Source organism: Oncorhynchus mykiss, chromosome 30 (assembly GCF_013265735.2).
Source record: "Oncorhynchus mykiss isolate Arlee chromosome 30, USDA_OmykA_1.1, whole genome shotgun sequence".
Classification (NCBI taxonomy): Eukaryota; Metazoa; Chordata; class Actinopteri; order Salmoniformes; family Salmonidae; genus Oncorhynchus; species Oncorhynchus mykiss.
In genome coordinates, this window is record NC_050570.1 from 27337215 (window position 1) to 27481393 (window position 144179).

Consider the following 144179-nt stretch of genomic DNA (forward strand, 5'->3'; position numbering starts at 1 on the left):
AGATCACTGTATAGACCGCATGCAGTATATCTGACGTAATGACAAACTGATGACATACACTATGTGATATCTGTATCGAACAAGAAGATTAACCCAAAAATTATATTGTTTTCTCGTTTCGTAATATTGTTATTTTACAATGTACAGGAACTTGTAGCATTACACACTGTAATGCATGCAGTCACATGGACCCAGGCATGCACAAACACAAACACACGCACATACACACACGCACGCACATACTCACATGCACATGCGCGCGCGCACACACACACACACACGCACGCACGCACATGCACACGCGCGCGCGCACACACACACACACGCACGCACACGCGCACACACACACACACACGCACGCACACGCGCGCACACACACACACACACATACACGTACTCTCTCTCTCTCTCTCTCTTTATCTTGCTTCAGGGGTGAAGAGTGCGTAAACACGTGTGATTCCCATCGTCTCTGCTGATAGTTAGCTCTATTTTACAGACCTGCCTTACTCATAAATCTACAGCTGTTTCTTGGGTGTTTTTTTATAAAAGTGAAATCACCCATTTTATATTTATAGATCTCACAAGCTCTTTTCCACACTCCAGCAACACTTGTAAATGCAATCTCTCTGTGGAGGGTTTTATGGAGTAACCCAATGATTTGCAAGAGGAGCCAGAATGGATTTGGGTTATTTTTCAATAGCTGCATGTGTGTGTCAGAGCAGGTCCGGTATTGTACAGTCAGGTCCAAAACTATTGGCACCCTTGATAAAGAAGAGCAAAAAAGATTGTATAAAATATCTAAGGCAAATACTGAGCTACATTGTGTTCTGAAACAATTAGACAATTTGAATATTTAATACTAATACTATTGCTCAGAGGAAAATATTTAGTTTCAAATAAATATATATAAATATCTAAAAGGTAGGTTTAAAAATATTTTGGTAGCCTTGTTTTCAGTAGTTTGAGCAAATCAAATCAAAAGTTATTGTTCGTATACACATATTTAGCAGATGTTATTGTGAGTGTAGCAAAATTATTGTCTTCCTAGCTCCAACAGTGAAGTCATATCTAACAATACACAACAACACACATGAATTAAAAAAATAAAATAATGGAATTAAGAAATATATAAATAAATATTAGGACAAGCAATGTCGAAGTCCGCAGAATATATATATATATATAAATATATAAAGCATATATATATATTAAACTGATATATACAGTACCAGTTAAAAGTTTGGACACACCTACTCATTAAAGGGTTTTTCTTTATTTTTACTCTTTTCTACATTGTAGAATAATCAGTCAATAATCATCAAAACTGAAATAACACATATGGAATCATGTAGTAACCAAACAACTGTTAAACAAATCAAAATATCTTACATTTTAGATTGGTCAAAGTAGCCACCATTTGCCTTGATGACAGCTTTGCACACTCTTGGCATTCTCTCAACCAGCTTCACCTGGAATGCTTTTCCAACAGTCTTCAAAGAGTTCCCACATATGCTGAGCACTTGTTAGCTGCTTTTTCTTCACTCTGTGGTCTAACTCATCCCAAATCATCTCAATTGGGTTGAGATCGGGTGACTGTGGAGGCCAGGTCATCTGATACAGCACTCCATCACTCTCCTTCTTGGTCAAATAGACCTTACACAGCCTGGAGGTGTGAAAAAATATATAGTCCCACTCATCGCAAACTAGAAGGGATGGTGTATCGCTGCAGAATGCTGTGGTAGCCATGCTGGTTAAGTGTGACTTGAATTCTAAATAAACCACAGACAGTGTCACCAGCAAAGCACCCCCACACCATCACACCTCATCCTCCATGCTTCACAGTGGGAACCACACATGCATAGATCAACTGTTTACTACTCTGCGTCTCACAAAGACACAGAGGTTGGAACCAACAGAACAAAGGACAGATTTCCAGCGGTCCAATGTCCATTACTCATGTTTCTTGGCCCAAGCAAGTCTCTTCTTATTATTGGTGTCCTTTAGTAGTGGTTTCTTTTGCAGTAATTCGACCATGAAGGCCAGTTTCACACAGTCTCCTCTGAGTTGATGTTGAGATGTGTCTGTTACTTGAACTCTGTGAAGCACTTATTGGGCTGCAATTTCTGAGGCTGCTAACTCTAATGAATGTATCCTCTGCAGCAGAGGTAACTCTGGGTCTTCCATTCCTGTGGTGGTCCTCATGAGAGCCAGTTTCATCATAGCACTTGATGGGTTTTGCGACTGCACTTGAAGAAACTTTCAAAGTTCTTGACATTTTCCAGATTGATTCATCTTTATGTCTTAAAATAATGATGGGCTGTCGATTCTCTTTGCTTATTTGAGCTGTTCTTGCCATACAGATGCTTTACCAAATAGGGCTATCTTCTGTATACCAACCCTACCTTGTCACAACACAAATGATTGGCGCAAATGCAGTAAGAAGGAAAGAAATTCCACAAATGAACTTTTAACAAGGCACACCTGTTAATTGAAATGCATTCCAGGTGACTACTTCATGAAGCTGGTTGAGAGAATGCCAAGAGTGTGCAAAGTCATGTGCTGTCATTTAAAATTAAAATGGTTTATTTAACCTTTATTTGACTAAGCAAGTCAGTGAAGAACAAATTCTTAAATACAAAGACGGTCTACCCTAGCCAAATCCTCCCCTAACACGGATGGCGCTGGGCCAATTGTGCGCAGCCCTATGGGACTCACGATCACAGTCGTTTGAGATACAGCCCTGGATCAAACCAGGGTCTGTAGTGACGCCTCAAGCACTGCGATGTAGTGCCTTAGACACCTGCGCCACCCGGGAGTCCCATAGGTTATCATCAAGGCAAAGGGTAGCTAGTTTGAAGAATCTCAAATATAAAATATATTTAGATTTGTTGAACACTTTTTTTGGTTACCACATGATTCCATGTGTGTTATTTCATAGTTTTGATGTCTTCACTATTATTCTACAATGTAGGAAATAGTCAAAATAAAGAAAACCCCTGGAATGAGTAGGTGTGTCCAGACTTTGACAGGTACAGTATATACACTATATCTACAGTATACAGTGCGTTCAGAAAGTATTCAGACCTCTTGAACTTTTCCAAAAAATACCTTTTTACCTTAAGTATTCAGACCCTTTTCTATGAGACTCAAAATTGTGTTCAGGTGCATCCTGTTTCCATTGATCATCCTTGAGATGTTTCGACAACTTGATTGGAGTCCACCTGTGGTAAATTCTATTGATTGGACATGATTTGGAAAGGCACACACCAGTCTATATAAGGTCCCACAGTAGACAGTGCTTATCAGAGCAAAAACCAAGCCATGAGGTTGAAGGACTTGTCCATAGAGCTCGAAGACAGGATTGTGTCAAGTGTCAGATCTAGGGAATGGTACTAAAAAATGTCCGCAGCGTTACATTTTTTATTTTATCTTTATTTAACTAGGCAAGTCAGTTAAGAACAAATTCTTATTTTTTTAACTTCTTCATTGTTGCCCTAATAGTGGTTAGTGGGTTTTTGTATCCACTGGCTGATTTATGGTGTCAACAACCATTTGTCTATTTTCATTTGTGAATTCATTGCCTTTCCCCACGGTGATGGGTGACAGAAGGATTTAATGCAGAGTCTTTAGGGGTCTTTCCATTTTTTTACCTGTTGAATAAAATCTCTTTCTCTGAGCAATTGTATTCATATAAAATAATATAATCTTCCACAAAACAAAGTAGCATTTAATAAAGCTCAGTTTTTTCATTTTGTTTGCTAATCTTTATCAATGGTGCCAATCATTTTGGAGGTCACTGTATAAATGACTTGATAACGATTGGGAAGTCAGACCAGAGTTGGAATAATAGACCCAACTGGTGGGAAAAAGCCTATATTTTTAGTTTTCAAAATCAACTTTAACAAAACCACAAAATAACACATTTTCTGTAACAACACATTTCAAAACAAAGTTAACAAGTGAATGCAGTGAATGCTGTTGTCAGTCTGTCTGTTGTTTGATTTAGTGAAAGGGCAAGGTCACTGTGTCTATGACGTTAGTACAGATGTAGGATCTTAATTTGATCATCCTGTTGCGCGAAAACTTTAAAATATGTATTTGAGGTATTAAAAGGTTTCAGATGTTTGTAATTTTCACTTTAAAATATCAGACTTGATTTGATTTGAAATGTATCAAAGCCTACAAAAATATCCATTAATTATAATCCATATAATATTTCCGGTTTCTTGTTGCCGCATGAATGTTTTTCTGCTGTAGCAAACTGGCTCAAATTAAGATCCTACATCTGTATGGACCTTATGGACCTCACTGAAATCCAAACCACAGAAAAAAAAACATTGGAGACATGAAATGTATTTTGGCACCACTGACTCCTCATGGGCCATTTGATATTTAACCCCAACCATGTTCATCAATATTCAATTAGTTCTCTCAGTAATTCAGCTTGATAAAAAATCTCATCATGTTTGTTAGACATCAGCGTCTTTGTCCAATTAGACAGGAGAGAATGTCTTATGTTGTAATTGTATGCATTTTTCTTACATCACTCACAATCATAAAACCTGAAATCATATCATGATTCTTCCCATTCCCATCTGCACCAGACAAATCCAGCATGGCAGCCGAACACAGCCAACACAACCTAAACAGGCGATCTGATCACAGCCAAAGAAAATTGTTACATTGTTACATGGTAAGACAGTAGAGTAAGACAGATAGAGTAAGACAGTTCCTCACTTCAGCATTGGCATACAGCAGTATACATTTATACATAAACATCAGGCATTTCAGGGCTTCTGAAGGTTCCTCTCTCCACTTATAGAGGCTCAACTGAGACACATGATACGTACGCTGCTTATTAAACAGAGCTTACTGTAATTACCCTCACAGACGCTTCAGTTTGAGACGCTTTTTTCCATGTCTTCTCCTCCCAGAGTGATGAGTGAAGAGTAATGGGTTTAATAATGTGTTACAGAGAAATGACAGACTGTTGAAAACCGGGCGACAGCTACGACAAGAACGTGCTCCTTACAAACTCAATTAAGCCAAACACTTTTTGTTTAGCACTTGATGAACATGATAAATTAAACCTAATCTCCAAAGTCATGTTCTTTTAAACTGCCCCAGTATTTATTATGTCTACGAAGTTAATGTAAGTGATATGGCAGTGTAATTATGTCTTCTATGCAGTAATATAGGTGAACAAATGGATACATGATACAGTATACTACACGTGATTAAAGCCGGAGCTGTGCAATATAGGCCTAGCTGAGGACGTGAAAAATCATCTTATCGCTCAACATACAAACCATTCATGATAGGTGAAAACAGAGGAGGCCATTGAGATTAAGACAGGAGAGCCCCAAACCCTCCTGTAGTCAATGACATGACTCTGGATGTCACTGTGCTTCCCCAACTGACGTCATGTGCACAGTTTATGAAAGGAAGTCTTTCTCTCTGTTTACCTGTTTATACCAAGAAGACAGAGCAGATAAGGGCTTTGTGAAGCAGTACAAGTCAACCTGAAGATAATGGCCATGTTGAAAGATTACGATTAAGATTGAGATTGGGATAAATGGCCACGTTTTGAATCCATCAGCATCCTTTGTTTAACCATGCCACTAAAACAAGGAAGCACTGTAATGGAATTAGTATAGCTTCAGTGTACCTTATGGACATCCAGAAGTCAATAACATACAGGTACAGTCTTATAGCTGACCAGTCAGACTAAATGTGATGCAACATGTAACCCAGCCGTGTAGTGAGGCAGGAAGCAAGGTTTGCCCTGTGCCCACAGCAAGCTAAAAATGGCATCAGGAGCTGGTCCTGGACTGCTGCGAGTGTTTCTGGTTCTACATGTGTAGGCCGCCGACACCTCACTCCGGACCTGCAGAACACACAGAACACAGAAATGTGTTTCACCGAAACATCTGGCAGCATGCAGGTCTTTCTCTGCTCCCTTGCCAATTAGTGTTTTTCATCACTTCAAAAACCTCACTCCTACACATTCCCATTCTGGCATACAGAGCACATCACCTTCCTCTCTCTGTTCTGTTCTGAACCTGCTCTCCCTCACCAGGTTGGACACACAGGGACACGAACATGAAAGGAAACCCATAAAAAAGGGCTAATCTCCCCATTTTAAAACATGGAGAGTTTATTTTTACAGTCTCCAGCTGGACTTCCCCTTCAGTGTTTGGAAACAATCAGTAAACAGAGAGAGAGAAAGAGAGAGAAAATAATTGCGTGATCACAGACTTGTGCGTCACCAAGCCCTTAGGATAACTTATGGAACTCATAAAGTGCTTGTTGAAATAAATTCTGGTGTGAGTGCTTGTGCAATTGTCTCAGCAATTGATGCAGCATTGTTGCCTTTTTGTCTGTGGAGGATGAAGGGTTGTTTTGTGAAAATTGAAACATTTGCTTTGTGTGTCTGGGCTACATGCCCATCATCAGCCCTGGAAAGCCACTTCAAAGCCCCTTAGTCACTCAACGGAATGTAAGAGAACACCAAACATTTCCATGTCTTTGTCTCATGTTGTTTCTATCGATGTACCCAGGAAGTCATTGTCAACCATATGACTGATATTATGTGACTGTGATGTGTGTGTGCATTGCATATGAGCGTGCCTCAGCATTTTTAATAATAGACAAACCGCCCATCCAATAATGACTGTGTTCTCTATCATCCAGCATTGTATGAACAGTGTCCCAGTAGAGTACACTAGTAGAGATGTAGAACCATTAGCAGGAAATCCCTCTTTGAACAGCGAAGAATGTCTTCCTCCGTCCACCACATGGGGTGTGAGTGAATGTGCACTTTCAAGTACAAATATATACAGTAGGAAGTGTTTAACATGTGTCACAGGCAGAATTCAAGTGTGAACTTCCCGGTGGGAGCATATGTTGTATATACCTTTTTGCTTACGTGGACTAGTGTATGTGGGCATATGTCTGTGTGTAGCGTCGGTGAGATAAAGCCTCATTGAACCTGGCCAGGAACCTTGGTGCTCCCAGGGGCAGAGAATGACTCTCCTGTGCTCCTGTTGGGCCTGTTGGTCTGACAGGCTGTAGGTCTGATGGATGTGCTCTGTCCATGTGGCCCTGTGCTTTCATCAGGCCCTCTCCGGGCAGACAGGCCAGGAGCGATGGTGGAGCATCACATGCTTCCTGCACAGGAGATAAAACGACCATCCCGTGTCACCACGCGGAAGATAAAGCAATCCTGCTCTTCACAGATCGTGCATCAACGTTATGCAGACTGACGCCAGGAAACGGCAAGGCATGCTGGGTAGGTGACACACCTCAGAGATGGATGTCTTTATCTGAGGCGTAAACACATAAATTATCCTACAGCTCGGGAGACACTTAGCAATGGGAAGATGGTTTCAAGTCCGAAGATTAACAGATGTATTTTGAAGTCGAACAGAGAATGCCATCAAAAATCACTAATAACCATTGAAACTGTTGATAATAGTAATTATTTGATCTTCCCTGATATTATTTCCTCACTTGTGAACCTGGCATGATTTACAATCGAAATCTATCATAATAGGCCTCCTGAGTGGTGCAGGGGTCTACTACGGGTTCGATCCCGGGCTGTAGGACAATCCCGGGCTGTAGGAACCCCGATCCCCGTGATCGGGATTCCCATAGGGCGGCGCACAATTGGCCCAGCGTCGTCCAGGTTAGGGGAGGATTTGGCCGGGGGGGCTCTACTTGGCTTGTGTGTTGCTGGAGATGGATAGAGTTGTGGACGATAATAATGTACTCTGGGTGGAAGGGGGCTGACATCAGACTTTCATTGTATCGTTTGGCGGTTCCTCCTGTGTTCTCCACATTTCAAACACAATTACACTTGATTGTTCTGTTATCCTGAGTGCACTGAGCTCCAGCCACCCCGTCCTCCTCCTCCTTGCCGATTACCAAAATGTGGTTTTCATCTCCCTAACATGGTTTAGATTTCTCTTTCGAGGAGCAGGGCTGAGTTTTCCCCTTTCTGTGACCGTGAACTGGGCAACTGGCTGGATTACGGCGTGGTTGAGACGCCCGCTGCTTGTGGGGGGACTGTTTATTTGGAGAGCTTGCCCTGCCGCAACACTACCACCCAGATGAGAGCACTACATGCCTTAATTATTGGAGTTTGAAATGAGGCACTATTAAAATGAATGACCTCCATTAAAGCAGTATTAGCTAGAGGACAGATGCCTTTGCTGGTGGGGTGAACGTGGAGCACGGGGGGGGGGGGGGGGGGGGGGGTACACTTGACCAGACGCACAAGTGCCTGAATAAACAGCTTGGCAGCTTTTTTCTTTCTCCATAATTTTTTTGAAGCCCCACTACGACTGACTTCAAGATTACAACCACCTGGCAGTACAGTCCAGCTCCCCCCTTCACCAAACATTTTAATCATGGATGAAATTCATTTATATGTTGCGATAATTGTCCCTAATTGTTTCTTTGAAGGAGAGTAAGGCCAGCAGCATCTGGTTGACATATGGCTAGCTGCCTGCCTGCCCCGCCTGGCTGTTGGGAGAGTAACTTTGTGCCCAGCATGAAACTGCGGGTCCTAATCCTTTCCCTAATGCCATTTGAGCCAGAATGGACATGTGCCCTGAATGATACCTTTGAGCCGTAATGGAGGCGTATGTCTTGGTGTTGACCTTCTGGCTGAGGAGGTTATACCCTGGGTAGGTGAAATGTGCTAATCCTCTCCCCGAGTGTGTGAGCCCCAGTGGAACTGTTCCATCACAGGGACTGGCTGTCTGGTCTGGACCTGTTCTCACGCTCAGGAATTCAGCATTCCTACTCTTTAGTCCTCTATCTGGGATTCCCCTGTCTGATTATACATTCCATTTGAGCCGCTTCGAGCAAGACGTGCTACTCACAAACGCATCTACTGTAGTGTATGTACGCAAACTAACAGTATACACATGCGAACAGACACACACTTCCTTAACACGCAAAGACATGCTCATAAGCATACAGAAAAGCACTGCCACTTTCACACGCATAAACTGAAGCATGCCCTTGTGTTGATAGATACACACACGGGTTGGCACTGAAGAGGCGATTCTTTTTCTCTCTCTGCCTGAGTGATGTTTCAATCCCCTTTGAGAGCCTGTCACTCACCCCCCCTTCGGTGGGTGTCGTTGATGCTGACCTGTCACATCTGGAAGCTCTTCTGTGGGTCTGCTACGTCGGCATTCTCATAGACATTTCTCTGCTTTCCTATAGGCTGGGAGTGTGAATCTCCTGCGATTATGTGTAGGGGCCAACCACGACCTCATTGTGTTGAAGTTCAAGTAGTCGGGACACACATAGTACACCAGCTCAAGGATTTGGTTGTCCAATAAGAAAGGATTTAAATCATTCCTACTATGCCATTTGGGCTATATGTCCTTTCCTGTAAGGATGCGTTCACACCTGGTTTATTCTGAAGGGATTTCTCAGGCTGGAATTTAAAAGTACGAAATGTTAAAAAAATTCAAAGGTATGGGCATTTTATGAAATTTGGTCTGCACCCTAAAAAGGCGTCAAAAAACTAAATTGATGGAGAAACAACCCTTTGATGCCATTTGCATTGTACAGGTGCGGCAGCAACCTAAGTAAATGCAAATCTTACCTACATACAGTGAGTCTTGTACACTGTTGTCAGTGTCACCCTGGGCCAGTTAGTTCTGACAGTGACCTGTTTGGGCCCTTGGTTCCTGTGGAAAGTGGATGGTAAGTGTGCTGTACTCTGTCAAGGTGTTTCCTTGGCCAGAGGAGAGGGTGAAATAACCATTAATGTGTCTGAGGGGTGCAATGTACTATGATGATGTCATGCACACTGAATAAATGTGTAGCCGTCAGGCCTTGTAAGACTAGGATAATGTTTCACAGGAGAAAGTGACACTTTGGTCCAGATTGACTCCCAGGTACTGAGACATACTCACACACGCGTGCACACACACGCACATACTCACACACACACACAACACTAATGTAACAATGTCCACACATCCGCCGAGATGAGGCCAGTCTGCTTCCAGTTAGATTGCACACTGTTCCTCTTGGACTAGCTGGTGTACAAAGGGATGGATCCAATTTCAGGACATGCTTTTAATGAAACTCAAACTGGAACACATTTCAGATCACAGAACAAAGAGGGAGAATCAAAAGCGTTAGAGGTGACCTGGGGTAGAGTGTGCTCTCGGTTCTAAACACACGCCTCACCATGATGGTCCAAGTGTAAACAAGACGTCTCTGAAGCAGCCAGGTCCCCATCTCTCTCCCAAACAGGTAGACAAATGAAAGCTGCATGTTTTAATGTTGGTGCCTAGAGTTACGTATTGTTTTTAAAGCTCAATGGCATAATCATAAAGTACAATTAAAGTGGTTTTGACTTCCAGAGCAGTAGAGGCCGAGAGCAGAGGCTACTGAAACTAACTGGCAAAGCTTTGAAGATGAGAAACAATTTCAAAAATCTGTTAAATGAACGGTAATCCTTAACAAATGTGCTCTCAAAGACATTCAGTGTTGAGTTATCTCAGACGCAGCGAGGACACATGAAAAGCATCGAACGCAAATGGAACAACATGTATGTCGGCAGATAAGTTATGACTTTTCACAGCAGCTTTAAAAAGCCTTACAACTCCATCCTACACAAACGCATGTTGCTGTGAAAAAATGACGGAGTGAGAGATTTATTGGAAATGAAAATGACTTACTGAATGTTATAAATCACTAAAGTATCTGTTGTTAAGCAGTGGGGCGTTCCACCCAGAAGAACCTAAGGAAACGCCATGCAGCTTCAAGCCCACCTTGGACTGCCTCCACTCAAGTAAAACATTCATTTAACACCACTCAAGCTATGTACCTTGCCAGTGCATCGTGGAAGGTTTTTGATTCGATGATTGGATTGTTTACCTGAGCAGATTATATTTCATTAGTCTAAAGATTCATAGATCTTCCCTTTAGATTGCCGATGGGTTTAGAGGGATTGCAGGTGGGTTTAGAGTGATTGCAGATGGGTTTAGGTTTAGATTGCAGATGGGTTTAGAGTGATTGCAGATGGGTTTAGAGTGATTGCAGACGGGTTTAGGTTTAGATTGCAGATGGGTTTAGAGTGATTGCAGACGGGTTTAGGTTTAGATTGCAGATGGGTTTAGGTTTAGATTGCAGATGGGTTTAGAGTGATTGCAGATGGGTTTAGGTTTAGATTGCCGATGGGTTTAGAGTGATTGCAGGTGGGTTTAGGTTTAGATTGCAGACGGGTTTAGAGTGATTGCAGATGGGTTTAGGTTTAGATTGCAGATGGGTTTAGAGTGATTGCAGATGGGTTTAGGTTTAGGTTGCAGATGGGTTTAGGTTTAGATTGCAAATGGGTTTAGAGTGATTGCAGATGGGTTTAGGTTTAGATTGCAGATGGGTTTAGAGTGATTGCAGATGGGTTTAGGTTTAGATTGCAGATGGGTTTAGAGTGATTGCAGATGGGTTTAGGTTTAGGTTGCAGATGGGTTTAGGTTTAGATTGCAAATGGGTTTAGAGTGATTGCAGATGGGTTTAGGTTTAGATTGCAGATGGGTTTAGAGTGATTGCAGATGGGTTTAGGTTTAGATTGCAGATGGGTTTAGAGTGATGCGCCTCATGCAAGTTAGATTGCGGGTGCTGATGTGCTTTGATATGCTTTTCTATTGCATCTTGTATCATCCATTTTACAGTAAACATCTTCAGCCCAACTGCTCCACATAGACTATAGGCCTTCAATCCTTGAGCCCTGGGGTCACAGTGAGGTCAGTGACCTGACCATTGGACCCCACAGTGTTGTAGGCCTACTGTACAGCCCTGCCCCTAAAACCTCTCCCCTCTGAGACCCCAGTGCTTGGTGGGCCGCCCGGCCGCCCCTGAAGCCCTGGTCTGTAGGTCAGACTGCACCTGTGGCCAGCAACGTTCAGAACCGATAAATAACTCTGCCTCTGCTTAATGGAGCTTGGGAGGAGACGCTCACTGCTCATTGGCCGTGAAGAACACGCCGTTTGAAATGACTCGGAGCACAATGGTTCTTACAGAGTGGTATAGCGCACTGCAGTGTGAGCGGTCCACAGTTGTGTTGTGCATGAGTAAACTGGTGATGGTATCAGTTTAAACTAACTGGCAGGATAAAGAGATGTGAGATCAGTGATTGTAAAGGTTTGCTGCAGAGGTTAAATATGCGGGTTGCCCACATTCACGGGGAGAAACAAGTGGAAAGTCCTACACACACCATTGTGTGTTATTGAAGCAGATCGAGAGAGGTTTGGAGTTTAGACACAGGGCCCTGGTCTACCCCACACATCAAAGACTATCTCAAGGACATAGAGGTAAACAGTCTCAGTCACACACAATGGAATCTGAGGATAGGATCAGGGTCTTTCATTCGTTTTCAGATTCAATGGTTGTTTAGATTCAATGTCCGGTTGTTGTCTATCTATCCGATGAACACAAACAACAGTAGGGCATGTCATGTTTCTGTGCCTGTTTTTAATCCCATCGTTGTGGTCCGTTGTGTGTGATCACTTTCTTCCTTGCAAAGATGATACACATGATGCTATCAGCTATTGACTGTGACTTACAGTACACAGAAGCCTGGTTCTTCCAGTTGCAGAGTGTGGACAGCCAGGTTTGTATTTATAACAAGGGAATAATGGATGGTTGGGTGAAGGGCCCGGCCACTCTGTCCCCAGGTCAGCCTCTCTCTGTCTGTGTTTCATCCTTCAGGCTGACAGGACTGTCCAGGGCTGGGCTTCTTGAGTTATGGGATCAAGGCTGATGGCTCCCAGACCACCGGGAGCTCCGGGAGCAGGTATCTAATACACTTCCTTATTTTAGCAGCTTACCAACAAGTGAACATGAACGCATGCCTCTGTAAATCACCGGGCAGCACAGAGGCAGTGAGGGAGAGAACTATCTGATCTCATACAGATGCACTATCTTAATTTGATCACTGCTGTCGCAGGTCATTTTCCTGTGCAGCAGGAAATGCAAATTATAGCGTATTCAAGGTTTAAAAAGGCTTCTAAAATTGTACTTATCACTTCCAAATGTCAGACCTGATTTATCGTGAAGAAAAATGCATCAACAAAAATGTGAATGAATTATAATCCACATAATAATTCACATTTTCTGTTGCTGCTGGATTATTTGCCTGCTGTAAGAAACTGGGCAAATGAAGATAGGACATCTGTACTGTACATGTGTGCTGCTTTTTTTTTACCATGGCGACGTACTGTTACAGTGCTGTCTTTTGTAGTACTGTTTTAGTCATCTTTAGTTTGAGTCCCAGGAAGTTGGTAGCACCTTCATTGAGGACAAGGGGATTGTGGTAATGGCTGGAGCGGAATTATGGAATGGTATCAAATACATCAAATTTGAGCTGTCCTCCGCTCAGCAGCCTCCACTGGTTGGAGTGTAATAGACAGGTGCCAGCCATTTACTGTTGAAAGTTTCTCAGTGGCTTTGGCATCTTGAGCTCATATCATTTGAAATATGTCCAGGGGCCACCATGGAGATCACCAAATTCAATATGGTGTCCAAAGTAGAATATTAGGTATGGGCAATTCACATCTAATGTGACAATACTACCAGTATTTTCTGCCATCATAGCGTCATAATGTCCCCCTTGATGTCCCCAGAAGAAACACCACTGAGTAAATACATGTGAGAGTATGTATGTGTTCAGATAAACTGCTCTCAGTGCAACAGAGGCAGTCTGGGTTTGCAAAGCACTGAAACCACAATGCATATGGGAGTGAGCCATTTTTTATGAAGCAGGACCTCCGCCTTGCTCTTCTGTCTCCACTCTACAGTAGCTGGGTGTGTATATAGGGAAAGGGGACACCTAGTCAGTTGCACAACTGAATACATTGAACTGAAATGTGTCTTCCGATTTTCCCATCTTGCCGGCTTGGGCATTCAAACCAGTTACGGTTACTGGCCCAACGCTCTTAACCACTAGGCTACCTGTTTGTGTGTGTGTGTGTGTGTGTGTGTGTGTGTGTGTGTGTGTGTGTGTGTGTGTGTGTGTGTGTGTGTGTGTGTGTGTGTGTGTGTGTGTGTGTGTGTGTGTGTGTGTGTGTGTGTGTGTGTCTGTGTGTGTGTGTGTGTGTTTGAATCATGTGAACTGTGTTTGAGTGTGTGGACAGTGTGTATAGGGGTGTGTTAGAGTGTGGTTGAAAGATGCAGTCACGGTCAAATGGCTCAAACAAAAAAGACAGAAACACTGGATTAATTACATTTGTTTGACCAATAACTTCCTGTGAAAGATAGATGTGTTTTGGCCCAGGCAGCTGTTCATTCTGACAGCAGAGTCACTCCCCTTGCATAATGTCCCTGTATGCTGGGGGAATTACCATTCAGTGCACGTATGTGTGTGTGTCTGCCTGTGTGTGTGGTCTGGGAGTAGCAGGTTCAGCGTGTCTAATATAAAGAGCTCAGACAGAGGCCCTGTCTCACCTCACATAGCTGTGAAAAGGACAGAGACACTGCATGTCATTCTCAGTGTCTAAGTCACAGCTCTGTGTGTGTGTGTGTGTGTGTGTGTGTGTGTGTGTGTGTGTGTGTGTGTGTGTGTGTTTTCAGTGCAGGCTAAGTCAGCACATAAAAGGTGTGTATCCTAGGGTTGCTCTTCTCCCTGCTCTGACGGGAAACAGACCTTCAGTCTGGTGTTTGGTTTCTCCATCTCTCCCACAAGTGGGACTCTGTACAACCAGCTCACTTTCAAACACAAACACAAATCTAAAACAGAGCTTCATCCTACAAAGGGACAACTACAGCCTTATGTCAGTGTTAACATTCAACTCCCTGCTGTTTACTGATATTACATATCATTACATGTATTTACTTGTGGTTCTGCGCGCCTGTGTTGATAATGTATCAAAGCACAAATGGTGTGAGTCAGTCAATGGCTACATTTACCCGTGCTATTGTGCATGTCTGTGTGGGTGAGCCCTTGGGCCTCAGTGTATGTCTCTCTGTGTATTCTGGCGTTGAAACATTTCTTTGCGTGTCATTACCCTTGGCATCTTGTCTTAACTGGTTCATGAGCTCCAGCGTGCTCTTGGGAGATTTGTGCTGGGCGTTTCAATGTAGCCGAACCCTGAAAGACGTGTTTAGGAGGACAGAGAAAAAGAAAGAGAGAGGGAAGACGGAAGGAGAGGGAGGAGGCAGGTAAAGGGATGAGTAGAAAATGCGAAAGAGAAGAAATAGGGTGGAACTCTCATCACATTCGCACAAATGTTTAGACTAGACCAATTAAGACTTCTCTGTCATCGCCAATCACCTAATTCCCAGAACAGCTATCAGTGAACATTGTGGGAAGGAAATGGGATTTTGTAAAGATGGCTCTGGTTTGGGGAGAGGAGAGACAGCCATTACAAGGCAACAGCCTTCCCAAACATTCCCAAACTAATAAGAAATGATGTGTTGAATTAGATTATGTGGTGGCTCTTGACATTTGTTTTTTAGTTTCGTGAGCTACATTGAACCTTGGCAAACGCTCAGAATTTGATAGGGTTTTCTGTTAAAGTGAGTTTTTGTCAAGAACATTTTGGATGGAGAAAAGTTCCATCCTCTTCGGGGCGATTCCACGACAGCGGAAAATGTTTTTTTGGTATTTCAGATTGTTCTGCCAATTCTCACATAGAAACTTCATTGGGAGGAAGAATGTTTGACATGTTTTTAGATTTGCATCACTTACCATTTCTTTGGAAAACCATGATGAGAGTTGCCATTCTAGGCCTTTCTAGACCTACTGGATACATTCCTACTCTGAGACCCTATGATGTGTGAACCGTACATGACACAGACAACAACACAGTGTCAAAGCATTTCAAACACAATTCTTCTCAATGAAGTTTCTATGTGAGAATTGGCAGAACATTCTGAGATACCGCAAATATTTTCTGCTCCTGCTGCCGTGGAATCGCCCTCAGTTGTTATGTGAGGTGTGAAGTTGAACCCTGGTCATTTTATCTGTATACTGTACAAGCTCTCTACACAAGGTCTCATCGTGAAGAGCACACCTGATGTCTGTTTCAGTTTAAAATGAACAGGGCAGAGGAGATTCTCCTTTTCTTTAGGTATGGTAATGTGCTCGACGACATTCCCCAAGTCTCTCCCGGTCGTGGCTTGTAAAGGTGCAGACGGGGCTGTGGTCACGAATGACACTGCAGAGTGAAAGCACACGCAATGCACCCGATGACAGGACTGAAGACCGCTGGGGCTATAGAGGCGGACCTACTGACTGATGCCGTTTACTCTTCAGACATTCATTATCAACATCCATGTTTTCTCTGTGGTATTTTACTTTTCTCTCATCCTGCCTCTAGACCTCTGTCCAATTCTCCTCTTTCATCATCCCCCTCTCTCCGCCGAGAGAAAAAGAGAGGAAGAGTGTTTGTTGGATCAAGAGAAACCTCAACACATTCATCAGATATTGGTTCGAGCCTGTATTTCAGAGGCCAGGCCTGGTTACTGCTCAGAAGGAACAGCGTATTTGACAGAACTGGAAAAACAGTCATATAAAAGAGGCTGACATTCTTGAACTGAACATTGTTTCGGGACAATGCCTGTCCAGCTTTGTTCTCTGTACATTGTTACATTCACAGCGTTTCTCATGAGCTTCAGCCTCAGCCTGGAGTCTGAGGCATCTTGTTCAAATCAAGTCCCACATCCTGACATTTACAGTAAATCAATAAGAACACAATGTCTGAACTCCAAATCTGCATCTTCAAAAAACAATGTGAGAACACCACTGTTCCTTTCTCACTTTTCCCTGACTATGAAAAGCCAACTGAGATTTGAGGTGTTGAACTGTTGCACCCTCTACAGCCACCATGGTTATAATCTGACCCTGCTGGTCATCTATGAATGGATGTAAAAACGGCTTTATAAAATACATTTGATTGATAAATGCATCTTGCTTGTGATACTGGGCTGAATACTGTTAGAGGAGGATACCATTTTCTAAAATGCATTTCTCATGTTTTGAATCTTCAGGAAGCGTTTATGTTGGTGCGTGTGTGAGGTTGGGAATTGGGGGATATGCCTTTCCCAATTTGCTACTAATAATCCCTGTCTACCTGACCTGATAGACCCCTCCTTTTCCATGCAGTCTGGGAGACTGGAGATGAGGTTAGACCGTCTCCTCATTTAAATACGCACACACACACACACACACACACACACACACACACACAGAACAAGGACAGATACAATTATGTTGAGTATTCCACTGCAATGCTTTCTTTGACCAGCAGAGGCTTTGAGGTCAAACTAGAGATATTTCATCTTTCTCCACCTACAACACTCAATTATCTTTACTACACTTTTCTACGACTCTTTTTCCTGCTGGTGTTGTCTTACTGACTGTCAAGTTCTTGACATCTAAGTGGTTTTGGGCATCAGGGTTTTTTGGTACCCAGCTTTAAAGGAATGTCCCGGAATGTTGGTACAGAGGCCCAAAAGAGACCCACACACCCTCCCTACACAAAATGCACATGGATGGCACCCTGCACATGGGCACCCAACAACTCCGCATTCCCCTGGTCACGGAAGTGTTCCGGACTATCCGTTACCACGGCAACGGCGACCAAACAGCGTGGCGAGACAACATTGTCCGTGTGATTCCCGACGTGATGGTGGTTTTGCTGTAAACCCCAGCTGGTGTGGTAATGACACTCCATGGCGGTGGGCGTAGCTGGCGTGGGGAGCTGTGGGTGGACGCTGGTCTGGTCTGGGCCCAGTCTGGTCACACTCACAGATGGGGAGGTAGAGCAGGGAACTGGGGCTTCCAGTAAAAACAAGTAATTAGAAACACATTGACTTGCTGGAAGCCCCGGTGTGCATGATACTACAGCTCTGTATGTGGAGATGGGGGGCTGTCCCATGAAAACACACACTGGTAAGGGAAAAGCCATCAACCGTCTAAGCTATCAAACCTCTAAACTTTGCGTTGAGGTGTGGAAACGGTTATTCCACGGTTGAGAAAAGCCCCCATACTTTGTTTACAATATGAAAAAAAAATGACACTGCTTGAGAGCGTCAGCTCAGCCCTGAGGCCTCTGCCCACTAAGAGCAGACAGTGGGCACAGACAGCGAGCACAGCCGGCCCAGTGGGCAGAGTGTGTGCAGGGTCCTGTGTGCTGGCTGAACCACGCCCGGCCCGGACAGCCATGTGGTGAACCCAGCTTCAGAGGGAGTGGAGGTTAACATGGCCACATCTGATCTGAGAATCCTGCAGAACAGCCAGCCGCCCAGTCCTCAGGAACACTGGGACTTTGAATGGAGAGGCGCATGTACATGTCGCTTCCCATATCCACCATCTCCCATGTGTTTAGCACGCAAGAGTAGCATATGCCTAATCAGTCTCTGGGGGGATAGGTGTTACCAGTTTAATACATCTGATTTATTGATGGATTTTGCACAAAAAGAACAACACAAACAAGCACGCAAACACAGAAAATAAACATGCCGAATGCATTGGTTTTATAAACCAGAGTATGTGTTTGCGGAGACTGACTGTCAAACATGACAGGATTTATACCGACTCTTAACAGACTATTTGATGACAAGCTTAGAGACTCCCAGCTCTGGGAGTCTGATCCAGCATCCATATGGCATTCAGGAAATTCTCACAGACTCAGAAAAACTCTTCAAAACAGACGCCTTTGAGCCTTTCAGGAGCTTCGGCAGTGGGTGAGTGTGAGAAATGAGTCCGAGTGAGTCCCTTTATAGCGAGAGGAGAGAAGAGAGTAGAGCAACCATCAGATAGCCTCTTTAGTGGGTTGCTTTAGATCAGGCAAAGTGGGAACTGTAGAGATCAGGCAGCGGTGATCAGTGGTGACAGTGGCCACTGGGGGAAAAAACACTTCAATTAGGCTCCCAGCAGACTGCCAACCAAACCAAGAATAAGGGTTAAATTAACAACAACAAAGCGAGCAAATTTAATCAATTCAAGTGTTTTCCGAAATACCCAAACGTCAACAGTTAATCGACACATACTTAGAATTAACAGAGTAAATGGCTGTTTGGTAAGTAATGAGGTTTTTATGAAGTACATTTCAAAACAGGAAAGTGTGATGTGAAATATTCACAGTTTGAGATGAATAGTAAAAGATACAAAATGTGTAACAGTCTGTGGAACACAGGAAGGCTATGGTCTGACCATACAAAAAGAACAGATAAACATACATCATTGCACCATCCATTAAATACATTATCCATTTAACATACAGGAGTATAAACAGAAAGAAACTGCTTGGTCCCTCAATATATGAAATAACCATATAAAACAGTCTTAGCAGACATGAAATACAGTATTATGAACAATTTGTTGCTCTTCTTTTGACAAACAGTAACAGTAACTTTGACAACAGTAATAAGGAATTTATTGCATTTCCAGACAATGCGTGGGCTGGAGGAAGGGAGTAGGCTGGCTGTGTTTGGTAAACATCTTTGTCTTTCAAACTCTTTGGAAAGTGTGTTACCTGGTCATATAGCTGTAACAGAGTAAGGCACGGTACAGTTGGCATAAGACGGGAACCTAGAAGCCGATAAGCAGGAAAGAGACTTTCGGAGCGAGGCTAGTTATTGTATCGCGCTGAATTGTCTGGACATGCCACTCCCAAACTTTCCTATTAAAACTCAATTGAATGTAAAGTATAAACAGAAGAGCGGTTTGGAAGCAGATCAGAACAGCGTGGGTCTTGCGCCTCATCCAAACCCCCTGTGAATTGAATATGTACTCCATACTCCATAATTCCTATGTGCAGGATATGTTCCGATATTGAATTCTAATCTTTTCCATATTTTGCATTTGTATATATTTAATCGTAAAAAGAAAAGACTGCTTATTGCTACGTCTGAAATGCATAGCAGGCCATCCTGTACGTTTAACACTGTAAATATACAGTGAACTCCAAAAGTGTTGGGACAGATAAATGTGTTGTCGCTTTGGCTCTGTACTCCAGCACTTTGGATTGAAAATGATATTAATGGGACAAATTCATTAATGGGACAATTAATGGGACAAATTCACTTGCATGTGTTTTAGAGTAGCCACAAGTTAAGTATTTGGTTCCATATTCATAGCACACAACGACTACATCAAGATTGTGAAGCTACAAACCTGTTGGATGCATTTGCTGTTTATTCTGGTTGTGTTTCAGATAATTTTGTGCCAAATAGAAATGAATGGTAAATAGTGTCATTTTGTAGTCACTTTTATTGTAAATAAGAATAGAATATGTTTCTAATGCATTATTTACCATTCATTTCTATAGGGCACAAAATAATCTGAAAGACAACCAAAACAGACAGAAAATGCATCTGACAAATTTGTAGTCACAAACTTCATGTAGTCATTATGCGCTATGAATATGGCACACAATACTTAACTTTTTACTACTTTTATACAGCTGGTGTGGTAATGACACTCCATGGCGGTGGGCGTAGCTGGCGTGGGGAGCTGTGGGTGGACGCTGGTCTGGTCTGGGCCAGCTCAGCCCACATACAGTAAGTGGATTTGTCCCAATACTTTTGGCCCCCTAAAATGGGGGCACTATACAAGAAGTGCTGTAATTTTGATATGGATGAAAATACCTTCAAAGAAAAGGTGATAGTCTGCACTTTAACCTCATGGTCATTGTATCATTTAATATCCAAAGAGCTGGAGTACAGAACCAAAACAACCGCAAAATGTGTCACTGTGCCAATACCTTTGGAGTTCACTGCAGTTTATCTTCAGTAGTATCATATACAGTAGATGGGTCCTAGCCCTCTGTCTCCCCGTGAACATTCTCCATGTGCACTTTGAGGTAGTCGTTCCTGGTGAACTTCTTATGGCACAGCGAGCATTCTGCCATGGGCCTGTTGGGGTTGTGGGTCAGCTTGTGCCTGCTCAGCATCTTCTTCAGACTGAACGACAGATCACACACCTACAGAGAGCAGAGGAGAGAGAAGTGTGTTAGTTAGCTCTGTTAGAGATCAGAACGGATTAGACCTTAACTACAATACATACACATCTCTGTTATAGTAGCTCTCTGATGGATCTTACTGAATTAATTCAGTCCTAAACTAAACAAGTATGCTGCAGAGCAATATTAAGCTTTACAATCCCTATTATGGGTACAGCCAGCTGACTGAACCACATTTAATTGGTACTGGAAATCACACGAGAGAAGGCTTAGATAGAAATCCTATTTTCCCCGACATAAAGAGGGATTAAATTAAACATAACATCCATCACAAATGATCACTTTCACACCCCCAAAAAACGACTCCATTTCACACTACCAGTCATCTTAATCCTGCATTGGCATGGGTGCAGCAGTTCAACACCCGGTCTCAGGCTTCCCAGCATGTCTTCTTCACACTTAAATATCATCCATTCAAAATGCAAACAGTAGAGAAGTCCCCTAAAGTTCCTGTGACAGAGTGTGTGTTTCTGTGATCACATCATCAACCAGGTTTAATCACCATTTAGGATGCACGTCATAACACTAGACGGCTGGAGATACAGAATACCAAAATAATTGCACTCAAAGTCTTTAATAGTGAATCAACAATACATTTCATGAATTGAATTCAAACACATCCTTGAAATGATTAAAAATAAAGAGATGGCCTTAACTGATAACAGTACTCTCCTTCGTTTCCCGAACCCCCTAGTGCTAACCCAGCCAGTCTGGGCTTAAAAGACCCATCATGTCAGAGGGTTCTGAGGGTTAAGGAAACAGCCAATTTGATTGGCTTTCAGATGTAAAACTCTAGTAATTTAAAAAGACACCGTTGTGGGTCTTCCATAAAACAGAATAAAAACAGTGGAAGGAAAGATGTTTTCAATTTCCAGACATGGTAAGAGGAAAGTGAGGGGGATCCAGAGACTTTAACAGGTCTTAAAAGATCCTTCCAGAGCATCAGCAGGACCCGTGGTCGCGTGTTTCTCTCTGAGAATCATTATTACTCCTGCGGTATTATAAACAGAGGGTAATTTCTCCCTCTGATCTTCTCAATGTGTTTACGTGAGATCAGTCGACTAGACCTCTCCAGAGGAGAGAGATCTTTATCTTCCTCATATTGAGTTTTAGCCCACATCTGGCCCCATGCCACAGTCTGGCTGAGCAGAGTACATGCACACACAAGCACACATACATAAGCGTGGATACAAAAGCACGGACACACACATATGTACACATACAATCAGTGCCAGTCAAAAGTTTGGACACACCCACTCATTCCAGGGTTTTTCTTTATTTGTACTATTTTCTACATGGTAGAATAATAGTGAAGACATCAAAACTATGAAATAACACATATAGAATAATGTAGTAACCAAAAAAGTGTTAAACAAATCAAAATATATTTGAGATTTGAGATTGTTAAAAAATGCCACCCTTTGCCTTGACAGCTTTGCACACTCTTGGCATTCTCTCAACCAGCTTCACGAGATAGTCACCTGGAATGCATTTCAATGAACAGGTGTGCCTTGTTAAAAGTTAATTTGTGGAATGTCTTTCCTTCTTAATGCATTTGAGCCAATCAGTTGTGTTGTGACAAGGTAGGGTGGTATACAGAAGATAGCCCTATTTGGTAAAAGACCAAGTCCATATTATGGCAAGAACAGCTGAAATAAGCAAAGAGAAACAACAATCCATCATTACTTGAGTACATGAAAGTCAGTCAATACGGAACATTTCAAGAACTTTGAAAGTTTCTTCAAGTGCATACGATAAGTTCATTAGAGTTAACAGCACCTCAGATTGCAGCCCAAATAAATGCTTCACATAGTTCAAGTAACCGACATCTCAACACCAACTGTACAGAGGAGACAGCGTGAATCAGGCCTTCATGGTCGAATTGCCGCAAAGAAACTACAACTAAAGGACACCAATAAGAATAAGAGACTTGCTTGGGCCAAGAAAAAAAAGCTATGTACTTTAGACCGGTGGAAATCTGTCCTTTGGTCTGATGAGTCTAAATTTGAGATTTTTGGTTGCAACTGCCGTGTCTTTGTGAGACACCGAGTAGGTGAACGGATTTCCGCATGTGTGGTTCCCCCCGTAAAGCATGGAGTATGAGGTGTGATGGTGTGGGGGTGCTTTGCTTGTGACACTGTCTGTGATTTATTTAGAAGGCACACAACCAGCATGGCTAACACAGCATTCTGCAGCGATACACCATCCCATCTGGTTTGCACTTAGTGGGACTATCAATTGTTTTTCAATAGGGTCATTACCCAACACACCTCCAGGCTGTGGAAGGGCTATTTGACCAAGAAGGAGAGTGATGGAGTGCTGCATCAGATGACCTGGTCTCCACAATCACCCGATCTCAACTAAATTGAGGTGGTTTGGGATGAGTTGGACCGCAGAGTGAAGGAAAAGCAGCCAACAAGTGCTCAGCATATGTGGGAACTCCTTCAAGACTGTTGGAAAAGCATTCCAGGTGAAGCTGGTTGAGAGAATGCCAAGAGTGTGCAAAGCTGTCATCAAGGCAAAGAGTGGCTACTTTGAAGAATCTCAAATATATTTTGATTGGTTTAACACTTTTTTGGCTAATACATGATTGCATATGTATTTCACAGTTTTGATATCTCGACTATTATTCTACAATGTAGAAAATAGTAAAAAATAAAAAATCTAATTGACTGGTACTTTATCCCCACACCATTTGGAGTTATGGTTAAAGTGGAAATATGTAACTTTTGGTGCCACCTGAACAAATTCACATTGAAATGTGATTTATAGATCTATAATTCTACTTGAAAGCAAGTCTAAGAAGTGGTAGATCTGTTCTATGTGCGCTATTTCTATGCTTCCCGTTCTTAAGTTTTGGTTATGTGTCTGGCAATCAGGAAACAGCGGAGCAACTTCAAAGGCCCAGAACTTACATCACACTGGAAGGGTTTCTCTCCGGTGTGGGTTCTCATGTGTTCGTCCAGACCTCTCTTCTGACTGAAGGCCTTGTTACATTCACTGCATTTATATGGCTTCTCCTGCAGGGACACACAAACAAATGCACACTTACAGACAGATCACCTCTCAACACACAGCCAACCCGTATACTATACACAAATACTGTACTCAAACAGAGACATGGACTCTCACACAATGGACACCCACAATCACACACACACACACCCTCATATCCTCTCACTTCAAACCCCACCGCCCCCCTAGTGAGTTTATGAAGATATGAAATGAGAGATTGTACAGCCCCTGCAGTAGGGAGGAAATGGCAAGCGTATGGGGCCATAAGGAACACATGGATCCCTCTAAAGCGTAAGAAAACACGGCACAGAAAAGCCCTTTGAACATGTACCAGTGCGCCGGCTCACTGGGGCTGTAGAATATCACCCTCTTCTCCACACCTCATCAGTTTACCAAAGAACATTTCCTCTGTGCCTTTCAGAGGCCTGTCTGGGTGTCACTCAAAAGCTCCTATCGCTCTGTGGGGGTGTGTGTTTTGTGTGTGTGTGCGTGATTTTCTGGGTGGACAGTCACTCTGTGGCTCTTTTTGACAAGACTCACTGATAGCAAAGTCTCTACCCATTTAGTGCGCAGTTGTCATGGGAACCGGGTGAATACAGGAAGTAAGGGTCCTGGGAAAAGAGCTATCATGTGGGCGGGACAAGGAGTGGCCAATGACACAGGATACAACCGGAGGTAAAGATCAGGTTCAATGCATATGTCTGTGAGTGTGTGTATATGAGTGAGTGTGTATGCGTGTGTGTGTGAGTGAGAAAGAAAACGAGAGACGCCTAACAGTGTGTGTGGGTGTGTGAGTTACTTGGGTGTGGAGACCAAACCAGAACATAAGTGACGGTTTGTGTATTGTAAACCGCCAGATAAACCTGCTAGTTTAATTGGTATCACTTTTCTAATAAAGCATCACTTTCACACTCAGGGGAAAACTTCCTCCTGAATGACATACAGAAAACCAAAAAAGGTTCAAGTTCAGAAGAAAACACACAGATGTATAGGGGTGATGTGGAGGACCCAGAATGCATCACTGTGACCCCAGTAACATCTGTATCTGCTCTTCGGCAGATGTTCACCCTTGTGACATTCAACCTGACCCTCTGATTGGCTCATATCTGAATCTGTCCAGTCAGGAGCCAGCGGGGTTATGAATGGAGGGATAAAGCTCTGTTTATGTAACTCTAAGAGATCCAGTAGGATCACATTTCATATCAAACGTGGTCAATGGTCATCTCTAAACCAACATCCTCTGTAATCCAATACAAAATCAAACCCATATACCCCTAGGCACTTCTTATGGCTTTGAAAGAATTGGAGGTAATTAGCAATATGGTGATGCTTCCGCCTAGCCTACTAGAGGGCAAGGTGGAGCAACTGCCGTATTGCTAATACCCATCTAAACTGGTCCGTTCACTTAATGCTGTGATGAACCAATCAGAGACTGCTATATTGCACCAATAGGGACCAGCTATAACTGACCAATGAAAAAGTGTTACAGTAAAACCCGTTCAGAGGTTTCCAAACTGAAAACAGAGGAGCTTGGAAGATTCTGATGGAACTTCAGAACTCTGGGCCAAAGTCAAACAAAATCAAACAGGCACCCCCACAGAGGGAACCAGTGGAATTTTAATCAGTGTGTTTACAGTCAGATCACTCTTGTCACCATCAGAGAAACTTAAAGAGATTAATAAAAAATCTCTGACCAGGCAACATGTCAGACGCTTTATAGGAATCACATGTGTTCTATTGTAGTTGCCGATGGTTTGCTATGTGGGATAAACACACAACTCTAAACAGATCCATCTCTAAACTATACATTAACACTGAGCTGGAGCTCCTTCAGCCAAATGGCATTTGTTCTGCTGAGGGGTGACTTCATCGTCCAGCTCTCTGCTGTGTGTCAGCTCAGCCCATATTTCACTACTGCAGTCACGGTGCTCTGAGCAAAGACAGAGCCGGGGACACACAAAGCCATGTCTCAATTCAAACATGAATGTTTCATCAAGTCCTCGCTAGAGAATAGGAGCTGATAGGAGTGTCCCTGTGCCGCCAGCTGTCTGTTTCCACTGTACTATTTTAGGTCAGAAGCTTTATACTGTACCTGCAGTCCAGGTTCATAGAGTGCAACGTACTGATGTGTGCTTGAGCAAACAGGAAATGTACTTGAAACGTGTCAACAAAACCGACAGGGCATACTCGTATGAATTAACGATCATGTAAAAAGTCATAAATAAATACTTGTACATAAATATACAGTACCATGGCCACACACACACACACACACACACACATCTCATGGAAAGCGGTGATTAGGTGGAGAACTTCAGTGGGTAGAGAAGTAGTGCAGAGGCACGGGCAGGAAATGACCTCATGAGAGAGCAGGGTGACCATGCTCTTCCTCTCCCCACCCTGAGCAGCTTGGTCCAAGCTCTGAGTCAGTGTACATTTACATGCTCATCGTATCAACACTAACGACACCTGTCATGTCCTCACAATGTACAGTCAGGAACCCAATCACAGTCTTTCAAACTTTCAAAACTTCTCAGACTGTGCTCAGTGTCTGCTGTGAGATTGCTATTACATGTGGATGTATTCTAGTCCACCATATACAGCTCTAAGTAGTAATCATTATCCTCCCCAGACTTAAAAAAAAATAACTGTGGGAGAAGCCTACGTGAGTGTCCTGGAATCTCCTCATGGAAAAAAAAGTCCTTCAGCTTTCATGTTTGCAGAGCGAGACACTGACTGGCAAGACAGGACTCCTCTCTATTCCTGGCTGCCTGGCAGAGGTGTGTGAACCTCTATTCCTGGGTGTTAGGTTCTACAGCTTGGCTGAGCATGGAGCAGATCAACTAAAGCGTAGCGCTGGAGATGGGTAGATAAGCATTTATGGACACCTGGGACTGGTACACCATATATACACAAAAGTATGTGGACATCCCTTCAAATGAGTGGAATTGGCTATTTCAGCCACACCCGTTGCTGACAGGTGTATAAAATTGAGCGCACAGCCATGCAATCTCCATAGACAAACATTGCCAGTAGAATGGCCTTACTGAAGAGCTCAGTGACTTTCAACGTGGCAGCGTCATAGGATGCCACCTTTCCAACAAGTCAGTTCGTCAAATGTCAGCCCTGCTAAAGCTGCCCCAGTCAACTGTAAGTTCTGTTATTGTGAAGTGGAACGGTCTAGGAGCAACAACTGCTCAAGGGGTAAAGTGGTAAGCCACACAAACTCACAGAACGGGAACGCCCGAGTGCTGAAGCGCGTAGCACATAAAAATAATCTGTCCTCGGTTACAACACTCACTACCAAGTTTCAAACTACGTCTGGAAGCAATGTGTAGCACAAGGACTGTTCATCGGGAGCTTCATGAAATGGGTTTCCATGGCCGAGCAGCCGCACACAAGCTTAAGATCAACACATCAATGTCCAGCGTCGGCTGGAGTGGTGTAAAGCTTGCCGTCATTGGCTCTGGAGCAGTGAAAATGTGTTCTCTGGAGTGATGAAACACGCTTCACCATCTGGAAGCCTGACGGACTAATCTGTGTTTGGCCAATGCCAGGACAATGCAACCTGCCCGAATGCATAGTGCCAACAGTAAAGTTTGGTGGTGGAGGAATAACGGTCTGGGGCTGTTTTTCATGGTACAGGCTAGGCCTCTTAGTTCCAGTGAAGGGAAATATTAACGCTACAGCATACAGTTGAGAGACAGAAGTTTACATACACCTTAGCCAAATACATTTAAACTCAGTTTTTCACAATTCCTGACATTTAATCCTAGTAAAAGTTCCCGGTCTTAGGTCAGTTAGGATCACCACTTTATTTTAAGAATGTGAAATGTCAGAATAATAGTTGAGAGAATTAATTATTTCAGATTTTATTTCTTTCATCACATTCCAAGTGGGTCCGAAGTTTACATACACTCAATTAGTATTTGGTAACACTGCCTTTACATTGTTTAACTTGGGTCAAACGTTTCGGGTAGCCTTCTACAAGCTTCCCACAATAAGTTGGGTGAATTTTGGCCCATTCCTCCTGACAGAGCTGGTGTGAGTCAGGTTTGTAGGGGGCAGTATTTTCATTTTTGGAAAAATAACGTTCCCGTAGTAAACGGGATATTTTCTCAGGACGAGATGCTAGAATATGCATATAATTGACAGCTTAGGATAGAAAACACTCTAAAGTTTCCAAAACTGTAAAAATATTGTCTGTGAGTATAACAGAACTGAGGTTGCAGGCAAAAGCCTGAGAAAAATCCAAACAGGAAGGGACTCTTATTTAGAAGGCTCTGCGTTCCTATGCGTCCCTATTGAGCAGTGAATGGGCTATCAACCAGATTACTTTTTCTATGGCTTCCCTAATGTGTCTAGTGTCACAATACATAGTTTCAGGCTTTTATTTAGAAAAATGAGCCTTAACGTCAACATTGCGTCAGTGGTCAGCTGAAGTCTCTCATAGTGTTTGGTGCGTAAAGGACAAATGCGGCCATTGTTTCTCTCTCTCCTACTAAGAAGCCACCAGTCCCGGTTGATATATTATCAAATAGATATTTGAAAAACACCTTGAGGATTGACTATAAACTGTTTCTGTCAATATTATGGAGCTAATTTGGAATATTTTTCGGCGTTGTAGTGACCGCAATTTCCGGTCGATTTCTCAGCGAACGTGAAGAACAAACAGAGCTATTTCGCCTACAAAAATAATATTTTTGGAAAAAAGGAACATTTGCTATCTAACTGGGAGTCTCTTGAGTGAAAACATCCGAAGCTCATCAAAAGTAAACGATTTAATTTGATTGCTTTTCTGATTTCCGTGACCAAGTTACCTGCTGCTAGCTGGACAAAATGCTATGCTAGGCTATCGATACATTTACACAAATGCTTGTCTAGCTTTGGCTGTAAAGCATATTTTGAAAATCTGAGATGACAGGGTGATTAACAAAAGCCTAAGCTGTGTCTCAATATATTTCATTTGTGATTTTCATGAATAGGAATATTTTCTAGGAATATTTATGTCCGTTGCGTTATGCTAATTAGTGTCAGATGATGACAACGGTCTCGTTCACGGGATGTCAGAGGTTTTAAGCCATTTTGCCACAACTTTGGAAGTATGCTTGGGGTCATTGACCATTTGGAAAACCCATTTGCAACCAAGCTTTAACTTCCTGACCGGTGTCTTGAGATGTTGCTTCAATATGTCCATATCATTTTCCTACCTCATGATGCCATCTATTTTGTGAAGTGCACCAGTCCCTCCTGCAGCAAAGCACCCCCACAACATGATGCTGCCACCCTCGTGCTTCACAATGGTGTTCTTTGGCTTGCAAGCCTCCCACTTTTCCTCCAAACATAACGATGGTCATTATGGCCAAACAGTTTTATTTTTGTTTCATCAGACCAGAGGAAATTTCTCCAAAAAGTACGATCTTTGTCCCCATGTGCAGTTGCAAACCATAGTCTGGCTTTTTATGGCGGTTTTGGAGCAGTGGCTTCTTCCTTGCTGAGCGGCCTTTCAGGTTATGTCGATATTGGACTCGTTTTACTGTGGATATAGATGTTTTTGTACCGGTTTCCTCCAGCATCTTCACAAGATCCTTTGCTGTTGTTCTGGGATTCATTTGCACTTTTCGCACCAAAGTATGTTAATCTCTAGGAATCTCAGAACGCATCTCCTTCCTGAGCGATATGACGGCTGCGTGGTCCCATGGTGTTTATACTTGCATACTATTGTTTGTACAGATGAGCGTGGTACCTTCAGGCATTTGGAAATTGCTCCCAAGGATGAACCAGACTTGTGGAGGTCTACAATTTGTTTTCTGAGGTCTTGGCTGATTTCTTTTGATTTTCCCATGAAGTCAAGCAAAGAGGCACTGAGTTTGAAGGTAGGTCTTGAAATACAGCCACAGGTACACCTCCAATTGACTCAAATTATGTAAATTAACCTATCAGAAGCTTCTAAAGGCATGACATCATTTTCTTGAATTTTCCACGCTGTTTAAAGGCACAGTCAACTTAGTGTATGTAAACTTCTGACCCAGTGGAATTGTGATACAGTGAATTATAAGTGAAATAATCTGTCTGTAAACAATTGTTGGAAAAATTACTTGTGTCATGTACAAAGTAGAGGTCCTAACCGACTTGCCAAAACTATAGTGTGTTAACAAGAAATCTGTGGAGTGGTTGAAAAACGAGTTTTAATGACTCCAACCAAAGTGTACGTAAACTTCCGACTTCAACTGTACATTCAAGACGATTCTGTGCCTCCAAATCTGTGGTCAATGCCTGACCTCACTAATGCTCGTGGCTGAATGGAAGCAAGTCCTCACAGCAATGTTCCAACATCTCGTGGAAATCCTTTCCAGAAGAGTGGAGGCTGCTATAGCAGCAAATGGTTGACCAACTCCATATTAATGCCCATGATTTTGGAATGAGATGTTTGACAAGCAGGTGTCCGCACACTTTAGGTCATGTAGTGTATCTTAGACACACACAATTGCAAATATAAACACAGTAGCATGTGTAGATGTTCCTACATAAAAACAGGAAAGTATGCTTAAGGATATTTCATGTGACTTTTGGAATACACCATAAGTCATGTCATAGTAAGAAGTTATTTACTAGCTCATTTGGTGGTTAAAAACATCCGGCAGCAAAAACAGCTCTCAACGAAAACAGATCCAGAATGTTACTGTTATTCCTTGGTAGGGTTGGGAATTGCCAGGGACCTCACGATATTATCACGATACGATATGTATTGTGATTCGATTAGGGCTGTCACTTACCCCTCAAAAAAATATTAGTAAATCGAGTCATTTTTTCTTTCAACCAATCAATTGGTCAAAATGTTTAAATATCTATTTTTCAATATATAGACACACCCTATGTGTTTTTATAAAATCAACTATAAATACTAAACTTGTCTGATGTTTTAAGCACGCTGTTTGATTAAATAACTAAGACACACAAATGACTAAAGAGGGAGCCAGAGATCAAGATAGCCTAACCAGAAAAAAATATATATTTCTGACCCCCCTCCTCCCGCTGCTGCTGGCCTTCGCAGATTTTGCCATTACACTCCTGAAGTTGCTGGTAATAGGCTACACCAGCTTTGTAGGTTACACCAATATATCTTACCATTTCTACCGACCAGTCAACTAAATGGGGTCAGCCCTAGATTCTATACTGCGATTTTGTTGCGATTTGATGTTCCAAACATATTGCTCACAATGTCTACTACAGAGAGACAAGAGAGAGCAATGAATAAATGAGTTTTAATCAGTCATTAAATAAAAGCGCTGAAAACATGTTGGCTCACTATTTAAAAAGAAGATGGAGAACAAGCTATAGAATGAAAAATATCAGAGTTTTGGTTCGGGTACAACCGACTAGCGCTAGATAACTAACTACCTACAGTAGCAAAAAAGAAACTGGGGACTTGGGAGTCAAATATTGATATAATATTGTACAAACCTGGTATTGTGATATGTAACTGTATACATTTTCCCCCATCACTATTCCTTGGCTTTCATGACTGGTTTTTACACTCAAATACATACAGAGACATACATGTGTGAATACACACACACGCGTAGGGGTGTGAGGATGGAAAGAGGAGGAGAAGGAGGTAAACGGAAATCTAACCAATTCCATGTGGCAGAGAAACACCAACACCTCAAACTGTTCCTGGAACAAAGAGATGAGAGAGTGTGTGGTAGAAGTGGGTGTGGAAAAGAGACTTACCCGAGTGTGTGTGCGAATGTGCATCTTCAGTCCATCATTCTTGCTGAATGCTTTGTCACAGTAAGGACACTGGTATGGCCGCTCACCTAGAGAGAAGCATCAACAGAAGGATCGACACACATCAGCGAGAAGGAAACATCAAAATCAATACAGAGAGGATTACAAATACAGTGTGCAGATGCTCTTAAGTAGTTTAGATAAGCGCACATTTGTCTACACACTAGGCAGTATGCAAAAAACTCTTTGAAACACAAAATACTACACAATGATCAAACACTAGACATATATACACACACATCCACCCAAAACTACTATGACCATGGTAATCTTCAAACAGAGCAGATCTAAGCTCAGAGGAATTGGAGGCATGAAAAAAATGTAGGGGGAAAATACAAATTTTTGCGCTGCGGCTGGCCACATGCAGACCCTGATCAAAGTTATCTGTTTCCTGCCGGCCGGGCCTCCAGCTCTGATGCAGTGCCGCAGAGAGACGGGAGGGGAGATCTTCATGTTTATGCCACCCCTGCCCCTAAACTAGAGCTGCTGGCGCTGCCATGCACCGATGCACTACACTGCACTCTGACACTGATGGGGGCCACAAAAAATCTGAACTCATCATGAGGGCCGCAGTGGCTCATGGGTCTGCGTACCCACATCCATACCCACATGCAGTCAGAGCCGGTCCTAGCCTTTTGGGGGCCCTTGCGAGCAAAACATTTGAACAGCCCCCTTCTTGATAGCAAAGAAAAACAAGTTTTATACACTTCATTTCCTGCAATTCTACACATTTTGCCATGGGGCGTAGACAGTGCTTAATTTGAGCCGGATCCTGCCGGAACAGGATCTGGCACCTCTCAGTTTTGGACTGTTTCATTCCAGGAACCCATTTGCCAGGATCTGGTACCCCTCATGGCATAATTCTTTTTTTCACTCTTTGCAATGTAAAAAATGTAATAAAAGCAATCAGGGTTAATTCGAGTTGCCTCCTCTGTAATTCCCCTTCCCCCTAAAAAACATTGTGAAAACGTGCCTGATAAGAATTGATTTGAGTTAGTCCGGCCCAGGTTTTTGGATTGCACAACATTGTAGCCTATAGACAAATGCATGTCCATTGCTGTGGGGAGATAGAGAAGCATGCCTGTATCTCTCACAGAACTAGAATGCCATTTACTTTCTATGATCGCTCTCCCTCTCTCTGCTCTGATAGACATTAGCCTGCAACTCATCTCTCCAGCGTTGTACTTATGTACTCATAGCCATGGGAAGGGTTCTGGAGGTTCTGGCAGCAGCCCTGATGAATTGAAATACATTTGCCAAGAAGTTATAGAATTACTGCTGTCTGTTCAGAAAGAAATGCAATAATTCAGAAGACTACACCTGAAGTAGGCCTATAATTTAGTCACAGAAGATCAATAGCTTATTTTTTTATTTTTTTTAAATGTGTCTAGCTGTGGATTGTGTGTAGCCCAATAACAGGCCATGCCTACAGTTGGGAACATGTGGCAAATCTGTCAGTGAATAGCATGCAGCCAAAACAGGGCTTTCGCAATATTGCAAATACAATCGTGGGAAAACACAGATTGGAAAGCAAATGGCTCCTGCTGAAAAGAGAAGACTAATCTGCCTTTAGGCTACCAAATATGTTACCAACTTCCAAATAGGCTTATTGAGCAAACAGCATTGTTTTGCAAAGGAAAACAAGAGAGAGGCTTTTGACACAAGGGCATCAGCCATCGCTGATGAGTGAGCTGCGCATCATTGGATGATTCAGTTAAACTGGAAAGCTTTTTTAGGACTATAATTTCCTCCTCATATTGCACAATATGTGTGTCTCCACACACCTAGGCCTAGGCTATTGATGGATTCAAGACGTTTTTAATGATCTCAGTTTCAGTGTCAAAGTGGCCTGTCATTTCAATACATTTTTCGGCATTGAAAAAGATTCTGCCAAAGTCTGCAGTCATGTAAAATGATGTATAAATACATAAAAAAGGTCTTCCCGGACCCTAGGCTACAAACTTTTTGTTCCGGCACCTGCCAATTTACAAATGAAGCACTGGGCATAGAGAATACGTTGCAGTATTAACTCATTTCATACAATTCTACTCATTTTGCCATGGGGAAGAGAGAAATGTTTTGAGTTTTTAATAGGATATCGGAGTGAGAATGACTAACAAAATCAAAGGGGTCCCGCAGTTGGTCATTTGACCATGATTACAAGTTTAGATAGGTGGCTAGACTAATTTACCAATCTAAACAATGTTAGGTGACATGAGTGAGTGAATGTCAGTAAGTGACATAAGAGAAAAACTGCTGATGCACAGCCACATTTTTTAATTGCAACTTGTGTATTCATTCTACTATTCTAACTCTCAATAGTAAGTTGGTCCGTGGACCTGTGCTGAGCATAAATCTGGTTCTTCTCAAGGCCTTTTTCTCCCTCTAGCCATGCTGCCTCTGGTTGTGCACTGATGCTTTTCTATGCAGGGAAACCCTTCTCCAGGCTTTAGGTCCCCACAGGAACTACAATTATGAAGGGATTCTATGGTTGTTAGGTTCGGGTAGAGGTTATTATAATGTAGATGTGTTCTGAGAAGATCCTCACTGGGCAATGATGAAGAAAAGCAAACAGAACTCCCACAAACCTTCTCAGAATCAGATAAAGTCAAATATCCTTTTATCCAGCGTTTCCCAAACTTGGACCTCGGGACCCCAAAGGGTGCACGGTTGGTTTTTTCCCCAAATAATCAGCGGTGTAGTGCTAGGGCGAAAAACTAAACGTGCACCCCTTGGGGTCTCGAGGACCGAGTTTAGAAAACCTTGCTTTTATCTTATTCGAATCAAATAAAATGGTACACACTCACAAATCTGCCTATAGTTTTATGTGAGGAAATAATGATTGATTATTTATCACACTAATCCATGTGTTCTTTCTAGTGAGAGAAAAGGCCTCACAATCAGTAGTACCGCTTGTCTCATGAAAATACATAGCTCCAAAGTAAGAACACACTACAACCCATAGTCAGGCTGGCCCGGCTGAGCTGAGCCCGGGCCCAGTGGATCAAAGACAGGCCAGCCTAACTCCCAGAGATCCTATCTGAGCACGCTCTGTACGATGGCAAAGAGGATGTGACAGGCTGTCAGTCAAACAGCCAGCAGACACGTGGATCTATTTACCCCAGAGCTGATCCGCAGCCCAGATAGCACAACCAGCACTGATTACCAACCTATATATGGAATATGAGGTAACTCATATAACCGCAGTGAAAATACCCCTTCCAAAGGAAAATACAGTGCAATACTTGTAAGGTAGTATTTTGGGGTTCCACCATGGTTACAGTGCCTTCAGAAAGTATTAAGTAAAGCCTGAATTCAAAATCTACACACAATACATCAGAATGACAAAGTGAAAACATGTTTTAACAAATGTTCAAACATTTACTGAAAATGAAACACAGAAATATTTAATTCACGTAAGTGTTCACAATGCTGAGTCAATACTTTGTTAAAGCACCTTTGGCAGCGATTACAGCTGTGAGTCTTTCTGGGTAAGTCTCTAAGAGTTTTCCACACCTGGATTGAGTAACATTTGCCCATTATTCTTTTCAAAATTCTTGAAGCTCTGTCAAATTGGTTGTTGATCATTGCTAGACAAACACTTTCAGGTCTTGCCATAGATTTTCAAGTAGATTTAAGTCAAAACTGTAACTTGGCTATTCAGGAACATTCACTGTCTTCTTGGTAAGCAACTCCAGCGTAGATTTGGTCTTGTTATTTTCCTGCTGAAATGTGAATTAATCTCCCAGTGTCTGGTGGAAAGCAGACTGAACCAGGTTTTCCTCTAGGATGTTGTCTGTGCTTAGCTCCATTCTGTTTCTTGTTTTATCTTATGAAAAACTCCCCAGTCCTTAATGATTACAAGCATACCCATAACATGATGCAGCCACCACTATGCTTAAAAATACAGAGAGGGTACAACTGTAGTAATGTGTTGTATTTGCCCCAAACCTAACATTTTGCATTCAGGACATTGCTCTGCCACATTTTCTGCAGTGTTCCTTTAGTGGCTCGTTGCAAACAGGATGCACGTTTTAGAATATTTTTTCTATTCTGTACAGGCTTCATCCTTTTCACTCTGTCAATTAGGTTAGTATTGTGGAGTAACCACAATGTTGTTGATCCATCCTCAGTTTTCTCCTATCACAGCCATTAAACTCTGTAACTGATTTAAAGTTACCATTGGCCTCATGGTGAAATCCCTGAGAGGTTTCCTTCCTCTCCGGCAACTGTGTTAGGAAGGACGCCTGTATCTTTGTAGTGGCTGGGTGTATTTGTCATGTTGTCTTGTCTCTGTCCTCTCCCTTCACCCTGTCTCCCTCTGCTGGTCGTGTCAGGTTACCTTTTCTCCCCTTCTTTCCCCCAGCTGTTCCCTGTCTCCTAACTACCCATTCACCCCGTTCCCCACCTGTTCCCTTTTTCCCTCTGATTAGGTCCCTATATCTCCCTCTGTTTCTGCTCCTGTCCTTGTCGGATTCTTGTTTGTTTGTGTTTCATGCCTGAGCCAGACTATCGTCATGTTTGCTGTAACCTTGTCCTGTCCTGTCGGAATCTGCCGGTCTATCTGAGCCTACCTATGTTTTGTTATTAAAGAAGCTCTGTTTAAGTTAGTTCGCTTTTGGGTCCTCATTCACTCACCATAACAGAAGAATCCGACCAAGAATGGACCCAGCGACTTCGGATCCTCTCCACTCAGCCGTCGGGATCCAGGGAGCGATGCTAGGCAGACACGAGCAGGAAGTGTCTGCTGCTCGACATGCCGTTGAGACCCTGGCCACCCAAGTCTCCAACCTCACAGAACAGGTTCACCATCTCCGCCTCGATCCACCGGCCACTTCCAGGGCTTTCGAATCTCCGGAGCCCAGAATCAATAACCCGCCGTGTTACTCTGGGGAGCCCACTGAATGCCGCTCGTTCCTCACCCAGTGTGATATTGTGTTTTCTCTCCAGCCCAACACTTACTCCAGGAGCACTGCTCGTGTCGCCTACGTCATATCTCTCCTTATTGGACGGGCTCGTGAGTGGGGCACGGCAATCTGGGAGGCAAGGGCTGAGTGTACTAACCAGTATCAGGACTTTAAGGAGGAGATGATACGGGTTTTTGATCGATCTGTTTTTGGGGAGGAGGCTTCCAGGGCCCTGTCTTCCCTATGTCAAGGTAATCGATCCATAACAGACTACTCTATTGAGTTTCGCACTCTTGCTGCCTCCAGTGGCTGGAACGAGCCGGCTTTGCTCGCTCGTTTTCTGGAGGGTCTCCGCGCAGAGGTAAAGGATGAGATTCTCTCCCGGGAGGTCCCTTCCAGCGTGGATTCCCTGATTGAACTCGCTATTCGCATTGAGCGACGGGTTGATCTGCGTCACCGAGCTCGTGGAAAGGAGCTCGCGTTCTCCGTTGCCCCCCTCTCCGCATCACTACCATCTTCCTCTGCCGGCTCGGGAGCTGAGCCTATGCAGCTGGGAGGTATCCGCATCTCGACTAAGGAGAGGGAACGGAGAATCACCAACCGCCTCTGTCTCTATTGCGGTTCTGCTGGTCATTTTGTCACTTCATGTCCAGTAAAAGCCAGAGCTCATCAGTAAGCGGAGGGCTACTGGTGAGCGCTACTACTCCTGTCTCTCCTTCAAGATCCTGCACTACCTTGTCGGTCCATCTACGCTGGACCGGTTCGTCAGCTTCCTGCAGTGCCTTAATAGACTCTGGGGCGGAGGGCTGTTTTATGGACGAGACCTGGGCTCGGGAACATGACATTCCTCTCAGACAGTTAAGGGAGTCCACGGCCTTGTTCGCCCTGGATGGTAGTCCTCTCCCCAGGATTCAGCGTGAGACGCTACCTTTAACCCTCACTGTTTCTGGTAATCATAGCGAAACCATTTCTTTTTTGATTTTTCGTTCACCTTTTACACCTGTTGTTTTGGGCCATCCCTGGCTAGTTTGTCATAATCCTTCCATTAATTGGTCTAGTAATTCTATCCTCTCCTGGAACGTCTCTTGTCATGTGAAATGTTTAATGTCTGCTATCCCTCCTGTTTCCTCTGTCTCTTCTTCACAGGAGGAGCCTGGTGATTTGACAGGGGTGCCGGAGGAATATCACGATCTGCGCACGGTGTTCAGTCGGTCCAGGGCCACCTCTCTTCCTCCACACCGGTCGTATGATTGTAGTATTGATCTCCTTCCGGGAACCACTCCCCCCCGGGGTAGACTATACTCTCTGTCGGCTCCCGAACGTAAGGCTCTCGAGGATTATTTGTCTGTAGCTCTTGACGCCGGTACCATAGTCCCCTCCTCCTCTCCCGCCGGAGCGGGGTTTTTTTTTGTCAAGAAGAAGGACGGGTCTCTGCGCCCCTGCATAGATTATCGAGGGCTGAATGACATAACAGTTAAGAATCGTTATCCGCTTCCTCTTATGTCTTCAGCCTTCGAGATCCTGCAGGGAGCCAGGTTTTTCACTAAGTTGGACCTTCGTAACGCTTACCATCTCGTGCGCATCAGGGAGGGGGACGAGTGGAAGACGGCGTTTAACACTCCGTTAGGGCACTTTGAATACCGGGTTCTTCCTTTCGGCCTCGCTAACGCTCCAGCTGTCTTTCAGGCATTAGTCAATGATGTCCTGAGAGACATGCTGAACATCTTTGTTTTCGTTTACCTTGACGATATCCTGATTTTTTCACCGTCACTCCAGATTCATGTTCAGCACGTTCGACGTGTCCTCCAGCGCCTTTTAGAGAATTGTCTTTTTGTGAAGGCTGAGAAGTGCACTTTTCATGCCTCCTCCGTCACATTTCTCGGTTCTGTTATTTCCGCTGAAGGCATTAAGATGGATCCCGCTAAAGTCCAAGCTGTCATTGATTGGCCCGTCCCTAAGTCACGCGTCGAGCTGCAGCGCTTTCTCGGCTTCGCGAACTTCTATCGTCGTTTCATCCGTAATTTCGGTCAGGTGGCCGCTCCTCTCACAGCCCTTACTTCTGTCAAGACGTGCTTTAAGTGGTCCGTTTCCGCCCAGGGAGCTTTTGATCTCCTCAAGAATCGTTTTACATCCGCTCCTATCCTTGTTACACCTGACGTCTCTAGACAGTTCGTTGTCGAGGTTGACGCGTCAGAGGTGGGCGTGGGAGCCATTCTTTCTCAGCGCTCCCTCTCTGACGACAAGGTCCACCCATGCGCGTATTTTTCTCATCGCCTGTCGCCGTCGGAACGTAACTATGATGTGGGTAACCGCGAACTGCTCGCCATCCGGTTAGCCCTAGGCGAATGGCGACAGTGGTTGGAGGGGGCGACCGTTCCTTTTGTCGTTTGGACTGACCATAGGAACCTTGAGTACATCCGTTCTGCCAAACGACTTAATGCGCGTCAGGCGCGTTGGGCGCTGTTTTTCGCTCGTTTCGAGTTCGTGATTTCTTATCGTCCGGGCTCTAAGAACACCAAGCCTGATGCTTTGTCTCGTCTCTTCAGTTCTTCAGTAGCCTCCACTGACCCCGAGGGGATTCTCCCTGAGGGGCGTGTTGTCGGGTTGACTGTCTGGGGAATTGAGAGGCAGGTAAAACAAGCGCTCACTCACACTCCGTCGCCGCGCGCTTGTCCTAGGAACCTTCTTTTCGTTCCCGTTCCTACTCGTCTGGCCGTTCTTCAGTGGGCTCACTCTGCCAAGTTAGCCGGCCACCCTGGCGTTCGGGGTACGCTTGCTTCCATTCGCCAGCGTTTTTGGTGGCCCACCCGGGAGCATGACACGCGTCGTTTCGTGGCTGCTTGTTCGGTCTGCGCGCAGACTAAGTCCGGTAACTCTCCTCCTGCCGGCCGTCTCAGGCCGCTTCCTATTCCCTCTCGACCGTGGTCTCACATCGCCTTAGATTTTGTCACCGGACTGCCTTCGTCAGCGGGGAAGACTGTTATTCTTACGGTTGTCGATAGGTTCTCTAAGGCGGCCCATTTCATTCCCCTTGCTAAGCTTCCTTCTGCTAAAGAGACGGCACAAATCATCATCGAGAATGTTTTCAGAATTCATGGCCTTCCGTCAGACGTCGTTTCGGACAGAGGTCCGCAATTCACGTCTCAATTTTGGAGGGAGTTTTGCCGTTTGATTGGGGCTTCCGTCAGTCTCTCTTCCGGCTTTCACCCCCAGTCTAACGGTCAAGCAGAACGGGCCAATCAGACTATTGGTCGCATCTTACGCAGTCTTTCTTTTCGCAACCCTGCGTCTTGGTCAGAACAGCTCCCCTGGGCAGAATACGCCCACAACTCGCTTCCTTCGTCTGCGACCGGGCTATCTCCTTTTCAGAGTAGCCTCGGGTACCAGCCTCCGCTGTTCTCATCTCAGTTCGCCGAGTCCAGCGTCCCCTCCGCTCAGGCTTTTGTCCAACGTTGCGAGCGCACCTGGAAGAGGGTCAGGTCTGCACTTTGCCGTTATAGGACGCAGACTGTGAGGGCTGCTAATAAGCGTAGAACTAAGAGTCCTAGATATTGTCGCGGTCAGAGAGTTTGGCTCTCCACTCAGAACCTTCCCCTTAAGACGGCTTCTCGCAAGTTGACCCCGCGGTTCATTGGTCCGTTCCGTATTTCTCGGGTCATTAATCCTGTCGCAGTTCGACTTCTTCTTCCGCGATACCTTCGTCGCGTCCACCCGGTCTTCCACGTCTCCTGCATTAAGCCCGTTCTTCGCGCCCCCGCTCGTCTTTCCCCCCCCCCCCCCATCCTTGTCGAGGGCGCACCCATCTACAGGGTCCGCAGGATTTTGGACATGCGTCCTCGGGGCCGTGGTCACCAGTACCTTGTCGATTGGGAGGGGTACGGTCCTGAGGAGAGGAGTTGGGTTCCCTCTCGGGACGTGCTGGACCGTGCGCTGATCGAGGATTTCCTCGGTTGCCGCCAGGTTTCCTCCTCGAGTGCGCCAGGAGGCGCTCGGTGAGTGGGGGGGTACTGTCATGTTGTCTTGTCTCTGTCCTCTCCCTTCACCCTGTCTCCCTCTGCTGGTCGTGTCAGGTTACCTTTTCTCCCCTTCTTTCCCCCAGCTGTTCCCTGTCTCCTAACTACCCATTCACCCCGTTCCCCACCTGTTCCCTTTTTCCCTCTGATTAGGTCCCTATATCTCCCTCTGTTTCTGCTCCTGTCCTTGTCGGATTCTTGTTTGTTTGTGTTTCATGCCTGAGCCAGACTATCGTCATGTTTGCTGTAACCTTGTCCTGTCCTGTCGGAATCTGCCGGTCTATCTGAGCCTACCTATGTTTTGTTATTAAAGAAGCTCTGTTTAAGTTAGTTCGCTTTTGGGTCCTCATTCACTCACCATAACAGTATTGATACACCATCCAAAGTGTAATTCATAACTTCACCATGCTCAAAGGGATATTCAATGTCTGCTTTTTAAAAATCCATTTAACAATAGATGTCCTTCTTTGCGAGGCATTGGAAAACCTTCCTGATCTTTGTGGTTGAATCTGCGTTTGATATGCACTGCTAGACTGAGGGACCTTACAGATAATTGTATGCGTGGGGTACAGAGATGAGGTAGTCATTCAAAAATCATGTTAATCATCATTATTCATACAGAGTAAGTCCATGCACCTTATTATGTGACTTGTTAAGTAAATGTTTACTCCTGAACTTATTTAGGCTTGCCATAACAAAGGGGTTGAAAACGTATTGACATTTCAGCTTTTCCTCTTTAATTAATTTGTAAAAATGTCAAAAAAACATACTTCCACCTTGACATTATGGTGTATTGTGTGTAGGCCAGAGACCAAAAAAAAATCTAAATTCAGGCTGTAACACAACAAAATGAAGAAAAAGTCAAGGGGTGTGAACACTTTCTGAAGGCACTGTATTTTACTGCTTCTGAACAACTGAAGTCAGGAGAATGAAATTCCTTTCACAGAGAATCACAGTAAATTATAGTTAACTAGACCACAACAGTCACGACCAGGTAACACCAATGTATGAAACTAAAGACAAGACTATTTTGGCTCCTTTCTGGGTTAATAGAATCAGGGTATTTTGGACAAAATTAGTCCCCTTAGAATAAGAGCTGTTCCTGCCAGTGTAAATAGAACAGTTCCAGGGGGAGAAGTGAGACAGCAAAATGGTAACTTAATAAAACACCGCCTTAAGAGATACTGATGACTGTGTGTGTGTGTGTGTGTGTGTGTGTGTGTGTGTGTGTGTGTGTGTGTGTGTGTCCTTGTGGGTACCACAATCTAATTCCTCCTACACTTTGTTGTAGTCTAATACCTCTTCACTGACTCAAATTTGAAGAGGAAAAAGCGAGAGTGTTTTAATTAGATAGAGGAGGAATTGATGGAGGAGATGTTTTGCTCCTGTATGTAATAAGGTTAATAAGATGAGTGTCCCGGGGAGACAGGGAGTTAACATGCAGAGATGCCTATTCAATCAGAGGAACCACAACCACCCAGAGAGAGAGAGAGAGAGAGAACATCAGCAGAGAAATAATCACCCATAATAAACATTTAGCTCTGTTTGGGGCTAATTCCCCACTGACACAAACTCAACTCAAATCCATCATGTACTATACGGGATGGTTAGTTTTAGGTTAAACACTACATTATTGTAGGGCATTGTCTATTACCAGACTTTTTTGAGAGTGAATAGTCAGCGAGGGTGCATCCTTTACAGATTCACTCATTTTCAGGGGAGGAAAAACATTTCCAATCTGTTTAAGTCCTCTCTAACTCAAGGATGGGATTCTATTGGTTTGTTTTCAATTGTGTCTGACCATTTCTTCCAACCCAGTACATTTTTGCCAGTCAAAGTTAGGCTAGCCATCACTTTGCTGTCCTCATAAACCAGCAGTGGCCACAAGGGAGCTAACCAGGACCAGGGAGGGACAGAGCAGTACTGTCCTGTTTCATCCATCCAACACATAGCTTGTAAAGGGATAACAACAGGCCTCGTACAGTACAGAATGATCACGCATTCAGAAACGTGCAGAGACGGCAGCTCAAAACCCCAAACCCCAAAAATCCTTCTGCTCAATTTCAGTCTCTAGAAGGCCTTTGTTGACAAACAGGAAAATCTGAATCCCAGATGTGCATAGAGGAAGAGGAGAGAGAATCTGTCTGTTATGTAGCATGCCAGGGTATCAGGTTAAGGCCTGGGAGAAGGCATTAGTGTGTTCTAATATGGTCGGCACAGTGTGCTCTGCTCTGTGGCTTAGAGCGCATCCCTCTGGGTAAGAGCAGAGGACGAGGCTGATATACTGATACACTGTACAGACACCCACACCCTGCAAATAGAGAGCTCGGGCAGTAGTCCTCACTATTGTAGCAGCAATACAATGTGCTCGCTACAATCAAACGTACATGTTCAGTAACATTATGCTTCATCCACAGCTGACTGACACACAACCCCAACTCTTTGGCACCGCTCACATCAAACCAGACCAGCTCTCTCTAACACACGCCTGACATCCAGAATAGTCTGAAAAGGTCAGCTCAATCCTTTACAGGATACAATCATGGACCAGAAATAGCAACCATTTCAGGAATCATTTCCTTGAGCTGGTATGGTTCATATGAGAGGCGCTATGAACTTTCAGTTGAACACTACCGTAATTGGAAACCATCCACTTATTATCTAGATTGAGTGAGATGGTTTGTGGATTGTGTGAGGAGGCTGGGCTTTGTGTGGTGGAGATGGTAACTGATTTAGCATGTGCTGAAATGGGACACCATCTCCCTGTGACCCTGAGTCTTCCTGCCACCCACCCCCCCACTGTGCTCCTCACACCCCTTGTCTGCTAATCGATCCGTTTGGCACCTCTGACAGTGTGCCTGTGTGTGTGCTTGTGTGTGCGTGAGTGTCTGGTAAACAGATGGTCTTGCTCGTCGCATGCCTGCCACACAGCATTCGTGTTACGGAGAACGCTTTGTAGCTCCAGGCCCTGGTCTGAAAGACATTAGCGCTGTCCATCAGAAATTAATTCCTGGCTTCCTCCAGTCCAGCCAGACATTGGCCCTCCTCGGCCCCTCTCGCTCTCTGCATGCCGACAGGGGCCACTGTGGTAATGTGATATCGATCCATTTGAGCCGATAAGCGATTTGACTTTGATCAGCCCCAGAAATGCCCAACAACTTTACACTTGACCTTTCTATTATGACCTGGGCCTCCAAAGATTGATTTACTTCCTCAAACGGTTCTCTTTAAACTGGCCGATGTGAGACAACCTGTATCAGAGAACTTCACACCTGCCCTCTATCTACCACACACCCAATAATGACCCGCACTTTTGAAACAACCCTCACCAGTCACCTTGTTCAGTGGAAACTAAAGTAATAGCGAATTCTCATGGATGCTTTTAGCTAAATGCTAACGAGCGCAAACAAACAAATTGCAAAGACAGGAAAATCCAGCTCCTAACGTTAACTAGTAGCTAGTATAGCTACTAGCTAAGTGGTCCATCAGTGTTCCCAGAGGTCTGCCAGATGTACATTTGGATTGCATCTGAATCCCGTTGTGCCCGGAGAGACTACTGCATACTTAACAACTGTGAAGACACTGGTCTCCAGCAGAGTACATGTCCCTTAGAATTACCGATCGTCTTCAGTCCATTAGACACACCACTACTCAGTCTTTTCTGGCCGTTTTCGAGGGAAACTAAAGACATCTGCTTCACTGTCTTTATAATGACATGCAGTACAATATCTTTACACATATCATGCAGAGTGATGGGTCAAAGGTGGAATGACTCAACCGTTTTACTCAACTCATGTCTTACATGGAGGACACAGGATTTTTAAACCAAACTGCCAATTTATCTCGATTTCAATGACGCCTGTTTGAACAATAACTGCAAAGTTCACTGTTTTACTGTACGTAATATGAGCCAGTCATACATTAGGAACCCTAAATGTTACATTTCCATAAACTGAATCAAAATATCACACAAAGAACTTCTCTGTTTAGAGACACTAAATAGTTGAACTGGGTGATTCTATAATAGTGACAATTTGTGAGCGACAAACTATGACATGTGCTATGATGTCAGTGACACTCAGTGGGCACTGGGTTCTGTGAACACTTCCTTGGGTGTAAGCACCTTGGTCAACCCCAGGACTCACTGCACACTGTAGAAAACTGTCACACTGACCTATGATCTATTTATGGTCATTTGCATTTACACCAGTCTTATGCCAACATTAATCATCAAATAAGGAACGGACTCTCTGGAAGAGTCATACTCTCTGGAATCACCTGCTAATGAGAATATGAGGGAGTCCCCCTCTTTGCTTTAGTTTAGAATGAAATAAGTTCTAATTGGAGTTCCAGACATGGAGTTTGATTGTGAGTGGCAGGGAAGGTTCCCTCCTCTCTAAAGTGAATGATGTTGCCACTCGCCAGGATGCCTTGACATCGTCGGCAGTACACTCTCTCGGGAGAAGTCCCACCCTGTCCGTCTGGCTGGTAGAAGGTGTGGGAATCAATCAGCTAAATCCCATGAAACCACATGTTAGCCAAACCACATCCCAAATGAATGTGATGCCCAAACACATAGACAATTTCACCATGACCAGTGAAACATTGATGACCAGAGTGTTGAGTGACCGCTCACGGAAAATCGCTGTGAGGAAAAACCTTACAAAGCATCCTGTGTGATTAGTGTTTACCAGGTAAATAAGTGAAGCTGTGCTGTTCCTGTGTGGGGACAATGTAAAAACAAACAATACCATGCGTTTAACTTTGTACCATCCAGAGAGACTGTCGACACACGGGCCTTTAACCTCAGCTGGAGACTTCCTTTTAAAGAGATTATTGACAGGAAGAGGAGCCACGTTAAAGGTTTATTTACAGAACTAGCAGCCACATGGACAAAACCATACCTAGTGGAGTACAGAGACAACACTAGTCTTTCAGCACCTTGCTTTTTAACTGTACTTAACAAAGCCAACCAGACATCTAGCAATTTATTAGTAACTCCTCCATCTTCCTCCCTGCAGGGAAGTCAAACAACTAGAAGAGAGACTCTACCAGTGGAGGCTCCTCATGGGAGGAAGAGGAGGACCATCCTCCTCAGGGAATTTTTATTGACTAAAACACATTGTTTTGCAAAGAAGGTCTACAGTAGCCTCAACAGCACTCTGTAGGGCAGCACCATGGTGTAGCTGGAGGACAGCTAATTTCCGTCCTGCTCAGGTTACATTGACTTCAATACAAAACCTAGGAGGCTTGTGGTTCTCACCTCCTTCCATAGACTTACACAGTAATTATGACAACTTCCGGAGGATGTCCTTCAACATGTCAGAGCTCTTACAGCATGAACTGACATGTTGTCCATCCAATCAAATGATCAGAAAATTAATCTAGTATTGAAAGCATAACCTACAGCTAGGTAGCACTGCAGTGCATAAAATGTGATGAGAAGTTGACTCAAAGAGAGACCATTTTTGAACAGTTTTGAACAAATGAATTTCTTCAAAAATGAAGGAGAAGCGAGAGATGGAGAAAGCTAGCTGTATTTCATAGTTTTTTTTATTTTTTACTTTCACATACTTAGCAAGGGAACGCAGCTAGCTTGTTAAGCCTACTCAAACACTTGGCTCAAACAGAGAGGGATGCTATGTTGGCTAGCTGGCTATCCAACACTGGAACTCTTCCAAGTCAAGGTAAGCGTTTGGTTTTATAGATGTATTGCCAACGGGGCCCGCCGGTGTAACTGCTAAATGCCTTTGTGACTGTACTGCATGATTGTAGCGGGTTTATTAATGCATTAGTTCTAGTAGCTATGTTGGCTATGACATAATATGGTGACAATGATGAAGGCTGTGTGTAGCGGTTAGCGGTTATGATATGAAGGTTTGGCTTGGAAAGGTTTTTTCGCCTGGTCTCAGACAACTGATGTATTGTGCACTGAATTCCACAAGTGAAGGGAAAAGATGAGGAGAGTGCCTAGATGCAAGAAGAAATTCTACAACGATCATTCTGTATTGTATGCATGTGTCTGCTATGAAAGTGAACTGTATTTGCGTGAGATCAGGGGTGTATTCATTCCGACGATTCTGTATATATTATTTTCCTAAACAGAAGCACACGGAACAAAAACGGGGATAAAAATACCTAAATTTGTCCAATAGACACTCTCGTTGTCAACTGTAGTGACTAATAATTACACCCTAGATCAGCTAGATGCAGGCAAGAGTGTGCACGGCGGTATTGAATGTGTCAATGTTTGTCACCTTGATTACTCAAATTTCTCTCGACCTGTGCACCTACGTAGTAAACTTTCATTCATAGGCTAGGTTGTAGCAACCTCGTGATGGGTACAGGGAAAATTTGAGTATCATTTAGTAGCCTAAACCTATCGCTGTTACATTGAACTGGGTGAATGGAATATGAATGACAGTCATCCAATATGTTATAATAGAAATAAGGCCATGCTCATGAAAAAACATTTGCGTCCTCCCTCATCTTAAACGGCACCGACCGCCACTGGACTCTACCCCAATTAAAATACCCCCACCACTGATTCAGTTCATACAGAATCCTTTGTAAGCCCATACTAAGCATCCTATGTATATTCAATGTATTATGCTACACTAACTAACACTTCAAATTACTCTGGAAAGAACTGTATGCCCAACCAATTACTCATCAATGTGAGAGAACAAAATGAGCATTGTCAAGGTTTTTTATGGGAACTACTCACACTTTTCCTCAATCTTATTTTTCTTTACTCAAGAAACAACAAAAGCTTGGGCGAGTGAGTTCTGGGCTATAGAATGAGAGGACAGATTTACAGCCAGTCAGGGTCAAGGGTCATCCTGCTGGATGCTTTCTTTGGAGTGGTCTTTTCTCTCCTTCCTCCTTTCTTTCTTTGAGGTGTCCTCTCCGCTCCCACCCTTCCCCCTGCATTCCCCCATGGCCCGCTCTTTTGTTTAGATATAAATACAAACCAGACTCAGCCATGTCCCACACTGCCACACACACAAGCACATACAGTGCACTTGGAAAGTATTAATTTCCACATTTTGTTACGTTATAGCCGTATTCTAAAATGTATTCATTTGTTTTATAACCCTCATCAATCTACACACAATATCCCATAATGACAAAGCCAAAACTGTTTTTTAGATTTTTTGCTAATCAAAAAAAACTAACTGAAATACCTTATTTACGTAAGTATTCAGACCTTTTGCTATGAGACTCGAAATTGACCTCAGGTGCATCCTGTTTCAATTGATCATCCCTGAGATGTTTCCACAACTTGACTGGTGTTCACCTGTGGTAAATTCAATTGATTTGACATGATTTGGAAAGGCACACACCTGTCTATATAAAAACTAAACTGGCCGCTCAGCCAAACTGAGCAATCAGGGGAAAGGACCTTGGCCAGGGAGTTGACCAAGAACCCGATGATCACTGACAAAGTGCTAGAGTTCCTCTGTGGAGATGGGAGAACCTTCCAGAAGGACAACCACCTCTGCAGCACTCCACCAATCAGGCCTTTATGGTACAGTGGCCAGACGGAAGCCACTCCTCAATAAAAGGCACATGAAAGGCACCTAAAGTCTCTCAGAACATGAGAAACAAGATTCTCTGGTCTGATGAAACCAAGATTTAACTCTTTGGCCTAAATGCCAAGCGTCACGTCTGTAGAAAACCTGGCACCATCCCTATGGTGAAGCATGGTGGTGGCAGCATCATGCTGTGGGGATTTATTTCAGCAGCAGCGACTGGGAGACTAGTCAGGATCGAGAGAAAGATGAATAGAGCAAAGTACAGAGAGGTCCTTGATGAAAACCTGCTCCAGAGCGCTCAGGACCTCAGACTGGGGTGAAGGTTCACCTTCTATCAGGACAATGACCTTAAGCACACAACCAAGACAATGCAGGAGTGGCTTCGGGACAAGTCTCTGAATGTCCTTGAGTGGCCCAGCCAGAACCCGGACTTGAACCCGATCGAACATTTCTGGAGAGACCTGAAAATAGAGGATGGGAAGAATGGGAGACACTCCCCTAATACAGGTGTGTCAAGCTTGTAGCATCATGCCCATGAAGACTCGAGGCTGTAATCGCTGCCAAAGGTGCTTCAACAAAGTACTGAGTCTGAATACTTATGTAAATGTGACATTTCTGTTTTTTATTTCTAAAAAACTGTTTTACTTTGTCATTATGAGGTATTGTGTGTAGATTGATGAGGAAAAGGTCAAGGAGTCTGAATACTTTCTCGAAGGCACTGTACATATGTATGCACGTATGCAGACACTCCCCCCCACACTCTTTATTTTATGCTTTTGGAAACTAGAGGTTGAGTTGATCTGAGCTGGCAATAAAATGGTGTTAGACTAAGTCCTTAACAAAATAGGTAGGAATAGGTATTAGAAATCTGCTCCTTTTATTCTTTGTCCCCAAAGCTCTAGGCGACCAATTTTGATAGCCTTTAGCCGTACCCTCATCCTACTCCTCCTCTGTTCCTCGGGTGATGTGGAGGTAAACCCAGGACCTGTGTGTCCCCAGACACCCTCATTTGTTGACTTCTGTGATCGAAAAAGCCTTGGTTTCATGCATGTCAACATCAGAAGCCTCCTCCCTAAGTTTGTTTTACTCACTGCTTAAGCACACTCCGCCAACCCTGATGTCCTTGCTGTGTCTGAATCGTGGCTTAGGAAGGCCACCAACAATTCTGAGATTTCCATCCCCAACTACAACATTTTGCGTCAAGATAGAACTGCCAAAGGGGGAGGAGTTGAAATCTACTGCAGAGATAGCCTGCAAAGTTCTGTCATACTTTCCAGGTCTATACCCAAACAGTTTGAACTTATAATTTAAAAAATTAACCTCTCCAGAAATAAGTCTCTCACTGTTGCCGCCTGCTATCTACCCCCCTCCGTTCCCAGCTGTGCCCTGGGCACCATTTGTGAATTGATCGCCCCCCATCTAGCTTCAGAGTTCGTTCTGTTAGGTGACCTAAACTGGGATACGCTTAACACCCCGGCAGTGCTACAATCTAAGCTAGATGCCCTCAATCTCACACAAATCATTAAGCAACCCACCAGGTACAACCCTAAATCCGTAAACATGGGCACCCTCATAGACATTATCCTGACCAACTTGCCCTCCAAATACACCTCCACTGTTTTCAATCAGGATCTCAGCGATCACTGCCTCATTGCCTGTATCCGCTATCGGTCCACGGTCAAACGACCAACCCTCATCACTGTCAAACGCTCCCTAAAACACTTCTGCGAGTAGGCCTTTCTAATCGACCTGGCCCGGGTATCGTGGAAGGAGATTTACCTCATCCCGTCAGTCGAGGATTCCTGGTTATTCTTTAAAAGTAATTTCCTCACCATCTTAGATAAGCATGCCCCTTTCAAAAAATGCAGAACTAAGAACAGATATAGCCCTTGGTTCACTCCAGACCTGACTGCCCTTGACCAGCACAAAAACATCCTGTGGCAGACTGCAAAAGCATCGAATAGTCCCCACGATATGCAACTGTTCTGGCAAGTCAGGAACCAATACACGCAGTCAGTCAGGAAAGCAAAGGCTAGCTTTTTCAAGCAGAAACTTGCATCCTGTAGTTCTATGTCCAAAACGTTTTGGGACACAGTAAAGTCCATGGAAAACAAGAGCACTCCTCCCAGCTGTCCACTGCACTGAGGCTAGGTAACACGGTCACCACTGATAAATCCATGATAATCAAACATTTCAATAAGCATTTCTCAACGGCTGGCCATGCCTTCCTCCTGGCTACTCCACCCCCACCCCCCGCAGCTACTCAACCAAGCCTCCCCAGCTTCTCCTTCACCCAAATCCAGACAGCAGATGTCCCGAAAAAGCTGCAAAACCTGGACCCGTATAAATCAGCTGGGCTTGACAATCTGGACCCTCTCTTTCTAAAACTATCCTCTGTCATTGTTGAAACCCCTATTACCAGCCTGTTCAACCTCTCTTTCGTCTCGTCCGAGATCCCTAAAGTTTGGAAAGCTGCCGCGGTCATCCCCCTCTTCAAAGGGGGTGACACCCTAGACCCAAACTGTTACAGACCTATATACATCCTGCCCTGCATATCTAAAGTCTTTGAAAGGCAAGTTAATAAACAGATCACTGACCATTTCGAATCCCACCGTACCTTCTCCTCTGTGAAATCTGGTTTCCGAGCCGGTCACGGGTGCACCTCAGCCACGCTCAAGATACTAAACGGTATCATAACCGCCATCGATAAAAGACAGTACTGTGCAGCCGTCTTCATCAACCTGGCCAAGGCTGTCAATCACCGTATTCTTATCGGCAGAATCAAAAGCCTTGGTTTTTCTAATGACTGCCGCGCCTGGTTCACCAACTACTTTGCAGACAGAGTTCAGTGTGTTTAATCGGAGGGCATGATTTTCCGGACCTCTGGCAGTCTCTATGGGGCAACCACAGGGTTCAATTCTAAGGCAGACTCTTTTCTCTGTATATATCAATGATGTTGCTGCGGGCAATTCCCTGATCCACCTCTACGCATGCGACACCATTCTGTATACTTCTGGCCCTTCCTTGGACACTGTGCTAACTAACCTCCAAACGAGCTTCAATGCCATACAACACTCCTTCCGTGGCCTCCAACTGCTCTTAAACACTAGTAAAACTAAATGCATGCTTTTCAACCGTTCGCTGCCCGCACCATCACCACCCTGGACGGTTCCGACCTAGAATATGTGGACAACTATAAATTCCTAGGTGTCTGGTTAGACTGTAAACTCTCCTTCCAGACTCATATTAAACATCTCCAATCCAAAATCAAATCTAGAAATCGGCTTTCTATTTCGCAAAACAAAGCCTCCTTCACTCACGCCACTAAACTTACCCTAGTTAAACTGACTATCCTACCGATCCTCGACTTCGGCGATGTCATCTACAAAATAGCTTCCAATACTCTACTCAGCAAACTGGATGCAGTCTATCACAGTGCCATCCATTTTGTTACCAAATCACCTTATACCACTCACCACTGCGACCTGTATGCTCTAGTTGGCTGGCCCTCACTACATATTCGTCGCCAGACCCACCTGCCCCAGGTCATCTATAATTCTATGCTAGGTAAAGCTCCACCTTATCTCAGTTCACTGGTCACGATAACAACACCCACCCGTAGCACACAGGTATATAGCAGGTATATCTCACTGATCATCCCCAAAGCCAACACCTCATTTGGCTGCCTTTCCTTCCAGTTCTCTGCTGCCAGTGACTAGAATGAATTGCAAAAATCGCTGAAGTTGGAGACTTATTTCCCTCACCAACTTTAAACATCAACTATCTGAGCAGCTAACCAATCGCTGCAGCTGTACATAGTCCATCTGTAAATAGCCCACCCAATCTACCTACCTCATCCCCATACTGTTTTTATTTGATTTACTTTTCTGCTCTTTTGCACACCAGTATCTCTACTTGCACATCATCAACTGCTCATTTATCACTCCAGGTTAATCTGCTAAATTGCAATTATTCGCTCCTATGGCCTATTTATTGCCTACCTCCTCATGCCTTTTGCACACACTGTATATAGACTTTCTATTTTCTACTGTGTCATTGACTTATTTATTGTGTTATTGGCTTGTTTATTGTTTACTCCATGTGTAACTCCGTATTGTTGTCTGTGTCACACTGCTTTGCTTTATCTTGGCCAGGTCGCAGTTGCAAATGAGAACCTGTTCTCAACTAGCCTACCTGGTTAAATAAAGGTGAAATAAAAAATTAAAAGATTAGGCTAATAAATATATGAGCATGCTCATTAAAACTGTCAAAAGGCATTTTGATTGCTTAATCATAGTCTAGAGCCCTGATTAGGTAGCTATGATTGGAAGATGAGACATAGTTAATTAAATGGGATGGTGGTCAGTGATAGCAGTGATGGTTGTGATAGTGATAGATGCCCTAGTGAGGATGTGATAGCACTGATTGTGTGCTTTGGATCTCAATGGCAGAAAAGCCTGGGGAAAATCGTTAGTACTAAAGCTGCAAACACATTCCCAAGATGAAGGGAATTGGGAAAGAAAACAACCATTGTTTGTTGGGAGCTACTTAGTTTGAGATGATTTCAGCTGATGTATCTGTGACATGAAAACAAGATGAGTGGACTGGAGTGAGGATTCAATCTCAAATACAGGGAGGGCAAGAGGAGGATAGGGAGAGAGCAGGAAAGATAGGTAGGGGAGAGTCTCTAAGTGGGAGAAAGACAAGAGCCAAACAGACAAGTAGATGTAGAGAAACAGAAAGAAAAGGAGGGAGTGAGAAGGGGGTAGATGGAGTGTGTGTAACTGTGCCAGGTCTCTGCGCTAGTCTGTTGGTAAGGAAACAGACTGGAATGTGTGGCTCTCCAGTTAAAGGCAATTTAATGAACATCCACTTTGGGATACTGTTACCACTGGGATCTGGGGGAGCAGACTGTGTGGATCTGGTAGACTGGATTGGTGTTTATCTTACACCGTTTTATGTGACGTTCAATGACAGTTGATGAATTTAACTAAACAATGATGATAAAATATTGTCTTATTATGGCAGGGCCACTGACCTGTATGGCTGCGGATGTGGACCCTCAAAGTGCCGTTGCTGGCGAACTTCTGTCCGCAGTATGGGCAGATCTTCTCCTTTTCCCCTGTGTGCGTCTGGTACGGCAAAGATCAGAAAACATATTGTCGGTATTTAGGAAAGACAATTGTAACATTCAGTGGTACATCTTTCCCTCGTTACAAAGCACATGATGATCACTGCTAGAGCAGACCAACCACTTGGATACTATTAGCTCTGCTAAAACTCTTGGATACTAAACAGAGAAACTTTGAAAGGTTCCATTCCAGTTAAATGCCCTATGTCTTTTTAAATAAAGAGTTGGATAAGCTGTCAAAGTTGTTTAATATATATTGTCACTCAAAAGCTACAAAGCCTCAAAGCCGACCCCCTTTCAGGGTGTATTCAAGGGTGGTCTTCTGACAAATATTTGATGTCAGTCATTTAACCAGAGATCTGTTCAGCACTGGGAGTGCCCACTGAGAGACCAGACCTCCCTGGTGCTAGACAGGAATCTGCATGGCGCAGATAGAGCTAGACACTGTTACTAACACTTGTGTTCATATGAACTGTACAGCTCTCCAATTGGAACTCTACAGGCTCTGAATGCTACAGCTCGCCAATGGAAACTCTACAGGCTCTGAACTCCACAGCTCTCTAGTGAGAACTCTGTGAGCTCTGAACTCTACAGCTCTCCAGCGGGAACTCTCCAGCTCTCCAATTGGAACTCTACAGGCTGACATTAGGGTGGTTTCAGTCTCTCTGCGGAAAGCTGGATTAAAGAATCCAAACGATTCAGCAGGCCTATCATTAGAGTCAAAGAGCCAGGAGGTTGAGGGTGAGGAGCAGGGTGGAGACCAGAGGGATCTGCTCTGCCTGCATTCCTCTTCCCCTCCTCGACCTGCCCTCTCCCTCCTCCTGTCCTCGCTTCGAAAAACACACTCAGGTCAGTCTTTTCTCTGAGGTCCAGATTGACGGGCACTGTATGTATACACAGCAGAAAATGTGTGCAAAAAGTGGAGCGTGCTGCACCCCTCAGCAAGGCTAAATGTCTCTCACCCTCCCTCTCTCTCTTCCTTCATTCTCCTTGACTTCCTCTCTCTCATTATTTCTTTCTTTCTCTTTCTTCCTGCTGAAAGGTAAGTATGATGTGAATTCTGCTGCTGGCCTGATGTAAATTCCCCAGAATAAACACAACTATTAGAAGCTCAAATTCTGTGTGACAGTTTAAACAGCAGTACAACAATACAGACAGGAATACCACTTTTCCTTTCCACCATCCTCTTCTCTCCATCCCCCCCCCCATCACCCCCACGCTACCGGCATTAGGTTACATAAACCCTTTCCTTCACTCTCCCTCTCTGAGACACACAAACACGGACAGATGTCTCCCAGATGCCTCAATGTACAGTTGTTTGGTTTGTTGTTTGCATTCTTACTTCATATAAGGCTTCATATTTTTCACTGGGGAACATTATGTTCCAAAACAGACCTTGGGAAAGTATTGGGGTTATACATAAACATTACACCATCCTTTTAATATGAATAGTACGGATGTGACATTAATAACTTGGCTAACACCTCCATCATTTTTTCACACACAAAACATAAACACAAACAAATGCAGTGCAGAATAAACAATGTACAGGTACTGTACAGGTAGTGCACACACACCGCACAAATGCTCCATGTACACACATCTCTGCCTTTAAGAATGATTATGGCAATTTAAGGGTGTTCTGAGAGGAAGACTAAACTAGGGCTGCCAGAGAAACACATCATTACTGTTCATTTTCAGATCAACCTGGCAGCTGAGAGGACACCCAGACAGCACACTGACAAAAGCACCTGGAGGAAAACAAACACAGATGACAGGAACAAGACGATCCATAGTCTCTTGCCATGGAATAGGTGGAGTGGAATAGGAAATGGAGGATAAAGACTGTCCTCTGTATAGTATACTACAGCACACAGAGCACTATGTACTCCATGTTTTCCCCAGATCCCCAGTCAGAGTTCTGGGTTGTGTCCCAGATGGCACCATTTTCCATATTTAGTGCACTACTTTTAACCAGAGGTTTAGGCTCTTTTGACCAGGGCCCTGGGTTAAAAGTAGTGCACTACAAAGGAAATAGGGTGCCACAGTCCCAGCCAGGTTTCTAAGGTCAGCTACCTGTCTTTAATCACTGCCAGAACCGAGCACTCTCTCAGCAGTCTCCAGTCTCTGAACACCGACCGACCGAGAGACAACTCATGTGCCTTGTGCCTGTCTGTTTTCAGTCCTACTGTGCTAAGGCCATGTTATGTTTGATTTGTTTATTTTGCCATGTGCCAAGAAACTGTTTGGTCTCAATCTGATCCATAAACCAAGCGGGCAATGTCAGATTGAGGCTGGTAATCTGCTCTGGGATCTGTCCTATGCTTTGAAACCCTGTGGAGCTAATGTACTAAATGCCATGTGTAATTTACAAACAGAGACCGGATGATTCCTGGGCTGCATTGGGAACAATGGTGGAGGATGACTATACACTGTAGCCTAGTTCCGGTCCAGCATACAAGAGAGATCACAAGAAAACATCAAATGTAAATTTTCTCTACTTCTCTTTAAAGGAAAAATCCACCCAAAACCACTAATTCCTTTAATTTACTGTGTTAACACTAATATGTGAGAACAACATTTGTTGTGAAAAAATGTTTCCTTTTGGCGTTATAAATAAGGTTGGTAGCAACATGGAAATTCATCGTGGAAATCTGTTGCAGCTCAAGTCGACTACAAAATCCACAATGCAATGCTCTCTCTATGAGCTGGCTTGCTAGTAAGTTAGCAAACGTAGCTACACACAATAAAACCAAAGACAATATCAGCATGTGACATAGTTAGCTGTACAATCGCCTAAACAAACTGCACTATCAGTTTAGGAGTCTACAACCTCACCATGTTCAACCTGCAGATCGATGTGTCTCAGAGTGGAGTCTAACATTTGCAACGGCAGATAGAATTTTGAGGAGATGGGAATGTTGCCCGTGCTAAGCCATTGGGGGCACCGGTGTATTCTGGACAATTCTGGGACAAGGAGTGCTCTCCTTCAAAGAGTGAATGAGAGTCTATTGGGCGCTAGCTCAAAAACTCAACATTAGCATGAATTTCATCAACAAGAAGTATAACATGACAAATCTTTTCAGAGATTGGAGATAATTAACTCGCCATTTTTAGTATCGTATAGCTTTGGAATCGTGACAACAGGCACCTTCCTCAACATATACACTAACTTTGAGAATGCATTGTGTGACGGTAAGCTTAGCAACCACGTCACGCAGCATGACAACGTGAACGCGATTGGCCGACAGTCTGCTGGTTTGGGAGTTATACGTTCCTTGATTTATGGAATTCTTCAATTAAATTTAAGGTGCTTCATTGGCATGGGAAACATATGTTTACAATGCCAAACCAAGTAAAATAGATAATAAACTAAAGTGAAATAAACCATTAAAAAATGTACAGTAAACACAAATGTTCCAAAAGAATAAAGACATTTCAAATGTCATATGTCTATATACAGTTCTGTATATAATATTTAGAATGGTGTTTGTTCTTCACTGGTTGCCCATTTCTTGTGGTAACAGCTCATAAATCTTGTTGTGATTGCACACTGGTATTTCACCCAATAGATATGGGAGTTTATCAACATTGGATTTGTTTTCTAATTCTATCTCCTTTCTATCTCCAGGGCGGCAGGTAGCCGAGTGGTTAGAGCGTTGGACTTGTTACCGAGCTGACAAGGTAAAAATCTGTCTTTCTGCCCCTGAACAAGCCGTTAACCCACTGTTTCTTGGGCATCATTGAAAATAAGAATTTGTTCTTAACTGACTTGCCTAGTTAAATAAAGGTACAAATATAATATCTAAAAAGTATGTTCAATGGCTCATTTGAGAGAAGACATCGGCCAGAATTGAAATCTGACATGTATGATAGATGTTTTTCGCTATCTAAAAGGTGTATTCTTATTAACTTCCAGTGTAGTGATAAGAGACTTTACCATGGTGGTATGTAATACTGGCCATATTTCTACCTGCTTGAACCCCTTAACTCAGATACACATGAAAACATTAAATGACCCAGGGAATCGATAGAACATCACTCAGAGATACACAAAAACAATATAACATTCAAAATGGGTGAACCTATCCTTTAACATTTGAAGGACATTCTTACATAGGAAATGTAGGAAAAAACACAAACATACAGGATCATTATTTTGAAAGAGGATTTGCTCTAGGAGAGACTGACAATGTCTGGACTGGGCTCTACAGTACGTCAGACTGGCTGAACTCACCTTTTTGTGGCTCTTGAGAACAGAGGGGGTGACGAAAGCCTTCTCACACAGGTCACATTTGTACTTCTTGTGTCCGTCGTGCACCACCTGGATGTGCACGTTGAGCGTGTCTTTCCTCTTGAAGGTGGCGTCACACTGGTCACACTTGAATGTCCTCTCACCTTCAGAAATGACAAAAGACCAACCCAACACAGTAAAGAGCAACGTTCTGTCACTCATTTCTGCACCATCTTATTTTCTGGGGAGAATGACAAGAAAGAGAGGGATCCATTGTTGTATCTGTGAAAGCATAACCATCACTCACAGTAGGCCTGAAAACAATTTCTCCAGGCCAATTGTATGGGCTAAAGAACATTGTGTGTTACATTACTGCTCCCTGCAATTTTCTTTACAAATGATCTGGACTGTACTTATTTTTATACCTTTACCTTGTACCCTTTTTCAAAAATGATGCTCATCTTGCATCCATAGCAACCCAGACTGAAGGAGAGGACAGAAACAGACAGACGCTGATCATACAGAGCTGCTTGCTCTTCGAATGCGTCTCTTATTTCACAGCAATAAAAAACACCAACCAACACTTACATCTTTCATTCACTTAAAAACATTAAAAACACCAGACATCACTCTGACATTAAACAAAAGCACATCTGTCAGCTGTTCCCAAACCAGAGCCATATAGACTACAGCATGGTGTTATTCTTTACGCCTTAACTCAGTGACTCCATACAACAGAGGCTTTTGTTGAAAAGTGCCTTTTCCATTATAGAGGGATCAGTGGCTTGGTTTCCATCAAGTGGTTTGGAGAGCGTGTATGCTTGGCAGAGTGAGCCTTGGCCCCAAACGTGTGTTCATTCTCCCATTACGAAGAATGAACATGATGGTCAGCACAATAAAGTAGGACACAAGTAGAGGCCTGTGTCCTTTAATGCTCTAGTAGTCAAATAAAACCATTCCCTCCATTAATATTAAAGTCAGGTACTCAACCAGACACAGACTTCATTAATGCTGAGGTTTTAAGTCATTCACAAACATGACTGATTATGAGATGAAGGGGTATTCTGTGGAGGGCTTAACACAGAGAGTGACATTTGACCCTACTTTAAAGGTCAAATCAAATCAAAGCGTATTGGTCATATGCACACGGTCAGTGGCGTGTATTCATGGATGCCAAGGGAAGCCAGGTTTCCCAAAATAATAATTACCAAGAAAGGTTGTCTCTGTGTTGTCATAATTGTCCTTCAATTCGCAAGAGGCTGAATGTATCTCACTGGAGAAAGCATCGAAGCGAGCGAAACAGAGCCCCTCTGTCTCTGTATGTGTAGGCCATCTATCTGATGCAGTCTGGTCATAAAGAGTATGACATTGTTGCCGTCCGCAGCATTGAATGCAAGGGAAGCCCGTGAGTATTTGGCCTCCCATGATAAAAAACGTATTAAATAATAGCCAATTACTGTTGAGCTAAACTGAGTGAGTTCAACTGTTAATGGTCCTGCCGCACCAACAAAAAGTGTCAAGACATGCCAGCTTGGATTTGGCTTCACTCCTATCACAGAGAAATATTTAATCGACAGAAACAACTTGAATTGTTGCGTCTCGTTGTGTTGTCCTCCGGTGGCTGGCCCAGCTAGCTAAAATTGGCCCTTTCCTAAATTTGCCATGGATGGGGATCGGGATTTGAACTTGTGTTTTTACTTTATTCTCCATACTAGCCAATGATTATAACAGCAATTCTGATCCTACCATAAAATACATTGTGCCCCTGGACTGAGAGGATGAAAGCTAGATGTAGAAGGCTAATGTTAACTAGCTAACGTTGCTCATGAAAGGAAGTTAGGCTAGCGAGCAAGCATTTTAGCAAGGTAGGCTAGAACAACAACAAAAATAAAAGACTGTACTGTAATAACAGTCATAGACTGTTTCGTCAACATGAAAGAGAGGAGGATGGCATTGGCGTTTCTCTACAAGTAGGGTGAGTCAACATGTTTTGTACAAACGCGCACACAAACACACACACACACACACACACACACACACACACACGCACACAAACACACACACACACAGACAAATCAGAACCATGGACAGCCACATCATATTTAGCTTACATTGATTGGACTAAATTGTTTTTGGTATGTTTTAGTTGTCACTATTTTAAACAAAGCAGAGGTGTTTTGATGATGTTGAAATGGTGCTGAAATAGTGGAGGCAGCTCCTGTTTCCTTTTCTATGGTGTTGAGATCTGGAGACTGGCTAGGCCACTCCAGGACCTTCTTACGAAGCCACTCCTTCGTTGCCCGGGCGGTGTGTTTGGGATCATTGTCATGCTGAAAGACCCAGGCACGTTTCATCTTCAATGCCCTTGCTGATGGAAGGAGGTTTTCACTCAAAATCTCACGATACATGGCCCCATTCATTCTTTCCTTTACACAGATAAGTCGTCCTGGTCCCTTTGCAGGAAACAGCCCCAAAGCATGATGTTTCCACCCCCATGCTTCACAGAAGATATGGTGTTCTTTGGATGCAACTCAGCATTCTTTGTCCTCCAAACACGACGAGTTGAGTTTTTACCAAAAAGTTATATTTTGGTTTAATCTGACCATATGACATTCTCCCAATCTTCTTCTGGATCATCCAAATGCTCTCTAGCAAACTTCAGACGGGCCTGGACATGTACTGGCTTAAGCAGGGGGACACGTCTGGCACTGCAGGATTTGAGTCCCTGGCGGCGTAGTGTGTTAATGATGGTAGGCTTTGTTACTTTGGTCCCAGCTCTCTGCAGGTCATTCACTAGGTCCCCCCGTGTGGTTCTGGGATTTTTGCTCACTGTTCTTGTGATCATTTTGACCCCACGGGGTGAGATCTTGCATGGAGCCCCAGATCGAGGGAGAATATCAGTGGTCTTGTATGTCTTCCATTTCCTAATAATTGCTCCCACAGTTGATTTATTCAAACCAAGCTGCTGACCTATTGCAGATTCAGTCATCCCAGCCTGGTGCAGGTCTACGATTTTGTTTCTGGTGTCCTTTGACAGCTCTTTGGTCTTGGCCATAGTGGAGTTTGGAGTGTGACTGTTTGAGGTTGTAGACAGGTGTCTTTTATACAGATAACAAGTTCAAACAGGTGCCATTAATACAGGTAACGAGTGGAGGACAGAGGAGCCTCTTAAAGAAGAAGTTACAGGTCTGTGAGAGCCAGAAATCTTGCTTGTTTGTAGGTGACCAAATACTTATTTTCCACCATAATTTGCTAATAAATTCATAAAAAATCCTACAATGTGATTTTCTGGATTTTTTTTCTCATTTTGTCTGTCATAGTTGAAGTGTACCTATGATGAAAATTACAGGCCTCTCTCATCTCTTTAAGTGGGAGAACTTGCACAATTGGTGGCTGGCTAAATACTTTTTTGCCCCACTGTATATTATTGTCTCTGCCTTTAGGCCTATTTACAGTATCACGGTCGCAAGGCATATGAAATAACAGGTTATAAGAGAAAAAAACACAATTATCACAACACATAGGTTGTAATATCACTTTTTTCTGTCTTGGCTTCACCAGTGATTTTACCCACGCACCGCTACTGCACACACGCGTTGCAAAAATAACGATTTCCCTAATAATGCTGTTTATTTACATGGACACATATGAAAATCAGGCTACCTGATGGGACTTTGATAAATGCAGAAAATCACCAATCAAAATAAAAGTTCCACCACCGTGACCATGTTATGTTTGGGAAGCCTATTTGATTATTTTGAGTTCGAAACTATACAATTTGTTCAGTTCTTCCCAAATTCACTTCACTCATGGGAGGGAAGCTAGCGCTGCTGGTGCTAGCACATGTGCAGATCAAATACACCTCTGCAACTCTGATTAAGGTGTCTACATGCCCTAACAACTCAAAAGAATGTTTAGAAACCCAGGTGTTTTAATCAGCACATGCTTACTTCGATTATGACCTTACGGCGTTTAAGATAAGCAGAGTAAGGTGTTTAAGTGAGTAATGCCATACTCGGCCTACTGCCATAATCAGTTTACTATCAAATTATTAGTGTGCATGTAAATGTACTCCATGTCTGTGTCATTTAATCTCAGTATCCACTTATTTCAGCAATTTTGCGGGTTTATTTTTGTGAAGAATGATTTATTTGTTTTTCTTGCATGCCCTAGATAATTACAGTATCAAGATACAGTACAAATGTAGAGTTCAATAGGAATAAAACAAACTGTAAATGTAAAAACACAAAAAAAACATACAAATAAAAACAATTCTAAACAGATTAAAAGACAAATATGTTTCAGTATTTCCAAATACAAATCGATCTATTCAAATGTAATTCTCAAAGGCTCCCAACCCAGAGCCACATAGGAAAATAGATTAAAGACTGAGCATGGCAATGCTATCTCCCATCCGCACGACCAAACATTGTTGTTAAATTAGCTCTTGCAAGTGGGAGATACCATGTGACCAATTGACCAGAGTTTCGGGCTTGGCCCCACACAGTCTGGCAGTGAATCTTTCCAGCTGTGCAATGTCCAAGTTCATAAGCAACCAACATCTGCAAAGGGCAATACCCGGTTCAAACCTACTCCTTAGAATCGTTTTTCTTCCTGCTGTTATTGCAGCCATAACAATCCGCCTCTCTTCATAAGATGCTAAATGAACTAAATGCTAGGGCTGCAACCCAGCAGGAGCAGGGATGGGCAAACAGGTAGGCTCCTGCCAAGAATAACAATTCAAATATTAACTAAATGAACCCAAAGAGACTTCACTGGTACACAGCTCCAAAACATGAACAAATTATTGCCCAGCTCAGATTGGGTACATGTATTACATAAATCACTATCTATAGGCTTCATCTTGAACTTTTGCTCTGGGGTAAAATAAAACCTGTTAGTAAATTGAAAATGAATACATTTATGGGCATTTATATGCTTGAACCCAGAACAAGGAAGGTGCTGAATTCTAATTACATGAGACTTGGACTCCTCTATTTTCCACCAAGGCACATCAGATGGAGAGTCAAGCCAAATACTCAGTGACCTCAGCTGAAATGCCCCATAGTAGAGATTAAAAGGTAGAGAGAACCCTCCAAACTTTTGGGGGCATTGTAAGGTGGAGAGACTAATTCTCTGACGTTTCCCATTATCCTCAAGATATCCATGTCCTTAAAGAGCATCTAATAGACTGATTTGATTAACAGAAAGGGAAGGAAGATCCAAGGAACTTAAAAGAGATAACATCTTCCTAGAGTCTTCAGGAAACTCCAAGGTATTCAGATTGGAATACAAAGTAGTTAAAGTATGATTAATATGGGAGGGAAGGTACAAAGTTCACCGTTATTGTTCCTAATCACATCAATACATTAAAAAATGTTCAGTTTGCTTCAGTTTCACTGTGCCTACTCAGTCTATCCACATTCTCATAGTCACATTATCACGTTCTCATAGACTTGTTTTAAAATGAATACATTCAGCCCTAGAACTAGTCACCATCTTCGGCTCAATTTTAAATGTGGTGAGTTCTATCTTCACATTTTTTTTACCTTTTATTTAATTAGGCAAGTCAGTTAGGAACAAATTCTTATTTTCAATGACGGTCTAGGAACAGTGGGTTAACTGCCTTGTTCAGGTACAGAATGTCAGAATTTTACCTTGTCAGCGCAGGGATTTGATCTTGGAACCTCTCGGTTACTAGTCCAATGCTCTAATCACTAGGCTACCTGCCTTCCCATCTTCAGTATAGTTAGACTTTTGCATCAACTCTAGACGGGCTATTTCACTCTAATGAAGAAATCTGAAGGTTGTGTGTTTTAATCTGATGTGATGAGAAGGAATTACAAATATTTCTCTAATGCAACACTTACAGTGCCTTGCGAAAGTATTCGGCCCCCTTGAACTTTGCGACCTTTTGCCACATTTCAGGCTTCAAACATAAAGATATAAAACTATTTTTTTGTGAAGAATCAACAACAAGTGTTACACAATCATGAAGTGGAACGACATTTATTGGATATTTCAAACTTTTTTAACAAATCAAAAACTGAAAAATTGGGCGTGCAAAATTATTCAGCCCCTTTACTTTCAGTGCAGCAAACTCTCTCCAGAAATTCAGTGAGGATCTCTGAATGATCCAATGTTGACCTAAATGACTAATGATGATAAATACAATCCACCTGTGTGTAATCAAGTCTCTGTATAAATGCACCTGCACTGTGATAGTCTCAGAGGTCCGTTAAAAGCGCAGAGAGCATCATGAAGAACAAGGAACACACCAGGCAGGTCCGAGATACGGTTGTGAAGAAGTTTAAAGCCGGATTTGGATACAAAAAGATTTCCCAAGCTTTAACCTGTTAGATCTCTAGGGGCGCTATTTCATTTTTGGATAAAAAACGTTCCCGTTTTAAGCGCGATATTTTGTCACGAAAAGATTTGGAAAGTTTTGGAAAGAAAACACTCTGAAGTTTCAGAATCTGCAAAGATTTTGTCTGTAAGTGCCCCAGAACTCATTCTACAGGCGAAACCAAGATGATGCATCAACCAGGAATTAGCTGAATTTCTGAAGCTCTGTTTTCCATTGTCTCCTTATATGGCTGTGATTGCGCAAGGAATGAGCCTACACTTTCTGTCGTTCGCCCAAGGTCTTAGCAGCATTGTGACGTATTTGTAGGCATATCATTGGAAGATTGACCATAAGAGACTACATTTTCCAAGTGTCCGCCTGGTGTCCTGCGTGGAATTCGGTGCGCAATTGCCAGCTGCTAGTACTTTTCCATTTGATATAGGGGAGAAACCATGTGTCCAAGAACGATGTATCAATGAAGAGATATGTGAAAAACACCTTGATGATTGATTCTAAACAACGTTTGCCGTGTTTTCAGTCGATATTATGGAGTTAATTTGGAAAAAAGTTCGTGTTTTGAGGACTGAATTTTCTGATTTTTTTTGGTAGCCAAATGTGATGTATAAAACGGAGCTATTTCTAATACACAAAGAATCTTTTTGGAAAAACTGAGCATCTGCTATCTAACTGAGAGTATCCTCATTGAAAACATCAGAAGTTCTTCAAAGGTAAATGATTTTATTTGAAGGCTTTTATGTTTTTGTTAATGTTGCGTGCTGGATGCTAACGCTAATGCTAACGCTAAATGCTAACGCTAAATGCTAACGCTAGCTAGCTACTTTTACACAAATTATTGTTTTCCTATGGTTGAGAAGCATATTTTGAAAATCTGAGATGACAGTGTTGTTTACAAAAGGCTAAGCTTGAGAGATGGCATATTTATTTCATTTCATTTGCGATTTTCATGAATAGTTAACGTTGTGTTATGCTAATGAGCTTGCTGATAGATTTACACAATCCTGGATACAGGGGTTTTTTCATAGCTAAACGTGACGCAGAAAACGGAGCGATTTGTCCTAAACAAATAATCTTTCAGGGAAAACTGAACGTTTGCTATCTGAGAGTCTCCTCATTGAAAACATCTGAAGTTCTTCAAAGGTAAATTATTTTATTTGAATGCTTTTCTGTTTTTTTGTGTAAATGTTGCCAGCTGAATGCTAATGCTAAATGCTACGTTAGCCATCAATACTGTTACACAAATGCTTGTTTTGCAATGGTTGAGAAGCATATTTTGAAAATCTGAGATGACAGTGTTGTTAACAAAAGGCTAAGCTTGAGAGCTAGCATATTTATTTCATTTCATTTGCGATTTTCATGAATAGTTAACGTTGCGTTATGGTAATGAGCTTGAGTCTGTATTCACGATCCCGGATCTGGGATGGGGAGATCAGAAAGGTTAAACATCCCAAGGAGCACTGTGCAAGCGATAATATTGAAATGGAAGGAGTATCAGACCACTGCAAATCTACCAAGACCTGGCCGTCCCTCTAAACTTTCAGCTCATACAAGGAGAAGACTGATCAGAGATGCAGCCAAGAGGCCCATGATCACTCTGGATGAACTGCAGAGATCTACAGCTGAGGTGGGAGACTCTGTCCATAGGACAACAAAGTATATTGCACAAATCTGGCCTTTATGGAAGAGTGGCAAGAAGAAAGCCATTTCTTAAAGATATCCATAAAAAGTGTTATTTAAAGTTTGCCACAAGCCACCTGGGAGACACACCAAACATGTGGAAGAAGGTGCTCTGGTCAGATGAAACCAAAATTGAACTTTTTGGCAACAATGCAAAACGTTATGTTTGGCATAAAAGCAACACAGCTGAACACACCATCCCCACTGTCAAACATGGTGGTGGCAGCATCATGGTTTGGGCCTGCTTTTCTTCAGCAGGGACAGGGAAGATGGTTAAAATTGATGGGAAGATGGATGGGGCCAAATACAGGACCATTCTGGAAGAAAACCTGATGGAATCTGCAAAGACGTGAGACTGGGACAGAGATTTGTCTTCCAACAAGACAATGATCCAAAACATAAAGCAAAATCTACAATGGAATGGTTAAAAAATAAACATATCCAGGTGTTAGAATGGCCAAGTCAAAGTCCAGACCTAAATCCAATCGAGAATCTGTGGAAAGAACTGAAAACTGCTGTTCACAAATGCTCTCCATCCAACCTCACTGAGCTCGAGCTGTTTTGCAAGGAGGAATGGGAAAAATTTCAGTCTCTCGATGTGCAAAACTGATAGAGACATACCCCAAGCGACTTGCAGCTGTAATCGCAGCAAAAGGTGGCGCTACAAAGTATTAACTTAAGGGGGCTGAATAATTTTGCACGCCCAATTTTTCAGTTTTTGATTTGTTAAAAAAGTTTGAAATATCCAATAAATGTCGTTCCACTTCATGATTGTGTCCCACTTGTTGTTGATTCTTCACAAAAAAATACAGTTTTATATCTTTATGTTTGAAGCCTGAAATGTGGCAAAAGGTCGCAAAGTTCAAGGGGGCCGAATACTTTCGCAAGGCACTGTAGCTACTTCCCATAATATATGTGGGTCTACCCCTGGTTGTGCATTAACCTGTAAGAAATCCTTATTGCCAGTCAAAATTTGGGAAGTCTAAAAAGCTTCACGTCTTAAAGGATTCATCAAAAGAATATGGTGCATAAATGGAGGACAAAAAACATGATTTAGTGCCATTAATAGCAACAGAGGCATTATAATACCATTTTTCAGTGTATCCCCCAGAGACCCCCACCTTCATAGGAAGTTTCCTGTTAATTACAATCATAACACCCTTTGTCTTTTGGGGGGGGGGCACAAGAGTACGCTATTATCTTATTTTTTTATCTGAAATCTATTGATATCATTGGCTGTCAAATGGGTCTCTTGTAGGAAGGCGAAATCAATATTCTACATCGTAACTACTCTAAACACCAAATTATCTTGACAGGGCTGTTCAAGTTTCAAACACTTAAAGTTAAAAGGTTAAACAAACATCTGTCTCTGAATGGGTCCAATAATAGCTTATGCAGTCGAAGTGTGGAGACAGGCCAATAGACATCTCATGATGTCATGATCTCATTCCCTTTTCACAGCCATTCTCCATGATGGAACAATAACCTAATCTTATCAGGCTCAAACCCTCAAACCCGTTTTTCCTCAATGGTCTAATAGAAATATTTTCACCCTCAGTGACATCTTTGATCATTTCGGTATTGGAACTTTTCAAGAATCATATAATCTCCCAGTGACTTCCTTTTTTGTTGTTGCTTAGTCTCCGCTCGGATCTAAAAGCATACGCAGTACCCTGGGATTCCCTTGATGCCACCCATCTCATGGTTGAATACTCCCAAATCTGTTGGACTGGTCTCCACTCTCTACTCCAAACTTAACTCGTCCGAAACCTGCGGTCACTTCCATCTATAACAGAACTCCTAGGTTTTGGAGAACAGTTGAACTGGAAGGTGACATAGAACAATGTTTTCTCATCATAAAAAAAAATTCTCACCAGTTAACTTATTAATTAATTCCAAAATTGTATTATACACCATAACGCCGCTTCCATTATCTCGATAATCAGTTCAGTCTTGGTTCAGTTGGGACCATTAGCCAGTTTATTAGGTACACCACCCCATTCATTAAAATGGTTCGCTGCTATGGCCGGTTTCCTGAGCTTTTCACCCACTACAGTGTCCAGGGTTTACAGAGGATGGTGCGACAAACAAAAACCATCCAGACAGCAGCAGTGCTGTTGGCGAAAACAGCTCGTTGATGAGAAGTTGAAGGAGAATGGCAACAATTGTGCAAGCTAACAGGTGGGCAACAAGCAGGCAAAAAAAACATAGCAAAACAACCGACATGCAGAACGGCATCTCGGAACGCACGACTCGTTGGTCCTTGTCACGGTTGAGTTATTGTAGCAGACGCCAACAGCAGGTTCCACTCCTATCAGTTAAAAACAAGAAGAAGTGGCTCCAGTGGGAACTCGATCACCAACACTGGCCAAATGAGGAGAGGAAAAACATTGCCTGATCTGACAAATCCCTGTTTCTGTTGTCTCATGTTGATGGCAGCGTCAGGATTTGGCATAAGCAGCATGAGTCCATGGTCCCGTACTGCCTGGAGAAACTGGGGAATTTAGGAGGAACCAGGTTGGACAAGCCCCCACCCTCATCAACGGGCCCACTGTGGAAACAGTCAATAACTTCAAATTCCTCTGCACACACACATCTCAGAGAAGCTGAAATAGTCCAACCATATCAACACCGCGGTGAAGAAAGCACGACAGCAACTCTTCAACCTCAGGATGCTGAAGAAATTTGGCCTGTGTCAGAGGACCCTCACAGTGTTCTACAGGAGCACCATCGAGAGCATACTGTCGGGCTGCATCACAGCCTGGTAAGGAAACCAAACGCACTGTTGGGTGTACACTACCTCCCCTACAGGACACCTAAAACACCAGGTGTTGCAGGAGGGCCAAGAAGATCATCAGGGACCCCAGCCACCCAATCCATGCCCTGTTCTCCCTGCTTTAATCACTCAGACACATCATGCCAAAAACTGAATGACTGGCCAATATTTTCTACCCTCAGACCATCAGGCTGCTGAATAGCCACCACCAGTCATCTACCTGCTCCCTTCAGAAGGACAACCACTCTGCAACACTCCACCAATCGGGCCTTTATGGTAGAATGGCCAGACGGAAACCACTCTTCAGTAAAAGGCACATGACATCCCGCTTGGAGTTTGACTAAAAGGCACCCGAAGGACTCTCAGACCATGAGAAACAAGATTCTCTGTATTTCCCTAGAACTGTTAGCAGGGTAGCGGCACCGGGGTTCGCCATGCAGCTGGTTTTCCCTTTATAAACCATAATCGTTAGTAGTCCTTGCCACATGCGTCTGGCGTCAGTCATTGAATTGCGATTCGACTTTGTCCCTGTACTGCCTTTTCTGTTTGGGATTTGTACCATTGTCACTATTGGGCCAACGTCTTCTATGAATTTCCTAATGAACCACGTGACTGAGTCTGTGTACTTGTTGAAGTTATTGTCAGAGGCGACCCTGAACATTTCCCATTTTTCTAAACAGTTCTGTAGCATAGATTCTGATTGGCCAGAACAGCTTTGTACAGTCATTACCACGGATGTTTCCTGCTTTAATTTCTGCCTATAGGCGGAGAAGTAGAATGACAGCATGATCTGATTTGCTGAAGGGGTGGGGAGGGAGGGCCTTATAACCGCCCCAGCTAGGCAAATAACATCAGGTCTCTTTTCTACCATCGGGCCATCGGACTGTTGAACAGCTAGAACCTAGCTGTCTACTCGCCTGCACCTTAGAACCGCCTGCATTGACTCTCCAAACACGCACATTCACCACTGCTGTTACTATCTATTATTATTATGTGAGCCACTGATTTTAAATCAACAACTTTATTTCATGTCAAAATGCTATGACAGCTGTGGTTCATTTTCTCACTGTGAGGGGCACACACACATCTCATAAACACACAGAACACATACACTGATATTTACTCTCTCTCTGTATACAGTATCAGTCAAAAGTTTGGACACACCTACTCGTTCAAGGGTTTTTCTTTCTTTTTACTATTTTCTACATTGTAGAATAATTGTGAAGACATAAACTATGAAATAACACATATGGAATCATGTAGTAACCAAAAAAGTGTTAAACCAATCAAAATATAATTTATTTGAGATTCTTCAAAGCAGCCACCCTTTGCCATGATGACAGCTTTGCACACTCTTGGCATTCTCTCAACCAGCTTCATGAGGTAGTCACCTGGAATGCATTTCAATTAACAGGTGTGCCTTGTTACAAGTTAATTTGTAGAATTTCTTTCCTTCTTAATGCATTTGAGCCGATCAGTTGTGTTGTGACAAGGTAGGGGTGGTATAAAAAAGATAGCCCTATTTGGTAAAAGACCAAGTCCATATTATGGCAAGAACAGCTGAAATAAGCAAAGAGAAACGACAGTCTATCATTACGTTAAGACCTGAAGGTCAGTCAATTTTCAAGAACTTTGAACTTTGAAACTGGCTCTCATGAGGACCGCCACAGGAAAGGAAGAGCCAGAGTGTAACGCTCGTCGGTGGAAGAAGGTGAGGACCAATGCGCAGCGTGGTAATTTTTAATAACGTAATAGAACACTGAACAAAAACAACAAAGTGAACGAACAAAACCGAAACAGTTCTGTCTGGTGCAGATACAAACACTCACTCACACAGAAAATAATCACCCACGAAACACAGGAGGGAAAAGGCTACCTAAGTATGATTCTCAATCAGAGACAAAAAAGAACTAAGGTCAGAACGTGACACACACCTCTGCTGCAGAGGATACATTCATTAGAGTTACCAGCCTCAGAAATTGCATCCCAAATAAATGCTAACAGACACATCAATATCAACTATTCAGAGGAGACTGCGTGAATCAGGCCTTCATGGTCGAATTGCTGCAAAGAAACCACCACTAAAGGATACCAAATATAGGAAGAGACTTGCTTTGGCCAAGAAACACGAGCAACGGACATTAAACCGTTGGAAATCGAGAGTGATGGAGTGCTGTATCAGATGACCTAGCCTCCACAATCACCCAACCTCAACCCAATTGAGATGGTTTGGGATGAGTTGGACCGCAGAGTGTGGGAAAATCAGCCAACAAGTGCTCAGAATATGTAGGAACTCCTTCAAACTGTTGGAAAAGCATTCCAGGTGAAGCTGGTTGAGAGAATACCAGGAGTGTGCAAAGCTGTCATCGAGGAAAAGGGATGGCTACTTTGAAGAATATAAAATAAAAAATATATTTAGATTTGTTTAACATTTTTGTTGGTTACTACATGTTTCCATATGTGTTATTTCATAGTTTTGATGTCTTCACTATTATTCTACAGTGTAGAAAATAGTAAAAATAAAGGAAAATCCTTGAATGAGTAGGTGTGTCCAAACTTTTGACTGGTACTGTACAGTATATATACGGACTTTCACGCACTTTCTTCCCACATGCTATTTCTCTCATTCTCTTTTTTCCCCATACACACGTACACACAAACTTAAGCACCTGATTCATAATACCAGCCCCCATGGTCCAGTATCCCACTGTTTTGTGTGAATAGTGATCTGTATCCAGAGACACAGGAAGGAAATGCCTTGAGCTTCACAATCTCTGTGTCATCTGTCTCGACTCGGAGACCATTCAGGACTCCATCATGCTAAGACCAACTGTCTGCAGGGCTCCTCAGTCCTCAAGGACCACTGTCTCTGTCTGCAGAACTATGACACTCAGGGCTAGGAGGACCACAAAAGACCAGAAGGAGGCTGTGGAAGCCCTCAGTATCTGCTGGTAAAGAGAGGTTTGAACTAAGGGCTATAGCATCTATAGGGATTTGGGAACCGTAAGCTTATGTGTTGGTAGGGGCCTTGAATGTAGGTACTAGTGGCTACAGTCAGTTAAGGTAGTATGAACCCACTCTTCCACTCAGAGATACACACACAAACACACTTATACTTACTGTTGTGGATGAGTAGGTGGCGCTGTAAAGAGAAGGGGGTGCGGAACAGGGCTTTGCACTCCTCACACTGGAAGGGCCTTTCCTCTGAGTGAGTCTGGAGAAAGAACAGGAAAGCACTCATGGTTAAAGGGATACTTCAGGATTTTAGCAAATGAGGCCCTTTATCAACTTCCCCAGAGTCAGATGAACTCGTGGACACAATTTTTAGGTTTCTGTGTCTAGTGTATGAAAGAAGTTTGAGGTAGTTTCATGAGCCAATGCTAACTAGTGTTAGCGCAATGACTGCATGCTAGCTAACTCTAGTTAGCATATTGGGCTATGAAGGCTGGTGTGTGTGTACGGGGGGGGGGGGAAATAGTAATTGCTAAAATCCAGAGGTATGCCTTTAAAAACTTCTTACGGCTTAGATCCCACTACCGGTGATCGATGTGACAACAGCCAGTGAAAATGCAGGGTGCCATATTCAAACAACAGAAATCTCAAAATTAAAATTCCTCAAACATACAAGTATTTTACACCATTTTAAAGATAAACTTGTTGTTAATCCCACCACAGTGACCGATTTCAAAAAGGCTTTACGACGAAAGCACACCAAACGATTATGTTAGGTCATTACCTAGTCACAGAAAAACACATTTTTCCAGCCAAAGAGAGGAGTCACAAAAAGCAGAAATAGAGATAAAATGAATCACAAACCTTTGATGATCTTCATCAGATGACACTCATAGGACTTCATGTTACACAATACATGTATGTTTTGTTCAATAAAGTTCATATTTATATCCAAAACTCTCAGTTTACATTGGCACATTACGTTCAGTAATGTTTTGCTTCCAAAACATCCAGGGATTTTGCAGAGAGCCACATCAATTTACAGAAATACTCATCATAAATGTTGATGAAAATACAAGTGTTATGCATGGAACTTTAGATAAACTTCTCCTTAATGCAACCACTGTGTCAGATTTAAAAAAAAGCTTTACCGGAAAAGCACACCATGCAATAATCTGAGTACGGCGCTCAGACACAAAAACAAGCCATCCAGATATCCGCCATGTTGTGGAGTCAGTAAAAGTCAGAAATAGCGTTATAAATATTCACATACCTTTGATGATCTTCATCAGAATGCACTCCCAGGAATCCCAGTTCCACAATAAATGTTTGTTTTGTTCGATAAAGTCCATAATTTATGTTCCAAATACCTCCTTTTTGTTCGCGCCTCGAGTTCACAAATCCAAATTCACGACGCGCAGGTCAGACGAAAAGTCAAAAGATTCCATTACAGTTCGTAGAAACATGTCAAACGATGTATAGAATCAATCTTTAGGATGTTTTTAACATGTTTAAACCGGAGAATTCCTTTGTCTTTAGAAATGCAATGGAACGCATGTCACTCTCACGGGAGCACACATGATAAGCTCATGCCAGACACCTGATTGAAAGAACTCTCATTCCCCCCTCCTTCATAGTAGAAGCCTGAAACAAGGTTCTAAAGACTGTTGGCATCTAGTGGAAGCCTTAGGAAGTGCAATATGACCCCATAGACACTGTATATTCGATAGGCAATGACTTGAAAAACTACAAACCTCAGATTTCCCACTTCCTGGTTGGATTTAGTCCCAGGTTTTTGCGTGCCATATGAGTTGTGCTATACTCACAGACATCATTAAAACAATTTTACTAACTTCAGAGTGTTTTCTATACAAATCTACTAATAATATACATATCTTAGATTCTGGGCCTGAGTATCAGGCAGTTTACTCTGGGCACCTTATTCATCCAAGCTACTCAATACTGCCCCCAATCCATAAGAAGTTTTAAGGTACACGGCATCACTGAACACTACTCCTCTTTACCAGTGGAGGCTGCTGAGAGCTCTTAATAATAGCTGGAACAGAGCTAATGTAATGGCATCAAACCATGTGTTTGATGTATTTGATACCATTTCACATATTCAGCTCAGCCATTACTACGAACCCGTCCTCCCAAATTAAGGTGCCAATTAAGGAGACTGGCTAGGCCACTCCAGGACCTTGAGATGCTTCTTATGGAGCCACTCCTTAGTTGCCCTGGCTGTGTATTTCGGGTCGTTGTCATGCTGGAAGACCCAGCCACGACCCATCTTCAATGCTCTTACTGAGGGAAGGAGGTTGTTGGCCAAGATCTCGCGATACATGGCCCCATCCATCCTCCCCTCAATACGGTATAGTCGTCCTGTCCCCTTTGCAGAAAAGCATCCCCAAAGAATGATGTTTCCACCTCCATGCTTCACAGTTGGGATGGTATTTATGGGGTTGACTCATCCTTTTTCTTCCTCCAAACACGGCGAGTGGAGTTTAGACCAAAAAGCTCTATTTTTGTCAGACCATATGACCTTCTCCCATTCCTCCTCTGGATCATCCAGATGGTCATTGGCAAACTTCAGACTTGGCCTGGACATGCGCTGGCTTGAGCTGGGGGACCTTGCGTGCGCTGCAGGATTTTAATCCATGACGGCGTAGTGTGTTACTAATGGTTTTCTTTGAGACTGTGCTCCCAGCTCTCTTCAGGTCATTGACCAGGTCCTGCCGTGTAGTTCTGGGCTGATCCCTCACCTTCCTCATGATCATTGATGCCCCACGAGGTGAGATCTTGCATGGAGCCCCAGACCGAGGGTGATTGACCGTCATCTTGAACTTCTTCCATTTTCGAATAATTGCGCCAACAGTTGTTGCCTTCTCACCAAGCTGCTTGCCTGTTGTCCTGTAGCCCATCCCAGCCTTGTGCAGGTCTAAAATGTTATCCCTGATGTCCTTACACAGCTCCTTGGTCTTGGCCATTGTGGAGAGGTTGGAGTCTGTTTGATTGAGTGTGTGGACAGGTGTCTTTTATACGGGTAACGAGTTCAAACAGGTGCAGTTAATACAGGTAATGAGTGGAGAACAGGAGGGCTTCTTAAAGAAAAACTAACAGGTCTGTGAGAGCCGGAATTCTTACTGGTTGGTAGGTGATCAAATACTTATGTCATGTAATAAAATTCAAATGAAATTACTTAAAAATCATACAATGTGATTTTCTGGATTTTTGTTTTAGATTCCGTCTCTCACAGTTCAAGTGTACCTATGATAAAAAAATACAGTCTCTACATACTTTGTAAGTAGGAAAACCTGCAAAATCGGCAGTGTATCAAATACTTGTTCTCCCCACTGTACATAATGTACCAGTTTCCTTCTTTTCTATTTAAATGTATTGATATAGAGTGAATAAGTATCTAATGTTTGCGGTCGGTTCATGAGAACAGCTAGCAGAGATAACAGTCCTGACACCCGCTAAATATATCTAAAATATATCTAAACAGTTCTCTAAACTTCTCATCTTAGTTCAATCTGAGCGCTGTCTCCAGTCTGTGTTGATGTGGGATCAGATGTGTGACCATTGGTGTTGTGGATAGAGTTTGGGTTAGGCTCCATGGCTGATTTGGTTTGTTGACTTGATGAAGACAAGTAGCTTGAGGGGCTTAGGTTCAAAGTGCTTGTGTTTATCTGTTCCCCCGCTCTGACCTATGTTTGAGTGACACCCCATTCCCTTAGGTAAACATGGGAGTCTTCAGGGGGGAGACAGGCCACTGACCCTACAGAACCCCAAAGACAACTGAAGAGACCTCTGGTTTTAGGCTACCAATAATAATATTAGCTCTGAACCAATCAGAGTATGCTTGTGTGTTTGCTTATGTGTATGTACAGAGCATTCGGAAAGTATTCAGACCCCATTATGTTTTCCACAGTCTGTTACGTTACAGCCTTATTCTAAAATGTATTAAATTGTGTTTTTCCTCATCAATCTACACACAATATCCCATAATGACAAACCAAAAACAGGTTGTTGCAAATGTATAAACTGAAAAAAACTCAGTACTTTGTTGAAGCACCTTTGGCAATGATTACAGCCTTGAATTTTATTGGGTATGACGCTATAAGCCTGGCAAACCTGTATTTGGGGAGTGTCTCCCATTCTTCTTTGCAGATCCTCTCAAGCTTTCTCAGGTTGGATGGCCATTTAATGGTCTCTTAAGAAATGTTCAATTGGATTCAAGTCCAGGCTCTGGCTGGGCCACTCAAGGACATTGAGAGACTTGTCCTGAAGCCACTCCTGCGTAGTATTGGGCTTGTGCTTAAGATCGTTGTCCTGTTGGAAGGTGAACCTTCACACCAGTCTTTGGTCCTGAGCGTAATGGAGCATAAGGTTTTCATCGAGGATCTCTCTGTACTTTGCTCCGTTCATCTTTCCCTTGATCCTAACGAGTCTCCCAGTCCCTGCCACTGAAAAACATCTCCACAGCATGATGCTGCTACCACCATGCTTCACAGTAGGGATGGTGCCAGGTTTCCTCCAAACGTGACGCTTGGCTTTCATAAGTTCAATGTTGGTTTCTTCAAACCAGAGAATCTTGTTCCTCATGGTCTGAGAGTCTTTAGGTGCCTTTTGGTAAACTCCAAGCAGGCTGTCATGTGCCTTTTACTGTGGTGTGGCTTAAATCTGGGCACTCTACCATAAAGGCCTGATTGCTGGAGTGCTGCATAGATGGTTGTCCTTCTGGAAGGTTCTCCCATCTCCACATAGGAACTCTGGAGCTCTGTCAGAGTGACCATTGGGTTCTTGGTCACCTCCCTGACCAAGGCCCTTCTCCCCTGATTGCACAGTTTGGCCTGGGCGGCAAGCTCTAGGAAAAGTCTTGGTGGTTCCAAACTTCATCCATTTAAGAATGATGGAGACCACTGTGTTCTTGGGGACGCTGCATATATATATTTTTACACTTCCCCAGATCTGTGCCTCGACACAATCCTGTCTCTGAGCTCTAAGGACAATTCCTTCAACCTCCTGACTTGGTTTCTGCTCTGACGTGCACTGTCAACTGTGGGGCCTTATATAGACAGGTGTGTGCCTTTCCAAATCATGTCCAATCAATTGAATTTACCACAGGTGGCCTCCAATCAAGTTGTAGAAACATCTCATGGATGATCAATGGAAACAGGATGCACCTGAGCTCAATTTCGAGTCTCACAGCAAAGGGTCTGAATACTTATGTAAACAAGGTATTTCTGCTTTTTATTTGTAATAAATTTGTAAAAAAAATTAAAAACCTGTTTCGCTTTGTCATTATGGGGTAAATGCATGCTCTTCAACCGATCGCTGCCTGCACCTGCCCGCCTGCACCTGCCCGCCTGTCCAACATCACTACTCTGGACGGCTCTGACTTAGAATACGTGGACAACTACAAATACCTAGGTGTCTGTTTAGACTGTAAACTCTCCTTCCAGACCCACATCAAACATCTCCAATCCAAAGTTAAATCTAGAATTGGCTTTCTATTTCGCAACAAAGCATCCTTCACTCATGCTGCCAAACATACCCTTGTAAAACTGACCATCCTACCAATCCTCGACTTCATTTACAAAATAGCCTCCAATACCCTACTCAACAAATTGGATGCAGTCTATCATAGTGCCATCCGTTTTGTCACCAAAGCCCCATATACTACCCACCATTGCGACCTGTACGCTCTCGTTGGCTGGCCCTCGCTTCATACTCGTCACCAAACCCACTGGCTCCATGCCATCTACAAGACCCTGCTAGGTAAAGTCCCCCCTTATCTCAGCTCGCTGGTCACCATAGCATCACCCACCTGTAGCACGCGCTCCTGCAGGTATATCTCTCGTCACCCCCAAAACCAATTCTTTCTTTGGCTGCCTCTCCGTCCAGTTCTCTGCTGCCAATGACTGGAACGAACTACAAAAATCTCTGAAACTGGAAACCCTTACATGTATATCCCTCACTGGCTTTAAGCACCAGCTGTCAGAGCAGCTCACAGATTACTGCACCTGTACATAGCCCACCTATAATTTAGCCCAAACAACTACCTCTTTCCCTACCGAATTTATTTTATTTATTTATTTTGCTCCTTTGCACCCCATTATTTTTATTTCTACTTTGCACATTCTTCCACTGCAAATCTACCATTCCAGGGTTTTACTTGCTATATTGTATTTACTTTGCCACCATGGACTTTTTTTGCCTTTACCTCCCTTATCTCACCTCATTTGCTCACATCGTATATAGACTTGTTTCTACTGTATTATTGACTGTATGTTTGTTTTACTCCATGTGTAACTCTGTGTTGTTGTATGTGTCAAACTGCTTTGCTTTATCTTGGCCAGGTCGCAATTGTAAACTTGCCTACCTGGTTAAATAAAAATAAATAAATAAAAAATTACGCGAAGCAGCCACAACAGTCAGTAAGAGTGTCCATGATTGAGTCTTTGAATGAAGAGATGGAGATAAAACCGTCCAGTTTGAGTGTTTGTTGCAGCTCGTTCCAGTCGCTAGCTGCAGCGAACTGAAAAGACAAATAACCCAGTGTGTGCTTTGGGGACCTTTAACAGAATGTGACTGGCAGAACGGGTGTTTGTGGAGGTTTATGGAGGATGAGGGCTGCAGTTGGTATCTCAGATAGGGGGGGAGTGAGGCCTAAGAGGGTTTTATAAATTAGCATCAACCAGTGGGTCTTGCGACGGGTATACAGATATGACCAGTTTACAGAGGAGTATAGAGTGCAGTGATGTGTCCTATAAGGAGCATTGGTGGGAAATCTGATGGCCAAATGGTAAAGACCATCTAGCCGCTCGAGAGCACCCTTACCTGCCGATCTATAAATGATGTCTCCGTAATCTAGCATGGATAGGATGGTCATCTGAATCAAGGTTACTTTGGCAGCTGGGGTGAACAAGGAGCGATTACGATATAGGAAACCAAGTAAAGGGGTCTGAGTACTTTCCGAATGCACTGTATGTGCTTGTTGATACTAGGCTATACACGTCATCACTTAAAAATCTTGCCTCAGTTTCAGCATTATAGAACTCGCATATTAATAACCACCCATTTAAATCTGGAGCTTTCAGACCCTTCCTGTTCCCTGCTCACCTTCTTGTGGTTCTTGTAGACATTCCGGTGGGCAAACTCCTTCCCACACAGCTTACACTTGTACGGCTTGTCTTCGCTGTGGATGATCTTATGGGCCGTCACCTGGTCCAGACGCTTGAACGAACGACTGCAGATCTCACAGGTGTACGGACGTTTCTCTAACCAGAGACAGACAGACAATCAGAGAGAGCGAGGGAGAGATAGTGAGATAGTATACAATGTCTGAGTGTAGCTCTGAGTGTACATGGGCTCTCTTACCTGAGTGAGTGATCATGTGGCGCTTGAGCTGATTGGTAGAGATGAATTTCTTATCGCAGGCAGTACAGTCAAATATCTCGTGTACCTAGAGATACATACAGTACCCAAAAGACCAGACACACAGGGTGGTTAAGTAAGAGTTAGAGATCGTGGTGTGAAGTGATCAGTGTTGAGGTCAATTCTGAATTGCTCTTTAATTCCAAGGAAGCAGAATTGTAATTCAACTTCAATGAAAGGAGGTAGAATTTAATTCAATGAAATTCAAATGGCTTATTTATTCTACACATCACCATAGACATTTTTATTTTGACATTATGTATGGTTACCAAAACCATGTAGCATAAGGTTGAACTTTTTAAAACTCATTCTTCTAAAAAAATATATATAATAATTACATTGGTAAGGAAATATTCTAAGATCATGTTGTGGGTTGTCTATAATAATAATAATTCCCTTAATGTTTTTAAATATAAAAAAAAAATACTGGGCTCGCTGTGTTCTGTACATGACACTGTGTGACCTTTTCCACACTTGCAGGTAGGAGAGTACATTCAGAGACACACAGTCACACTTTTACTCCTTACACAACTACGTCTGCACACAGAAATATAATTAAACTGCTGAAAAGTTTGAATCCCTCGTCTGCTCTGAGCATGGTTGTAACAATAGCACATTTGATAGCTCTTCTGCCTAATGCTACAAAATGCTAAGACTGAATAGCTCCTCTGCTCAGAGCTTCTATAATAAAACTAAGATTGAGCAGTTCAGGCAAATTATCACAATAGCTGGTTTAAGAAGCTTTTGTGCAAACTTGTCTTCATGGAAAGTTTGATCACTCTTGTGCTACGTTCTAAAGTGTCTTTGTCTGAAGTTCAGCAGTAATATATCTTCTGTTCCATAGAACTTCGGTCCAACAATTCTTTCCTCTTTCTTTGCGTAATGCTTTTTAAACCTCCGAAAATGATTCTTCCAATGACTTTTAAAACCTTTCTGAATAACTTACGTCATACAAGAGAAGAATGAAGCACTCATTGAATTCAAGTTTGTGACTGACCCACATCTCCCTATCAAATCACATTTTTCTTTGACTACTGTCAATGAGGAAAGAGCCTCTCACAAAGACAAAGACATTAACACAGCAAATACCGCTAAAAACTTCTTCACGTTCACATGTACCACATATAGAATTTATAGAACTGACTTTTGACAGCATGAAAAAGGTCAGAATATGGCAACGCACTCAAATACATAAGGTGGAAGTTTAGAAACACAATATGAAAACTGATTGACTGACTGGCAGGTTGATTGGTTGGTTGGTTGATAGTTCTACAACAGATCAATCCACCTATCTAAACATTTCTTAATGATTAACAGCTGCTGATAAAGTGTGTTCGTGATGAATCCCTTCTGACCCTGTTCAGTTCATTAGAGTGGAGTAATAGTAATGTCTTCTGACTAATCTATTGGATGGATGTTGACAGGGGAAATGAAGCTTTCCCCAAACACCAGCTGAGTTCACTGGTCATAAATATCAAACCCTCATTTGGATGGGAAGCCAAACCAATCACAAACCAATCAAATAACTCACTGCAAACATATTTCATTTCATGCAGATGAAAATGCCTCACTGTGAGATAGTTTGTGATGGGAATACCTTACCTCCATTAATCTCTAAAAGTAATGTAATATAATGGTTTTGTGGTCCTGTCATTTTTCCGTTTAATTTTTTTTCCTAAAGAGGTCAATCTCTGAGAGGAAGAATCCTGACGCCAGGGTTAGCCTTGTTGTCTACTCGCCATGCCTCTTAAGTTTCATGAGAGTCTGTGGGGATGAGCTTGTGAAATAAAAACCAACCTTTCTCTACTGTCTCACGGTCAGAAAATGTAACAAATTTAGCATAAAGCCAAACTCCTACTGAGAGAGAAGAAGAGTGAGACAGGAGCAGATGGTGAGCATGGGATTAGGAAAGGGATAGGGACACAAAGGCATTGAACAAAAAAAGATGGATGGATATGAAGGAAATAGACCTTAAAGGAAGAGACATGGCCAGTGTGAAATCAGCACTAGCCCCGGACCCTAATACCAGAGGGATAGGTGGGGCCAATAAAACATACAGCTTACACCTATCCAGTCCTTCCAGATCTCTGAAGGACCAAACTGTGTCTAGGAATACAGGCTAAGGGTTGGCCAGAGACAGTGTAACAGTGAGACAGTTAGGAAGGTGAGACAGTGATGTTGTAGGTAGGAGCCAGACCTTACGATGTTCCTGGAGATTCAGTAAGGAGGAGCATTTCCTGTTGCAGATGGTGCACATAAGCTTCCGCCTGGAACTTCCTGAAACACAATGATTGGACAAGCAGAGTGACCAATCCTGCTCTACATGTCTCAATTTACAGTGTGATAATGTGGTGGCTAGCAATGACAACAATGGTCAGGGCATTCCACATGTTAGTGAACAGCATCATCGCTCACCTGATAGCAAAGCCATTTCCATCTGAAGCACAGCCAGACAAACACACATATTGAATCAGATGATCACTTGAGGTCAAAGTTGAACTACCAGATGTACAGTCAGGTCCAACAGTATTGGCACCCTTGACTGTATGTTAAAAAAAAAATCGGAAAATTATATTATTTTATACTAATACAATCTCTCAGAGAAAGAGATTTTGTTTTGACAACCTTTAAAAAGATAGGGGTCAAAATGATTGGCAAACCCCTGTTTTCAGTACCCCAGCACCCTCTCATTGGGAGGATAACAACACAGCCTTCTCTAAAATGTTTCATGACAAACATTGGGAGGGATCTTAAGACCATTCCTCCATACAGAATCATACAGATCCTTGATATCCTTCCGCCTGCTAATATGGACTGCCCTCTTCAATTCAGACCACAGGTTTTCAATGGGGTTCAAGTCCGGAGACTGAGCTGGCCATTGAAAAATGTTGATAGTGTGATTAATTAACTATTTATATACAGATCCTTGATATCCTTCCGCCTGCTAATATGGACTGCCCTCTTCAATTCAGACCACAGGTTTTCAATGGGGTTCAAGCCCGGAGACTGAGCTGGCCATTGAAAAATGTTGATAGTGTGATTAATTAACTATTTATATACAGATCCTTGATATCCTTCCGCCTGCTAATATGGACTGCCCTCTTCAATTCAGACCACAGGTTTTCAATGGGGTTCAAGTCCGGAGACTGAGCTGGCCATTGAAAAATGTTGATAGTGTGATTAATGAAGTATTTATTTGCGGATATTGATGGGTGCTTAGGGTTATTGTGTAGCTGGAAGGCCAAGTGTCAGCCTCCTGGCAAGGCAACAAGGTTTTTAGCTCAAATGTCCTGGTACATGGTAAAGTTCAAAATGCCATTGACCTTAATAAGGGCCCCAGGATCAGCGGACACAAAATGGCCTGATAACATTGAAGATCCACCACCATATTTGACAGAAGATCCCTCCCAATGTGTTCTCCAATCTCATGAAACATTTTAGAAAAAGGCTCAGTGTCATCCTCACAAGGGGAGGGTGCTGGAGTATTATTGAAATCAGTGGTGCCAATCATTTTGACCCCTATCTGTATTTTATTTGTATTACTTGTTAAACTAAATCAGTTTCTCTGAGCAATTGTATTAGTATAAAATAACATAATTTAGCAATTTTTTTTAGCACACAACGTAGCTCAGTATTTGTATTATTTATTTCATGCAGTCTTTTTTGCTCATCTTTATCAAGGGTGCCATTAATTTTGGACCTGACTATGTTCTCTTCCGACTGTCGTGGCAACCAAGACGTAGCATTAACAAGACACTAATAAAAGCCGTCTGCCACCACTGGGCTCATCGACAAATTTACTGGACAATTAAAGCTCAATTCAGTATAGTGACGAAACCTGAACTCCCCCATTCTCATCATTTATTTATGAGTCACGTGTGCCACATCTGTAGAGTTAAACCACACCCCCCCTCGCCTACACACTCCTGATACTGACCAGACCGGTTAAAAGATCAAGGCAGATACGTATTTCTACTCATCGTCATTGTTGGCTGCGTCTGTATATGTTGACTACCTGCGTATGTGTGAGATGGAGACCGACCTGTGTGGACGTTCCCTTTGTGTTTCTTCAGAGCGTCTTTGCTCTTGAACCTCTTCCCACAGCTCTCAGCCTTACAGATGAACCTGGCGTCTCCTCTACACGCCTCCTTGTGCTGGTCATAACTACACGCACAGGGAATACAGACACAAGTCACTCACACACACACACAGGAACTCATACAACAACTCAGACAGATAGCAGCCCCTGTGTGCATGTTATGCTACTATGTGGGTTTGTGTTCTAGTTATGTAGGCCTACCTGGACTCTGAGCTGAAGGTGATGTGGCAAAGGGAACACTGGTGGTGGCCTCTGGAGGAGTCTCCTGAATGACCCAGGGTCTCAGCACAGTGCAGAACACTGAGGGGAAAATAAAGGAGGTGTAGTCAGACAGGGGTAATAAAGATAATAACAAAAATGCTGTAGAAGAAAATACTATACAAAAAAATATCCAAGTGGCCTACATTCAAAGATTTAATCATGGACACTCTTACTGACAGTTGTGGCTGCTTCGCGTGATGTATTGTTGTCTCTACCTTCTTGCCCATTGTGCTGTTGTCTGTGCCCAATAATGTTTGTACCATGTTTTGTTCTGCTACCATGTTGTGCTGCTGTCATGTTGTGTTGCTACCATGCTGTGTCGTCATGTGTTGCTACCATGCTATGTTGTCATGTGTTGCTACCATGCTATGTTGTTGTCGTCTTAGGTCTCTCTTTATGTAGTGTTCTGGTGTCTCGCTTGTATTTTTTATAACAGGAAACTAATAGAGAGGATGAATCGGGTGGATACATCTTTTACTGGAGTGTGTGCATATCTGTCAGTTCCACTATATGATCCATTTGGTAGCATACTTCTGTGTAACTCAAAGAATGTCAGGTAAGTAGAGTAGAGAGATGATGTAGGCTACACACTGGCGCTGCAAGGCTTGTTTGATGGGGAACTTCTTGCCACAGTTCCTGCACTTGTACTCTTTCTCCTCTGTGATTGGTCTCTGGTGCAGGCTCTGGAGGTGGGCTGCTAGGATCTCCTCGCTAGGGAAGCTGCTCTCACACAGCAGGCACGGGTGGTCCTCCTTCTTGATCACCAGTTCTATACACACAAACACACACACATTACACACACACGGACACGCGCGCACATATTACACACTTCAAGCAAACTGTTGAACCGACAAAACAGGGTTTATAAACATGGTTGGTGTAAAACTTTGATAGGCATGTACCCATTTCAATAAGATGTTTGGCCTCTTTGCTGTCTTCATCTTCCTCTTTGATGATTTCCTCTTCCTCATCCTCTTCCTCTTCCTCCATATCACTGTCCAGGTAGCCTATCAGCATTTCTGTGTCTGTCTCAATGTCGTCCACTGCCAGGTAGAAGATATTCTCTCCATCCTGAGAGATCAGAACACACACACACACACACACACACACACACACACACACAGAGAGAGGAAGAAAGGGGTTAGCTGAAGGTTGAACTCATTGAACCTAGACACTCGTCTGCTAAGGCTTGATTAAGGTCAGAGGTCAAGCACTCAAACTCTTAAACATGTCGTCATTAACTTCCATATACCTAAAGTCATGCTCTAACGAAATCAAAGCGTAATTTTCTTTTGGCTAAGGGATTTATAAATAGACATATATATTAATTTAACAGGGTAAAACACAATAAATGTCACTTTTGATGTAACACAGAGCTCTAACACACATGAATGACCTTTGAATAAGTAATCACTTTTAGCACTCTGGAATTAATGACAGAACCTCAGCCAGACGACCACAGGTCCTGTTCTTCTTCCCTTCCTTCTACAGTTGTTTTCCCTTCTTCCTCTAGTGAACCATTACGTTCTTAGAGAGCTGACATTTCCCAGGCCAAACCGTGTGTGTGTGTGTGTGTGTGTGTGTGTGTGTGTGTGTGTGTGTGTGTGTGTGTGTGTGTGTGTGTGTGTGTGAGAGAGAGTGTGTTCGGTTGAACTATCCTTGAAGTTCTCACAAGGATAGTAAAACAAAGGAAAATTCGACAAGTGTGGACATTTTGATGGTCCCCACAAGGAAAAATTATATTTTAGGCTTAGGGGTTAGGTTTAAGGTTACAATTAGGCTCAGGGTTAGGAGTTAGGGTTTAAATTAGGGGTTAGGGGAAATAGGATTTTGAATGGGAAAATCCTATGTTTGTGGGATTATGGATTATGGATATATGGATATAATGAATCTGATCTTAATCACAGTGATTGACATGGTTTGTTCAATTTAGAAGGGATGTTTGGTCCCCACAAGGACAGTAAAAGAAAGGTGTTTGTGAGTTTAAGCTAAGGCCAGATTTTCTTTTTACCTTAATTAATGATGGCCTAGGAACAGTGGGTTAATTGCCTTGTTCAGGGGCAGAATGACAGATTTTTACCTTGTCAGCTGCTCAGGGATTCGATCTTGCAACCTTTCGGTTACAAGTCCAACGCTCTAACCACTAGGCTACCTGCCTCCCACACACATGATGTGTGTGTTCATGACTTTGGCTAATAGATCTGATTGTGTATGGGTTGTCTATGTTTGTGGGATTATGGATGTAATGAATCTGATCTTAATCACAGTGACGGACATGGTTTGTTCAATTTAGAAGGGATGTCCATCTGTTGGAATGTAAGCGATGCACAAGGTACTAGAGAAGATTTTCATCGTAATTTCAGACACCGAGTGGGAGTTACTTACAGCTACGAAAGACACCTCATGTTATAGTCATCAAGCAAAACCACCTTCATATCTCCTTCTGATATGGCAGGCTTGATCAGCAGCACATGGTGCGACAAAACAAGAAAATCCATATTCTCCATCTTCACTTCACTCCCACTATCTATCTCAACTCACTAACATTCCCTCTTCTCTTCTATCGTTTTCTCTCCGATGTCCATCTTCTCCCCCCCTCTCTCTCTCTGAGATGTGTGCTCACACAGAGCTCTTCCTGTGTCTGTCCCTGCGGAGATAGTAACACCTTCAGACCTATCTTCAGAGTGGGGCTGTACCTGGATGGCTGCCAGGTTCTTCTCTTCTTGCGATGGCGCCTGGTGGACAAACCGCAGCCAATTGGCATGGCGAGGGTTACTGGCATCCAACACATAGAGCACATCGCCTTTACTACCTCGGACCTGCAACAGAGAACAAACATGCCTATCAAGGACATGAAATACTGTTGACATGTCTTATTTCCATACAGGTTTAGCATCTTGATCTAGCTTTCTGTTCATCTGGACATGCAGTTTTAACAAACTAAATCACAGTTGCTATGGGAAAAAAAACCTGGGATATAAAACAATGTGGATCTATCCAATATAACATGACAGTTATAGGCTGCTAGATGATTATACTGTAATTTCAGATGTAACCACACCTGAATTCTTTATGGCTGACAGATATGCAGTTACATATACACATAATCTCACTGATCAGAAATGTTATTAAGCATGTCCCTTATATCATATCAATTCAAAAACTCATGATGGGGATAAAACAGAATTGCACTTTGATTAACAGAGGCACAACATATGGGTGGAGTTTGTCAAGCCAAGACTCTACAGTCAAGAAGAGTATGTGCATCAAACTAGCTGCTCCGATTAGGCATCACCTGTGCTGTATCTGAACTGCCACAGAATTCAAGAGCATTTATTCAACTATTTATCCTTTCATTTTAATGGTAGGCCTACACTGAAAATAAATATAATGCATTGTATTATACACTGAGTGTATAATTGAGTTGCCCTCAGAACAGCCTCAATTTGTCAGGACATGGACTCTACAAGGTGTTGAAAGCCTTCTACAGGGATGCTGGCCCATGTTGACTCCAATGCTTCCCACAGTTGTGTCAAGTTGGCTGGTGGACCATTCTTGATACACATGGAAAACTGTTGTGCTTGAAAAACCCAGCAGCGTTGCAATTCTTGACACACTCAAACCGGTGCGCCTGGCACCTACTACCATACCCCGTTCAAAGGCACTTAAATCTTTTGTCTTGCCCGTTCACCCTCTGAATGGCACACGTACACAATCCATATCTCAATTTTCTCAAGGCTTAAAAATCTTTGAGAAGAGCTTACCAGGAAAAACATCAAAAAGGACTAATTCAAGGCAAAAAGGAGTTGGAGCACCCAACCAAAAAAAGGCAGAGATTGATTTATTTTTGCTCACTTTAAACCATTGTACAGGACGCGAACAGGTGACTGACGTTTGGACATCTTCCTCAGTGACCTGACCACTGCACGTAGCTCCTATTTATATCCCATTAACCCATTGAGACACAACAATGTAAAACAAGTATAATGATAATATGTTTCAAGGTAAATGGCAAATAATAACACAAAATAAAAAGAGAAAGGGTGTGTCTCGTTAATTAAAATGCCATGTCAAAATATACATAGGTGATTCTTGCACTACTCCATAGACACTGTTGATCCTTAAGGTGGTAAACACTGCCTTTTTTTTGGTTGAGTGCTACAACTCCTTTTTACCTCAAATGAGTCCTTTAGGAAGTTGTTCTTGGTAAGCTCTTCTCATGATGGCTGTCATTATTGTTGAACCTCCCTCCTTTCCTTTGTTTGCTGAAGCGTGAAGGCCCATCTGAATGCTTAAAAATCCTTCTTTAACCTGTCTCCTCCCCTTTATCTACACGGATTGACATGGATTTAACAGGTGACATCAATAACTTCTAGGTTAGACTACTGCAATGCTCTACTTTCCGGCTACCTGGATAAAGCACTAAATAAACTTAAGTTAGTGCTAAATACGGCTGCTAGAATCCTGACTAGAACCAAAAAAATGTGAACATATTACTCCAGTGCTAGCCTCCCTACACTGGCTTCCTGTTAAGGCAAGGGCTGATTTCAAGGTTTTACTGCTAACCTACAAAGAATTACATGGGCTTGCTCCTACCTATCTCTCTGATTTGGTCCTGCCGTACATACCTACACGTACGCTACGGTCACAAGACGCAGGCCTCCTAATTGTCCCTAGAATTTCTAAGCAAACAGCTGGAGGCAGGGCTTTCTCCTATAGAGCTCAATTATTATGGAATGGTCTGCCTACCCATGTGAGAGACGCAGATTCGGTCTCAACCTTTAAGTCTTTACTGAAGACTCATCTCTTCAGTGGGTCATATGATTGAGTGTAGTCTGGCCCAGTAGTGTGAAGGTGAACGGAAAGGCTCTGGAGCAACGAACCGCCCTTGCTGTCTCTGCCTGGCCGATTCCCCTCTTTCCACTGGCATTCTCTGCCTCTAACCCTATTACAGGGCTGAGTCACTGGCTTACTGGTGCTCTTTCATGCCATCCCTAGGAGGGGTGCGTCACTTGAGTGGGTTGAGTCACTGATGTGATCTTGCTGTCTGGGTTGGCGCCCCCCCTTGGGTTGTGCCATGGCGGAGATCTTTGTGGGCTATACTCGGCCTTGTCTAAGGATGGTAAGTTGGTGGTTGAAGATATCCCTCTAGTGGTGTGGGGGCTGTGCTTTGGCAAAGTGGGTGGGGTTATATCCTTCCTGTTTGGCTCTGTCCAGGGGTATCATCAGATGGGGCCACAGTGTCTCCGGACCCCTCCTGTCTCAGCCTCCAGTATTTATGCTGCAGTAGTTTAGGTGTCGGGGGGCTAGGGTCAGTTTGTTATATCTGGAGTACTTATCCTGTCTTATCCAGTGTCCTGTGTGAATTTAAGTATGCTTTCTCTAATTCTCTCTTTCTTTCTCTCTCTCGGAGGACCTAAGCCCTAGGACCATGCCTCAGGACTACCTGGCATGATGACTCCTTGCTGTCCCCAGTCCACCTGGCCGTGCTGCTGCTCCAGTTTCAACTGTTCTGCCTGCGGCTATGGAATCCTGACATGTTCAACGGACGTGCTACCTGTCCCAGACCTGCTGTTTTCAACTCTTTAGTGACAGCAGGAGTGGTAGAGATACTCTCAATGATCGGCTATGAAAAGTCAACTGACATTTACTCCTGAGGTGCTGACTTGCTGCACCCTCGACAACTACTATGATTATTATTATTTGACCATGCTGGTCATTTATGAACATTTGAACATCTTGGCCATGTTCTGTTATAATCTCCACCCGGCACAGCCAGAAGAGGACTGGCCACCCCTCATAGCCTGGTTCCCCTCTAGGTTTCTTCCTAGGTTTTGGCCTTTCTAGGGAGTTTTCCTAGCCGCAGTGCTTCTACACCTGCATTGCTTGCTGTTTGGGGTTTTAGGCTGGGTTTCTGTACAGCACTTTGAGATATCAGCTGATGTACGAAGGGCTATATAAAAACATTTGATTTGATTTGAATAAGGGATCATACAGTAGCTTTCACCTAGTCAGTGTTTGTCATGGAAAGAGCAAGAGTTCCTAATGTTTTGTACACTCAGTGTATATAGTATATTTATCATATATCTATTGTGCCTATGAAGAGAAATATGTGCTGTGACTGCAGTGCTATCACCTCCCACATCAGTCTGGTGTCCGTGCTCTCATCCAGCTCACTCTGCAGTTTCTTTTCTCCAGCGAAAGGGCCAAACTTTTCCCCCTTGGAAAAAAACACACATTGTCAGAAATAGGGTACAGGATATTCACTTTCTTTTTTACTAGAGGTCTTGTCCAGAACTGTCAGGGGCTATGTGAAGGTAACCATATATAAATTGTGCGATGTAATAAAGGCCCCCAAAAAATGTGCAGTTGTACAACAGTATAGGACTATATAGTATTATAATAAATAGTATTGTCCTTGAATCCATCCTATGCATTTCACTTTGGACCCACTAGTAGTAGTAGACTAGTTAGAACACGCTACAGAGGGGAGGGGGTGGGGGGGGGGGGGGGGGGGATCAATGTGTTCCAAATGAATGAAGCTTTCACGTTTAAGTTTTGAACAATGTGAGATTACATAATGAAATAACTTCAAGTTAAAAAAATATGGTTTGCACCATTGTCAACTTTGCTACAATATTGTGGAATAGCCTATAAAACCCGATTAATGTTGAGTATGAAAGTTAAATGACAGCAATATGCAATGAAGCAATGTTATAATGTATCAACAAATGTGTTAAAGTGTAACATACGAGAGTCCTGACTGGACATGGTGGAGTGAGCTACAGTAGTGCTGAAATCACAGTTACAGTATCTAGCTACGTGGCACTTTACGTCAGAGCAGCTTTCGTGTAGGCTACGGCTTTAGGTTTTGGAAGCGACTCTCAAAAGAACACAAAATGCGAACAGAAAACTGCCTATTTCTCTATTTCACCGAATTAGTTTTGCACGTTGGTAAATTTATTCATACCCAAAACATACAAAGTTGTCCTGGCCAAAAGAACAAACCTTTTTCACTCGTCTCGCCGTGTAAAGCCCGATTCCATCCTGGACCTTAGATGACTTCAAAGAAAATCTATCTGGCACATACATACCCAACATTGTCATTACTCTAAACGAATCCCTAAAGTGATCATTCGAAACAATGCCGACGGCAAAAGTAATGAATATTGTCTGTTTTCGCACAGAGCAGAGAGTTTTCAGCGGGTTGTTTTTCCGTAATTTGGTCCAGGTTCAACTTCCACTCTTGCTGTAAGACTGTAGCGGAGCGTCCTGATTGGTTGAAAGTTTGTTACCAGGAGCTACATATTTAGTGAAGGATGCTCGTGCACTTGGAAGTCCCTCTGTCCCTTAACTTTAGATGACTAACGGTAACCACAAATACGTGCCAAAACGAACGTTAAGCAGGTCATCACGGTTACCCTGTATATAAAGTTGAAGTCGGAAGTTCACACACACCTTAGCCAAATACTTTTAAAATCAGTTTTTCACAATTCCTGACATTTAATCCTAGTAAGTTAGGATCACCACTTTTTTAAGAATTTGAAATGTCAGAATAATAGTGGAGAGAATGATTTATTTCAGTTTTTATTTCTTTCATCACATTCCCAGTGGGTCAGAAGTTTACATACACTCAATTAGTACTTGATAGTATTGCCTTTAAATTATTTAACTTGGGTCAAACGTTTTGGGTAGCCTTCCACAAGCTTCCCATAAAAAGTTGGGTGAATTTTGGCCCATTCCTCCTGACAAAACTGGTGTAACTGAGTCAGGTTTGTAGGCCTCCTTGCTCGCACACGCTTTTTCAGGTGTGCCCAAAAAATTTATACAGGATTGAGGTCAGGGCTTTGTGATGGCTACTCCAATACCTTGACTTTGTTGTCCTTAAGTCACTTTGCCACAACTCTGGTAGTATTCTTGGGGTGATTGTCCATTTGGAAGACCCATTTGCGACCAAGCTTTAACTTTCTGACTGATGTCTTGAGATGTTGCTTCAATATATCCACATAATTTTCCTACCTCATGATGCCATCTATGTTGTGAAGTGCACCAGTCCCTCCTGCAGCAAAGCACCCCCACAACATGAATCTGCCACCCCCATGCTTCACGGTTGGGATGGTGTTCTTCGGCTTGCAAGCATCCACCTTTTACCTCCAAACATAATGATGGTCATTATGGCCAAAACAGTTATATTTGTGTATCATCAGACCAGAAGACATTTCTCCAAAATGTACGATCTTTGTCCCCATGTGCAGTTGCAAACCATAGTCTGGCTTTTTTGTGGTGGTTTTGAAGCAGTGGCTTCTTCCTCGCTGAGCGGCCATTCGGGTTATTCCGATATAGGACTCGTTTTACTGTGGATATAGATAATTTTGTACATGTTTCCTCCAGCATCTTCACAAGGTCCTTTGCTGTTGTTCTGGGATTGATTTGCACTTTTCACACCAAAGTACGTTCATCTCTAGGAGACAGAACACGTCTCCTTCCTGAGCGTTATGATGGCTGCGTGGTTCCATGGTGATTATATTTGCGTTCTATTGTTTGTACAGATGAACTTGGTACCTTCAGGCATTTGGAAATTGCTCCCAAGGATGAACCAGACTTGTGGAGGTCTACAATTTGGTCTTGGCTGATTTCTTTAGATTTTTCCATGATGTCAAGCAAGGAGGCACTGAGTTTGAAGGTAGGCCTTGACATACAGCCACAGGTACACCTCCAAGTGACTTAAATTATGTAAATTAGCCTATCAGAAGCTTCTAAAGCCATGACTTCATTTTCTGGACTTTTCCAAGCTGTTAAAAGGCACAGTCAACTTAGTGTGTGTAAACTTCTGACCCACTGGAATTGTGATACACTGAATTACAAGTGAAATAATCTGTCTGTAAACAATTGTTGGAAAAATGACTTAACCGAGACCGTCAGTGAGTGGATGGAGATATTGGAGGAGAAAGAATGGAGAGAGTTGTTGAGTTGGTGGAGGATGCACGACATTTGCCCTAAGGAGCGTGTTATCAGTTTAATGCCACCTGAGTCAGCTCTTCGTACTCATCCTGAGGGGCGTGCTATCAGTCTGGTAAAATCTGTGCCGGCTCCACTCACCAGGTCTCCAGTACACCTTCCCAGCCCTGTACGTCCTGTGCCAGCTCTCCAAACTTTCCTTGAGGAGAGTGTCATTTGTCCGGTACCATTTCTGACGGCTTTACGCACCAGGTCTTCAGTGCGCCTCCACAGCCCAGTATGTCCTGTGCCAGCTCCTCGCACTCACCGTGCGAAGTGTGTCATCGTTCCGGTACAATTGATGCCGGCTATACACACCAGGTCTCCAGTGTGCCTTCACAGCCCAGTACGTCCTGTGACAGCTCCTCGCACTCGCCCTGAAGAGCGTTTCACCAGTCAGGTGCTACCTGTGCCAACTCCACGCATCAGGCCTCCAGTGCGCTTCCCCAGTCTGGTACGTCCTGTCCTCCTCGCACTTGCCCTGAAGTGTGTGTTACCAGTCCGGTACCACCTGTGCCGGCTCCACGCACTAGGCCTCCAGTGCGCCTACCCAGTCCGGTACGTCCTGTGTCTCCTCATCGCACTCGCCCTGAAGTGCGTGTCCTCAGTCAGGTACATCCTGTGCCTGCTCCACGCAAACGCCCTGAAGAGCGTGTCACCAGTCCGGTGCAACCTATGCCGGCTCCACACATCAGGCCTCCAGTGTGCCTCCCCAGTCCGGTACGTCCTGTATCAACTCCCCGCACTCTCCCTGAAGTGCGTGTCACCAATCCGGTGCCACCTGTGCCGGCTCCACGCATCAGGCCTCCAGTGCGCCTCCCCAATCCGGTACGTCCTCTGCCAGTTCCACGCACTCGCCCTGAAGTGTGTGTCACCAGTCCGGCTCCACGCACTAGGCCTCCAGTGTGTATTCACAGAGCCGCCAACGAGGGTTCGCAGTCCAGAGCCTCCAGCGACGTTTAACAGTCCAGAGCCGCCAGCGAGGGTTCAAAGTCCATAGCCGCCAGCGAGGGTTCACAGTCCAGAGCCGCCAGCGAGGGTTCACAGTCCAGAGCCGCCAGCGAGGGTTCGCAGTCCAGAGCCTCCAGCGACGTTTAACAGTCCAGAGCTTCCGGCGACGGTTCCCAGTCCAGAGCTTCCGGTGACGGTTCCCAGTCCAGAGTTTCCAGCGACGGTTCCCAGTCCAGAGCTTCCGGCGATGGTCCACAGTCCAGAACTTCCTACAACGGTCCACGGTCCAGAACCTCCTATGACAGTCCACAGTCCGGAACCTCCAGCGACGATCCACGGTCCGGAACCTCCTACGACAGTCCACGGTCCGGAACCTCCTGCGACGGTCCACAGTCAGGAACCTCCAGCTGCGGTCGACGGCCCAGAGCTTCCAGGCAAGGTGTCCAGTCCCACTCCAGGACAGGAGTCTTCCTCTGCGCCGATGTCCAGTCAAGGCACGGTGCTCAGTCCCGCTCCAAGGTCGGAGTCTTCCTCTGCGACGGTGTCCAGTACTGTCACGCCCTGGCCATAGAGAGCCCTTGTTTCTCTATGGTGTAGTAGGTCAGGGCGTGACTGGGGGTATTCCAGTTTATTATTTCTAGGTGGTGTTGTAGTTTATTTTTTGGTGATTTGTATGATTCCCAATTAGAGGCAGCTGGTAATCGTCGTTGTCTCTAATTGGGGATCATATTTAGGTAGCATTTTTCCCACTTGTGTTTGTGGGATATTATTTTGTGTTTTGTGCATGTGCACCACGTAGTCACGTTTCGTTGTTAGTTTATTGATTTATTTGTTTTGTTCTTGCTAAGTTTGACTTTATAATAAATATGTGGAGCTCAACATCCGCTGTGCCTTGGTCCGTCTCTCCTCACGTACGTGACAGCCTACCAGACTAATTGAAAGCTTGATGACAATAATTGCATTTCCACCATGACATTGCTTTTATCTATGATTAATACAGATAAATGTAACATAATGGCATAAACAGTCATGGCAGCTGTTTCATGCTAATTGACTTGGCCTTCCTCTACCAAACTAGCTTACCTGGAGTTTTATGAACCCCTTATGATAGAAGGTAAAAGTGTTGGCATAACAGTAGGAACCCAATCACAGTGGGTGTACAGCATAATATCAGTTACTGCTCTAGGGCCAACACTGAGCCAAAATCAGCATTTTGTTTCCAGTGCTTTAAAATAACCTTTTCAAAGAACTATGGTACTCTGATCCAATTGCTGTCCCAATATTGTCTGTATATTCCCTTTATGGCTTCTGGTGTGTGTGTGTGTGTGTGTGTGTGTGTGTGTGTGTGTGTGTGTGTGTGTGTGTGTGTGTGTGTGTGTGTGTGTGTGTGTGTGTGTGTGTGTGTGTGTGTGTGTGTGTGTGTGTGTGTGTGTGTGTGTGTGTGTGTGTGTGTGTGTGTGTGTGTGTGCGTGCATGTTAATATAGTGGATTTGCTATCCTTAGCTAAACATCTTGCACTTGTTCTACGTTGTAGACCTCATGTACCTCCTAATGACACTACGGCCAATTTACTAGAAAATATACCTTTCTGTATTTAGAAACCATCTGTGCAGGCTGACATCACACTGTCTAAGTGACTTCACATGTGAAAGGTGGATGAGAGACCATACACAAATACATTAGGTCTCAGTTCAAACTCAATCTCAGACCATTAGTGAGGGAGAAATACATCACCCACCTTGATTTGTTGACTTTTACCCCGCAGGACAGAGATTAGTGTCATCAAGTACACATATACTCACTCTGGCTCTGTTGGTGTGTTTGTCTGTCTGAAGAACTGTATATGTTGTTGGATGCACATCTTCAACAAATCTCCTTTCTCTCTAATCAGTGTTGTGTCAGCATTGTGATAGTGTTGTTTACAGTGTTCGTAGCTCTTGTTTATCTTAATGACTTCCTGTGGCATTATGGGTCCGTGTTCCGCACTGCCATGATTGATTCACATGATCAGTGTGAGTTGACTAGGTTACCACAGTGCCTTTGCGTCATGATGTTCTTGTTTACTGGAGAGCCAATGAACTGGCATGCATCTCTGCTCTGTTTCTTTGAAAGGGGATGAGTTTCCATGGGTAGGAACATTTGTTTAAGACTCAGCACTCTGGACTCCGTCGTCCAAATCCTAGTTAAGCTGGTGATTGTTTGTTTCCCTTTCAGTGTTACATTTAAACGGTGTCTATTTTGTGTATATTTCTCCTTTCAAAGACACAAAAACAAAACATTTCTTCACTACCAATTTTTTTTCTCACATAGTATATGGGCAATTCATTGGTAACAGAATGACACTGAAGTGACAATTTCTTTCACTTTAAAAACAAAACCATTGATTGCGAAGCTAAACAAGCCATTCAACTACTGTTACGGGTTCTAGGTGTAGTGGGTGGAGATGTCAGGCGCAGAGAGCAGGTAGTTCAGAACGTGGATCTTTATTCCAAAGACAGTGAAAACGGACATGCCAAACACAAGGGCGCATAAAATACCCAGTCCAAACAAACAGGACTAAACTGTCCAGAAAAATAGAATCCACAAATAATCCAACACCTTGAACAGAAAACAAGCCCGCACAAAATCCGGCGAGCCTAGTGCACTTAAATAGCCCACAAACAAAACTAAACTCAAAACAGGTGTAACCAATCAGACCAAACTAACAGAAACAAAAAAGGGAATCGATGGCAGCTAGTAGGCCTGTGACGACGAGCGCCGAGCGCCGCCCGAACAGGAAGAGGCACCATCTTCGGCGGGATTCGTGACAACTACGCACAAGGACTACTTTTAAAAAATTTAACTGAAAAGTTTACAAAAACACAAATACTTGAACAGTGCAGATGTCAATTTTCTACTCTGAATTAAGATTCCAAGATGTCTTCAGAAAAAATACGGAAGGGAGTTATGATAGGACACCTTGAGATTGAAAAACCTTTTAATTGAACAACAGTAAATTAAGTGGATTTACATCTGATAACATAGTGACAGTAACATAATGACTTCGTGGGTCCCTGATCTGTACTATACTGTACATACAGTGCCTTCAGAATGTATTCAGAACCCTTGACTTTTTCAACATTTTGTTAGGTTACAGCCTTATTCTAAAACGAATTCAATATTTTTTTCCTCATCAATCTACACACATTACCACATAATGACAAAGCAATAACAGGTTTTTAGATATGTTTTGCTCATATATATATATTTTTTAAACGGAAATATTACATTTCTATAAATAAATTCAGACCCTTTACTCAGTACTTTTTTGAAGCACCTTTGGCAGTGATTACAGCCTCAAGTCTTCTTAGGTATAACGCTACAAGTGTAACGGTTTTCCTGTTGTGAAGGAGAAGCGGACCAAAATGCAGCGTGGTGGTTATTCATGTTCTTTAATTTCTAAAGACACTATACATGAAATAACTAAACAAAACAAGAAAAGTGAAAACCTAAACAGTCCTATCTGGTGCAAACACAGAGACAGGAACAATCACCCACAAACACACAGTGAAACCCAGGCTACCTAAGTATGATTCTCAATCAGAGACAACTAATGACACCTGCCTCTGATTGAGAACCATACTAGCCCGAAACATAGAAATGCGCAAATCATAGAAAAACAAACATAGACTGCCCACCCAACTCATGCCCTGACCATACTAAATAAATACAAAACAAAGGAAATAAAGGTCAGAACGTGACAGTACCCCCCCCCCCCCCCCCCCCAAAGGTGCGGACTCCGGCCACAAAACCTTGACCTATAGGGGAGGGTCTGGGTGGGCGTCTGTCCGCGGTGGCGGCTCTGGCGCGGGACGCGGACCCCACTTCAACATTGCCTTAGTCCCCCACCTTGTCCGCTTCCGCGGCCTCCTAGCCACGGCGACCCTACTTAATGACCCCACTGGACAGAGGGGCTGCTCGGGACAGTCACCTCCCTGACCAAGGCCCTTCTCCCCGATTTCTTAGTTCGGCCGGGCGGTCAGCTCTAGGAAGAGTTTTGGTGGTTCCAAACTTCTTCCATTTAAAAACGATGGAGGCCACTGTGTTCTTGGGGACCTCTGCAGATATTTTTTGGTACCCTTCCCCAGATCTTTGCCTCGACACAATCCTGTCTCGGAGCTCTATGTACAATTCCTTCGACCTCATGGCTTGGTTTTTGCACTGACATGCCCTGTCAACTGTGGGACCTTATGGGACAGGTGTGGGACCTTGTGGGACAGGTGTGTGCCTTTCCAAATCATGTCCAATCAATAGAATTTACCACAGGTGGACTCCAATCAAGTTGTCGAAACATCTCAAGGATGATCAATGGAATCAGGACAATTTCGAGTCTCATAGCAAAGGGTCTGAATACTTATGTAAATAAGGTATTTCTTTTTTTTGTATATAAATTTGCAAACATTTCTAAAAACAGCTTTCGCTTTGTCATTATGGGTTATTGTGTGTAGATTGCTGAGGATTTAGTTTTTTAATCCGTTTTAGAATAAGGCTGTAACGTAACAAAATGTGGAGTCAAGGGGTCTGAATACTTTCCGAAGGCACTGTAAATGCGTAATTATAGATATGTGATATGTCATTGTGATGTATCCCGACTAGTCATACAAATGTAGAAAAATGCAATATCCTCCATTGCATTTTGGTGTATTATTCTGTTGTTATTCTTCACTCATGAGGGAGGGAAATTTGAAAATATCTTAACGATTTGCAAGTTTTTTGTAACAAAATGACATGATACAATGAAATATTTCTTAAACTTACAGAAGGCAAATCATTTCTGAAAAATTAAATATAAATGTTGATATTAGTTGTGAGGGGTCTTAACTTCAACATTAATGTGTTGATATTAGTTGTCAGGGGTCTTAACTTCAACATTAATGTGTTGATATTAGTTGTGAGGGGTCTTAACTTCAACATTAATGTGTTGATATTAGTTGTCAGGGGTCTTAACTTCAACATTAATGTGTTGATATTAGTTGTCAGGGGTCTTAACTTCAACATTAATGTGTTGATATTAGTTGTGAGGGGTCTTAACTTCAACATTAATGTGTTTTGATGTATTTCTAATACCTTTTAAGACTTTTCTGGTAGATGTGGTCTAAGACCCTTCTAAGATCTGTTTGACCTGAAATCAAACATTTTGCTTATTCCGAATTTTAGGATGGAAAATGAACTTCACATGTTGGTGCTCATTTGGGTTTAATGCCGCATTCATGTGCTAGTTGGAACTAGGAACCTCTGAAATTTCCAACTTGCTAATTGGTTGTAGATATACACGTGCCACATTCAACCAGTTGGCGAGCTAGAAATTTTAGAGGTTCTTAGTTCCGATTATTACGTGAACGTGGCATGCTGGCGGGAACCGGGTTACCACGATTTACCAAGATTACCTGCCAAAACCCACTCCTCTTTCCAGAAATGAATAATTGTGAGAAACATTCTTTCTATCAACAGTGTGATGTGAAATGGAACTGTTAAATGATATGCAAAGTCTAAATCTGTCTTCATACAGCCTTTTCTGCTCTGCTATCTGCATGATCAATAATCAATGCTCTGCTATCTGCATGATCAATAATCAATGCTCTGCTATCTGCATGATCAATAATCAATGCTCTGCTATCTGCATGATCAATAATCAATGCTCTGCTATCTGCATGATCAATAATCAATGCTCTGCTATCTGCATGATCAATAATCAATGCTCTGCTATCTGCATGATCAATAATCAATGCTCTGCTATCTGCATGATCAAGAATCAATGCTCTGCGTGTGTGTCTGTTTGTGTGCGGTAGCCTACCATATTTACTTACACAAAATCGGCATGAATTCAAAACTAACACATTGTTCATGCTGAAACTGTACATGCCAGCTTGAAATGCAGTTGATACGGTAACAAAATTAGCTCCAACTTGTCCCTTACTTTATATCACACGAGACCTGAAGGAACTAATCTTCGTATTCTTTAAAATTATTGTCTGTTTCTCCTCGTCTGTTTGTGTATTGTCTCAGTTCAATTTTGTATTTGAGGTTGTCTAACCGCTAGCCAGTGTTCCAGGTGTGCTATAAGACCCCACTGACATTATAGAAGAGCAGGGGGAAGTCTACGTGGATCTATTGGATGACAGGAGTGACCAGTGGACTGAGAGGCTCTTTCTGTGCCCCCAACCCCCCATCCCCTCCTGTCCCCTTCTGACATCCCTGTCAGTGCCACGGTCTGGAGGGTCAGGACCAAGACGATTAAAGGCCATGAACCCTTTCTCCTTCTTTAGACCCCTGTAGAACCTCCCTACCCATAAACTTTCACTCAGCTTTCATGACTACCCCTAGGTGATCCAGACCAACCCTGGTCATCTACTGTTGACCAGTAACCATACACACACACACACACACACATTCAGATACACAGTCAGACACACAGTCAGACAGACACACTATCATAACATGGCCACCGGTTTCCCTGGGCTTTTCATCAGGTCTTGTGTTAATGTGCCTTCTTCAGTAGGTCGCAAAAAAGCTGGATGTACCCGGACTGCTAAATTCAGGTTAGATCAGCAACAGGGTCCTATCATATCATCTATCAGACCATTATACTGAATCAAAAAAGGCCAGAAGATCACTAACACAACAGGACCAGGACTTAGAACACAAAGAGCAATGAGCCATGAAACCTAGGATCCAGCCATCCTCTCTCTGTACTGCCAATGACGAGAGGGCCGCAGAGCACAGAAATCACATTTAGGACATGGCAGAAGATTGACCTGAAATAAACACTTTCAGTTTATTTTTTTCTAAATAAATATTTTCACTGCAGGGAAAACTCAGTTTGGCAAACACACAAATGGTTCCATACAGGATTTTCCAAATGTATGAGTGCATTTTTGTTGAAATAGTCAAACCTGATACTGTAGGTTTAGAGGCCAGACCACCTTTTCAGGTTTCACAAACCCCCTCAGTCCCCTACCACCCCAACCCCCTATTTCAAGGCTATTGTAAAACAGCCAGCAAACCATTTCCTGCAGCTCCGAGGTCACTGGATAAATTATGTTTTCGTTTGTCAACCCCTGGTCCCCGGCGGACCCTGTTAGAGAAGGTTCTTCAGAGGGCGTCTACAGAGATTACAGTACTGATGAAGGGTGAGAAATTACAGGCACTTAGGAGAGAGCAGAGAACCGAGGGACCACCCCTACGAGGGTCCTCCTAGGCATTCATACTGTAATAAGTGTACACAAACACATGTTTCCTTTCATGTTCATGTATAACACTCATGAGCACGCACGCACGCGCACACACACACACACACACACACACACACACACACACACACACACACACACACACACACACACACACACACACACTCATACAACTCACACTCCATACATATACATAAAACCTAAATAGACTTAGTACACATTGCACACATGCACACACGGCAGTTTAAACAGGGAATTCAGTGTTAGTGTATTATCACTGCAGCCATACATTGGTTGAGTCCTTCAGCTGGGGTTTGCAGATGGAGGTCGTTTGAAGACAGGGGGTCACAGGTCTCTTTCTCCCTGCCCTGGGACAGGACACTGCGGGCTAGGGATGGCTCTGGGCATCAGCCCCAGACTTCCGCCTGCCTGACCTTATGCTGGTTTGTAGCAGAACCCCAACAATGATCTATACCCTGAGAGGCAAAAGTAGAATCATGTTCATCATAGTCTACCCCTCTGTATTGTCCTGCCAGGGCTCAGTATGCGTGTGTGTTTGTGCGCATGTGCATGTGTATATGATTTGTATAACACTAATTTGGAAAATCGCAATGCCCACGTTATGGTGTTGAGATCCTAGAAAAAGATTAAGTTGGCCCCAGTGTGGAGCTGAAATGTGTGACTAAACCCGTACTCAGTCCACATCTTATTTTCCCATAGTAGCCTAGGTGCCTTGGATAGTAGCTTAGGTGCCTTGGATAGTAGCTTAGGTGCCTTGGATAGTAGCTTAGGTGCCTTGGATAGTAGCCTCGGTGCCTTGGATAGTAGCTTAGGTGCCTTGGATAGTAGCTTAGGTGCCTTGGATAGTAGCTTAGGTGCCTTGGATAGTAGCTTAGGTGCCTTGGATAGTAGCTTAGGTGCCTTGGATAGTAGCTTAGGTGCCTTGGATAGTAGCTTAGGTGCCTTGGATAGTAGCCTCGGTGCCTTGCATAGTAGCCTCGGTGCCTTGGATTGTAGCCTAGGTGCCTTGGATAGTAGCTTAGGTGCCTTGCATAGTAGCCTCGGTGCCTTGGATTGTAGCTTAGGTGCCTTGGATAGTAGCCTAGGTGCCTTGGATAGTAGCCTAGGTGCCTTGCATAGTAGCCTCGGTGCCTTGGATTGTAGCCTAGGTGCCTTGGATAGTAGCTTAGGTGCCTTGGATAGTAGCCTAGGTGCCTTGGATAGTAGCCTAGGTGCCTTGGCCTCATTCTGCTCCAAAGATGCTTATAACAGTCATCAGAGAGTCTTCAGTTTCACTGCTTTCTCTGCCAAAGGGATAATCATCTCTGAGAAGCGTTCCATGTTATTCTTTAGTTTCAAATCACATGAGAGTGTCATGAACAGAGGCTGTGTGTTAGTGTGTGTGTGTGTGTGTGTGTGTGTGTGTGTGTGTGTGTGTGTGTGTGCGTGCATGTGCGCTTGTGTGTGTGTGAGGTGCATGGCTGTCTGTCTCTGTGGGTCTGTATGCATACCTGCCACTCTAGTGGCTATTTCTCCTTCACAAACTCGACAAAATTGTACATTAACGATTACCGGGATCCCTGGAGTGTCAAATCTTTACATTTCCAGAAAAAATAAAATCACAAGACAAAATCTGTCCCCCAATCTCGAATTTATGCAATTCCACAAAATACACAACATGCCTGCCGCAGATTTAAAAAAAAAGAAAAAAGCACATTTTCCAAACAGGTTGTTGTTTCATGGAAGACTTTAGCCTAGCTGATTTACTGGCCCAGGCCTGGTTCTACATCACATCAATTAAATTCTCCCAAACCCGATAAAAATACAGATTTTTAGAAAACACTACAGTAGGCTATATTGATTTAAACTGGGTTTGAGAACAAAGCTCCCGAGGTGGGCTGTAGAGGAGTGAGGAAATGAGAAAACAGCCATTAGGCATAGAAAAAGCGCAGAAAGCAGAAAACTCACCTTGGTGATGATCAACTGAATGGAAATACTGGAATAAAGTAGGCTAATACAATTGAAGGCATTTATCAAATTCGTACTTATGCTGCAACTCCCAAAATCGTATCCAATCGTTATACTAATATAAAGCAATAGTCGTATGTGGTCACCTAGATTATTTCAGCATCGTTTAGACACAAGCATGGGCCGACTAGATACATCAGAAATGATCAGATCAATTAGTGTCAGATTTTTGTTTTCACTGAATCTCCCTTTGGATATTTGGTAACAATTAGCACGGGGAAATGTTAGCTAAATCGAGATGAGTGCTAATGATTTTCTTTATTCTAGTTTGCTCATATATTAGCTGATCAGAATTTTTTTTCTAGCATGTTATACAATTGGATGTTGATCTTCAACTCCCGAACAAAAGCCCGTGACTTGTCTGAAAATCAATCAATGTGATTTTGTTGAACTGAATCTCTGTCTGTATATTTGGAAGATCTCTGGCTGGACAAGTGGAAGTGGTAGCTCATGTATTCGTTTGCTCATCTATCAATGATCAAAATAATTTAGCATGAAATAATGTAGCCTAAATCAAGTGAATTATCAATGTAGTGAGTGACTCATGTAGTAGCCTTATATAGAGCCTAGGCTATTTTCCTATTTTTCCAATCCCATTGAAACCCAAAATCCTGACTCATGTCTCGCATGAAAATTCCTAATTTTATTCTGTAATCCATAGGTTGCATTATCAAAGCACGTCTCGCCTATGCATGTCAAAATACCGCTATAACATTTCCCCTGCTGTCTCGTTTTGCTGCCCTTATGAGAGTTTCCGTAGACAATGTGTGATCAACTAACGATACGAGAGTAGGTAGATATGGGCTTAAAAAAAGAAGAGTTGGTCCCGTTAAAATACCTTGACATTAAACAAGTTCCTCTATTCATCTCCCAGTTATTCATGAGCTGATCTGCTATCCGTATAATCATCAACTCCATTTTGCCAAATAGAAGATATGCTGTAGTTCGTTGGAGGTTATGTAGCAAGTTTAGCAACTTTAGTCAATCGACTTTTGTTTGACTGCAATTAGAAAGTTTGTATGATTCGAAAACGCTATAGCCTACTCGGGGTGCACGCTCCGAGTCCTGAGCACGCTCTGTCTCTAGGGCCTACTGCTGAAATGCGCTGAAATTATTGAGGAACAAGATAACGCTCGGAATTTATGAAAGGCCTGTTTCGCAATTCACAACGATGTCATTAGCGATCAGTTACTCTATGATTACTTAATAGCTGTGAAATCTTTACATAGTGGAGCAGCCGAGCCTGTAATGTTGCGCAGGGACAATCTAATTTTGGGAGAACCCTGGCATAGTGACCATATCTTGATTGTAAACGCTTTAAAATAGGCACTTCCGATTGATGAGGTACATTCCGAGACTCTTGGGAAAAATATAAATACAATTATAAATTATTCCCGGTATTTTTTGGGCAAAAAATGACTGTATATGCTCACACACTGCCATGTATCTTTTGTAATTATACTTCTAACATAATAATATATTGTTTCTCTGACAATATATTAATGTCTATCTGCTGCGTTTGTGCTCAACTAGCAGTCCTGTGATTGTTAAACTGGACCTTACCTCAGAGCGGTCTGCCATGCCTCACACTGGCCTAGGTAACTTCCCGACACCAGCATAGTGAATTTGAGGGGCAGGCAAGTCATGCTAACTCTGGCCAAGGATCAAAGCTGGGTCTCCTCCGCACAAGTCTCGCCAATCTACCATACCTGTAGTGTTATGGATGTCTCCACTCTTCATTCAGCTGCATATACAGTATACATAACTCACAGATCAAAGCATTACCATGTTAAAAAACAAATATACACAGCCCACCAGACTGAATTACACTTTGACTCTGATGTTCTAATAAAATGTGTATGCCAAACAAATAAACACTGTCTATTTAAAAGTTTAACAAACCAAACAACTCTATGCAGAAGGACTACTTTGAACAATTTACACAGAAAATGTCACAAAAACACATTTACTGGAATATCTGTCCAGATGCAAAGTTTGGTGATTTTTTGTTTAACGAGTCAATGACGTCAGACACCAGAAAAACCTTAACCCAGACAACGCTGGGCCAATTGTTCTCCGCCCTATGGGAATCCCAATCACAGCCAGTCGTGATGCAACCTGGAATTGAACCAGGGTCTGTAGTGACACCTCTAGCACTGAGATGTAGTGCCTTAGACTGCTGCACCACTCAGGAGCCCAGAGATAGAGTTAGGGTATAATCTCCATCTGTCTTTTAGGCAACCACGTTTTCCAAAAACTTAGTTAAATATCGGCTCTGAATTGAGATTCAAAGATGTCTGCAGAAAGAATGGTGTGTCAGCTATGACATGGCACCTTGACTTTGAAACATTTATTTTGGTTACTGAACTACAGTATGGTAGGTGAATTGGATTTACATCTGGTAAAGTTATTACGCAACGGAATTACATCGTGGGTCCCTGATCTGAACTATACAAAAGTGCATAATTATGGAAATGAATATCATTCTCTTCCTGGGTATTATTGGGTGTTATTCTACACACTGGCTATAATTGTAATAAGCTCTGCCCCCAAACAAGACCATATTTGTATGGTCCAGACCAAATTTCAACTACTTTTCAACGTCCATGGATGTCCGGTGTTGGTCTGTGCTCAGTGGGAGAGGATGCTCGTTACAGGTAGCAGGTAGCCTTAGCGTGTTGGACTAGTAAGCGAAAGGTTGCAACATCAAGTCCCTGAGCTGACAATGTACAGATCTGTTGTTCTGCCCCTGAACAGGCAGTTAACCCACTGCTCCTAGGCTGTTGATTGAAAATAAGAATTTGTTCTTAAGTGACTTGCCTAGTTAAATAAAGGTATAAAACAGTAAATGGAAGAGGGTAGGTGTCAGTATGATCGGGGAAAGGTGACAATAACTAGAGAGAGAGAAAGCCACATCTCCTGTCTGTGAGCTCCAGAAAATAGTATTTTCTGTGTGGCTTACTCTGTGGTATGTGTGTATATCAAGAAGTGTGAGTTTGTATTTTTTTAAAGTGTATACCTCCTAAGTGACTAGTATAGAGAGAACGAAGGAGGGCCTTGGCTTCATTAAAACTCCATCTACCTCCATTCAGACCTTATTCATGAGTATATTGACCCCCAGAGCATATCACTAGCATTCCCTACTTACTAGCTTTATCAGTCGGAGTTTACAGGCCTGTCCATGACATTCCCTACTTACTGGCTTTATCAGTAGGAGTTTACAGACCTGTCCATGACATTCCCTACTTACTGGCTTTATCAGTAGGAGTTTACAGGCCTGTCCATGACATTCCCTACGTACTGGCTTTATCAGTAGGAGTTTACAGGCCTGTCCATGACATTCCCTACTTACTGGCTTTACCAGTAGGAGTTTACAGGCCTGTCCATGACATTCCCTACTTACTGGCTTTACCAGTAGGAGTTTACAGTCCATGACATTCCCTACTTACTGGCTTTACCAGTAGGAGTTTACAGACATGTCCATGACATTCCCTACTTACTGGCTTTACCAGTAGGAGTTTACAGGCCTGTCCATGACATTCCCTACTTACTGGCTTTATTAGTAGGAGTTTACAGACATGTCCATGACATTCCCTACTTACTGGCTTTACCAGTAGGAGTTTACAGTCCATGACATTCCCTACTTACTGGCTTTATTAGCAGGAGTTTACAGGCCTGTCCATGACATTCCCTACTTACTGGCTTTATTAGCAGGAGTTTACAGGCCTGTCCATGACATTCCCTACTTACTGGCTTTATTAGCAGGAGTTTACAGGCCTGTCCATGACATTCCCTACTTACTGGCTTTACCAGTAGGAGTTTACAGACCTGTCCATGACATTCCCTACTTACTGGCTTTATTAGCAGGAGTTTACAGGCCTGTCCATGACATTCCCTACTTACTGGCTTTATCAGCAGGAGTTTACAGGCCTGTCCATGACATTCCCTACTTACTGGCTTTATCAGTAGGAGTTTACAGGCCTGTCCATGACATTCCCTACTTACTGGCTTTATTAGCAGGAGTTTACAGGCCTGTCCATGACATTCCCACAGCTCTCTGGGAGCTCCACATTATTCCAGGGCAACAGCAGGTTAATGTAAGCCAGATGGAGCCTTCTCTACGCTTCCTCTGAATGGGGTTGTTTGATTGACAGGGAGTTGTGGTGGAGAATAAGAGCGTTACTGCTCAGAATCGAGTTGTGATGGAAACATGGAGAGTCACAAGGAACAGCTGTTTGTCTTAGCCACAACAGTCAGGACTTCTCCACTCAACTGTGACCACTCTTAATTACAACGTGTGGATGTGTGTGTGGTCGTGTCTATGTCGGTGTGTGTCAGTGCATGCTGAACTCCTCTTCTCTTATATGTGGTAAGTGTACTGTATGTGTGGTTAAAACTGTTACCCTACATCCTAAAACACATGTAAACACAAAACGATCGCAGACACTGATGTGACATTAGTTCTACATTGTTCCGGTGTAGAGAGTACTTTTGGCAACTTTTGACACTTGGCATATGACAACATTTACCAACATTCAAATACAGTGCATTGCGAAAGTATTTGGCCCCCTTGAACTTTGCGAACTTTTGCCACATTTCAGGCTTCAAAAATAAAGATATAAAACTGTATTTTTTTGTGAAGAATCAACAACAAGTGGGACACAATCATGAAGTGGAACGACATTTATTGGATATTTCAAACTTTTTTAACATATCAAAACTGGAAAATTGGGCGTGAAAAATTATTCAGCCACCTTAAGTTAATACTTTGTAGCGCCACCTTTTGCTGCGATTACAGCTGTAAGTCGCTTGGGGTATGTCTCTATCAGTTTTGCACATCGAGAGACTGAAATTTTTTACCATTCCTCCTTGCAAAACAGCTCGAGCTCAGTGAGGTTGGATGGAGAGCATTTGTGAACAGCAGTTTTCAGTTCTTTCCACAGATTCTCGATTGGATTCAGGTCTGGACTTTGACTTGGCCATTCTAACACCTGGATATGTTTATTTTTGAACCATTCCATTGTAGATTTTGCTTTATGTTTTGGATCATTGTCTTGTTGGAAGACAAATCTCCGTCCCAGTCTCAGGTCTTTTGCAGACTGCATCAGGTTTTCTTCCAGAATGGTCCTGAATTTGGCTCCATCCATCTTCCCATCAATTTTAACCATCTTCCCTGTCCCTGCTGAAGAAAAGCAGGCCCAAACCATGATGCTGCCACCACCATGTTTGACAGTGGGGATGGTGTGTTCAGGGTGATGAGCTGTGTTGCTTTTACGCCAAACATAACGTCTTGCATTGTTGCCAAAAAGTTCAATTTTGGTTTCATCTGACCAGAGCACCTTCTTCCACATGTTTGGTGTGTCTCCCAGGTGGCTTGTGGCAAACTTTAAACAACACTTTTTATGGATATCTTTAAGAAATGGCTTTCTTCTTGCCACTCTTCCATAAAGGCCAGATTTGTGCAATATACGACTGATTGTTGTCCTATGGACAGAGTCTCCCACCTCAGCTGTAGATCTCTGCAGTTCATCCAGTGTGATCATGGGCCTCTTGGCTGCATCTCTGATCAGTCTTCTCCTTGTATGAGCTGAAAGTTTAGAGGGACGGCCAGGTCTTGGTAGATTTGCAGTGGTCTGATACTCCTTCCGTTTCAATATTATCGCTTGCACAGTGCTCCTTGGGATGTTTAAAGCTTGGGAAATCTTTTTGTATCCAAATCCGGCTTTAAACTTCTTCACAACAGTATCTCGGACCTGCCTGGTGTGTTCCTTGTTCTTCATGATGCTCTCTGCGCTTTTAATGGACCTCTGACACTATCACAGTGCAGGTGCATTTATACGGAGACTTGATTACACACAGGTGGATTGTATTTATCATCATTAGTCATTTAGGTCAACATTGGATCATTCAGAGATCCTCACTGAACTTCTGGAGAGAGTTTGCTGCACTGAAAGTAAAGGGGCTGAATAATTTTGCACGCCCAATTTTTCAGTTTTTGATTTGTTAAAAAAGTTTGAAATATCCAATAAATGTCGTTCCACTTCATGATTGTGTCCCACTTGTTGTTGATTCTTCACAAAAAAATACAGTTTTATATCTTTATGTTTGAAGCCTGAAATGTGGCAAAAGGTCGCAAAGTTCAAGGGGGCCGAATACTTTCGCAATGCACTGTACGTTCATCCAAATAATTCCCTCTGGCAGTCCCATTCACTCTGGTACTGTATGTCCATGGGAAATTGTTCTTATGTCAGTAATCATTTATATCAAGGATCATGTTATGCGTACGTGGACATAATGTAGGCTTAATGTAAAATCTATAAACACTCCTATTCTCCTTTCTGCTGATACACTGGTGCAGTGCTGCCTGACACCCTCCATATATCTACAGTATGTGATGTTAACTAGCCCACAGAAGAACATGACACCCAGGGTGACACAGGGATTACTTGTTCTATATTTAGTGTTTATGTACATGAATATTGGCAGGACAACTCTGTACATGTGACACACACAGCAATACAGTGGTAACACACAGACCTCCAGCACAGAACACATTTACAGACAGGCTCTAGAGCGCACACTGGCTGAGTTACACAACGGAATGTCTCCACAATGACAATTTCCTCATAGAATTTGAATGATTTCTTCATAACAGTAATAGTCATCATGATCAATAAAAACAAACAATCAAATCAAAAGAGGCGAAGTATAAAATAATTTAAATCTCTCCTAAATATAAATGATGCACTGAGAGAACTATACACGGCTGTTATCTATTTTATCTCTGCAGGTCAACTTAAATTCAAACTGAAGTAACAAACCATTTTGACAGAGGAACGCAAGAGTCATGCAGCGACAGAGAGATGCACACGATGAAACAGTCTCTTCTCTGAAGCTGTGAAGTCTCCCTGTTGGCAACGAGATTCTGGGACCCCAAGCACAAGGCGATCCATAGGTGAGCACCTCTCACTTATGGATCGCCCAAAAACATGCCAACAATGAAATGTAAACATAAATATACAGGTTGATATCTCCCTCTGCAAACAGTTAAGTCTCTGCCACAGGCTCATCAGCTGTGTGAGTGGTCAGTCTGTATACACTCCTTAGTAGAATATCACTTAGAGTTAAATAAAACTTTTTTAATATATATATATATATATATAATAGATTTATTCTGTGCAGTCTTTTAGCAGTACTTCCTCGTTTTCACCAGTTTGCTCTGGTATTTGACTGAGTGACCACTGTGGCCCACAGCATAAACGTCCAGCAGATAGGTCTTGCCCGGCTCCAGCCCTGTGATGGTTTCCGTGGTAACGGCCTTCTGCAGGTTTGGGCTGTGGAAGTACTTGCAGAGGACCTTCTCTGACTTCCTGCGCGTCTCGGGCCCGGCACACTGGTTCTGCTCACGGCGCCGCTGCTCCTCGCCGTAGCTCTCGGACACCTCTTTTTTGTAGACGCAGAACTTGTTGCGGTCCTGCGTTCCCAGCCAGGCCACAGTAGCAGAGGAGCAGGTACGCAGCTTGTCGAAGGCCTTGATGCGTGTGTCCTCGGGTAGCGATGGGAAGGGCTGCTTGCTGCTGGGCTTTGTGGTGGCCAGCACCTTCAGGGTGGACGCTCCTTTCCTGCTGCCTCGCAGACGGATCAGGTACTTGGCCTTGGGCTTCCCTCGCAGCTGGAACTGCCGTACACCCTCCACATTCTGGGAGAGCAGCAGCTTGCCATCACGCCTAACCTGCACCTGAACAGTGTCCAGACAGGCATGTACAAACAGAGTGACCCTCTGGTGGGAGGAGACAGGGGCGAAGCGCAGGAACTTACTGCCCTTCCTCTTGATGAAGACGTCGGACACTTTGCCATCCTTCAGTTCCACCGTCTTCTGCCGAGCCTCCTCTTTGGTGCGGGCGAAGGTGCCCACATAGGCGGTGCTGGTGTTGGTGGCAGAGTTCACAGCGAACACGTCAAAGTAATACTGAGTGTCCGGCTTCAGGTCCGACACGGTGAAGATGTTCTTGTTACCAATGCAGACTTTCTGAATGTCAGAGGCCTTGGGTTTGGCTGTGTAGGAGCGGGAGATCTTGTTGCTGGTGAGACCTCGGTTTAAGTTATTGTCTGAGTGGACAAAGCCAAAGTGAGCAAAGTCGAAGGGGCTGAAGTCCCGGCCTGGCTTTGGAGCGGCCATGAAGGCATCGTCAGCGCTGATCTTAGCCTCGGCAGCACACAGGCTCTTGAAATTGTGCTCCTTGTTGATGACCACACAATACTGGACGGGCTGGCCCATCAGAACGCCTGTAGGGGTGGGCTTCCAGGCCAGGGTGACAGTGGTCCGGCCCAGGGCGGTGATGTCCACCCGGGGATCGTAGGGCAGCTCGGGGTAGGGCTGGTCAGACGCTGGGGTGGTGGTAGCGTACACCTTGAAGTTGCTGTCCTTCTCTGTGGAGAGCATCTCCAGCTGATAGAGGCCGGAGGGAGAGCTGGTAGCCACGTAGGACTCCACATCGTTCCCCTTGTAGGAGAAGAGCTCTGTGCCCTCATCCACTGTCACCTGCTGCTGCTTCTGCTGGTCCAGGGGCTCTGGCTCACCTGGAAAACACACAAACTTAACATGAGTTCCTTTCATATCACAGCATCCCCATCACCTCCTGAGATATTTTTTGCTAACCTCCCCTAATGTTTATTTAATTTTTTTTCGGGCTCTGAAGTAAAATAATTTCCACAGGTGGCTAAAAATGACCCGTTTAATGTGTTGATCCTGATGAGGTCATGGTAAAGCTCTCTCCGAGCCGTACGGACGATTAGCCCCTCATGAGCCAGCGACCATGTTTTCACTCTAAACATCCCCAAAAATCCCAGGCTGGTATTCACTTGGCCCTTCCTGGGAACTTGTGAAGCTATGCTACAAAGAGGCACCTTGTAGCCTATCTATGAGAGAGTCAGTCACAGGCCTTATTTCAGCTGAGCAAGGAAACATAATATTATGCTTGTCAACCAGAGAGTGTGCTCAACGGTGTTCTAAATTAATGCTGAAAGATCCGATCCGAGGCCGAGACATTCAGCAAAGAGAGGAGCAAACATGAACAGACAGAGAGGTTGTGCATTTGTGTATTTACACTGGAAACTAATGCAATCCTGACGGCTAGTGCTCCACTCAGCCTATGTGAATGGCTGCTCGGTCTATGTTAAGCTGCCATGTGTAGCACATATTGGAGATGAACTGTGTTGCAGTATTTAGTCTCTATTCTACGGTATAATCTATTAGGACAGTGAGTGAACATCAAAAAAGCAGGTGGTATCAGGCAAGGAGCCCATTTATTCATTGGCACAGACACATGCATACCCATATAGTCCTACACGTGCACACCCATAAAGTCCTACACGTGCATACACATGTACTTTCACACCCTCACATTATGCACACTCTAAAACCACCGCTGCAGTCCATGTCTGTGCTCTAATGGGACTGGGCTTGAGGGAGTTGATTGATTTCTTGTGTTTCTAAGACAATGTCCAGATGGAGAGAGAGTGACTGAGTGTGTGAGAATGAGAGGGTTGAGAAAGAGCGAGCGAGAGAGAGAGAGAGTCTTCCCTTTGGAGGACAAAGGGAGTATACGTTAGGAATGGACAAGGGGGGTTATTGTACCTAGCTATATAAAAATGTTTATGGGGGAGGAACGAGGAAGGCTTAATCACATTCTAAACTCTTTACTCATACACTGTGTTTGTCTGCCAGCCAACCAACCAGCCAGCCAAGGGCAGTCTGTTCTACTCAGAGCTCTGTGCCCTTTTCACAGACTACAGAGGTGTGGTCAATTCAGACTTCAGTGTGGTCAGTTCAGACATTGTGTCACTAGTTAGTTAATAACCATATCACAACCACACCAAAAAAAGCCCACCAGTAACGCGGCCCAACCACAACAAAATGTGCAAAGTCTTTTTCATTTTATTCAAAACTATATCAATCAAATGTTTATGTTGCTGTTAGTTTATGTTCATCCTGATAAATTAGTGAGATGATTGTTTATGTACTTGTTGTACATCAAACATATATTACACAAGTTTTACAATGTAATTAGTGTCATAGCCCAATTTACATTAGCTATCAGTTCTATAAATCATGTTTATGTAAATACCTGATCCCTCTCCACTGGCCTCCTCAGGCAGCTCCTGCAGAGTTAGCTTCCACTCCAGAGGAGCATCACATGGTGTCACCGTCACAGACAGTGGGGTGTTGTCCTCCTCCACCACAAAGTAGTACCTTCAGAAACAAGAAGTATTGCCCAGGTAAATGACAGGGATCAAACAGAATGCAGGGTTAACTGCAGGGTTAACTACTGAAATCACTCTACACACTAAGTCTATGGTCACTCTATGGTATGCTAATGACATGGGCCTCTATCAGCAGACATTACCTATATCACATGAACATCTCTTTCTCATCTATAATGCATTTCCTCATCCTAGTATACATTACAATGCATTCCATATTCCCCATGCATCCATTTGCCATAAGTCATCATACAGAGCCTACAGTGCTATTTAGTGGGGGAAGGCTGCGACGCTGTTTTTTAGCGATACACAACCTGGCCTCATGCATTTGGTAAGATAAGACATACAGTACATGTACATGTTTGGAGCAGTAAACCTACACCTGTTGGTAGTGGTTGTTGATAGTGACGGCTGTCTTTACATTTACCTAAACTCATTACCTTTTGGGCGTGTCCCTGAACAAGTATCCACTGATCTCGGCTCCGTCTGGGATGATGGAGGAATCATGGAACAGGGTCTTGTCTCTGATCTGCATCTGGAACAGGCCCTCGTCTCGCGTGGGCAGCTTCTGGCCCACTACAACCCCCAGCAGTAGAACCAGGGCCAGAGGCCAGCCCTGAGGTCCAAAATCCAGCCTCATCCTCCTGCAACACAAAAATTAGACATGCAGGACCGTCAGAACAAGTAGAATTCACGTTAGAAAAGCAAAAGTAGTGAATATTGGACACCTTTCAATCAATGCTTGGAAGAAGAACTTGAAAATGTACTTCCAGTTGTGCCTGTTAAGTCTATCAGAATGGAAGGGAAACCAGTAACTCGCTGCCAAAGAGAGGAAACTGAGAGACAGAGATGGACAGAGAGAGGCCCCATCTCTTGGAAAAAGAGAGAAAGTGGAAGGCAGACAAAAAGAGAGAAGACACTTTGGACCAGAAAGAGGGAGAAGATCAAGAGGAATACAGTGGCTAGTGTGAGAAAGGTTCCCCAAGGTCAGAGAAACTAGATTGAAGGGGATTGAAGAGGAGAAGAGATTGGCACCAGCCGCTAAACTGTACTGTTCAGTAGATATCCCCATGGCTATGGGACGTGGTTCAGTACACAGGTCTTTGCAACTCACTGAAGATCAGGAACACTCAGATATCCTCTGTCTATTGATTTGGCCACATTGATTGCAGCTGATGGGAAAGGCAAATCCCTGGTGATTTAATCAGGATAATGATAGCAGATTAGCCAGATACTTTACTGCCATTTACAGCAAGTGAGAGTGTGTCCTTTTAATGACCCCTCTCTCTCCCTCCTTGCTCTCCTTTTCTCGCTCCCTCTTTCTTTTCCACCCTAGCTCTCCATCTATTGTTCTGCTGCAAATATAGCTCATCTTTGTCTCTTGTACACACATACAATCTCTATCCCTTCTCTTTCTGTCCTTGTCACACAGACATCCTATCATTCCTCCCTCCCTCTGGAAAGACAGATAAGTCAAACCAGAGAACCCAAAGCTGGACATGCTTCCATGCTACAAACATGGCTTCGTTACTACATTGTCTTCCTTTTAAAACACAAGCCAGAGAAAAGCCCTTGACAGCTGTGTCAATTTGTCCCTTTAGGCCTCTCGTGTCTGAGCTGAGCCTTCCCTCATTCAGCCAGACTTCAGAGAGGTGGAGGAAAGCCTTCTAAGTGGTACTTTGAGATTTGACTCACAGAGAGAAGATGCTTATCTCCGCTTGTCTTATTCCACTTCAGAAGCGTGTCGGTTGGAACAAAGACATGTCTATTAATACTCGAGACAGTCCTGAGGTGGTATGTACAGAGCTCTACAGTGTTGTCTCTCACTCTTCAGCCCCAAAACAAAACACAGAGGCTCCCAGAGGCCCCAGTCTCTGCTGCACCAAGCCCACATAATGACACTACTGGACTGATGTCATCAGATATGGGACATGTGCGCTCTCAATGATTAATTAGTGTGGAATCGTCCAGCAGATTAGCTTGCAAACATTTGTGGCATAATCCAACATGCACTTGATGTTTCCAATGTAAGCAACTTGCCCACCGCGTGTGGTAATACTGATTCAAACTAATGGCTCGGGTTTGAATTGGTCAACGTGCTGCAGTATCCCAAGTCTGAGAAGCGTTACCACTAAATGCTACGTTCCTCTATCCAGGCTCCGATCTCATGTATGAGCCCCTGCTGAAAGATGACACCTGCACATTAAAACAGTTGGATTTGACTGTGCTAATGTCTAGACCTTGAGGTTGTGTGGTGCAGCACAGGCAGTATGTATGGGTCATGCAGGCTGGAATCTGGAATGTTTGTGCATGCATGAGTCTGCAGGCCTGCCTCTACCATTCACAGGCTCCCTTTACCAAAATAAAACTTCAAAAAAGCTGCATCTGGAACAAATAAAGCCTAATGTTTAATTAGAGTGAGGGAGAATGTATGATAGTCATTTGGGGGGAGGATAATTTGAAGGCAGAGCCGGCCACAATCGTGTCAACTTTGTTTTGCTGCTGTTTTTTGTATATTTATATATTCATTTATTTTTCAGTGTCACTCCGACTGGAACTTTGTTCAAAACTTGAAGCTCTTTTGGTTGTTAAAGAAAAAGTTTAATGCTTAATAAATGGTAAGTTGTGACAGCTTGAGGGGGGGGGGGGGGGGGGGGTAAGGATAATACTGAACAGGTTAGGTGCACAAAGCATAATTAAGATAGTAATTGATGGAAATAAAGGTATGTCACAGTTCAACTGTTTAACCCATAGTAATAACTACGTAATAACCATCTAAATTATATGACTTTACAATGACGGTTAGTTCTCCTATGACAACAACAAATGAACCTGTGTTTACCCTGTGCCTAGCTCATGCCTTTACCAGAACTATGTGTATGACAACTTAGCCAGATAACAATGTTAAAGGGAGACCTCTGGATGAACTCGTGGATACTATTTTTATGTCTCAATCAATCCATACATTAAACAAATGACATGTATGACATGATAGAGAAGTCATTGTGTGTGGTCAGTTTGGTTGTAGGACGTAGATGTTTGTTTATGAATGTTTTTATGGGTTTGTTCGTAAATATAATCTGGAGTGCGCTCTGGGCATTCGTAAATTCATAGCATTGTCAGATTGTCCGTTAGTAAAGTCAGAGCGTTTCGCACTACACTGGACACTCTGACCGAGGAGTAGGGTTGATCTGAGCGTTCGGATCTCACAACAGCAGTCAAGCACCCAAGCTGGCTAACGTTGGCTAGCTTGCTAGCTACTTAAAGACACAAATCAGAGAACACCTGACTCTGACCATTTTACTCGCCCTAGCAGAGCTGGTTAGGCTGTTTTCATGTTATCCAGAGTGTTGATGAATGTAACTGGGCTGCTGGCAACAATTTAATTGTACTTTTTTTGCCGAATATTACTGACACCGGCCATATTCAACGGGTGTTGAGCGTTCATAAATTCAGCAGTTATTCTGCGCTCTGGCACACTCAGACGAGAGTGCTCTGAAATCTGAGTAGATAGCCAGTGTGAATTTCCGAACTATATACTATATGTATGTACAGTTTGAGATCAGTTGGTGAGTCCAGGGAGTCAGCTGGTATTCCAGATGTCAGTCAGTCAGTCATTGTGAAGCTAGCCCAGCACAGCCTGATAACTAGCACACCTAATCAGTGTTTCTGAGTGACAGAGAACATGTATGCACAACGGAGCAGCTTACGCCTGTCATTCACATGGCCCTGCAATAGTCCTGCCCTCCAACTGTCCAACATGAAAGACCCATGTGGAGTGTGTGTGTGTGTGTGTGTGTGTGTGTGTGTGTGTGTGTGTGTGTGTGTGTGTGTGTGTGTATGTGTGTGTGTGTGTGTGTGTGTGTGTGTGAGGGCTTCTGCATGCGTGTGTGTGTATGTGTATGTGTATGTGTATGTGTGTGTGTGTGTGTGTGTGTGTGTGTGTGTGTGTGTGTGTGTGTGAGGGCCTCTGTGTGTGTGTGTGTGTGTGTGTGTGTGTGTGTGTGTGTGTGTGTGTGTGTGTGTGTGTGTGTGTGTGTGTGTGTGTGTGTGTGTGTGTGTGTGTGTGTGTAAGCATATGCATGTGTGTGTGTAAGCATCTCTCCATCCCTCCAATGTCTTCTCTGGGTTGCCCTCTCCATCCAGCCGCAGTCCCAACCTCATCCTCCCTCCAGCCTCCCACACCCAGCTCCATGACTCCCTGTCAGGACGGGTAAACCTCATGCCTGCTCCCACATGGAGCTCATTAGCAGGACGGGAAGGAAACAAATACACTTTAATTTCAACACAAATAAAGAGACATTTCAGATTCTCCCCAAGAAGACGCCTGGCAGGGCTCACAGGACCTGGAGCCTTTGTTTGATTTCTTAAAGCTGCTCTGAAGGCAGATTTACGGTCGGTAGTTCTTCAGTAGCAGACTCCATCACTGCTGTGATTGGGGATACAATCATTGGGGATACAGACAGGCAGGCTGGGCTGAGGGCTAAGAGCCTGAGATGGAACCAACCACACATAACCTGGGCCCATTCTGATGGAGAGCCAAACCCAGAGCACGTCTGGTGCTCTTGGAGAGCCAAACAGCTCATTAATGAATTGGTAGAGACTGTGGTTTAGGCTTCTGTCCAGGGGCAGAACTTTTGTCTGTGCACAATGTGAGTTTCTCTGTTTGTGTATGTCTTCTAAACCGTCAAATTCCTCAGAGTGTGTATAAGTCTACATCATCACTCATATTCTGTCTCTAAACCACCCACATCATCATCATCATCAGCCCACAAAGACTCAAAGACTTTGCTGCTGCTGGCACAATAGCGTGTTCAGGAAGGGGAGCCTATTTTCCATCCCTGCCTGCCTCTCTCTTGTTCTGTTTTATGGTCCATCTCTGAGCGAGGCAGCGGTTAGCACGGCATCCTGGAATGTTGCTTGGTGGAGCGGGTCAGGTCATAGGGCACTTTCTATTACTGCACAACAAATGAGCCATTCAAATGAGGGGCGCACCTTTGACTGATGTGCACTTCGTTGCTGTCATTATGACTAAAGGGAAGCGCACACAAGATTAGCCCACAAAAAGCCCCATGGGAAAGAAGTGGTCCACTCTCTGCCCATCAGCATATCAACGATAAGGGCATAGACCAGCATCGTGGGAAATGAGGCAGTCATGTATCCATTATGTTCCACTGGGCAGAGAGCACAGACCCCTTCTTCAGGAGAGAGATCCGTCAGTCTGAGGGCACTGCCTCTGCTTGTGTCCATTTGAAGAGGCATAATGAGGGATTTGCAGAGTGAATGTTTTGGACACTGGGAGAGGGTGTGGGTGGATAAAATGAATAGTTTAATTGAAGGGACTAAAAACCTGTCGCTATGTCCTTAATCTTCCAGCAACGACTCTGGACGTGACATCCCACTCCAGCGGTCCGCACAAAGCAAACGCAACGAGAAGAAGACTGTATATACTGCAGCTCGTCACTTCTCCGGACGCATAAATTGCAGTAGCAACACTGGCGGAATTCTTTCAGCCCAGAGTTTTCATATGCAAATCACGGTTTAGTTACGGTATGCAACACAGACCTTCCCATTTTCAGACTTTTTGTTCATGATTCATTCTCCTGCGAAAGTACGGGAGGCAGTGTGGCTTCTCTCTGCTACTAAATACAGTTATTCAAATTCCCATTCTGAGTCTGTCTCTCATTATACTCCTGAGCCCAATGGGGAATGCAGCTGGGGGAAAAACAAGTCTCACCAAGGGATGGATGAGGTGAATAACAGAAGCACAGAACTTGGAATTCCTTCCCTTCTGATTTCCTTGCGTAAAATTCATAACGTAAAATGCATTCATTTATACAAATTATTTATAAACGAATAACACGTTTAATCAATGAAAAATATCATATTACGACTCAAATAAATGTATTTCTAAAAAAAGGGTTAACAAGAGAGGATTTATATGATCAATGATCAATTGTTTTAAAAAATGCAGTAGTTAGTTTTAAATTTAAGAAGATTTTTAAGGGTCTCCAAATGTTAATATATTTGTGTAAGAGAGTAATCAGATCAGGATAGCGGTTATAGTGCAGGTGCGGGGGCTCGCACAGGGTTGAGTAAAACTATTCCAAAAACTGATGTCCCATTTTTTTTTAAAAACAGATGTCTCAACATGTGTGGCATGTTGCATCGGCAGCACCACTATAAAAAAGGGCAAGTGAAGAGAATGTATGCCACGCACTATAGAATGGGGTGATAACGCATCTTGGTGAATTGCGTCTGGCGGCTTTGGAGGGTGCTCCGTCACCCCTGGGAGCATGGGAACCCAGTTAAGAGCACAAAGCAGCGCGCCTCAGATCCAGAGCCCCGAGCTCGAGGACACTGCCTTCCGCGTGTCCTTTTCAACTCCCTCAAAAGTGTATCCTTTTTGCGCGACATTAACCTTGCCAAGTGAAATAATGGCCACAGCCAAAATAAGGAAACCAAATTAAAAGATCATGCGAGCCCGGGCTTGATTGAAATGTGTTTGAAAACCTTAACTTCCCGGAGTTGTAAACCACAAAACCCTTTCCCCTCTATCTGGCAGTATTTTCAAAGGCAAGCGTTATTTAATCGGAGAGTCCCTCTCTGTTTTTCTTTTTTATGGAACCGTCTCATTATCTTCAAAAAGCGCTCCACAAACCATATAGAGTAGACCAGGCTACTACAAAATGTTGCCCGAAAGCAGCGTTTTCAATCGATGTGATTTGGCATTCGTAAATGTAGGCTATTTCATGGGATATTTATATAAAACAGAGATATAATGAGCCACTGATACATTTAAATTATTTTGTGAATGAGCGTCTTACCTTTCAGTTTTAGGGATGATGAAAATAGTTGGAAAGTTGTATGAATATGTTGCTTTTTCCTAACCAGCGAAACAATTATGAGAACACAATAAAAAAATGTAAAAATTAAGAAAGAAAACAGTTGTCCTTTTCACTGTCCAATAGATTCCTCGAGTCAGTTCTTGTATGGTGGCAATCGGATTACAGGTCTGGTTAGTTGGTGGCAGTTCTGGAGGGTAGAGTCTTGTTTCAGAATCTGAGTGGGTAGGTATCCTGAGTTCTGGCTGCGCGTCCGTCCCCTGTCGCGCGGCTGCTATTAAGATTCCGACTGGCAAACTGGTGCGAACTTCTGTCTCTGCGCTCTCCCTAGGTGCACTCCGATAACCAGCCCACTCCTCCTGGACATCACAACCCCAACAAATAAAAAACCAACCAGAGACCAACCAGAACCAGCAACGGACCTATCACAGACATGAACTCAAACTGACATCACTTTATGAATGAAAAACCTATATTTCTACATTACTTTGGATTTACTTTGAATGGCTATAGCCATACCAAGTAGACATACTTTGTATAAATTGGATGACAATTACACACGTTTTACATACATTGTATTAAACCTTTTTTCTTTGCATTCAAAATAAAACTTTTAAAACATTTTTCCATCGAATAAGGTAATATCCCTCCCTACAAGGCGAACACTAAGGTTGAACTTACCAGAAATACTTGAGAGACGTGTCTGTAAACCTAGAGCAAAGCAAAACAAGGCATAGATCTGGTGTCTTCACCTCTGTTATTTTAAGAGCGGGGATCCCCTGTGAGCTGTTTACGTACGTCGTAATGCGCGCAGAAAACGAGCACATTTGGGTAGGACCCTTTTCAAAGTCACGCAACCCTCGGGTTACATTTTCTGTGTTGTCAGTGAGCAAGTTTTATCATGAGCCTAGATAGATGTGTAAGCACAACCATTTTATTCCTTCATCTGTCGTGTGTAATTTATGTGTAATGTACCCATAAAGAGCGTTTTCTCTGGGTTGCTTTCGTTTGTCCCGAGTGTTTACACCAAAACAATTCGACTGGGCCGAATGTGTTTTTGTTGCTTACAATACGTTATTCCGTGTAGCCTAAAGGTGTGAAAACGCCGGCGGTACAGAGATGCTTTTGTCTGTTCCCGGGCCATAACCCAGGGAAGTAAATATTTATCCAAGATAAGAGCCTTTGACTGAGTTCTGTCGGTGATGTGAATTGTAAATAATTTACGACTTTATGGGGGTTGCCGAGCTCAGAGTAGCCCGAGTAAAATGATGCCTTTATCCCACCCGTCCAGAAAATAGATAGGAGCGTTACCGTTTAAAACTGTTGTTTCATTACCCCGAATCCCTTGACGCATTAGCAGGAACAAGTGTAGCAATAATGCATAGTATATATAAAGGGTTAGCATATTCTACCTCGTTAAGGGGAGAGGGAAAGGAAAGCAACGTTGGATAGGAGAGAACTTGGCAATTATTTAACATTATGTTAGAGAACAGTTGGCCTAAATATGTAGATCATTTTCCATCATACATTTCCAATTTGACCTCTAGCCTAATCATATCACTTAATGCAGACTAATTCAATATGCGTAGCCTATTCTATATATAATATATTTTTCAGCCAAAAACAAATATATATGCGTAATTTCGCACATTATAGTATCAGTATAGACAGTAAGTAGGCCTAACAAACATACCGCAATTAAAGTAAAAACCGTTGAGTGAGACGCCTTGGTGCAACAGCATCATCTAGCGTCAGTGGTCTCTCTGGAGGCGTAATTCCGCGCACACTAGCCTAGACTGGTTAGCGCGCTGGCTAGGGAATTACCGAGTGGACTTTCTATCTCAGGAAATTGGTGGCACCTTAATTGTGGAGGACGCGCGCGTGGTAATGGCTGGAGCGGAATGATATCAAATACATCAAACACACGAAGTTTATGGACATGGCTCTTGTTATGTCCACTGTAAACTAACGGTTCTCCAGGCACATGGCTGCCGCCATGGCGAAGTGGTCTCGTCAGCGCACAGGGTTTTATGCGTTTGAGTCATTCGGACAGACTATGCTGCCACAGTGGTAGGTGGGCAAGTGCTGGCCACTCCTGGCTCCTCGCATGGTCCGGACTGTCTGGATCCTGTAGGGAAGGTTGTGTCAAGTTTGATAAATGATTTGGGAGCAACTTGAAGTAGAGCTCCAGACCCCTGACTTCCTGACCTTGCATCTCACATCCTGCTATCACTCTGCATAATGCAAAGCCATTCTTTCTCTCTCGCTCGCTGCTCTCTCGCTCGCTCTCTTTCTCGCTTGCTCTCTCTTTCAATTCAATTTCAATTTAAGGGGCTTTATTGGCATAGGAAACATATGTTTACATTGCCAAAGCAAGTGAAATAGATCATAAACAAAAGTGAAATAAACAATACAAATTAACAGTAAACATTACACTTCTAAGTTCCAAAAGAATAAAGACATTTCAAATGTCATATTATGACTATATACAGTGTTGTAATGATGTCCAAATACTTAAAGTACAAAAGGGAAAATAAATAAACATAAATATAGGTTGTATTTACAATGGTGTTTGTTCTTCACTGGTTGATCATTTCTATTAGCAAAAGGTCACACATCGTGCTGCTGTGATGGGACACTGTGGTATTTCACCCAATAGATATAGGAGTTCATCAAAATTGGATTTGTTTTCAAATTCTTTGTGGATCTGTAATCTGAGGGAAATATGTGTCTCTAATATGGGCATACATTTGGCAGGAGGTTAGGAAGTGTAGCTCCGTTTTCATCTCATTTTGTGGGCGGTGTGCACATAGCTTATCTTCTCTTGAGAGCCAGGTCTGCCTTCAAAGGCCTTTCTCAATAGCAAGGCTATGCTCACTGAGCCTGTACATAGTCAAAGATTTCATTAATTTTGGGTCAGTCACAGTGGTCAGGTATTCAGGGCCAAATAGATTTCTAGTTTGCTCTGTATTCTTTGTTATTTTTCCAATGTGTCAAGTAATTTTCTTCTTGTTTTCTCATGATTTGGTTGGATCTAATTGTGTTGCTGTCGGCAGCAAACACAAACCGATCCCACAGAGCCCCAGGACCAGCTTCTCTCTATCCTTCTCTCTTTCTCTCTTTCTCTCTTTCTCTCTCCCTCTCCTTCTCTCTCTCTCATACACATACACTCACACAGACCAGATTCAAATTGGTGCCAAATTCAATCTGGTCTGGGCTACACCCCTGAGCTAGGAAAAGGAATCCACTCTGGGGAGGGACAATCTCAAACACACATTATCTCTTTCTCTCACTCTCAGAGAGAGAGAGAAAGAGAGACAGAAAACAGTTTGGCTATTGACATGACAAAGATTTGGAAAAGTATCCACAGTAAGGACATTATACCACAGATGGGAAAAGGACTGAGGGGGATAAAGAGGTGAAAAATGTTCATGGCATAATTCTCTCCACTGTACTTCAGCCCCATTGCAGGGCTGATTAGTATCTCATTTTCACACACATTCACTGACAAAAGCATTCCATGCACATACCGGTAAACTATTAGACACCTTTTAGCATTACACTACCTATAGCCAATTGTGATTAAAAACATTATGTTAAAGTGGTGTACTTTTTCTAGACATACATTCCATTCAAATGCTTACTGTAATGTTGAGTCAGCTTCAGCCCATACATTATTATAGCCCACTCCTAACATTCATCAGCATGCATCTCTATGCACCTAATCCTGGATTGGTCAGCCTGTCACGAGTGGAGATGTGTTCTCTCATTGTTATCACTGACCTGGAGTCTGTTAGCATTGGGGGATGCTGTACGGCAATGACTGATTGTTACCTCTTTTAAATGTTCCCCTTACACACTTCTCAACTACTCCCCTAAGCTATTAATGCAGGGAGGATGGAATGCCATAGCTTATCAGGCTGGAATGTATTTAGTGTGTGTGGAGGTGGTGGCTAGTGGTGTGGGGTGAGGCGGGGGGGGGGGGGGGGTGTATTCACACTAGATACAATAAGATAATTGTTAGGGAGAAACATGGACACCAGACAAAAAACATAAACATACGAAATCAGAAACACACACTCCGAGATACACACACATACACTCTCTAGGTTATCTATGGGTCTCCTCCTCAGAGCTATGGAATGCTAACTAGGAGGCTGTTCCCTGGCCAGTGTCCCCTGCTGGCTAACAGAGCAGTCCACTACACATCACAGCTAATCATTTACTCTGGACAGACATTAGCTTGTGCCATGGCAACAGTTGCTGTGTAAACAGCTTTCACCATTTATGGTTTCCCCTTCCTGTTGTCCTGTTGTGTTTGTGACAGGACCAGAGGGACCAGGGACGGATTAGGCATAAAGGCTGAACTCTGACCTCCAATGGCCACTACTTCTTCTTCTAGTCATTCAAAGACATTTGGCAAAATATATTGTTACAAAGTTTCCAAGGAAGAGAGCAGAGTGGGAGAGAAGCAAAGGGGGCTACAGTTCAAGGTAAGGAAAGAGGCAGGGGAGGATGATAGCAGTAAGTAAACTTTATCTGAACACAACTTGTCTTTCAGTAAATATCGCTCAGATGAAAGACACCTGTAAAAGAACATAAAGTATGTGGAAGAGCCCCTTCTGTTGGACTAACAGTTTTAATATATCTCTGGTTGTGTCAGCAATCCATCATTTTTTTTCTCTAATTGGTCTTTTGAACAATCCAAGCAGCTCTGAAAAAGGTCTGATGTGAAAAGATCTGATGTGAAAAAGACCATTTAGTAGAAAAAAGATCAGAATTGGGCTGCCTGTTTAAACGCAGCTGAAGATGCTCAGAAACAGGACACTCAGATTAACATCACTGGACTTTTTAGTGACATGAATGATTAATTGTTCGGAAAAATGTGTCTATCCTTCCTGCCCTCCTTCTCTCTAAAATTTATATTTCAATCATGGGGAAAGGGGGATACCTAGTCAGTTGTACAACTGAATGCCTTCAACTGAAATGTGTCTTCCGCATTTAACCCAACCCCTCTGAATCAGAGAGGTGCGGGGGACTGAGGTAGAAGACGAAAAGCTACAATTGAAGCCAGACGAAAGAAGACAAGAGTGAAGAGTGAATATCGTGTCAGTGTCTAACTTCCTCTTATCCAATAAGAGCGCGGTGTGTCAGCGGCCGACTTCATCTTATTACCCAATAATGGAGCAGCATGTCAGTGGTGCCCAAAATACCCAGGGGACAGTAGACATAAACATAGCCCAAAGTTTGGATTCACAATTACACACAGACACGCACACACACACAAATATACTGTATACACACAGACGTTTAGTCCAGGCCTTTTTACTGCAACTCTAGAGCAAAGCAGCCAGAGGCATGGTATGTGCTTTGTAAACACAGCCGGGGAGAGTCAGAGTGAGACGAGTGGAGGAGAGCTTGACTTCCTACTCTGCCTCTCGTCCAGGCCACAGGAGGACACACTCAGAGGAAGCATTGCATCACTGGCAGCACAGCAGCATGGTTACACAACTCACCCATTTACAGAATTAAGATGAAGTTCAAATAAACAATGTGTCGTTGAAGAGCTGCTAACAGGAAAACACTGGGGGGCCATACATGCAAACACTAGAAAAAGATCAAGGTTAAGTTTAAGAATCAGCCAATTTAAATCGTCGACGTAGAGGCATTTGATCAAAGGCTACATGTTAGCTGTTCCGATTACATAAACCTGCAGATTTAGCCCTATGCTAACCTCACCAGATGGCCGTGATTATTTCCTGTAACAAATTCCATATCAGCCAACTAAGATCGTAGACGGAGTTGGACGTGTTTCAACACTTGCTCATAGAAGCATCCTTAACATACAGTACCAGTCAAAAGTTTGGACACCTACTTATTCAAGGGCTTTTCTTTATTTTTACTCTTTTCTACATTGTAGAATAATAGTGAAGACATCAAAACTCTGAAATAACACATATGGAATCATGTAGTAACAAAAAAAGTGTTAAACAAATCAAAATACATGTTAGATTTGAGATTCTTCAAAGTAGCCACCCTTTGCTTTGATGACAGCTTTGCACACTCTTGGCATTCTCTCAACCAGCTCCATGAGTAATGCTTTTCCAACAGTTTTGAAGGAGTTCCCACATATGCTGAGCACTTGTTAGCTGCCTTCACCTTCACTCTGCAGTCCAACTCATCCCAAACCACCTCAATTGGGTTGTGGTCGGGTGATTGTGGAGGCCAGGTCACCTGATGCACCACTCCATCACCCTCCTTCTTGGTCATATAGCCCTTACACAGCCTGGAGGTGTGTTGGGTCATTCTCCTGTTGAAAAATAAGTGATAGTCCCACAAAGCGCAAACCGGATGGGATGGGGTATCGCTGCAGAATGCTGTGGTAGCCATGCTGGTTAAATGGGCTCCTGAGTGGTCTAGGGCATTGCATCTCAGTGCAAGAGGCGTCACTACAGCCCCTGGTTTGAATCCAGGCTGAATTACATCCGGCCGTGATTGGGAGTCCCAGAAGGTGGCGCACAATTGGCCCAGTGTCGTCTGGGTTTGGCTGGGGTAGGCCATCATTGTAAATAATAATTTGTTCTTAACTGACTTGCCTAGTTAAATAAAGGTGCAATTTAAAAAATACAAATAAAAAATACAAATATTATGGCAAGAACAGCTCAAATAAACAAAGATAAACAACCATCCATCTTTAAGAATTTACAGTCAATCCGGGAAAATTTCAAGAACTTTGAAAGTTTCTTCAAGTGCAGTTGCAAAAACCATCAAGCGCTATGATGAAACTGGCTCTAATGAGGATCGCCACAGGAAAGGAAGACCCAGAGTTACCTCTGCTGTGGAGGATACGTTCATTTGACTTACCAGCCTCAGAAATTGTAGCCCAAATAAATGCTTCACAGAGTTCAAGTAATAGACACAGATCAACATCAACTGTTCATAGGAGACTGCGTGAATCAGGCCTTCATTGTCAAATTGCTGCAAAGAAACCACTACTAAAGGACACCAATAATAAGAAGAGACATGCTTGGGCCAACAAACACGAGCAATGAACATTAGACTGGTGGAAATCTGTCCTTTGGTCTGATGAGTGGTCTGATGAGTGGAGGGATGATCTCCTCGTATGTGGTTCCCACCGTGAAGCATGGAGGAGGAAGTGTTGGGGTGCTTTGCTGGTGACACTGTCAGTGATTTATGCAGAATTCAAGGCACACTTCTTTTAACCTTTATTTAACCAGGTAGGCCAGTTGAGAACAAGTTCTAATTTACAATTGCGACCTGGCCAAGATAAAGCAAAGCAGTGCGGCAAAAAACAACAACACAGAGTTACACATGGGAGAAACAAAAGTACAGTCAATAACACAATATAAACATCTATATACAGTGTGTGCAAACGGAGTAAGGAGATCAGGCAATAAACAGGCCATAGTAGCAAAGTAATTACAATTTAGCAAATTAACACTGGAGTGATAGATGTGCAGATGATGATGTGCAAGTAGAAATACTGCTGTGCAAAAGAGCAAAAAAGTAAATAAAAACAATATGGGGATGAGGTAGTTAGTTGGATGGGCTATTTACTGATGGGCTATGTACAGGTGCAGCGATCGGTAAGCTGCTCAGATAGCTGATGCTTAAAGTTAGTGAGGGAGGTATAAGTTTCCAACCTTAATGATTTTTGGCAGCAGAGAACTGTCAGGAAAGTCGGCCAAAGGAGGTGTTGGCTTTGGGGATGACCAGTGAGATATACCTGCAGGAGCGCGTGCTACGTGTGGGTGTTGTTATGGTGACCAGTGAGCTGAGACAAGGCAGAGCTTTACCTAGCAAAGACTTATAGATGACCTGGAGCTAGTGGGTTTGGCGACGAATATGTAGCGAGGGCCAGCCGACGAGAGCATACAGGTTGCAGTGGTGGGTAATATATGGGGCTTTGGTGACAAAACAGATGGCACTGTGATAGACAGTTTTCTGAGTAGAGTGTTGGAGGATATTTTGTAAATGACATCGCCGAAGTCGAGGACCGGTAGGATAGTCAGTTTTACGAGGGTATGTTTGGCAGCGTGAGTGAAGGGGGCTTTGATTAGAAAATAGGAAGCTGATTGGAGATTTAATTTTGGATTGGAGAGCTTAATATGAGTCTGGAAAGAGAGTTTACTGACTAGCCAGACACCTAGGTATTTGTAGTTGTCCACATATTCTAAGTCAGAACCATCCAGAGTAGTGATGCTAGTCGGGTGGGCGGGTGTGGGCAGCGATCGGTTGAAGAGCATGCATTTAGTTTTACTAGCGTTTAAGAGCAGTTGGAGGTCACGGAAGGAGAGTTGTATGGCATTGAAGCTCGTTTGGAGGTTAGTTAACACAATGTCCAAAGAAGGGCCAGATGTATACAGAAAGGTGTCGTCTGCGTAGAGGTGGATCAGGGAATTGCCCGCAGCAAGAGCGACATCATTGATATATACAGAGAAAAGAGTCGGCCTGAGAATTTAACCCTGTGGTACCCCCATAGAGACCAGAGGTCTGGACAACATGCCCTCCGATTTGACACACTGAACTCTATCTGAGAAGTAGTTGGTGAACCAGGCGAGGCATTCATTTGAGAAACCAAGGCTGTTGAGTCTGCCGATAAGAATGTGGTGATTGACAGAGTCGAAAGCCTTGGCCAGTTCGATGAAGATTTCTGCACAGTACTGTCTTTTATCAATGACAGTTATGATATTGTTTAGTACCTTGAGCGTGACTGTGGTGCACCCGTGACAAGCTCAGAAACCGGATTGCACAGAGGGGAAGGTACGGTGGGATTCAAAATGGTCAGTGATCTGTTTGTTAACTTGGCTTTCGAAGACTTTGGAAAGGCAGGGCAGGATGGATATAGGTCTGTAACAGTTTAGGTCTAGAGTGTCAACCTTTTTGAAGAGGGGGATGACTCTGGCAGCTTTCCAATCTTTGGGGATCTCAGATGATACGAAAGAGAGGTTGAACAGGCTAGTAATAGGGGTTGCAACAATTTCGGCAGATCATTTTAGAAAGAGAGGGTCCAGATTGTCTAGCCCGGCTGATTTGTAAGGGTCCAGATTTTGCAGCTCTTTCAGAACATCAGCTATCTGGATTTGGGTGAAGGCGAAATGGGGAGGCTTGGGCAAGTTGCTGCAGGGGGTGCAGAGCTGTTTGCCGGGGTTGGGGTAGACAGGAGGAAAGCATGGCCAGCCGTAGAGAATTGCTTGTTGAAATTCTCGATTATCGTGGATTTATCGGTGGTGGCAGTGGGGGCTATACGAGGTTGTATCTGTGTGTGTACACGGGGATTACAGCACATGACAGCATGTGTGAGGGTACGGTCATATTTTCTGTTTGATTATCGTGGATTTATCGGTGGTGACAGCTGCAGTGGGCAGCTGGGAGGAGGTGCTCTTATTCTCAATGGACTTTACAGTGTCCCAGAACATTTTGGAGTTAGAGCTTCAGGATGCAAATTTCTGTTTGAAAAAGCTAGCCTTTGATTTCTTAACTGACTGTGTGTATTGGTTCTTGACTTCCCTGAAAAGTTGCATATCGCAGGAACTATTCGAGGCTAGTGCAGTACGCTACAGGATATATAGGTGCTGGTCGAGGGCAGTCAGGTCTGGAGTGAACCAAGGGCTATATCTGTTCTTCGTTCTACATTTTTTGAAAGGGGAATGCTTATTTAAGATGGTGTGGAAATTACTTTTGAAGAACAACCAGGCAGCTTCTACTGATGGAATGAGGTCAATATCCTTCCAGGATACCCGGGCCAGGTCGTTTAGAAAGGCCTGCTCGCAGAAGTGTTTTAGGGAGCGTTTGACAGTGACCGCGGACCAATAATGGATGCAGGCAATGAGGCAGTAATCGCTGAGATACTGATTGAAAACAGCAGAGGTGCATTTGGAGGGCAAGTTGGTCAGGATAATATATATGAGTGTGCCCATGTTAAAGTATTGAGGGTTATACCTGGTGGGTTCCTTGATAATTTGTGTGATATTGAGGGCATCTAGCTTGAGAGAATGCCAAGAGTGTTCAAAGTATATCAAATATATATGCTGTTTTGGAAAATGCATGATTCCATATGTGTTATTTCATAGTTTTGATGTCTTCACTATTATTCTACAATGTAGTAAATGTTAAAAAATAAAGAAAAACCTTTCAATGAGTAGGTGTGTCCAAACTTTTGACTGGTACTGTAAGTCCAACAGCAATTTCTGATAATCAAAGCAACTTCATCACATGTTTTTGACTGACTGGTCAAATTGCACTCTGTGTAGGGTGCCTAGCTCCTCATAATTGTCACAGATTGTGGCAGGGGTTCAAATCTCTTAAGTTTTTTCCCCATTTTAAATGTATACTTGCATTTATTATTTTAGTGTGTAGAAGGGATGTAGCCTACAGCCAACAGGTTGAAAATGAGGATTAAGAAATAATTTAATAAGGAGCTCTCTCTTTATTCAGCCTTGGAGACAAACACACTGCTATGGCCTCATAATCATGTTGCATAGGCTATATTACATGGAGGTGTACACCTAAATGTAAGCATACAATGTTTCACATGCGTTTTTATGGTCATGTACTATGTCACATATGTGTTATGGTTCATTGATTGGAGAACACGCATTACGAAGACTAATAGAGTAGGATTACAGGTTGCACTCTCGTTATCGTCCTACCGATGGCAGTATTGCAGTTATTGTTAAGAAGTTTATCGCAGTCCAGACTCAAACCTACCCTTAGCCTTCCATAAGTGAAAGGTACAACATCGACTGTCTTAACGCAGGAAGACACTTGGCTGTATCAGTATCAGATGATGAATTACTTATATTTAACAAAGTCATCACCACTAACTCTCCTTCCCTCAGCAGCCTCCACTGATTTCATCACTGACCATGTTCTCTCTCTCTCTCTCTCTCTCTCTCTCTCTCTCTCCCTCTCACTCTCTCTGATCCCATGCAGTGTATGCCTAGGGAACAGTGCCCCCTGGTGGTTGACAGGGCCCTGACCTCCCTCTATCATCCATCAGAACAGCTGCCAGTGACCAGACCAGGTCAGCATCATCTCCAGCTGGACCACTGGACCGGGTCAGGTCAGTCTCTACAGCTGTAACAGCAGGACCAGACCTGGTCAGCACAAACACTCAACACAAATATTAGTCTCTAAGCTTAGAGAGAACAACCCATATACGCTCAAACAGAAACTATGACCGTACCCTCACACATACTGTCATGTGCTGTAATCCCTGTGTACACACACAGATACGACCTTGTATAGCCCCCACGGTCTACACATAAACACAGGCCGACACAAAGCCCCCCAACACAAGCTGTAGAACACGCTCTGCATAGAGACAGGAATGTAACTAGCCCTTAAAGTGAGGTCTGCTGTGGAGAAACAGGAAAAGTACTTGAGAAAAAGGAAACCATTCTTCCAGATCTCAATGTTTTTCTGGCATCATATTTAGTGCCTCCTCGGAGGCTCCTTGCTTATCTGCTGTGCTGTGTTCTTTATAGCACCTCATCTGGGTTTCTCATGAAACCTGTTAAAGAGCACTTACTATACAATCATACACAGCAGCACTAACTAAGCAAACAGAACTTACACTGAGTTTGGATGAAACTCTCCAGATCTATAAAACTAATAGGTATATATGTATTCATTAGCACTGTAATGATGTATCAGATGCACTGACTGTATGTAGTATGTAGAAGTAAAAAGCACAGAGGGTTATACAATACAGTATGTGTGGTGTTTTGGGGCAGAGCATCATGGGGGTTTGTATATGTTGTCGATGATCAGGTTCGAGATAAATGGCTGGACTGAATTCCTATCTCCTGTCTCATCATTATTGAATTGTTATAAAGACGTGGTTATGAAACCCACGAGAAATAACATAAGACTGGCGACGAGTAAGTCTGAACCTTCGGGAACTATTCTGTCTGGAAGAAGTCAGTTTTCAAAGTTTAAAACTGTTATTTTCAATGGTAGCCTACAGTCTGGGACAGTGGTCACCAACCTATTCTGAGTCAAGATCACTTTCTGAGTCCAAAAGCAAACCGAGATCTACCCCCCCCCGCTGCAGGAACGACCCCCCTCGAGCACCCCATTGGTCCCTGCATGAACACCCCCCTCCCCGAGCACAACATTTTCATGCTTGTGTGACACTTTTGAATGTGGGTCAAAATAAATCTTCATGCTTGTGTGACACTTTAGAATATGTGTCAAAAGGAAAATAACAGTATTCTCTGACTATTTCTGCCCCTGCCTACCAGAGTCCTCCTTGCTAGCTAGCGGGAGCAACACAGGTCAAGGCGATCTTGGACATCCCAGCTACTCAGAATGTCAGCCAACTACGTTCTTTCCTGGGGTTACTCAATTACAAGGAAAGCTTCATTCCGAGCTCAGCAACGAAGCTGAAGCAGCTGCATCAGGTGCTTTAACAGGACAAAACATGAAAATGGACATAACAATGCAAAGAAGCATTCATGAAAACCAAGGAAACACTAGTGAAATTGAGGTAGATGCACTTCAATCTGTCATTGCCCATCCAACTAGCTTGTGATGCTAGTCCCTATGGTGTGGGAGGAGTCGTGTCCCATATTATGCCTTCTGATGAAGAGAAGCCGATCGCTTTCGCATCGAGGACATTGAAAAAAGCAGAAAGGAACTACGCACAGAGAACAAGAAGCTCTAGGCACAGTTTTTGGAGTGCATAAGTTTCACCAGTATCTGTACGAGAGGAAGTTCACCCTTCTTACTGATCACCGTCTGCTGACGAGCATCTTTGGACCTCATACTGGAATTCCGTCACTTGCTGCAAGCAGAATGCAAAGGTTGGCTTTGTTGTTGTCAGCACACACCTACGACATGAACTACCGCAAGTCAGAACTGCACTGCAACGCAGATGGACTTTTCAGGTTACCACTACCTGTGGTCAAGCCGGAGTCACCCCAAGCTGACATCTTCTACTTCAGACAAGTGGTAAACGCAACAGGCACTTCATCACAAGTGCGGAGAAACACCAGAAACGACCTGGTGTTATCTGAAGTGATGGAAATTAAAATCAAATCAAAATGAAATCAAAGTTTATTGGTGCTGTCAGATGTTATAGCGGGTACAACGAAATGCTTATGTTACAGTAATCCGAATGCATCTATATCTTTATACATCGGTTGAATTTACACAACATATACTAAGAATGACATGTAGTAAAAGCAGTAGATATATTAGAGTAAGCTATTTCAAGAATCCAATATATAAATAAATATGAGGTGTGTATTAACATTGTAACTAAAATGCAATGTACATTAGTAGAAATATTAGAATGAGCTATGTCGAGAATACAGTATTTAAATACACAATAAAATTCCATGGCAAAATGGATAGAATTACAGGAAATTAGCTTCCGGACCAGAGTCTGGAATATAAATATAAACACTGCTCAAAAAATAAAGGGAACACTAAAATAACACATCCTAGATCTGAATGAATGAAATATTCTTACTAAATACTTTTTTCTTTACATAGTTGAATGTGCTGACAACAAAATCACACAAAGTATCAATGGAAATCACATTTATCAACCCATGGAGGTCTGGATTTGGAGTCACACTCAAAATTAAAGTGGAAAACCACACTACAGGCTGATCCAACTTTGATGTAATGTCCTTAAAACAAGTCAAAATGAGGCTCAGTAGTATGTGTGGCCTCCACGTGCCTGTATGACCTCCCTACAATGCCTGGGCATGCTCCTGATGAGGTGGCGGATGGTCTCCTGAGGGATCTCCTCCCAGACAAATTGCTAAGCCTAGTCTACAAAACCAAAACAATCCATATGTTCAAATCAAAAGGCCTGATTAACATCACATCAATAACACAGCCACATCCAGAGTCTCTGGTGCTGACACGTTCAAATCAAAAGGCCTGATTAACATCACATCAATAACACAGCCACATCCAGAGTCTCTGGTGCTGACACGTTCAAATCAAAAGGCCTGATTAACATCACATCAATAACACAGCCACATCCAGAGTCTCTGGTGCTGACACGTTCAGAAATCAAAAGATGGTTTAGTATTTAGTTTAAAAGCTCTGACAAAGGACAAGAGAATAAGAAACACTTTTCAATGAGAAAACAGAAATTAACTTTGGGTAAAAAAAAAAAGACTGCTGTATTCAAACATGTAGCCTATGATGCAATATCCTACCACCGCAGAAGCTTCGCTATTCAGCATCCTCCCAATTAAGTAGCGTAGTTGTTGTTTGGCTACTTGAAGAGAACAGCCCACCTCTTCCAATGCATTGTGGTAAAGTGTGCATCGAATTCTACTAGATTAAGAGCCAAAATGAGTATGACATTTTGGCATTTAAACCATACTTGATTTTCGATAATTCAAATACTATAAAACTTTGTATTTTTGGATACTTAGATTGCGTCATGGGCGATTTAGTTTTTACTGCTATTCGTTGATTTCGGTAGGCATCCCCATATTTAACTGATCCGCTGTTGTCAAAGGCGAAATGAGTATGACATCCGGGCATTGAAAGTGTCAAGCATTTTCGAAAGGTCTCATACTATTAAACAAAAAAATATTTGCATTATCAAGCGGCCTACTATTTAGGATTCAAGTATGGGTATTCGGACATGGCGAGTGTCTAAGGTTCAGGGCAGGGTACTGGGTGGAGGCCTGCTAGTGGTGACTGTTTAACAGTCTGATGGCCTGGAGATAGAAGCTGTTTATCAGTCTCTCAGTCCCAGCTTTGATGCACCTGTACTCTCTGCCTTCTATATGGTAGCGGGGTGAACAGGTAGTGGCTAGAGTGGTTAAGGTCCTTGATGATCTTCATTGTCATCAAAGGTAAAGCTACTGGAGATGCTCCAGAACTGAATATGTACCTTTTCAGGACAACTAAGCCGTCAGTACAGTCCGGTTCCCTGCTGTGTAGGAGGAGAGTTATCCTTGCGGAAAATTCTGTGTTCCACAGGTCATGTGCAATGGTTCACATGAAGGAAATCACACAAATCTACTTCTGGTGGCCTGGACTGGATGGAAGCATTGAGGAGAAAGCAAAAACATGTTCCTCATGTCAGAAGGTCCGCAATGTACCTCAACTTGCACTTCTTCATCCATGGGATTGGCCGGATGAGGCGTAGCAATGCATACACGTTGACTTAGTAGGTCCATTCAAAGACAGAATGTATCTTGTGGTCGTGGATGCTCATATTAAGTGGCCATAGGTGGCAATCATGAGATCTACAAGTGCTTAGAAAACAGTCAAGAGAAGTGTTTAGTCGGTTCGCATCGCCACTCCAACTCATTAGCGACAACGGACCATAGCTAGTGTCCCAAGAAATGGCCATGTTCATAAAGGTGAATGGTTTACAGCATATCAGGTCTGCACCGTATCTGCCAACGGGCGAGGGGGAGGTTCATACAGACCCTTAAAAGCATCTCAGGGTGAAGGGACACTGCACCAACGCTTGAATAGCTTCCTGTTATCCTACAGGAACATACCTCACGCAACCACCAAGGCTTCACCTGCAACGCTACTCATGACGAGAGAGCTATGCACAAGCTTCGACCAACTCAAACCTCCGATCGCAAAGGAGACAGTGCAACATCAACAGTAGAGTCAAGTCAAACGTTGTGAACTAAGAGCAAAGGACAGAGCTTTCAATCCTGGAGAAACCGTCTTAGCTAGGAACTACTAGTATAGAACAAGAAGGCCCGCACACTGTTAAAGCTCCCAATTCACTGCTTTTTTGACAACGTTTCGATCCAAAACGGATCTTCGTCAGGTCGGATCGAAACGCTGTCAATAAATCTGTGAATTGGGAGCTTTAACAGTTTGCGGGCCTTCTTGTTTTATACTAGTGTTCTTCATTAGCCCAGCACCTATGTTTTTAAGGATGTGCGTTTGACCACAAACTTTAGCTTGGAACTACCTCAACAGACCAAAGTGGGTTGCTGCTACAGTCATTGCTCAAACTGACCCTGTGTCCTACACTGTCCATACTGCAAAGGACTGTTTTTTTTAATGGGGTCAATTTAACTAGTAGGGGAGGAGATGTGGTATATTGGGGGGCCACAGAGTATCATGTGGGTTTGTATGTGTAGTCAATGGGCACGTTCCATATAAATGGTTGGACTGAATTCCTGTCTCCCGTCTCATTATTATTGAATTGTTATAAAGACGTGGTTATGAAACCCACGAGAAATAACACTATGCATCATGAGGAAAAAGCTACACTGTGTACTTATGCAAAGTTCTCTGAGAATCTATGAGAAAAATACTGGACTGTTAATTTGAAGCACCCAGATTCTACTGGCTGTTTGAAGAAAAGTTAGTATCCCAGCTGGCACATTCTTTTTTGGTTCTTTGGAAGTACATTTTTTGGTTTCACATTGGTTGAGGTAACGAAGCCATACGTTTCCTGACAGGTAAAATGTAAAGTTTTTTAAATGATATGAGAACAGAAATGAACATTTTGCCTGTTCTGGGAATGTTTATTTTTAGGTTGCAGGGAGGTTCTGAGAGCAATTTTCTCTGGATGTTTGAACGTTTTCCTGGGAGGATTTATTAATGCTCTGAGAACGGAAATGATAGGTTATTTGGAGGTTTGTGAATAACGTCCTTAACACCTTCACTGAATGTTTCAATAGGACTTTTGACATTGCTTGCTTATGTTGGGTTAACTTTGTTGAACTCCAAGCACATATAGAGCACATGTAAATTCATTTTCTTAGGCTTTCCTTCAGCACCATGGAGTGAATCCTTACCACTGCTACACCTGGCTCTCAGCGGAGCTTCGTCTGGCAGCGAAACAGTTCGTTCAGCCTCATTTACTGACTTTTTAAAACCATAGCTGATATGGCTGACTTGCTTAAACAAATGTGGCTTCCAAATGTGGATTCCTTGTGGATTTGTGTAAGTCGATAAGAACTGCATTGTCCTTCTATAGAACGAACGCCAACATGAGTTTTGACTTCTGAACCATACACAAACATGTTTACATTTATGTTTAGTAAATTCATAATGTTGGTTCTTATATCATTATGTATAAGCAAGTGCAAGCAAATGAGCTGCAACAAGGTATTCCTTCAGCACTTTCAAAATGAACATCAACAGAAATTCAGATAGATGTTAATTCAGATAAATTTAGCAAGATGTTGAGGCCAGGGGAAGAAAGAGTACTGTAAAATCCTACTCAAGTAGAAGTACTGCTACTTTAATGAAATTGTAATCAAGTAGAAGTAAAAGTACTGGTGTAAAAAACTACTAAAGTAAAAAGTAAAAAGTAGCACATTTAAAAAGTACTCAGAGTAAAGGTTACTAAGTTACTTCTAAAATAATTAGCTATTTCAATTTTGATGGTTATTTTTATTCTCCTTTTACAAGAATGGAAGTTCAAGCTTCACAAACAAATGAATATAATTGATCTATATACTACTGTATATGTAATATTGTTTTATGTAATGCTTGACAGGCTAAATGTTCCATAAAACACCAGAAAATAACCAACAAGATAAGATTCAGCATAGCTGTTTTTAATATTATATCTTCAACTTCATATATACAAATGTTCAAAAGGCATAGTTTTTGTGAAACTACCTATCGAACACTTTACTCAGTAGGAGCTGATTTCCTAAGTTAATTGAGTCTATCCTGGCTCGCTTTGCAGTGAAGAGCAGTCCAGCACAGCTAAAAAGAAGCTCACAGGCAGCAGATGCAGGCAGGCCTGTGTTGAGTTTGAGGGACAACTTCTTTATGTACGGAAACAAATTAAGTAAATCCATTTTGTCCGATGGACTAGCAAGGTACCCATCCAGCTACCCTGTACCTTCTGACCGTTTGGTTGTCAGTGATGAGAAGAAATTCTCTTCATCAGATGAATTCTGCCTTAGATGCTCAGTCTCGTCCTGTGTGATTGTGTCAAGATGATTCTTCAGGTAGGCCAAACCTGTACACTGGAAACAACACAACATTCACATATTCGGTGTTTCAGCAAATTCTGTTGTATGTGGCTGGCAACACAATCATATTATTGGCATTGCAATAGCTCTAACACAGACTTTCACACTTGTTATTCTCAGATACTGAGATACATTTGAGTTGTTCAAATACATTCAGATCTAATAAATTCTCTAATGAGGTGAGTCCATGTCTGGCTGTACCCAAACATACTTAAATAATGAAAAAAAATAAAAACATAACAAAAAACAATTAAAGAAAAGACCTACAGACCAAAAGATATCATCATATGGACAATGAGGTTAAAAACTACTGGAGTAAAGAAATCATACCGGCTGCGATGACATCAGCTTTGTCAGTCCAAGACGTCTTGAACTTTGGCAGGATTGCAGCAGCAATAAGCTGTGGCTCCTCCATCATTTCTCCAAAGCGCATTTGGAGACCGTTCTAAACGGCTCTGATAAGTGGTAGGCACATTTATCAGGATGCTTCCAGCCTTTGAAGTTTTGTTTTTAGTAAGAAGATCACTGGCAGCAGCCACCCCATATGTGTGTTGGTCTCAGACTGTAGAATGAACCAAAGGCTTCATCACTTTGCAGTACTCATTCAAGAAGGACATTTCTGCTGGGACAGCCTGAAAGACAAGGTAAGGTAAATGTAATACCTCTTAGAATTCTAACATTTGATGGACAATACATATTACTGTAATAGAAAAGCATTACATTGATTCAAAGAATTGCTACTCACATTTTCACTTCTAATTCTTCTCACACATTTCTTATGGCATCCTCCCCCTTCTCTTGTATGATACGGGTGATCCTCTCCACAGCCAGGTAAGTTGAGTTCCAACGTGTTTGATTTGGATGGCTCAACTGCAGTTTGCACTCAGTCTCTACAACTTCAGCAGCTAAGGTTGACCGCCCCGTTTTATTCCACATGGCATTTGGCAAAAAAACACCTTTTGTAGCTATCACTATTTGTTTCTGCCAACGCAGTATCTGTTGTTGCAATGAGGTTCAGCAGGTGACATGCACACCGTTGATGCTGAGGGAGTTGATATTCTAGGCCACTGTCATTTTCCAGGATAGAATAGGTGTCTTGGTATTCAACCTGCTCTGCTGGCTCTTCAGCATCTGAGTCTCGGTATGCTGACTCGACTGACTGGCTCTGCTCACCAAAAACATTGAATGCTTTGATGAAGTTTGATCCACTGTCTGTTGTGGTTCTTACCACTTTCCCCCTGATCCTGTATGCATAATGGATGTCATCGAGGGCACCTGCAATCACATCAAATGTGTGGGAACCTCTCAATCTCTTGCAAGCAGAACGTCTCACCAGAGTTTCTTCATCTATCCAGTGGCATGTGACACAGATGTTACTGCTTTGATGAGCTGTCCAACAATCAGTGGTGGTGGCAACATAATTTACCCTGCCAAGGTGTGCCATAACTGTCTTCTTCATTTGATTGGCAGCTTCATGTATACTTGAACGAACAGTAGGTCTGGAGATGACTTTGCATTGAGGATGCAGGGTGGTTACCAACTCTTTAAAAGCTGGTTGTTCGACCACAGAGGGCTGTTGGCCCTCCCAGATCAAATGAATGACAAGCTTGTCAACGGTTGCCTGTGAGACGCACCTGGCTCCTCCCACTGCCATCATTTTAGACAAGTTGAAGAGGTGTTTTGATAGTTCCTTGGTTTGTTTGTTTGTGGTTGCAGAGGTGGGCATATTGTAGTTTGTCATCTTTAATGGATGTTTCCTCTGTGGACAAAATTATTGCATCATCTGGGCAAAATGTACATAGCCTGACCAGTTTGGTTTTATAAAAAGTAACTTAAACTAGCACTTTTTAAAAAAATATACCTTTATTTCAACAAGGAACACAGACTGAGACCAAGGTCTCTTTTACAGCTGGGCCCTGCGTATACATCTTTACACATACAGTTTAGGTAAAATTATTAAGAAATTACACAAGACAAACAAAACGATCACAGATAACACAACAAAATACAGCAGCAGATTGTTACATTGGCACATAGGTTTTCCCCTAACAGCACAATAACTTACATTACCCGAAACAGTTACAAGCAATACAAAAATAAAAATCCTCCAATAAATGTTTAAAATGGACGACAAGGGGACAAGAGTCTCAAGTTTAAGTTTAGTCTGCAGGCTATTCCATAATCAAGGAGCGTAACAGGAAAAGGCAGCCATACCCAACTCTGTGGAAATTGCATGGGCCTCAAGTGTAACCCATGTTTGAGACCTGGTTTTAGGAATAATAATTCTAATGTTGATGAGTGATGATAAATAATAAGGAAGTTTATTCAGAAGTGCTTCATAGACAAACACTAGAGCATGTTGTTCTCGTCTCATGGACAGCGAAGTCCTACCCACATATTGATATAAAACACAGTGGTGAGTTCTGTAGCTAGCACCCATAGTAAACCTGTGTGTGCAATGATAAGTAGCATCCAGCGATTTAAGTGTGGATGCCGTAGCATGCATGTAGATAATATCCCCATAATCTATAACAGACATAAAAGTAGCTTGCACAATTTGTCTTCCATTTGTAGAGGACAAACATGTCCTGTTTCTACAGAGGAAGCCAAGCTTGATTTTTTTGCCGTTTACAAAGTTCGTCAACATACATATTTAAAGACAGGGATATGGTTGGATGATAAACTAAGTATTTATATGCAGAGACCTGATTAATTCGAGAGCAATCTAAGCTCGTAAGTGCAAGTGTATTTTCAATCAACTTGTTTAATCTATTAAAAATCATAATGTGCAATCTGTAAGTATTTGAGCAATGACAACATTTTTGTTTTGGCTCTGTAGTCCAGCACATTGGATTTTAAAAGATACAATGACAACGGGGTTAAAGTGCAGACTGTCACCTATAAGAAGGTGTTTTTATTCATAACAAATGAACCATTTAGAAATTACATGTTTTGAATAATGTCACTGTTCAAATACATATGGATGTTGGGGAATATTGTTCTATCTTTTCCCCAGTTATAAGAACTCTAGTTTTACTAAACATAGTTTTTGGTTATTATTCGAAACTCAGTGATCCAACCAGATATAGCCAGGTAATAAGCATGCAAAAAAAAAAAAAGATAATGCACATACCGAAAAATCCCATGTCTCAAAATTATTTATTGATTTTATCTTCACAAGTTCCTTAATTTCACTTTTAGCTATCCCCAACAACTTACATTATGGGGATGGCTAACAATGCGGTAGTAGCCCGCACTACCGCTTATAGTTCCTTCAGCTGTATAAAGACGTTGGTCAGGGTTAGCTTCTAACTGGCTAGCAACAGGATGAGCTAGCTAACGTTGGCATTATGCTACAGATTGAATGCAACTGGCTAGTGGCAACACTTTGTTAGCTACATTACATAGCCTACACAACAAACGCCATTCATGGCAATAAAATATATTTATAACTTTACTTTTCATACCATTACATGTTTCCTCAAGTATGACACAGAGTTTTTGTAGGCAGCCACCTCCACCATCTTTGTTAAGCAGAGCTTACATTCCATAATTACACTGTCACCTCTTCTCTGTTTGAAGCTGAAGTTTTCTTTGAGATGCGGCCAGGGATTTCCTTCCTCATGGTCTTCAGAAGACCTGGCCACTGGCTCTGTCTCTGTGTGTGTCTGTATTGTCTTATTTTTCAAGTTGATTAGGAAACCTTTTTTTCATAGAATTTAGCTGCCTTTTTTTTACTGCTAGAAAATCCTGCTACCAATCATCATTTGGTTTGCATACACAGCTGTGATTGGGCCGTTTTAGCGCGATGAGTGAAATTGAATTGAATTGGTCCATCTGGTCATGTTACTTGTCACTGACAAACAAGTGAACAGTTCTAGCTGCTACAAAAGGCGCAAACTTTATGTGCTTGCCATGGTGATGTGTAACCTTTTTCTAGATTGTACTCTGTCACGGATGGTTTTGAAAATGTACTTAAGTACTTTACTTCATTCAAAATGTACTTAAGTAAAAGTACAGCCTTTGAAAAATACTCAAAAAAGTACAAGTACACAGAAAAGCTACTCAATTACAGGAAAATACAATCACCAGGATCCTCTTTTATAGACAATATAAAGATGCACAGACAACTCATTGCACAAACAAAACAACCCTCACAATATCAATTGGAATTACATGGGTCTATTACTGAACTTTTTGTTGAAAACAAATATTTGAATGGCTGTCACTGGCAAACATGGTTACAGACCCTACAAAATTATATAGTATCCCCTCCTCGTCAATGAGAAGCACATGAGCTAATTTATGCAGTAGCATATATAACGGATGTGAAACGGCTAGCTTAGTTAGCGGTGGTTCGCGCTAAATAGCGTTTCAATCGGTGACGTCACTTGCTCTGAGACCTTGAAGTAGTAGTTCCCCTACTCTGCAAGGGCCGTGGATTTTGTGGAGCGATGGGTAACGATGCTTCGTGGGTGACTGTTGTTGATGTGTGCAGAGGGTCCCTGGTTCGCGCCCGGGTATGGGCGAGGGCACGGTCTAAAGTTGTACTGTTACACATACAAAACATTTTTGGATTCACTGTTGTTGTGCTGTGCTCACTTGAACAGGAAGGTGGCGCAGTTGTCCTTCTTGTCTGCCAATTTTGTCACCAAAGGTGCTTTCAAGACAGCTAAGAAGTCTGAAAAAAAAGGTTGAATCATGACGTCAGTGATCTTCAGGTCGGAGCTCTAGAAAGAGGCCGAAGTTCCTGGCTTGGGAGTCTGAGTTGGATGACTGTTCAAAACCTATTTTCCCAGTTGTCTGAACTCACTGAAGTCTGAGATTTCCCAGTACAAGTTTCCAGTTGTTTTGAACACTGTAGAAGTCATGCTGGATTGGCAGCATGGCCAATCTATTCAACCTTTTCTGGCCCATGATGTTGCAAGTGAATGTTATCCTTTTAAGCTTGGTAAATATACCATTTCAGTCAGATGTTTTAAATCCTTAAACCCAGACTTGGACCACATATCCTCTCCACCGAATAGCAAGCAGGGGAAGCAAAATAGTGATTGCTTTGCAACGCTTGCAGATAGCCATTGATTCCTTCCAAACCACTCATTATTGAATTTGCCATTTCTAACTTTTTGTGTAATGTTTATGTCATATGACAAGGATTGAAAAGGATTTGCCAGTAGATTGTCGACATGATTCATGATGATGGCTGCTTGTCCAGCTTGCTAGCTAAGATTTTGAAAGTAAGATGATCAGTCCAAACACTTCTAATGTACAGTGCCTTGCGAAAGTATTCGGCCCCATTGAACTTTGCGACCTTTTGCCACATTTCAGGCTTCAAACATAAAGATATAAAACTGTATTTTTTTGTGATGAATCAACAACAAGTGGGACACATTCATGAAGTGGAATGACATTTATTGGATATTTCAAACTTTTTTAACAAATCAAAAACTGAAAAATTGGGCGTGCAAAATTATTCAGCCCCTTTACTTTCAGGGCAGCAAACTCTCTCCAGAAGTTCAGTGAGGATCTCTGAATGATCCAATGTTGACCTAAATGACTAATGATGATAAATACAATCCACCTGTGTGTAATCAAGTCTCTGTATAAATGCACCTGCACTGTGATAGTCTCAGAGGTCTGTTAAAAGCGCAGAGAGCATCATGAAGAACAAGGAACACACCAGGCAGGTCCGAGATACTGTTGTGAAGAAGTTTAAAGCCGGATTTGGATACAAAAAGATTTCCCAAGCTTTAAACATCCCAAGGAGCACTGTGCAAGCGATAATATTGAAATGGAAGGAGTATCAGACCACTGCAAATCTACCAAGACCTGGCCGTCCCTCTAAACTTTCAGCTCATACAAGGAGAAGACTGATCAGAGATGCAGCCAAGAGGCCCATGATCACTCTGGATGAACTGCAAAGATCTACAGCTGAGGTGGGAGACTCTGTCCATAGGACAACAATCAGTCGTATATTGCACAAATCTGGCCTTTATGGAAGAGTGGCAAGAAGAAAGTCATTTCTTAAAGATATCCATAAAAAGTGTTGTTTAAAGTTTGCCACAAGCCACCTGGGAGACACACCAAACATGTGGAAGAAGGTGCTCTGGTCAGATGAAACCAAAATTGAACTTTTTGGCAACAATGCAAAACGTTATGTTTGGCGTAAAAGCAACACAGCTGAACACACCATCCCCACTGTCAAACATGGTGGTGGCAGCATCATGGTTTGGGCCTGCTTTTCTTCAGCAGGGACAGGGAAGATGGTTAAAATTGATGGGAAGATGGATGGAGCCAAATACAGGACCATTCTGGAATAAAACCTGATGGAGTCTGCAAAAGACCTGAGACTGGGACGGAGATTTGTCTTCCAACAAGACAATGATCCAAAACATAAAGCAAAATCTACAATGGAATGGTTCAAAAATAAACATATCCAGGTGTTAGAATGGCCAAGTCAAAGTCCAGACCTGAATCCAATCGAGAATCTGTGGAAAGAACTGAAAACTGCTGTTCACAAATGCTCTCCATCCAACATCACTGAGCTCAAGCTGTTTTGCAAGGAGGAATGGGAAAAAATGTCAGTCTCTCGATGTGCAAAACTGATAGAGACATACCCCAAGCGACTTACAGCTGTAATCGCAGCAAAAGGTGGCGCTACAAAGTATTAACTTAAGGGGGCTGAATAATTTTGCACGCC

At 43.1% G+C, this 144179-nt stretch overlaps 2 protein-coding genes across 4 annotated transcripts; both read right to left on the reverse strand.

Annotated features, from left to right (window-relative positions):
• Nucleotides 1–19048: 19048 nt before the first annotated feature.
• Nucleotides 19049–90456, reverse strand: LOC110521644 (PR domain zinc finger protein 5). Of its 2 annotated transcripts, none has more exons than XM_021599332.2 (16): nucleotides 90203–90456; nucleotides 89331–89414; nucleotides 85891–86013; nucleotides 84097–84265; nucleotides 83786–83963; nucleotides 83135–83233; nucleotides 82877–82998; nucleotides 81032–81111; nucleotides 78778–78862; nucleotides 78520–78677; nucleotides 71563–71656; nucleotides 57629–57789; nucleotides 53299–53392; nucleotides 31746–31831; nucleotides 23912–24016; nucleotides 19049–20957 (listed from the first exon to the last, which is right to left on the reverse strand). In XM_021599332.2, exons 1-16 carry the CDS (start codon nucleotides 90299–90301, stop codon nucleotides 20793–20795), a joined length of 1902 nt encoding a protein of 633 aa, XP_021455007.1. In that variant the 5' UTR covers nucleotides 90302–90456; the 3' UTR covers nucleotides 19049–20792. The 2 variants fall into 2 exon arrangements, with proteins under 2 accessions (XP_021455007.1, XP_036824975.1); XM_036969080.1 differs by having other exon boundaries at nucleotides 82850–82998.
• Nucleotides 90457–108830: 18374 nt separating this feature from the next.
• On the reverse strand, nucleotides 108831–120349 carry LOC110521645 (protein NDNF). 2 transcript variants are annotated; one of them, XM_021599336.2, is made up of 4 exons: nucleotides 120189–120349; nucleotides 113103–113306; nucleotides 112527–112651; nucleotides 108831–110979 (listed from the first exon to the last, which is right to left on the reverse strand). In XM_021599336.2, exons 1-4 carry the CDS (start codon nucleotides 120332–120334, stop codon nucleotides 109586–109588), a joined length of 1869 nt encoding a protein of 622 aa, XP_021455011.2. In that variant the 5' UTR covers nucleotides 120335–120349; the 3' UTR covers nucleotides 108831–109585. The 2 variants fall into 2 exon arrangements, with proteins under 2 accessions (XP_021455011.2, XP_021455008.1); XM_021599333.2 differs by lacking the exon at nucleotides 120189–120349 and adding an exon at nucleotides 119490–119879.
• Between the last annotated feature and the right edge of the window lie 23830 nt (nucleotides 120350–144179).

Coding starts and splice junctions, on each gene's coding strand:
- LOC110521645 (XM_021599336.2), bottom strand. CDS start 120,334: ATGTGCTCGTTTTCTGCGCGCATTACGACGTACGTAAACAGCTCACAG. Junction 112,652..113,102: donor TTCAGGGACACGCCCAAAAG/GTAATGAGTTTA, acceptor TTGTTTCTGAAG/GTACTACTTTGTGGTGGAGG. Junction 110,980..112,526: donor GGCCAGTGGAGAGGGATCAG/GTATTTACATAA, acceptor TGTGTTTTCCAG/GTGAGCCAGAGCCCCTGGAC.
- LOC110521644 (XM_036969080.1), bottom strand. CDS start 90,301: ATGACAATGTTGGGTATGTATGTGCCAGATAGATTTTCTTTGAAGTCA. Junction 89,415..90,202: donor CGGCGAGACGAGTGAAAAAG/GTTTGTTCTTTT, acceptor TTTTTTTCCAAG/GGGGAAAAGTTTGGCCCTTT. Junction 86,014..89,330: donor ACACCAGACTGATGTGGGAG/GTGATAGCACTG, acceptor TCTCTGTTGCAG/GTCCGAGGTAGTAAAGGCGA.